A 137,740-nucleotide genomic window follows, 5' to 3' on the forward strand; every position below is an offset into this window, starting at 1 on the left:
TCCTAAATAGGAAAGGTGACACCTGATCGCAAGGATCCTGCGTTTTTCCCTGAGAATGGAAGGAGAGCTTCAAACACACGGCCAGCTCCTGCGGCTCCTGCAGCCTGCAGCGTCCCGTGTTCGCAGGACTGGGTCTGCGCGCCGTCACACATTCTCACTGGGCTAAGTTTGGGGACTGTGGGGAGTCAGGGAGACGGCCCCTCCCTGCACAGAAGGTAGAGTTTCTTAGGGCCCACAGATACCAACTAGATGATTGCACCCGTGAACAGGTCATTCCTGTGGTAACTGCCGGGATGAGAGGAACTGAGTTGTATGGCAGCTCAGAGCCCAGAGTCTGAGCGAAGGTTTCCCTTAGGACGTGTCCGTGGTGAGGCTGCCCCGAGGCCTGGCAGGTGACCTGGGCAGCAGCTCAGTCAGGGGAGAGCTTGCCTCCATCCAGGGTGGTGCAGTCGGCATTCGGCCTCCGCCAGCCATGCCACCTCACCTGCATGGAGGCACCTCACCTGCTGGGGCCACCTCACCTGCATGGGGGCACTTCACCTGCTAGAGCAACCTCACCTGCACGGGGCCATCAAATCTGCACGGAGCCACCTCACCTGCGGAGCCAACCTGCCTGAGGCCGCCATCATGCCCGAGCTGGAGAAGTCTGCTCAGTGCTGAGCGAGACTTGGGACTTGCCCTAGCCAGTTTGCTCAGTGGCTAGAGCGTCAGCCTGTGGACTCAAGAATCTTGGGTTCGATTCCCATCAAGGGCACGTACCTCTACTGCTACCAATTGATGTGTTTTCTCTCTCTGTCTCTTCCCCTCCACTCCCCTCTCTAAAAATCAATGAAAAAATATCCTCGGTGAGGGTTAAAAAATAAGTAAATAAAATGCCGAAACCGGTTTGGCTCAGTGGATAGAGCGTGGGCCTGCGGACTCAAGGGTCCCAGGTTCGATTCCGGTCAAGGGCATGTACCTTGGTTGTGGGCACATCCCCAGTAGGAGGTGTGCAGGAGGCGGCTGATCGATGTTTCTAACTCTCTATCCCTCTCTCTTCCTCTCTGTAAAAAATCAATAAAATATATTTAAAAAAAAAACAAAAACAAAAAAAAAAAATAAATAAGTAAATAAAATAAAACCCCTGCTTTAAAAAGAACAGACTCGGGACCTGTTAGTGCAGTCTTCGCCCCAGGGCTTCCCAGAGGCTGGCCGGCTCTGTCCCGCCCCATCCTGCTTCCTCCCGCCTCCACCCACGCCCATGGGACTGGAACCCCATGCTCCATCTCGCTCAGTGGTGAGGCGGACAGCACCCCAGGCCAGGGAGCGCTGAAGGCCTCGGGTCTGAGGAGCCCGGGAAGGCGGTAGGGTGCCTGCGGGGCAGAGGGAGGGGCAGCGCTGGGGGCAGGTCAGAGGTGGCCAGTGTTGGGACAGTCAGGTTGGATCCTGAAGGTAAGAATTTTGGTCTTGCCCTGACCGGTGTTGCTCAGTGAATAGAGCGTCGGACTGCAGACTCTAGGGTCCCAGGTTCGATTCCGGTCAAGGGCATGTACCTTGGTTGCGGGCACATCCCCAGTAGGAGGTGTGCAGGAGGTGGCTGATGGATATTTCCCTCTCATTGATGTTTCTAACTCTCTATCCCTCTCCATTCCTCTCTGTAAAAAATCAATTAAAAAATATTAAAAAAAAAAATAATTTGGGTCTTGCCCTGGCCGGATTACTCAGTGGTTGGAGGATTGTCGTCCATACACCAAAAGGTTGTGGGTTCGATTCCTGGTGTGGGCACACAACCCAGTTTGTGAGTTCAATCTCCATCAGGGTGCATATGGGAGGCGACCAATTGATGCTTCTCTCTCACATCAATGTTTCTCTCTCCCCCCACCTCCTCTCTGTCTAAAACCAATAAGAACATCACCTCGGGTGTCTTTCCAGACTGTTAGGGAAGGAAAGAGCCAGGAGAGCTCAGGAAGTGAAGTCTTATATTTGTTCCCATGGCCGGGCCGGGCCCGTGCCCCGCACCTGAGCCACCGGTAGGGAGGGGTGGGAGAAGGTGGATCCCAGGAAGCAAGCGACCCCCTTTTTGAATTCCATACCAAAGAGGCAGAAACACACCAGGCACCCACTCGGTGTTTCCTAGAACGTGCCCTCTGAGGGCTCCCCGGCTCCCTAAAAAGGAACACTCACCCCCATCTAAGGTCATGCAGTTGCATGACTTGCCATTCAACCCTCACTGTTTTAAAGTTCATTTTTAATTATGTGAATAATTGACAAATGTGCTCCTTTCTAAGAGATTCCCATAGGTAAGGCTAAAGTCCTCCCTGGCCACCAGCTCTCCCGGCACCTGGCTGACTTTGCCCCGTCTCCCACCGCCTCCCGGCTCGTGACCCCCTCCCTGCTGAGACAGCGCTTCAAGTCACTTGCATATTAACCAGCGTGGGCCCTGGCTGATGGGTTCAGTGGGCTGAGCGTCGTCCTGTGTACAGAGAGGTCGCTGGGTCAGTCCCTGGCCCTGACAATCAATCTACATGCTGGGGTTTTCGGCTTGATCCCCAGTAGGGGGCGTGCAGGAGGCAGCTGAATGATGCCCCTCGCCCCCTCTTTCAAAAATCAATCAATACAAAATAAAATGGCTAGCAGCTTCCTCAGGATCTCTGAATGAAGAGGAAGGAGGAGGGAGTCAGGCACAGTGAACAGAGAGGGGCCGTGAGGAGGGATCGCTCAGCCTGGCCTAGCAGGCACCCTCCTGCAGGCGAGGCAGCGCAGCAGAGCGGCTCGGAGCCATGTGACCTTCGTTCTGAGGCTGGCTTTACTACTTAAAGGCTGCATGACCTTGGACGAGGGACCCAGCCTCTTTGCGTTACGGGTCGGGACTGGCCCTGAGCGGGTCTGTGGGTTCTCGACTTCGCGCAGGAAAGCATTCACAGCACGTGTCTTGGTGACTTTGAGGGAACATCCGTGAAAGCTGGGGCAGTGAGACAGGAGGGGCTTGGCAGAGAAGAGGCAACAGGAGGGCCTGGGCGGGGCGGCCCTCGCTCACCGGGAAGTCAGAGAAAAGGGGGCCCTGGAGAACGTTCAGGGGTGAACCCAGAGTGAGCTGTCGCTGCCCGTTGCTCCCCTGGTTGCAAGGCTCACCTCTCTTTTTATTTATTTTTTATTTTTATTGATATCAGAAAGGAAGGGAAAAGGAGAGAGAGAAACATCAATGATGAGAAAGAATCATTGATTGGCTGCTTCCTGCACGTCCCCTACTGGGGATTGAGCCCGAAACCCAGGCCTGTGCCCTTGGCCAGAATTGAACCCAGGACCTTCCAGTCCGAAGGCCAATGCTCTATCCACTGAGCCACACCATCTAGGGCAAGGCTCACCTTTCTTGCTGGTGAGATTCGTAGGGGAGGTCTCAGGTGCGGGGGGGGGGGGGGGGGGGGCGGGGCAGCGGGGGAGGCTCAACAGAATTTTCCAGGTGTGCCCTTTCAGGGTCGTGGGCTCCACTGACTGGTCGGCGCCAGGGCAGGGGTCATTGGCCATGGCCGCTGGTCCTGGCCTTGCCCACCTGGCTTTGCTGCTGGTCTGGGCCTGGAGCTGAAATCCAGCTGTTACCTCCAGGGAGGTACCCTTCAGTGTGTGTTGTAAATTGCTCGGCCAGTTTGTCAGCCCTGGGCCTCAGTTTCCCCATTCCACTTGCCAAGGCATCTTCCTAGCTTTTTACTGTCCTGCCTCATGTGGGCCTCCGCTTCCTCATCTGAAAAGTGGGGGATGTAGCACCCCCCTATCAGGTTGTTATGACAACAAATGGATTAAATATGCACAAAACACAGTGCCGGTGTGGGACAGGACTAGGTGCGTCTCCCTCTCATTATTATTATTTTTTTAAATTTCTTTATTGATTAAGGTATCACATATTTGTCCTCATCCCCCCATTCCCATCCCACTCCCCTCCCCACGCATGCCCCCACCCCCCTGTTGTCCTTAACTGCCGGTTGGGCTCATATGCCTGCACACAAGTCCTTTGGTTGATCTCCCCCTTTACCCCCACCCTTCCCTACCCTCCCCCCGAGGCCCGACAGTCTGATCCATGCCTCCTTGTTTCTGGGTCTGTTCTTGTTCATCAGTCTATGTTGTTCATTATTTCCCCTATCCCTCTCATTATTGAAAAAGGTAGGTCCTGAGCAGAGTCTACAGTCAGCGCATCGAATAAAGGGCTGCTTTTAAAAAAGACTAATAATTGTATTCATTGCAGAGAGGAAGGGAAAGAGAGAGAGAGAAACATCCATGATGAGAGAGAATCATGGACCCGCTGCCTCCTGCACGCCCCACACTGGGGATGGAGCCTCCAACCCGGGCCTGTGCCCTGACGGGAAATCGAACCTCCTGGTTCATGGGTGATGCTCACTCGCTGAGCCATGTGGGCCAAGCCAAATGAAGGCCTCCTTTGCCTGTGGCTGTGAGTCAGCTCCTCAGCTCATCCCTTGTCACGTGGAGTGAGAGGCGCCCCCAGGCCTGGGCATCACGCGCCAGGGGTGTGGCTCCCTTTGAGGGTCTCTGGGGTGAGGCCATCCCTGCTGAGTGGCATGAAGGACCACCATCCATAGTGAGATCTGATTCAGACACTGTCCTAGAACTTTAGCCTCTGATTCAGGATTTCACTGCCAGCCTGTGATGCACCCTGATTTCTTGATGAACCACTTATAGGCCTCTTCACAGCCAGGCCTCCCGTGAGCCAGGGGCAGGGGCAGGGAGGTGGGGAGAGACCGGATTGAACTTACTTTATAATGAATGCATAGCGCTGTCTTCAAGAATCCCAGGTCGCAAACAGGGTGACTCGAGGAACAGGAGCGGTCTGTGTGCCAGGCCTTCTCTTCAAACCCCTGAATGTTGAATTCCTGCTGCCCTGTCTCGGCCTGGCATCCAAGGGCCCCCACCAGCCTCTCTGAGTAACAGTCGCAGCGCCTGGCAGCCAATGGCACGTGGAGCCGGCACATTTTATTCTGCACAGACAGGGTTACATAAACCTGCCCGCTTTAAAGTCATTTCCTTCGCCCTTTATTTCTTTTGTGTGCTTTGGAGTCTGCGTGGGCTCCCAATGAGGCCTCCCCCTGGCTGGCTTCATTCCCTGTTTTAACAAAAACCGGTGGAGCCCCGGCCAGGGAGCTCAGTTGGGTAGTCAGTTGGTAGGCATATATCCCAATACGCCAAGGTTGTGGGTTCCATCCCCGGTCAGGGCACAGACAAGAATCAACCAATGAATGCATAAATAAGTGGAACAATGAATCGATGTTTCTCTCTCTCCCTAAAAGAAAAACCCATTGATTGCAATGAATCCCCCAGGCATTCGCACATTTATTGAGGGCCTACTGTGTGGCAGCTGCCCTGCCAGGTGCTGGTGGAATCCCACTGCTAGTCCCTAGCCTTTTAAAGTAGTGTTTTGTCCAAAAAATTCTCCTTTTAACACCAGCCCCTTTCCTTCCTTCCTTCCTTTTCCTTCCTTCCTTCCTTCCTTCCTTCCTTCCTTCCTTCCTTCCTTCCTCTGTTTCTTTCTTTCTTCTTTTTAAAATATATTTTTATTAATTTCAGAGAGGAAGGGAGAGGGAAAAGAGAGATAGAAACATCAGTGATGAGAGGAACATCAATCATTTATCGGCTGCCTCCTGCACGCCCCACTCTGGGGATCGAGCCACTACCTAGCCATGTGCCCTGACCGGGAATTGAACCCTGACCTCCTGGTTCATAGGTCCACGCCCAACCACTGGGCCACACCAGCCAGGCTCTTTCTTTTAAAGAAAGGCATTGGCTTAACCAAACGACCCCGTTCCTGCATGGAGACCCCTGTTCTGGAGGGTTAACACCGAGGGACTCAGCATCAGGCCTCCCTTCCCCTGGCCCCGCCCCCCCACCACCCATCCCCGGAACACACAGGCTGCGCTGCATTCCCTTGCTTTCCACCGTGTTTGTGAGGGCCGCCTCCTCCTCCTCCTCCTCCTCCTCCTCCTCCTCCTCCTCCTCCTCCTCCTCCTTCTCCTCCTCTCCTTCACCTGGCTCCTGTCTTTCCAATACTTTGAACTTGGGCCAACGTCATGTCCTCAGGGCAGCTCTCCTGGATCCCTGTGACTCAGCTGTTTCTCCCCGGGCTTCCTCCTGGAGAGGCTGTTCTTGGAGGAAGCTTTGCAGTTGGCCAGTGACTGTGGCCGCCCAGCCTGTCCCCCCAGGCGGGAGCCAGGCAGGGGCCATATGTGCTTGGACTCGCCGTCCCGAGTCTAACAGGTCAAAGGGCTGAGTGGACATGTGCTTACTGAGCACCTACTATCTACCAACCAGTCGCCATCCGAGGCTTACCCCTGGGTCTGTTTGTCCTCATGCAGATCTTGTCTCTTGGAAGATGATCTTCCAGAGCAGCTGATTTTCAACCTTTTCTAAATCGTGGCACAGAAATGAATTTCTAAAATTCTGCGGCACTCCAAAAATATATTGTATTGTTGCCGATCTGGCAAGAACAATAGGTACAATTTTGATTCATTCACACCAGGCGGCTATTATTGTGCTGGCGGTTGTCATTTTTTATTTCATTTCATTTATTTATTTAAAAATATATTTTATTTTTATTATTTTTTAAAATATATTTTATTGATTTTTTTACAGAGAGGAAGGGAGAGGGATAGAGAGTTAGAAACATCTATGTGAGAGAAACATCAATCAGCTGCCTCTTGCACACCTCCTACTGGGGATGTGCCTGCAACCAAGGTACGTAACGTTCCCTTGACCGGGATCGAACCTGCAACTCCCCAGTCCGAAGGCCGACGCTCTATCCACTGAGCCAAACCAGTCAGGACTATTTATTTATTTTTTTATTGTCATTGTTTAACTTGACAATCCAAGAGGGAAAGAGGTCAGTGCCCCTGACTAAAGAGTCAGGTATTGCATGTTTTAAAACTTCTTGTGGGACACTGGGGGAAAGATACGCACCAGTTTAATAATCACACATGTTACTATGCAATCTTTTTTGTTTTTTTAATATATATTTTTATTGATTTCAGAGAGGAAGGGAGAGAAGAGAGAGAAACACCAATGATGAGAGAGAATCATGGATCGGCTGCCTCCTGCATGCCCCACACTGGGAATGGGGCCCGGAACCGGACATGTACCCTGACTGGGAATTGACCTGTGACCTCCTGGTTCCTAGGTCAAAGCTCAACCACTGAGGCACGGCTCCAGGCTTGCTGTGCAATCTTGAACTGACCCAGGCTTTGGAGAAGAGGATGTTAGGAGACGGTGGTGGGGGCCCAGCGGCTGGGTGAGTAGCGCTGTTACCTGGTAGCGTGAGTCCACGCAGACCCCGGGGTAAGGCCGAGACTGAAATCTCACCCCACAAGCAGAGCGCAGGGAAGACGCCGACACAGCCTGGCCACCCCAGCGGTAATTAATAGGGTTTATTAAGGGAAACTTGCCTCTGAGGCATGTCTTGGGCAAGAGCAAGATGAAATGGATCCCCACGCACTTGGCAGGAGCCAAAAAAGTCTATGGGGTAAAGGGTGGGGGAGTCGTCACGGGACGAGTACGTGAGAGCCACCAGGTGTAGGCAATTCCTTCAAGCGCTTGACCTGGTCAGGACAGCAACCGGTTCCAGGAGCCAGCACCCCGCTCGTGGCAGGAGGCGAGGGAGGGATGCTGATTCATGTCAGAGTGAATGTCAGCCAGGATCGGACCGACTGTGAGCAGGGCTTCCAGAAAGCAACCTCTGCCCCAGCTGGGGCCAGCTCATGGGCCAGAGGCAGCTGAGTCACGGCACAGCCTCTCCTCCGCAGGCCGCCGGGAAGTCCCGCTGGGTGTGCTTCAAGCAGGAGACAGGTGAGTGAGCGGGCGGGAAGGGAGCATTTGCTGACTTGGCTCGCCCTGGGTCCCTTCTTCAGGCGACAGTACCCTGGTGATTTTTCTCAGGGAGCCAAGCCTCCCTCGTTCTCATCCTGACCTCTGCCTCCGTCTAGCCGAATTGGATAAGCCATCTCCAGGACTCCTCCCATGGTCAGTGTTGGCATGAATTTGGACCCAAGTCAAGTCTGGGAGTCTTGAAGAAGGACTCCCAGGACTATGAAGAAAGACATAGATCTCGTTCATAACTTGGGTGTTTGTGCTCAAGAGAGAAGGGAGGAGATGGATGGAGACAGATAGATGCCTCATGATTTTCTTCCAGCACCTGGATCCAGCCATGCCTGAAACCCACATGGATGTAATTGTGTCTAAATTTACATACTACATATGGCCCTTAAAGCTATTGACTAAAAAATTTCTCCCATCTTTCTATTTGGCTTAAGCTCATTGTCAAAGGGCTTTGGTTATTTACAACTAAAAGTGCCTTTATTAAGACGATTTTAACTCCTGTCACTCACTGGCTAAATCCAAAGGCAGTGAGGACACCAGTTAAAGCTATTGTGGGCCTTCTCTTTCCAGAGAGTACACCTGTGCCATTCTCTTCCCCCACAGGCACATATCCCCAACCTCTAAGGGACCCCATGAGACTTTCGACTAGGGGAGCAGTGGGCAGCAGCAGCTTGTCCCAGGCTCACCCCCGAATCCGTCTCCAAGGCCCCCTATTCTCTGACTTCCCAGTGAGCTGAAGCAGCCCGGCCTGGGCTCTCCAGTTGCTTCTCCTATGCCTTCCTTGTGTCACTACCTAAGTATATTTTTGCTGTGGTCAATACATTCTTGCTTGCTTTTCTACCAAAAAAAAAAAAGCCATTGTGGAAGTGGGTTATTTAGCAAGGGGGAGGGACAGCCCCGACACACGGATAGTCCCTGCACCAGGAGGGTTCCTCCTAAGCCTCAGACTCTGCAGCCTCTTCCCCAGGGACCCAGGCCCTTGAGTATGCCAGGGTGCCTAGCAACAGACACCCCGAGGGCGGGCCAGTACAGGGAGGTACACACAGGAGCATTTGTGGCCCTGGTGGGGCAGGGAAGCCCTGGGTCCCAGGTTCTGTGTGGAGGAATTGGAGGGGAGGGCGTGGGGGAGGGGCTTCCCTGATCTGGGAGTGGGGACCTGGCAGGAGAGCTGGCTTTGCTGGACTGTGAAATCTGAACCGCAGGGCCAGGCAGGCTGGGACTGGGAATGGCTCCTGTGAGCCAGGGCACCGCCGCGTCACGCCTGCCATCTAGTGCCAGCAGTCACCGTTTACAAGTTGTTTACGGCTGCTTCCAGCGGGAAGGCCTTCCGAGGGCCTGTCAGAGGGGGAAGCCATAGCCTCTGCCTTCACAGCAGGAGAAACCTCAACATCAGATTTTCTATATCATTTCTACTTTATGATTATGTTTTAAAAAATATTTTTATTGATTTCAGAGAGGAAGGGAGAGGGAGAGAGAGAGAGAGAGACATCAATGATGAGAATCATGGATCAGCTGCCTCCCGCACGCCCCCTACTGGGGGTCAAGCCTGAAACCTGGGCAGGTGCCCTGACGGGGAATGAACTCAGATTGGCTGAGCTTCCTGCTGCTCTTCCCCTCTTCTCCCACCAAAAATGTACACGTGTTAAAGGGCTCTCGGTGGAGACCTGCTGTTCTGAATGTTAAAATGATGGGAGGGGAGGCGGGGCTGCTACACTCCGTGCTCGGTCCCTGAGGAAGCACACGGTCTAATTACAGGGACATCTAACAGTGGCTTTGAATAGCCACCCTGGCTCACCGAGTACATAATACCTGCTATTAGAGACGCCCTGCCTGGTCTAATTGCTTATTGTGAGCCTGGCACCGCCGCTGCGGCAGCTGCGGGAAAGATCCTGCGCGAAGTCAGAAGCTGCCAGCATCCGAGGCGGGTGGAGAGCGCGCTCCTCCGGCACCCGTCCTGCTCTTTCTTTCCTTTTGTCTCGGACCTCTCTGATCCTGCTCAACTTTCTCAGCGTCTGTCACTTTCCTTGGGGGGTCCGCCCCAGCATGCCCTGACAGAATTAGCCACTGCTTCCTGTGGGTACCTGTGGTGGCCAGCAGCCAGGATGACCCCCGGGACCCCTGCGTCCCGGGATGCGTGCCCTGATTTAGTCCCTTCCATGAGGAATGAAGCTACCTGAGTGAGCAATATGATATTGCAGAGATGAGTGTACAGAGATGAAGTCAGGCCATCAAAGACACTGCGGATTCTTTCTTGTTTTCTCTCGGATCACTGCTCTGTGGAAGGCCAGCTGCCATGTCCTAAGGCCACCCGAGCGGCCCTATGGAGAGGCCCCGTGGGGAGGAGCTGAGGCCCCCCGCCAGCAGCCAGGGTGGTGGTTTTGAAAGATGTCCACAGATTCTTCAAGACACCTCCCTTCAGGAGGTGGGCCTCAATTCCCTCCTTCTCGAGTGTGGAGTGGCCTTGTTGATTCTCTACAATCATGAAGAACATCATTATGACCCAAAATGATCACCCGTGGCAGGTCCACCAAGCTCAGTGACTCACCACCAGGCTGGACATTACTATCTGGGCAGGTGATGTGGGGAGTCATGACCCAGGCCTATAGCTTCCTTAGCAAAGGTCAGTCTTCACCTTAAGAAAACACTGCCCATTGTGGGTGTGTGTGTGAGTGTGTGTGTGTGTGTGTGTGTGTGTGTGTGTGTGTGTTTAATTTGTTGATTTGAGAGAGAGGGAAGGAGAGAGAAATGTGATTTGTTGCTCCACTTACTTATGCATTCATTGGTGGATTGTCCTAGGTGCCTGACCAGGAATTGAACCTCCAACCTTGGCCTATCTGGACAATGAATGCTCTGATCCACTGAGCTACTTGGCCAGGGCTTCATGTCCATTGTTCTCGTGCATCTAAGATAACACACGTTTGAAATGTCCAAGTAACTTTCTTTCTTTTTTGTTGTCTACAGGTATGTTTATTCATGCCAGCAAGGACACGGCACTTCCAGACACAGCATGCTAGTGATGACCATGAGCAGGCGAGGGACTCGAACCTTTCAGAGCTTTAGCTTTTTTATCCGCACTCCTGATCTTGTAGACAATGAGGCCCATCAGCCCCAGGCCCACCCAGATCTCCTGGTAAATCTGTGTGTAGAAGGGCTTCATAGGGACCCACACATTTTTAATGAGGCTCTGAAACATCTCGCCGCAGGACCAACTGCTCACCAAGTAACTTTCTTTTCCCGACTCCTCGAAGGCTCAGCCACAGGCACGAGGGCACAAGACCACCAGAGGGCGAGAGCACAGAACCCGCTGTTACCTTGCTCCCCTCAGCACCGGTCTCTAGGTGCCATGAATGGGAACTATGAATGACCCTGTACCACCATGGGAAAGGCATTGCGTTTCTCCATATTCGATCCAGTCCTGACGATTTCCCCACTTGGTTTTCTCCCGCCTCCTTAATCTACCACCCATGGATGCCATGTATCTCTTTTACGTTTTCTCTTCTGATTCAAAATGCACAACTGTCATTCTCTGGAGCATTTTCTCAGTCTCTTGAGATCTTCTGGGCATGTCCTCAAAAACGTGGCTCCAATAAACTCTCTCTCTCTCTCTCTTTTTTTTTTTTTTTGAGAGAGAGAGAGAGAGAGAGAGAGAGAGAGTGAGAGAGGAAAAGGCAGAGAAGGTGGATGTGAGAGAAACACATTGATTGGTTGCCTCCTGCACACAGCCCCGACCAGGACCTGGGCCAGGGCAGAGCCTGCAAACGTGGTACGTGCCCTTGGTCAGAATCAAACCCAGGACCCTTTGGTCCACAGGCCAACACTCAACTACTGAGCCAACTGTCGAGGGCTCCAATAAATTCTTATTAAACTTTTGTCCACAGCTTATGATGACAATGAGAACTTAGAAATAGTTTAGTCATAAATTTTCCTCTGTGAGTAATGCTTTTATTAATACAACCTAGGTTAGATAAATGACCAATGAAGGAACAATCTCATTTGCAACATTGAAAGCTTTACATATTTATACACATTGTATTTATTCAAAATGTGCTTACAGTAAGGTGACCAGATTTTAACATTGGTAAAGCGGGACACCATTGACCGGGGGGGGGGGGGCGCGGGGGGAGTTCTTTTAAAAAATATATATATTTTATTGATTTTTTACAGAGAGGAAGAGAGAGGGATAGAGAGTTAAAAACATTGATGAGAGAGAAACATCGATCAGCTGCCTCTTGCACACCCCCTACTGGGGATGTGCCCGCAACCAAGGTACATGCCCTTGAAGGAATCGAACCTGGGACCCTTGAGTCCGAAGGCCAACGCTCTATCCACTGAGTGAAACTGGTTTCGGCCCAGGGGGGGTTCTTGATTAAAAATTTGGTCTATATTGTAATTACTTTTTTTTTTTTTAATATATTTTATTGATTTTTTTTTACAGAGAGAAGGGAGAGGGATAGAGAGTTAGAAACATTGATGAGAGAGAAACATCGATCAGCTGCCTCCTGCATACCCCCTACTGGGGTTGTGCCCGCAACCAAGGTACATGCCCTTGACTGGAATCGAACCTGGGACCCTTCAGTCTGCAGGCCGATGCTCTGTCCACTGAGCCAAACCAGCCAGGGCAACTTTTGTTTTTTTAATAAAAGGAAATTCACTTCTTAGGTCATCGTTGAATTTGCATCCTCTTTTCTTACTCATTATGTTAAAAATCTAAAAAAATAATTTAAAATTATATTATAAATTATTATATACATATTGCTTAAAAACACAGTAAGTAGGTACATAATTACATGAACATATTTTATTGTTAGTTTATAAATTAAATTAATTTGATTGTTATAAAGTAACTATATTTTAAAAATTATTTTAATTTAATCCTATATTTCTTTCTAAATAATAACAATACTAACTTGTATTATTTTTCCTCTGAATTTGCTGTAACGTAAGTCGTAAGTGTCACTTTCAAGGCCGGCGCTAGACTTTTTGCCGCCACTATAAAATATAAATAATACGAGTACCGTCTGCTAAATTCAAGAAAATTTATGTACTTATAAAATAAATAAATAAATTACTTACCTAAATTATCTGAATAGCTGATTTGTGATGACATCACTTGTTTAACTAGCTTACTAGCACGCAGTACGATGTGTATCGTCTGAGAGACAGTTACAAAATGTTTTCGTCGTTGCCAATCCCAAAAAATGCCATTGTTCATTAAGTCCAAACAATGGTGGTCGAATTCTAACAACTGATCAACAATGCGAACTTTGATAAGCAGTTCTCGATAATCAGTTCTCAACAATTACTTGTTATTATTAAAGTTTAACATTATAAAATTAACAAAAATAATATAAAACTCATATCCTGGCTAAATAGCCACATGGCCGCTGAAAACCGTATATTCCCTTCCCATTCTCCCGCCGTTCCCTAGCTTGTCGTGCATTCTTTCCAAAAATCGGGACTTTTTTAAAACGCCGTGGGACGCGGGACAAATTGTTAAAAATCGGGACTGTCCCGCCAAAAGCGGGACGTCTGGTCACCTTAGCTTACAGGCACTTAATGTGCAGAATAGAAATATCACTCATACCGTGTTTTAGTTACAATAGAACAGCCAGTTACCAGTGTAACAGCCATTGTCTGTCATCAACGCTGATGGGCAAATTTTCTCTGAGCAAAGTGTAGAGTTTCTTAAATTATGTTCTCTCTTATGTTTGTTCCTGTTGTTTATTGAAATGTGATTTTATGTCGACTTCCATATTTTAAAAAATGAACTTGCACTTATATGTATGTTTTTCACGTCATTTTATGAGGAGTTGATTGTAGATCTATGACTAACGGATCAAAAAGCAGGAGTTTCATGGCGGAACTGGCCCCACAGTGGGCCGTAGGCAATTATTTACTAAGTAAAGGGATGCATTTTCAATCCCCGACCCTGGGTGCAGGGCGTTAATCAGGTGTCTCCTACAACTCCTCCATGATTAGACTTGCTAACAGTTGCTGAAGTTAACTAAACGCCAGGACCTGTGCTGGACGATTTACCTCCCACCCCTCATCTCACACTCCCGGTTTCCCTCCTGGGAGAGGCGGGACCTAGCTGCGTCCTGTGCACTCACTGGTGGAACCCGACGCCCGTCACTGCCAGGTCCCGCTCTAGCCACGCCCCACGTCGTTGCAGAACCCAGAGAAGACTTGGTCATTGTCTCGCTGGAGGGTCCGCCCTTCGCGTGAGTTGGTGGGAGCGCGGTCCCTTGAGCCAGCGCACGCTGCACCCGCCCCGCCCCGCCCCCTCACAGTCTGGCCCCGCCCCTAGCACGCAGGCCCCGCCCAACTTCGCGCATGCGCGCGCGCATCCAGCAGTGCCTCAGTTTGGGCAGCGGGACCGGGAGGGCGGAGGCCTGGCTGCTGAGGTGCGAAGGGAGGAGCCCGAGTCGCCGCCGCCGCCGGAGAGGACCATGTCTGCGAGTCGAGCCAAGAAAGTGAAGATGGCCACCAAATCGTGCCCAGAGTGCGACCTACAGGTGAGCGGCGGGTCGGCGGGCCGGCGGCGCGGAAGGGGGCGTGGGCTTGTCCCCGGTCGCCCGGCGGTTCCGGTGACAGCGGCGGGTCTGTGCCCGTCAGCCCCTGTGTCCCGACGGGAATGCGCGTGTGGCCGCCTGGAGGGTGGCTTTGTTCCCATCAGACCCAGGACCCGATTGTCCCCGCCGCGCCCTTGGGTCCTAGGATGCTCAGCGCTCCAGGGCTTTCTCCGACGGCGCCGGCGGAGGGAGACCTAACGGTGCTCGCGGTGGCGAGAGCGACTGTGGCTGGGAAGTTTCTAGTTTTTAGCTCACCAGCAAGGCCGGGCTTCCCAGGTTTTGCAGGGAATGGCATGATTATGCTGTGGTTAGGGAAGCCCAAAGCTAGGGCCTGTCACCAGCTGAGATGCGGCAGGGTCCTGGGTGCCATCCCGTCTCCTAGTAACACATGACATTCCACCTTTGTCCGACTGGCGGGGCCAGAGCGCTAGGGGAAGGGTAACCAAAGCTCCTTCGGTTCTTTGGAGAAGTCCTGTTAATCTTTCTGTTTTTAATATGTTTTTTATTTATTTTTTAAAAATATATACTTTGTTGATTTTTTACAGAGAGGAAGGGAGAGGGAGAGAGAGAGTTAGAAATATCGATGAGAGAGAAACATCAATCAGCTGCCTCCTGCACACTCCCTACTGGGGATGTGCCTGCAACCAAGATACATGTCCTTGACCAGAATCGAACCCGGGACCCCTCAGTCCACAGGCCGATGCTCTATCCACTGAGCCAAACTGGTTAGGGCTTAATAAGTTTTTAAAAATATTTTTATTGATTTCAGATTGGAAGGGAGAGGGAGAGAGAGAAAGAAACAGTATGATGTTAGTTGTGGGTTTTTCATAAGTTCATTTTTATCATGTTGAGGAAGTTCCCTTCTGTTTCTCACTGTTCAGTGTTTTATAGTGAAAGGTGAAAGGCATTGCCATCACCCAGGAAATGCCAAGGGATTTAGGAACTTTGGGTCAGGAATTGGGATCAAAGACCACATATTGGACAGAAGATGCTCCTAGTACTCTTATGAGATTGCAAGGCTTGTAGGAGCTGCCAGGAAGCAGGGGCAGATATGTATATACTAGAGGCCCAGTGCACCACATTTGTGCATTGGGGGGGGGGGGGTGGTCCTCAGCCCAGCCTGTGCCCTCTTGCAGTTGGACATCCTTAAGTGCTGCCACCACTGTGTTCCCTAGTCCCTAGCCTGGCTTCTGGCTGAGCCACGTTTTGGGGGCACACTGACCACCAGGGGGCAGCTCCTGCATTGAGCATCTGCCCTCTGGTGGTCAGTGTGCATCATAGCGACCCATCATCCCACCATTTGGTTGATTTGCATATTAGTCTTTTATTATATAGGATGTGTGTGTGTGTGTGTGTGTGTGTGTGTCTGTGTGTGTATTTCTATTATCCTACAGTGGTGTTTCTTTTTATTTTTCTTTCCACCTGTTAGTGTCTGGCCCTCTTCCCCTTCCTGTTTCAACTTTTAGACTAATTTTCAGTTCTGTTTTATCATCAGTAATCAGTTTGTATCCAAGTCTTACTCTTTTCTTCCTTTGAAATGTTTGTCAAATGTATATTTAAAAAAAATACATTCCCCCTGCCAGCATAGTAGAGCAGGCCAATAACTCTCATCCTGGGATTATGTAATAATTTCCCAAACCAGTTCCTTTCTTCTAGACTAATCCATTTTGTAACTATTCTGACACTGACACTTACTATTTTTGCCCTTCACATTCAGCATTATTAAACATTTGCTATATTCATGGGTCTGTAGAGGACTAGGAGGATAGATGTGATTTTTTGTTGTTGTTAATCCTTACCCGAGGATATTTTTCCATTGATTTTTAAAGAGAGTGGAAAGGAGAGGAGAGACACACAGAGAGAAACATCCATGTGAGAGAGACACATCAAGTGGTTGCTTCCTGCACGGGCCCCTACCAGGACTGGAGCCTGCAACTGAAGTATGTGCCCTTGACCAGAATTGAACCTGGGGCCCTTCAGTCCACAGGCCAGTGCGCTATCCACTGAGCCAAACTGGCTAGGGCTAGATGTGATTCTTACCTCAATGCATATGAGGAGGTAGAATTTAAATGTAAATGTGATTGCTTCCTTCAAGTTACTTATTGTTTAGTTGAAGAGACCGCAGAAGCACTTGAGAAGTCTAATAAATAGTAAAATGTAATATATGTTCTCTCTTTTTTCCCCCTCCAGGTTCCTGTTGCCTGTAAATCTTGTCCCTGTGGTTATATATTTATTAATAGGAAACTCCTGAAAGTAAAACAGTCAGATAAGTCATCACCTTTTACAGGTAATTGCAAGTTTACCATCTTTTCAGCTTTTATGGTTTTTGTTCTATAGATTAAAAATTAATTTTTGTTAATTAAAATTTTTTTTCTGCTGCTGAAGTTATAATATTAAAAGTCTAGCCGAAACTGGTTTGGCTCAGTGGATAAAGCGTTGGTCTGTGGACTGAAAGGTCCCAGTTCGATTCCGGTCAAGGGCATGTACATTGGTTGTGGGCACATCCCCGGTAGGGGGTGTGCAAGAGGCAGCTGGTCGATGTTTCTCTCTCATCAATGTTTCTAGCTCTCTGTCCCTCTCCTTTCCTCTCTGTAAAAAATCAATAAAATATATTAAAAAAAAAAAAAAGTCTATTGAGCCGAAACCGGTTTGGCTTGGTGGATAGAGCGTCGGCCTGCGGATTGAAAGGTCCCAGGTTTGATTCTGGTCAAGGGCATGTACATTGGTTGCGGGCACATCCCCGGTGGGGGGTGTGCAGGAGGCAGCTGATCGATGTTTCTCTCTCATCGATATTTCTAACTCTCTCTCCCTCTCCCTTCCTCTCTGTAAAAAATCAATAATATATATATAAAGTCTATTGAGTGCTCGCTTCGGCAGCACATATACTAAAATTGGAACGATACAGAGAAGATTAGCATGGCCCCTGTGCAAGGATGACATGCAAATTCGTGAAGCGTTCCATATTTAAAAAAAAAAAAAAGTCTATTGAGCCCTGGCTCGTGTAGCTCAGTTGAGCACTGTCCCATGTACTTTGTGGTCGCCGGTTATATTCCCAGTCAGGGCAGCCAATCAATGTTTCTCTCGCCCTTTCCCCTCCCCTTTTTTTATTTTTATTTTTTTAATATGTTTTATTGATTTTTTTACAGAGAGGAAGGGAGAGGGATAGAGAGTTAGAAACATCGATGAGAGAGAAACATCGATCAGCTGCCTCCTGCACACCCCCCACTGGGGATGTGCCCACAACCAAGGTACATGCCCTTGACCAGAATCAAACCCTTTAGTCCGTAGGCCAACGCTCTATCCACCGAGCCAAACGGGCTAGGGCAGAATGTCTTATTTTAACTTGCCTGAAAATGTCTCTGTTTTGGATTGTTCTATTATTTGTATGCAGTTCTGAGGTATGAATTCTATTCCTGTGTCCCCTCACCACAGTGGCTTTGAGGTTCCCTCCCTCCCTTATGCATTTGGGGAAATCTTTTGCTTTTGGATTTAGCTCTGTAGTAAAACAAGTTTTGTCTTTGATTGTATCTTAACCAGCATGTTTGCTTGAATTAAAAAAGCTGGCTTCTTGCATTAATTAAATCTATATCGACAGGAAACCTTTCTCCTCAATTTCTATGCCATTTAGGAACAATAGGGTAAATTGCTTTCAGTATATTAGGAACTAAAATAAAGCTACTCGCTTTCCTAATATCTTATAGTTGTAAGATTTTTGTTTTTGTTTTTTGGTAACAATATATTATGGTTGAGGTCACATTTTTTTCTGCTCTTGTAATAGAAGATTAATTATTGACTTATTTGAAATAGTGTAACTTAGAATTTAAGCAAGGGTACTTCACTGTCTTGGAAGCAGAGGGGAAGAAAAAGGCAGAAAAGTTGCTGTGAAGTAATATGTATTTATACGGGGCTGGAATTAAAGCTGTTGAAAGAGAAATCTTCCTCCTTACTGCCCCACGATTTCCCCCAAAAATTGTCCAGAATTGAATTCTGCTGAATTTCTCTTCCTTTAAAAAAACACACACAAAAAACCTTCGGTGAGTTTAGGAAAGGTGTGTTATGGTTGTGTTTTATTGGGCAGTGGACTATAGAGCCATTTAAAATACGTAAAAGATGCGACTGCTGGGGTGGGGTGCAAACTTAGGCAAAGGGTTCTTTCACGTCCCTAAAGTATATTATTTTTACTCGTCTACACCAAAATTAAGTCTGAAGCCAAGAGCAGTGAAATAGAGAGGCTGAAAGAAGATAGAGAGGCCGAGAAGTAGCAGTCATTCAGATCACCTGAGACAGGGAAGAGGAAGACCTAAAAACACTGTCAGAAAGCATAAGGAACAGGTATTTATCAACCCATCATGGGAGGATGTTTTTCCAAGCATCAAATCGATCTGAGATCTTAATTTGATAGCATTCAAAAAAAAAAAAAAAAAGGAAGGTATTGAGTTCCTGGATCTCAAAGCACAACTCATATATATATATTTAAATATATATTTTGTTGATTTCAGAGAGGAAGGGAGAGGGAGAGAGAGATAGAAACATCAATGATGTGAGAGAATCATTGATTGGCCGCCTTCTGCACACCTCCCTACTGGGGATCGAGCCCGCAACCCAGGCATGTGCCCTTGGCCGGAATCGAACCTGGGACCTTTCAGTCTGCAGGCTGACGCTCTATTCACTGAGCCAAAGTAGCTAGGGCAGCACAAGTCATATTTTAGTTCAAAATAACATTTTCTTTTTTTAAAAAAATATATTTTATTGATTTCTTACAGAGAGGAAGGGAGGTGGGATAGAGAATTAGAAACATCTATCAGCTGCCTCCTGCACACTCCCTAATGGGGATGTGCCTGCAACCAAGGTACATGCCCTTGACCAGAATCGAACCTGGGACCCCTCAGTCCACAGGCCGACGCTCTATCCACTGAGCCAAACCAGTTAGGGCTCAAAATAACTTTTTCTGTGGTAGATGCTTATGAAATTACTGGCAATTGGATTCCTATGGGAAAACCAAAAGACTTCAACATAACATCCACTAGATAGAAACTGTGATCCAAACACTTACCCTCTGAATGGGATTGCTGCTGCTTGGCCGGCAGCAACATAACCGATGGCGAAGTAGGTGTCAGGTCTGCTCACTCGTGTTGTTTAGGGTTCATGATGATCACGTGCTCTTCAGTTGTCTTCAATGATTGAGCTTCTCTTGTTTATTTTCTCCACAGAAGTGAGCAATACCATGTCTTTGAAAGATTTGCGAATACTTTTCTTATATGAGTTTAAACTCGGACACAGTGCAGCCACGGCCAGCAGGAACATCATTTCTGTCTTTGGAGAAGGCTCTGTTAATGAAAGGACTATCCGGTGGTGGTTTGAAAAATTCCGTTCTGGAGATCTGAGTCTGAAAAATGAGCCTCGCGGGAGACCCAGGTCTGTCCTAAATGAAGACGAGCTGCGAGCCCTGGTGGAAGCGAACCCCAAGACCGCAATCCGAGGCCTCGCCGCCGACCTCGGCGTTTCTGCTACCACCATTTCTCGACACCTGGCTGCAATAGGGAAGGTGAAAAAGCTGGACAAGTGGGTGACAGCCGTTGATGGATGATCATAAACAGGTGGTGGGAGAGACGCTTATCCCTTAAGATTTGAAAGAGCAGAGACTTATGAGCGTGTCATAAGTGTGACAGAAATGAAATCGAAAGTGGTCTGGACAATGGTTGGATGTTGATGAAGTTCCCAAACATGTTAAAACCACCGTTCAACCAAAAAAGGATCTGGTAACGGTTGGTGGTGTGCAAAAGGGTGTTTCTGCTTGTTAACCCAAACTGCTTTTACCGTTTTAAAACGAGCTCGCATTGTCACTCAGCGGAACTCACGGACCCGAATCGCCCTAGAGCAGGCGTCCTCAAACTACCGCCCGCGGGCCACATGCGGGTGTTTTTGCCATTTTGTTTTTTTACTTCAAAATATGTGCAGTGTGCATAGGAATTTGTTCATAGTTTTTTTTAAACTATAGTCCAGCCCTCCAACGGTCTGAGGGTCAGTGAACCGGCCCCCTGTTTAAAAAGTTTGAGGACCCCTGCCCTAGAGCATTCTGCGTGGTCTACAGACGTGGACCTAACCTTCCCATGACCACAGTTGACCGTGGACGTCACAGAGCGCCATGGGGAGGTACCTGAATCGGGCAAAGGAATTGAGCACGCCCATCAGACTCACCTGACCTTTTAAAACAGATCACCGCTCTTTTTGTCATTTGTAACTAAGAAACAGAACATTCTCCGATTGAGAAGCAGGAATGAATATCTTTTAACAAGACTGGATTTTATAAATGTAGTATATATCCTTTAATATTGCGGGAAGTTTATCACTTGGAGAAAGCAGCTAATACAATTAGTGCATATTTTGGTTGAATGAAGCTGCTGTTTTTCTTAAAAAATACAGCATTTTCCTTTTGACCTATAGAAAGGCAATTTCATATGGTTCACCCTGGCCACTTCCTAGATCCTGGCAGAGCCCGGAGACGAGAGGCACTCAGGGACCCAGCTGCCAGCTGCTCCGAGGACAGGCTTCTTCGGGAGGGTGCGGGGCAACCCAGGGAGTGCGCGTGCGCGCGTGCGAAAGACCTTAGGCGTAGGCGTGCAGAGACGGAGGTGAAGAGTGTTCTGGGAGGTGAGCGGCCTCGACAAAGGCCCTTGGGTTCTCAGAACATGGTTTTGAATAAAGAAATGAGAGCATGTTTGTAACACCGGAAGCCATGCGCAGTAGATGTGTTTCAGCGGTGCTTTTGGACGATAATACTGCTTTCCTGTGTTTCCCACTCCGATTCTTTATTTTTTACTGTAGGTGGCACATAGAGACCTCTTAATGTAGCGAGATTGCATTTCCTCTGTGGCACCCAGGGGTAGGGTTTCGGTAAAGGTCCCGAGCTGGTCCTTTTCCTGCCTTTCTCCCTCCTGACAACCCGCTGTGTCTGTCCCATTAGGAAGAGATCCGCGGTGTCTGTCCCATTAGGAAGAGATCCGCGGTGTCTGTCCCATTAGGAAGAGATCCGCGGTGTCTGTCCCATTAGGAAGAGATCCGCGGTGTCTGTCCCATTAGGAAGAGATCCGCGGTGTCTGTCCCATTAGGAAGAGATCCGCGGTGTCTGTCCCATTAGGAAGAGATCCGCGGAGTCTGTCCCATTAGGAAGAGATCCGCGGAGTCTGTCCCATTAGGAAGAGATCCGCGGAGTCTGTCCCATTAGGAAGAGATCCGCGGTGTCTGTCCCATTAGGAAGAGATCCGCTCTGTCTGTCCCATTAGGAAGAGATCCGCGGTGTCTGTCCCATTAGGAAGAGATCCGCGGTGTCTGTCCCATTAGGAAGAGATCCGCGGTGTCTGTCCCATTAGGAAGAGATCCGCGGTGTCTGTCCCATTAGGAAGAGATCCGCGGTGTCTGTCCCATTAGGAAGAGATCCGCGGTGTCTGTCCCATTAGGAAGAGATCCGCGGTGTCTGTCCCATTAGGAAGAGATCCGCGGTGTCTGTCCCATTAGGAAGAGATCCGCGGTGTCTGTCCCATTAGGAAGAGATCCGCGGTGTCTGTCCCATTAGGAAGAGATCCGCGGTGTCTGTCCCATTAGGAAGAGATCCGCGGTGTCTGTCCCATTAGGAAGAGATCCGCGGTGTCTGTCCCATTAGGAAGAGATCCGCGGTGTCTGTTGCAGACTGCTCAGTGTGAAGGAGGATGGCCTCTGGAGGCCCTGAGCCTGTGGCTTTCCTGCAGTCGGCTCTCCCTGACCCAGGCGCTCTTGGTCACGAAGGAGGAACAGAATGAGGCTTCTTATCCTCTTTGTCTTTACTTTGGCGATCGATGGTGCCTTTTGTCTTTTTTTGCCATAGATGGTAACTTGAAAACACGCAGTATGAATGAGCAGAAGCAACACAGAATGACTACATTTCCTCCTTGTGGGCCTCATCTCCATGGCCTTGGAAAAGTAGGAGCTGCAGCTTTAAGGTTAGAACTTTAATCGAGGAGCTATATTGGCTTTTCAAGAGAAATGAGAACTTTACAAATGCCGGGACCTGCCTGCCGGGCAGCCCAGTGCTCTCATCCCGCTTTCCCGGGGAAGAAAGAAAAGCTGTGAAAGGCTTCGTGGTGGGAACTCTGGTTTGAGTGTCAAAATAAAGAAAGGAGTAGAGATGGAGGCTGCTACACTCCCCCGCCCCCTCCCATAACACTCCCACCCTCATCTCCCTGAGGTAGCTTGGGTCCTGACTCTAAAAGGGACTAAAACATGGCTTTGAGTAGGCATTTTGTTCACGTCCATGATACCTGCTATTAAAGAAGCGCCTGCCCGGCCGCTCTAATTGCTCCTGGTGAGATGAGCACCGCGGCCTCTGAGCAGCAGCAAAGGTCCCGAGCAGAGTCAGAGCATCAGGGAAGCCGGGGGCGGGTGTCCGTGCCAACCCACAAAGGGGACATCAGGAATGCTTTCAACAATAAAGAAAGAAAGCCATTGAGCAAAAAAAAAGGAAAAAATGAAAGAAAAAAAAGAATAATAATTAAAAAAAAGAAATAGCATTAGAAGCCGGTGGAAAATGGACTCGCCAAGCACCCATCCTCAGCGTGCTGGATTCTTTCTTCTTTCTGTTGGTGCCTCGGCCTCCTTCACGTCCTTTGACCTCGGCTACTTTGCTCATGGTGTGCTTTCTGTCTGAAGGTTTGCTGTTCCTCTTCACCTTATTAACTCTACCCACCATGCACTTTTCCTCCAGGAAGTCTTCCCTGGTTGCCCCGCCCCCACCCCAGGTCAGGTCCCCTTGATGATGGCCTAAGAATCCCAGTATTGTTCCTGCATAATGTGATCACAGTCGTAATATATTTATTTGTGTGATAATATGTGTCTGTCTTTTCTGCTAGATTATAAGATTCACAACAGCAGGGACTGAGTTTTTGCTCATAAGATCATACCCCCGTCAAGGGCACAAGGTCTAGTACAAGCCTGTCAAACTCGCGGCCCGCGGGCTACATGCGGCCCACAATGAACATTTTTGCAGCCCAGCCAATATAACGGTATGTAAGAAACGCTTGAATATAAATTTTGTAAGTTAATTTTTACAATATCCTGTTATACATAATTATTAATAACAAACTACAACCTTTGCTAATGACTGATTACTATAATCGGGTTGCATTCATTTCCCTGTGCCTTATGCACAGGTGCACCATTTCTCCCCACTAATACTAGCAGCGAATATTTTAACAGCTGATTGCCACGTGATTAGTCTTGTACTGACTTGTTTGGTGTGCACAACAGGAAATATTTCGCTTTTGGAGAACAAGAAAAATAGGTTTATTTGTGTTACGCTTATTAGTTTGTGCAGTTATTCAGTGTCTGATAAGTAAATGTTCAAGAAAAATATTAATTTTTATTAAAATATTCTATTATTTTATGTTAACGATGACTCATTTATTTCAGCCCTTTGTATTCAGCATGTCTATTGAAATAAACCTTTATTTCTATGAAAATTGAAGCTTTTTTTTTTTGCGGCCCACATACACTTAAACCTTGTTTACTTGGCCCGTGTTAGCCTTTGAGTTTGACATGCTTGGTCTAGTACATAGTAGACACCTATTCATGTTTGTTCAATGAATGAATAAATGCAAGGGCCAGGTTCATCCACTTTGTAGAAAATCCTTGTTTTGTTATTGTAAGGGATATATTTCACAGCAAGTAATTAAAAACCAAATGAACAGTAGTTTAAATAAGTAGGTTTTGTTTTCTCTAACTTATGAAAATGTTCAAGTATACTTTATATACTTGAATTTTACAGTGATCCTCTGTAGCCTTTTATGAATAAAGCTGTTATGAATATTCTTGCAGAGTCTTTTTGTAGACATATGTTTACATTTCTCTTGGGTAAATACCTAAAATTGGAGAACCTGAGACATAGGCTATGTGTATATTTCATTTTCCTAGACATTTTCCCAACATGATTACACCATTTTATATTCCCTCTCACTAATATTTGATGTTTTTAGTCTTTAAAATTTTTTTTAAATCCTCACCTCAGGATATTTATTTCCATTCTTTTTTTTTTTTTTTTTAGAGAGGGAGGGGAAGAGAGAGAGAGAAACATCATGTAAGGGACACATCCTGGTGTGTGGGCTGCATCTTATTTTGAGCTATTTTCCTCTAGGGATGCAGGCCATAGTTGGGGTAGCTATGCAATAGTGCTGTTGGGGGCCCAGGCACTTCCTAGCTTTCTGCTCATCCTTCTTAGTGAATTGGTGATAATTCCATGCATGTCTCCTCAGGAGGCAGCCTCTGTGACGGCTCCGAGTGATCACTACATCTTGCAGTTCTTGTCCTTACGCAATGCCCTGTCATCCAATGTGGGCTGGGCTTAGTGACTTGCTTCTACTAGAATTCAGCAGAAGTGATGGGCTGCCATTTTGGAGATTAATTTATAAAAAGCATGTGGCTTCTGTCACTCATGTTCTTTCTGGCTCTATCTTAGCTCACTCATTCAGGGAAGGAGCCAGCTGCCATGTTGTGAGGCAGCTCAGCGGAGAGCCCTTTGATGAGGGAGGAGGGGGGGCGGGCGGCCAACAATCCAGTGAGTGAGCTTGGTAGTGGACATCCTCCTACTTGAGCATTCAGATGAGATTGCACGACCACCTGGGTTTCTGACCCACAGACATGGAGATAATATTTTTAAAAAATATGTTGTTACTGATTTCAGAGAGGAAGGGAGAGGGGGAGAGAGAGAGAAACTTCAATGATGAGAGAGAATCCCGAGTCCTTTTTAAGCCCAACTCCTTCCCAGGGTGAGAGACCCTGCATAGCTGAATATGGCCCACCTCTCCTTACCTCTGCCCTGCGCGTGGTGTACCCACAACACAAAACTCCCCTTGCTTACACTGCCCCACCCTCCCCAACTCCACCTCACATCCTTAGAGGTTCAGCTTTAGAGACAACTCTTTAGAAAGCCTTCGAGGACCCTCAACTCCCTCAATAGTGGGTCAGGGGCCTCCTCAGTAGCTGTGTACAAATCCTTATCCCTTTTTTTTGGGGGGGGGGGGAAGAAAGCCTACTTTTTTAGCTTGATCTAGTAGAAAATTAAAATAATACAATAGGACATGGAACGAAAAACAAGTCTTCCTCCTACCCCTGCCTTGTTCTGTACCTTATTTTTCCAATGCACTATTTTGGAGGTCATTCTATCGCTCCATATAGATCTATCTCATTCTTTCACACCTGGGCTGCTTCTGTTTTGCTCTGACAAGCAGTGCTGTCCAGTGCAACATCTTTGCACAAGTGGATTTGGGTGGGGAATATCTTTTCTTCAAATTCTTAGGGATAGGATTGCTAGATCAAAGGCTAAGTGGATTTCAACCGCTTTACTCTTCCCATCAACCACCCAACTCCTCTGGAGTGGAATGTTGGGTCGTCTGCACTAGTCGGGGTGATTCTGAGGTCCAGCATTTCCTAGTATTCACATTCGTGTGGCAGATTGGCCTTCAATAAATATTTGACCACGAATATTGTATCTCGCCGCGCCGACCCCAGTGCCTGGCATAGAGTAGACTCATCAGATGTCTACAGCTCCTCAATGATTAGACTTACTAACAGTTACTGAAGTTAACTAAATGCCACAACCCGTGGCGACGGACCTCCCACCCCCTCCTCACCCTCCTTCTCCTTTCTTCCGGGGCGAGGCGTGGCCAGCACCTATTGGTGTTCTGTGCACTCATTGGTCGAGCCAGATGCCCGTCATCGTCAGATCCCGTCCGAGCCACGCCTCCTCGCTGTTCGCCTAACCGAGAGAAGGAGTGGCCATAGTCTCGCGGGCGGGTCCACCCGTCTACCTCTGGTGAGAATCCCGACGCGTTTGAGTGGGTGGGTGGGTGGGAGCGCAGTCCCAAGTCCCACGGAGCTAGCGCACGCCACGTCGCGCCATGCCCCCTTGCAGCCGCGCCCCCTCGTACGCAGGCCCCGCCCCCTCGCACGCCGCGCCCCCTCGCACGCAGGCTCCGCCCAACCTCGCGCACGCGCGCGCGCACCGGGCAGCGCCTCAGTTAGGGCAGCGGGACCGGGCGGGCGGAGGCTGGGCCTCTGAGGTGCGAGGGGAGGAGCCCAAGCCGTCGCCACCGCCGCCGCCGCTGCCGGAGGGGAGCATGTCTGCGAGTCGAGCCAAGAAAGTGAAGATGGCCACCAAATCGTGCCCCGAGTGCGACCAACAGGTGGGCGGCGGGCCGGCGGGCGGGCGGCCGTTGCTGGCGGCGGTTGGCTGTGGAGAGGCCCCGTCGCCGGGTCCCGGCGGCCGAGCGGTGGGCCGGCCTTTGGGCTCGGCGGCCACGGGGCACCCGGACCGCAGCTGAGCCCGGGGTGGCCGGGCCGGCGCACACCTGGCGGCGGTGAGACGGCCCTGCGGCGGGCGGCGCGGAAGGGGGCGTGGGCTTGTCCCGGCCATCCCGGCGGCTCCGGTGACAGCGGCGGGTCTGCGCCCTTCAGCCCCTCGTGCCCCGACGGGAACGCGCGGCTGCCCCCTGGAGCCGGCTCCTGGCGCCGGACGCCCCGTCCTGCCCTCAGGGTGGCTTTGTTCCCCTCACAGGGGAGCGGGCACCCCACTGTCCCCGCCGCGCCCCGGGCGGACGCCCACATGTGACAAAAGGGACCGCAGTGTCATGGTTTTCTATGTCGGCGAGTTTGGAGATCTTTTTTCTTCTTCTAAATATACTTCCTAGATTTGTGACGTGAGTCACGGTGCATTCTTTCTTTACGTTGTTTTACATGACGGACTAACGCCCCCGGGAAGCCCTACCCTCCTGGCGCCCGCGACCCCCGCCCGCCACGGCATCCTCTACTGGAAATTGGGCGTTTCTGCTTCCAGATCTTAAAATAAAAATTAAAAAGTATATATATATATATATATATGGTTCCGGGCATTTTAAATGACTGCTTTCTACACAGAATCCATGGTGTCGGAACTGTAATTTTAAAATGCCCATTTATTGTGTGTTAGTTTAAGCATGCCTCCTTCTTTACCAGGATAATAGCCGTCCCTCCAAAGCCCCAGTCTAATGAGCTAAAACTCTCAATTAAAACCAGTCGCGAGGCTCTCGTTTCATGCCAGCATGCAGATCTGGGTGTGTTTTTTTCTTTTCCACTGAGAGAATTTTTTCAAAATGACTACCTTTCTCCTCCCTCTCCCCGCCCCTCCCCCTTTTTATTTTTGTTTTTTTGATCAGGAGTGATTTGAAATGGCTGGAGACTTTTAATAAGCTGACTTTTAGTGCATTCTTTAAGGAGCAGTCTTATACATTGATCAGCCCTTGTAACAGAAAATGTTTGCATGTTTTATTCAGTATCTTTTATGGGCCGTGGTGGAGATTCTGATCCTACCGTTTATTGATCGTAGGAGTTTGAGTATGCATTATAAAAATGATGTAGTCATGGCTTCCAAAGTGAAGAGTTAAACTTCCATTCTTACCCAGAAACTGAGTTTGTTAAATTCTGACAAAATTAGGACTTGGCGATTGAAGTTGCTTTGTAGGGGTTTATTTCAATGTTTAAACCATTTCCGTCCATCCCAGTGAAGAGTACAGAAGTGTAAGGTTTTCATGGTATGTATGATGCATTCCAGTTTTCTGTTGGGTGCAAGTTATTGCAAATCCTGACCTTGTTTTACTTGGCAAGAAGTAACCTTTCGGGAAAAATAACCTGCTTTTGATATCCTGGTTAAAGTAAGAGGAAAGAGGAATAAACTTATAGGAGTCCTGTAACTGTTCAACAAAAGGTGATCAGCATTTTATTTGGGAAGAGCACATCACTTTTGTTTTACACACACAATCGCCCCCCTAGGGGCCATAAAATACCACAGATGGTGGTTCAACCAACAGTTTATTTCCTCACCGTCTGGAGGCTGGCTGTCCGTGGTCTTGGCAGAGAGCTCTCTGATGTCTCTTATTATAGTGACACTAATCTCCTGAGACGACCTCATCATCTCATCTCCAAACCCCACCCAATTGGGGGGTTGGGCTTCAGTGTATGAATTTGGGATGGGAGGTGGGACGCAGTTCAGTCCATAGCAAGCTACTACATAGTTTAAAAATATTAAATGCAAATTTAGTTTATAAATACAAATGTAAAACCTTTAGCACTGGCCTCTGTGGTCCAGTTGTTCTGCGTGTCATCCCGGTGGGTTCGATTCCGGGTCAGGGAATATATCCGGATTGGGTGTTCGATCTCCTAGGGGTGTGTATGGGAGGCAACTGATGACTGTTTCTCACATAGATGTTTTTCTCTCTCCCCGCTTCCTCTCTAAAAATCAATTGAAAAAAAAATCTTCAAAATTTGAGATGGCCCCCATTAGATACATACGTGTGTGTATAAGTTTAAAAACAGGTAGAGAGAGAGCAGCAAAGAAGACAGCCCTAGAATTTTTGTTGTTTTTGAACATCCCTTTTAAATGCCTCCATTTGAAAATATAGTTCTGAAACATCTAAACCACAATACTTTTCATTTTCACATCCACTAAACCCAAATTACTGTGCATAATACTATTGGTGATTCTAGTTACTTTTCTGGTATTTTTGTGTATGTTTCTGTTTTTGCCTTAATTTTTAAAAATAGAGCAGCTGTTTGTTTTTTCATTTATAAGAAATTTTTTATGTGACATATAGCAAACATGCCCACTATAGGTAACTTTCTTTTAGCAGCAAAGAATATAAATTAGTTCTCTATAATGCGGTTATTTTAGAGCTTTTTTAAATCACTGAAACAATAAAGGAACAGGATTTTTTTTTTGTAGTTTTTTTTTAACCTGTTTTACTTGTAAAACGAACAACCTAAATACACTTTTCAAGAAATAAATTGATAGACAATAAGCCATCAGTAAACAAAATTTTGGATTTTTTTTCTATTTATTTATTTTAAATATATTTTTATTGATTTCAGAGAGGGAGGGAGAGGGGAGAGAGAGAGAGAGAGAAATGTCAATGATGAGAGATAATCATTGATTGGCTGCCTCCTGCACACCACCTACTGGGGATGGAGCCCACAACCCCAGCATGTGCCCTGACCAGGAATCGAATCATGAACTCCTGGTTCATAGGCCCATGCTCAACCAACTGAGTCACATCAGCCAGGTTGGATTTCTTTTTCTATTTTAAATCCCTGAAAGGGTGGCATTAGAACTTTCAATATCTTTGACATTGCAACTGAAATTTGAAGGAATTTTAGGCTGTTTAAAATCCAAATTATACTATAAAGAGGTTAATGAAGTTGTCTACCCTATTTAATAATAATTTTTATAGGATTTGGGTTTTGGTGGTGTTTGGTTATTTGTGTGGGTGGGTGGGTGGGTGGGTAGATTGGGGCCGGGGAAAGGAACTTTCCTTTTTAAAAAGGACTTTAGGGTGACTTAGCTCAGGTGCATTGAATGTTTCTTGAAACAGCTGGTAGGCTCCATTTTATAATCTGGAGCCCACTTGCATTAAGGGATGAAAATCAACCTATAAAGTAGTATTTGCGTATTCTTCATCCCAAAGTCAAATGTACATTTCTCATCTAACTGTAGCAGTCTGCTAATTCCGGATATGGGCTGATACATTTTTTAGAGTATAGGATAGAGACTTAACTAGAAATGTATTGACTTTCAGCAGGTAGAAGAAATGCTTGCTGAGGAGCAGGGATCTCTTAAATAAGAACATCAGGTTTTCTGTGGTTTTGAATGGCATTAATTTAAAACAATTTAGATTCCGGTGACTGCCCTTAATGATGTGATTAAGCGTAAGGGAAATGAGTCAGTGCCTTTTAGCTTGGTTTCTATCAAGATGTGTAATTTTAAAAATGACAACGTATCTATTTTGGGCAGATTTTACACTATTAAAAGTGTAATGTTACATTTTCTGTCATGGTTTGAAAGAATCTCACCACATTTTAAATAGAGCAAGCTGTTAGACATATCTGGATTTTGATTATTTTTATAGGATTTATTGTTATTTTTCTTAAATTCAAACTAGGTATCCTTTGTTCAGTATTTTTATGCAAAGAAAAAGAATTCTGCCAAATTTTTTATTTAGCTTAAAGTATTTATATTCTAGAGTATGAGGCATTTCACACATACACGGATAAAAAGCTTTATGATTGTAACTAAACTTTTAACAAGCAGAACAATGGGAAAATTTATCTTACAAAGGGAATTGCAATTTTCTGATGAATTATTCTGAGTATTTTTTGTTGAGATTAATTTCTGTTTTTTTTTATTAACATGTCTGGTTTTTTATTAACATGACTCCAAGGATCATTAAGGTTAATTTAGTGAAATGGTTATTGGGTGAAATGTAAAATTTTTTTCAATAATTTTCAAGAACATTTGAAATGGAGAAAGGAGCCATTTGTATTTTACGTTTTTAGAAGTAGAAGCATGAAGAGTTTAAGTGTTGTCAACTGATTGTTGTTGGCACCAATTGAACACCAATAGGAATCCCCAATTTGGAGAGTGGCGAAGAAAGAGACTTGATCAGTGCAAACAGCTCAGTTGTGATACAACACAGTGTTACAGCTCAATTATGAAGCAGCACAGCTGTGAGGTGGCTGGGGCGAGGCACCTCTCTGGCTAGACGCCTCTCTCTGGCTAGACAGCTCTGTTCTGCCCTGCTCTGCCTGTTCTTCCCCACTCTGGGGTGGGGAGGCATCTTTGGTGTTTCATCTTCAGTGTTTCAGCTCCAGCTGGGGAAACAGTCTTGTCTTCAATGAAAAGAGTGTGGGAGCTGACTTACAGAAGAAATCCCTGCCCCTGGTCCCTGATTGATTGGTTCATCCTCATGCAAATAAGGACTCCAATTTCTCACAGTTTGGTCCCAAAAGCACTGTCCTGCTTGGTCAGAATGGAGCTACTCTGATTGGTTGGTGAAGATGTTGATCCCTGAAGCACAGTTTGTCTGAGTGGCCCCATGTAGAAACAGCTGGTAGGCTCCATTTTATAATCTGGAGCCTTCTTAGTAGGTATCTTCTTTCTCAGAGCCCATCCACATTGTTTTATCCAGTGTCCTCTCCGGAGCTGAGACTATATGACCCTAGATCTCAATTACTACTTTCTCCTGCATTCTCTTTTGCTTGTAATATAATTTTGTCCCTCAAATTAGTTATTGTAAACTCTGTGTGTGTGTGTGTGTGTGTGTGTGTGTGTGTGTGTGTGTTATTGGTAATTGGCATCTTATGAAATAAGAACCTGAGTCATTTTCAGTTCTTTCTTCCTTTTGGAATGTCTGGCAGAGATCTACTTTTTCTCCATATTCATTCTTACTATTGTTTCCGGTTGGACCCTCATACTCTTATGCTGGGATTATTTGAATGACTTCCCAGCCACGTTTCCCTTTCCAGTTTGTTCTATGTAAACTGCTAGTCAGGCTAATCTTTTTTTTTCTTCTTTTTTTTCCCGGAAAGTAAAACGTAGTCAACTTTTTCCCCTTAAATCACAAAATATAGTCTTTGGTTGTACAAACATCACTAGTTGCAGTCTTGCCAAGAGATACCAGCTAGCAAAGTAATCTTTTTTTTCCCTTTTAAATATATTTTTATTGATTTCAGAGAGGAAGGGGAAGGGAGAGGGAGAGAGAGATAGAAACATCAATGATGAGAGAGAATCATGGATTGGCTGCCTCCTACAGGTCTCCTGTTGGGGATTGAGCCCGAAACCCAGACATGTGCCCTGACTGGAATCGCACCGTGACCTCCTGATTCATAGGTCGACACTCAACCTCTGAGTCACAGTGGCCTTGCCAAACTAATCTTTTAAGAAATGTTACCTTTCTTTCCACATATTTTTCCTGGCTTTGATTCTATTATGCTTTTTCTGTTGGTCACTTTCATCAGTACATGTTTTTTATTCATTTACCTATTCATGGTATTGTAAAGCCTTAGGGGAATATGAAGATGTATAGGACACAATACCCATCTCAAATAATTTGTTGTAAGGAGCTGGGGTTTAAATAAATCTATGATTCCTACTTTAAGTAATTTATCATTCAGTTTAGGAGACTTTGTAAACATTGGGAAGGTTAACAATAGAAAAATAGTAATAATACATATTTTTCTTTTTTTCCTACAGGTTCCTGTTGCATGTAAGTCATGTCCCTGTGGTTACATATTTATTAGCAGAAAACTTTTAAATGCAAAGCACCCAGAGAAATCACCACCTTCAACAGGTAATTGAGAGTTTACCACATTTTTAGATTTGATGTAGAAATTTAATTTTTTTTGTGAATTTGCTATTTACATTTTTGTTGAAGTTAAACATTAAAATCTATTGAAGTGTGTCTGGTTTTTATTAGCTGTTGGAAGTCAGCTTATGACATTAGTTTGCTGTTCCTTCATTTAAATGATAATCCCTTATCGTGCTGATAAACTTGTAACAAACTTTCTGTTTTTGGAGTACGGAGAGCCATTGAAGGATTTTAATGCAAGGGTGTGTACCCAATTTGATTTAAAAAAAAACACTAAGGTATAATTGACATTCAACAAGTCACACATATTTAAAGTGTACAGTTTGATAAGTTTTGTCATATGTTTACACCAATCAGTCACCACAATCAAGATGATGAACATGTCCTTCATTCCCAAAAGTTTCCTCATTCCCCTTTGTAGTCTTGCTACCCCCAGCCCCAGGTAACTGCTGCTCTGTTTTCTGTCACTATTCTAGAACTTAATATAAATAGAATCATATAATATGTATTCTTTTTTGTCTGGCTTCTTTCACTGAACTAGTTTAAGACTCAGCCACGTTGTTGTTTATATCAAGAAAAAGTAATCCTTTTTATTGCCTAGTAGTATTCTCTGCATGGATATGCCACAATTTGTTTATTTAGTTACTGGTTGATGGACATTTGGGTTTTTTCCTCTCATCATGCTGATAAAATTTATAACAACTTTCGAGTTTTTTAAACTAGTGACTGGAAAAATATAACTTGATTTTGGTGTGAACGTAATTTTTAGACATATTGATTATTGTTTATAATTTCCTGATTTAGAAGATCTAAAAAATAATTTTATTTTACATTCTCATTTACTAGACAGATTGGATTTATTCAATGGATATACTTATTAGAAGATGAAATTTTGTTACTTATTCTTTGGTAAAATCAGACTTCATATAGTGATGATCCTCAAATAAAAGTAGGTTGATTACAAATACGTTCTGAGCACCTGCTGTATGCTAGATACTATTCAGAGCCTTGGCCATAAATGAATGAATGACTGTCCTATCAAGGCGGCTCGCTGCTGTCATGGAGCTAATGCTCCTGTGAGCAGGAGATAGATAGTGAACAAATCAATGGAGAATATCAGCTTGTGATAAGTGCCTTGTAGGAAATTCAGATGAGTACTGTGCCAGCGTGTGACTAGAAGGCTCCTTTTGATTGAATGGTTGGAGGAGGCCTCTCTGAGAAGTGCCATTTAAGGTGAGGCTGAATGGAACAAGTCAATGGACTAGTCTTGATCAGATCAGGGAGAACATTCTTGACAGATGAAATAGCAGATGCAAAAATTCTAAGGCTAGAAAAAGATTGGTATATTTTAAGGACATGAAGACTAATGTGGTTGCAGTGTAGACAGCAGGAGAGTGTGGAGATGCGGCTGGAGGGTTAGGCAGGGGCCAGATTAAGTAGTACTTTGTAAACAGAGTAAGAAGTTTGGGTTTAAAATAAAAAAGAGAGCCGTCTTTAAACCTAAAATTGTACTAACTTTAAAAAGTGAAATCAAACCAATAAAAGATAATTTTTTAATTTTAAAAATATATATTATTTGATTTCACAGAGGAAGGGAGAGGGAGAGAGAGAAACATCAGTGGATAAAAATCATTAATTAGCTGCCTCCTGCATGCCCCCTACTGGACCTAGAGCACGCAACCGGGGCATAAGCCCTGACTGGGAATCAAATCATGACCTCCTGGTTCATAGGTCGATGCTCAACCACTGAGCCACATCGGCTGGGCTTTAAGACCTTTTTTAATAGAATCCTCTGACTTCTAATAAAGAACAGTTTTAGGCCTTTGCAAAAGACATACTAATTGTGTGTTGTGGGCTCTATCCACAGTGTGGGGATTGCAGGAGGCAGCCGACTCTTATTATTGATGTTTCTACCTCTCTTATTCCATCTCACTTCCTCTCTGAAATCAATAAAAATAAACTTAAAAAAAAAAAGAATGGTTTTAGGTCAGCTGCACACTGTCAAACTAAGGTTTCTTTCCATTGTACTCCAGAGATAATCCCACTTTTTCTTATGTACTTTTTTTTTTTTTTTAACCCATGTGTTTTTATCTCTGGAACAAATTTTGCAGAAATTGTTTCAGACCTGGAAAAATTTTCATGAAAAACATGTGGTGATGCATTTCCTATCTTGCATGTGGTGAATGCCTTTACTTTGCACTTAAGTGTTCCCATTCTTCTGTGGCATCCAGGCCTTTCCACTGGAACGCTCCAGGGTGCAGTTTAGGGCAGTTTTTACCTCTATATCTTTTCCACCATTATTCTCCCTTTTCCTTTTGGCAATACTTACTGGATGATATATAAGGATCACCATCCACAGCAAACCTGACTGGCCCTGGGTTGGACAGAGTTTGCCGTCACAGTTTAGTGAAGAAAGATGACATTGGCACCACAGGACTAGGATTCAGGGATATCATCAAGGACCTAGGTTCTTCTCTTCCTTCCATCCTGAGAAGCTGTGGCTTTCACCCTATGACAAGGTAGCTGTTCTACCCCGGGCATCTCATAAGCATCCTAAGCAGGAAGAAGAGGGAAGGACAGAGGGGCTTGCCAGCCATGCTTATCCCCTTAAAAATGTTTCTGGAAACCTTACTCATCCACTTACATGTCATTGGCCAGACATGTAATGTCATGGCCGCTTCACATGAGGAGTCTCAGATGTGTATATTTTAGCTCGCGCATTGTCCTTGTGAACAGAACAGGATTCTGTTCTTATTCAAGAGAGGAGACTGAATATTGGGTAGATAATTACAATATTGTCATAAATGAGCAGTGTTAGATTTCTTGGACTTTTCTCATTTCTCTTCACTTACTGTCACATATTCTGTCTTTTTGTCCTTCTGCTTTGTTCCAGGAACTTTAATTGAATTTCCTTTCTAGATCTGTAATTTGGTCTGCAGATGCTATTTTATAGTGTGTCTTTTGCACTTTAATTTTTAGCAGTTCATCTTGTTTTCTACTTTCTTCTTTTTTATATATATATATTTTATTGATTTTTTACAGAGAGGAAGGGAGAGGGATAGAGAGTTAGAACATCAATGAGAGAGAAACATTGATCAGCTGCCTCCTGTACAACCCCCACTGGGGATGTGCCTGCAACCAAGGTACATGCCCTTTACCGGAATCGAACCCGGGACCCTTCAGTCCGCAGGCCAACGCTCTATCCACTGAGCCACACTGGTTAGGGCTACTTTCTTCTTTTTTATCAAATCTTATTTTTTCATCTTTTATTGTGGCCTCTCAGAGAGGCCTTCCTCAAAATTTAGTATTTTGATCATTTTAAGTGCATAGTTCAGTGGCATTAAGTACATTTTAAAAAAATATATTTTATTGATTTTTTTACAGAGAGGAAGAGAGAGGGGTAGAGAGCTAGAAACATCGATGAGAGAAACATCGATCAGCCGCCTCTTGCACACCCCCCACTGGGGATGTGCCCGCAACCAAGGCACATGCCCTTGACCGGAATCGAACCCGGGACCCTTGAGTCCGCAGGCCAACGCTCTATCCACTGAGCCAAACCGGTTTCAGTGCATTAAGTACATTCTTATTGTGTACTTAACCATCATCACCATCCATCGCTAGAACTCTTTTCATCTTCCCAAACTGACACCCTGTACCCGTTAAACAGTACCCCTCATTCCTCTCCTCCCCCGCCCCCCACCCCGCCCTGCCCCGCCCCAGGTAACCACTATTCTCCTTTTTGTGCCTGTAAATTTGACTACTGTCGTTTCCTGAAAGTGGAATCCTACAGTATCTGTCCTTTTGTGTCTGGCTTATCTCAGTTAGCCTAATGTTTTCAAAGTTCATCCATTTTGTAGCATGTGATTTGCCTCCCCCACAGTAATTTTTAAGCATTTGGGGAATTTTCTTTCCAGGTATGGGTGGATTAAAGCAAGTTTTGGTTTTTGCTGTTTAAAAATTTTTGTTGTCTTATCAAATCAAACCATTTTGATTTGTTTGGAGAGGGTGGTTTCTTGTATTAATTAAATTACCATATTGAGTCAAGTTCCTCTGTTGCTGTTCCATTTAGGGATCAGCATGTTCTTAGAATGTCAGAAATGACCTCCTCTGTGGCTAAGGTGATAAAAACTACTTACTTTCCTAGTGTTGTTATATTTTCTGTGGATGCTTTCTGTTTGTTTTTTATTGGTAACTGTAATATATTATGGCAAGGTCAGTTTCACTTCTGCATACTTGACATATTTCAATACATAATTTGCATAGTGGCAAAAAAGAATGAAACTTTTTCCCCCTTTTCTAATATGTCACCCTTTTTAGCTTGGAAGCAGAGAGAAAGAGCAGAAAGGTCACTGTGGAATTGTGCAGACTTGTAGGGGCTGAAGTTAAAGGTGCCAAGTAAAGAAAAGTCTTCTGTTATAAGACTCCTCCCTCATGTGCTCATGGGTCACCTGAATGCTGTTGAATTTCTTTTTTCCTGTGTGGATATGAGGGGCATAAATGTCATGGTGGTAGTTTAATGAAATTTGCCAGGCAGCAAACTGTAGTGCTTTTAGAAAGAAAAAAGAAGACAGGGAGAACTTGGGCAAACAGTTCTTGCTAAGCCCTAAAATATATCACTTTTATTCATCCATACAGAAAACAAGCATGAGGCCAAGAGGAGGCGCACAGAGAGAGCTAGGAGAGAGAAGATGCACCCGACAGGAAATAAGGACTTAGAAAACAGAAAGAGGTCCCGGAGTAACAGCCATTCAGATCATAGCAGGCGAGGAAGAGGAAGACCTAAAAGTGCATCTGCCAAAAAACACGAGGAAGAAAGAGGTATGATAACCCAAGCAGCTTGTTTCCACTTACTTTGTTTTCCTAAGATCCTAATTAGCTAGCCTCGAAGGAAGTGTTCGCCAGGCATGGAGCTCCTGGACTTAAAAATCCCCAGTTACATTTTAGTTTGAAAGCATTTCCTCGCCTGGCCAGTATGGCTCAATAGCTGAGCATCAACCCATGCACTAAGAGGTCTCTGGTTCGATTCCTGGTCAGGGCACATGCCCAGATTGCAGGCTTGATCCCCAGTAGGGGAGTGTGCAGGAGGCAGCCAGTCGATGTTGATGTTTTTCATCGATGTAATTTTTATTAGAAAACTAAAGGCTTAAATTAGGTAATATTCACCTTGCTATGAATTGATGATAGTAGAGTTCAGAGATAATAACGTGTATGTGACATCCTGTTCAAGTGGTTGTACTTTTATTTTTTTAAAGATAAATCTGGGTTCTGTTAAGACTTATTTCAAACTGCTATACTATGAGTTTTTAAAATTAACTATTGAAAATGTTCTTCAGTATAGTTGCTCTTTACAATTCTCTAAAAACCTCTTAAAGTAACTTCATCTTCAGTGAAATGCATTTCTTAGTTATATGTGAGTTGTGCTCTGCTTTTTCAGGTATTTAGTTTTAGGTATTCAAATATTGAGCATAAATGTAAATTTCTCTTTTTTTAGACATAGAGAAAATTTTACCTGTTTATCATTTTTCTCTGCTTTTACTTGAATAAAGTAACTGCTGTTAGGGAAAATGACTTCACTGATACAGCTGTCCTTAACTTTTGTCAAAGTAAAGATTTTCTGTTGTATGGCTAAAGGAATACCGTTTATATTGTGTTTGGCTGTCTTCTATGAAGACTCTCCTTACTCATTAATTCCTTGGGTAATTTTACTGCTTTTTCTCTTTCCTTCTGTTACACTGCTCTCCCAGAGAGTTTGAGTTATTTCCTCAATTTGAATGTGCTGCTTTAACAGTGGGATGATCAGAAAAATCAGTGCTACACTAGGTAAATAAAGTCAACAGAAAAAAGAAAGAGAGGAAAATACTGCTTGGCCCAGAAAACAGAACATTCTTTTCCACTGAAGTAAAGGGAATATAACCAAAGAATGAAGAAGGAATGCTTCTGGTGGAGGGTGAGCGGAGGGGAGAAAACAGACAGGGAATGAAGTCTGGGTTGTGCTAGGACCTTGTATGCAGGTTTGAACTTTTATTTCATGGTAACTTGGAAGAAAGAAGCATTGATTTGGCTATACATTTTTTCAAGTATTTTTAGTTTATTATAAAAAAAGTTTTAAGAAATTATTTCTAGAATAAAATATGGCTTAATTTATTTGCTCCTAATACAAACAGGAAAGTGCTCAAAGCAACTTTTGTAGAATAAACACATCTTTTAATGTAGACCCAGGGTGGGGGTGGATGGTCAGCAAACCTTTTCGGTAAAGAGCCAGATAAGTATTTTAGGCTTTGTGGGCCATACAGTCTCTATCACAGCTACTCTGCTCTGTCATTGTAGCCGGAAAACAGCCGTAGACACGATGTAAATGAACGGGCAGGGCGTGTGCCAGTTAGGCTTGACAGAAACAGGTGGTGGGCCCGCGGGGCACCTAGGCTGCACTTCGCTAACCTTTGAGGCAGACCAAGTTTTCTAAATATAGAGAGGAAATAAGACTTTTGGAGTGTCTGTATATTTTAGAATAGCTTCTTAGTGTTAAGTAGCTATTTAATTTAGTTTTTATTGTCTGCTCATGGGGCACTTGAAAAGTTTGAAGCAAGGTTTGCCGTTATTTTAATAAGAACAACCTGACACTGTTTCTAAAAACACATTTTGAATTGACTTTCTTGTTTTCAATATTTTGAAAAAGAACAGGAAGAAAAAAGAATAGAAAACGAAAGCTTGTTAGGCATCCAGATAACAACATTTCTTTATAAAATTATAAAAACAAATCATTAAACATAACAAATTTTGGGTTGTTTAAGATAAGTCTTCATTTTATATGTGGGGAGTATGATTACTTGGGATATTAGTAATGTAGTGACATTTTTGACTAAAATATATTGGGCAGTTCTGAATGTCTTGTTAATGAACATACAGAATTCCTGTAGACTTCAAGTTAAAGATGGTGGCTTAAATAAACACATTTAACTCTGCATCCTCCCCAAATCCTAGTAAAAGGTATTTTCAAAAATGGCAAAATCCCACAAGGACAAGGAATGGGAGAAACAGCAAAATTCTGGAAAATGGTAACTGCTTCAGCACACCTATGAAACCTAAATTGTAAGCTCCTTTGTCAAAAGCTAAGAAAAAAACTGATTTTTTTTTTTTAACACAACTGCCTTAAGATGAGGAATTTGCACATCAGTTATGTTGGGAAGTATAGAGGTGAAAGTGAGGCTAAAAACAATATTGTTTGAAAGACTTTTAAAAATATCCCGTTAAGGCTATTTTACCTCGTCTTTGCCTCTCTCCAAGTTTATCCTTTGAAAAAGATGAGACAAAGCGAGTCTCTGGCCTAGGGAACCCCAGGCTTCACTGAGGGCAGGGGTACTAGGTGAAGATCAAGGTGAGGTGAGAATTGGAGATGGTAGATATGGAGTTCTGCAGGTAAGGCTTATGTCTTCCAGGTAAGAGATGAGCAGTATCTTCTCTAGGGACTCTGAAGAGCCCAAGAGCAAAGGCCTGAACTAAAGACATTCTCATTGTGATTGCACAAAGAAACGGCCCAGGCAGATCATCCTGAAGGGACGGCCACAGTGTGCAGGAGATAATCATAGCTTTTTTGGTCCCACTTCCACGTATGAGCATATTGCCAAGAATTACCCGGATGTATGGAAGAAAGCATCTATTGTGAAAGGCTAAGTCCAAATCATCAGGGAAGAAAAAACATTTGAATAAAACAAGTTTTTGCAGGGAGAAGAAAAAATTAAGGCTATTATAAATATTCATCATAAGAGAACATATTATAGTCATAAAACAAGAATAAGATGATATTTAAACAAAAAATTGCCAGTGTCCAAAAAAAGTACCTGGAAAAGGAACTTTTAAATATGAACACACACACACACACACACACACACACACACACACACACATGTATATGATTTTAGAAAAGAAAAACCATCACCAAAGGCTTATATACAAAATTGAAGAAATATACCAGAGTGTAGAACAATAGAATATGAGGTGAAAAAAAAAATAGAATGGGAAAGGTAAGAAATTTAGAGGACCAGTTTGAGATCAACATCTATAAATAATTGACATTGCAGAAGAAGAACATAGAAGATGGAGGAGAAGGCAGTTATCAGTGAAATAATCTAAGAAGTTTTCCCAAACCTGAAGAACTTTGAGTTTCATATTGAAGCGGCCCACAGATTCTCAGTGGATGGTTAAAAGTAGAGTTCTGCCAAAGCATATTATCATAAGTCATCTCTCTCTGGTTAAAGGGCATCCTCTAGTATTCAGGGAAAAGACAAAAGAATCAAAATGGTATTAGAACTAATACAGTGGAACCATCTACTGATATATGAACAGCACCGATGCATTTCAAGAACATGTTAAACAACAGAAGCTAGACACAAAACAGTACGATGTCATCTATATGAAGTTTAAGAGTAGGCAAAATTATTCTATGGCGATGGAATCAGAAGTTGCTGATGGGGTGAGGAGGGATTGTCGGGAAAGGAGTGTGAGGAATTTCTGTATCGTGATTGTAGTGTGGGTTACATTGGCGTATGCTCATTAAAATCCCTCCAATTACACACTTAAGACCTAGTTTATGTATTTCACTGCAGATTTAGCAATAATTTTTTAAAAACTGCAAGAGGGGTATTGGGGTGTTTATTTTTTTTTAGCAGTAGCACCAGTTAATGGAAGACAGTTTTTTGCCTTCATAATACTGAGTGGAAATCTATGAGTCTTTAGTCAACCACACTATGAATTAGTGTGAGGGTAGACTAAAGATGTATTTTGGACCTTCAGGGTCTCAAAAATTTGCTACCTATACTCCCTTCCTCAGGACCTACTGCAAGATACATGCCATCAAAATGAAGAGGTGAACCAAGAAAGTATGCTGGGACGTGGGACACAGGGTCCAACTTGAGAGAGGGATGAGAGAATCTCCAGCATGATGTTGGAGAGAGATCTCAAGATGATAATGGGCCATCAGTAAGCTCCGAAAGCGACCATTTCAGATTGGAGCAGAGCAGAAGACCTGCAGAGATTTATTCAAGAAGGAAAATTGATCTAATACCTGATTATGTATAAACATTCTGAAAATTTTATACAACTCAGAGAGTTTGGTTCAATTAGTAATGAAAATTAAGCAGATGTAAAAAGAGAATCTTTTCAGGGAAGACAGTGTACGTGTAAAGTGAAATCATTTACACAGTCAGAATAATGTGAATATTGAATAGTAATCGCACCAAAATTGTGACATAACTATAATGGGAAGATGGGAGGGAAGCACGTGGTGGGGGCAAGAGATGGAAAACAATATAATCCTAATTTTCCACTGTGAAAGTCAGTTAATGCCTAAAACAAACACAAAAAATCCAAGCAGTAGCGTCATGTAAAAATGTTCTTTACAGATAGACAAAAACAAGAAGGAACAACTGAAAAAGAATGTGGGTGCATGTGGAGAGTGGGAAATGTGCATGGGAGGAGGACTTGTGATTTTGGTAACCAGTTCTGTAAAAATGATTTGACTTTAAGATAGATGAATGTTTAACTTGGATTAAAGAGCAAAACAATAACAGCATAAAAACCAGACAAAGTAGAATCATGATAGAGCTTGGGAAAATTTTGGAAGAATGTACACAAAAATGCTAATTGTGAGTTTAGCTGACTTAAGAGCTAGATGCTTTCTTTTTGTCCTTCTGTATTTAAAACTTTTTCTACCGCGAACTTGGATTGCATTTTTAATCAGGAAAGGAAAAATAGAAATAAATGTTTGTTTTTATATTTGGTAGCAAGGCTAAGGTGAAGAAGTTAATATAGTCACAAAGACACCATTGATTTTCAGGAAGGACTATCTCTAGGGTGAGAAAATTCATTTTGGTAGCGTCATTTGGCCCATACTAGCGAGGAGAAAGAACTATTTGAGATTCTTGCAGAAATGATGTAGATATTAGAAGATATATAGAAATATATATAGTCTGTACAGTTAGTCTTCAGAATGTAGTTCATGACATTTCAATAACTCCTTTGAAATTAAATTTTTTTTTCAGTTCAGTAGCATAATACTTTGAAATACTTAATGTACATTGTAGTATCATGTATAATATTGTCATTTAAAGAAATACTTGAAAGCTTTAAGTTTTTAAACAAAAACACTGCATCTACTGCCTTTATAGTAAGCTTTCCCTTTTTCTTTTAACAGAAAAACAGGAAAAGGAAATTGACATCTATGCTAACCTCTCTGATGAAAAGGCTTTTGTGTTTTCAGTCGCCTTGGCAGAAATAAATAGAAAAATTATCAATCAAAGACTTATTCTCTGATATTTGTCTGCAGAATGTGTTGACACTTTCTTCGGGATTGCATCAGCAAAGTCTCAAACAGCTGTGGACTCTCGGGAGCATTCTGAGGCCTCAGGAAGGACTGGTGATGGCCTCCCTGTCACTGCGCCTGGGCCACGCTTTGGGAGCAAAGCTGTAGGCTGGGGCTGTTCTGGGCTTTCCTTGGTTCCCAAGGAGTATTGTCAGTGTTTTGTGTTTGGGATATAAGTGTATTTACAAAAAAAAAAAGAAAAGGAAAAAAAAAAAGCTGAATGACTGTTAAAGGGGTAGGGACGGGAGCAGAAGTATGAAAACGAGGGAAATAAAATGGTTGATAATTTTCAGGTTTGCCACCAGAGATGCAATATTTTAAATACTTTGAGAAAGAATGACTTTTAAAAATATATATATTTCAGATTTTCAGCACTAATGGATTGCATATATATAGTTCATTTACTTTTTAACAATTGGCAGTTGGTATTTTATTGAATGGGGAATTAATATAAATTGTAAATTTTGTCTTAAATTGATTTTTTCCTTGGCCTTTATTTTTATGACTTAAGTATGAGTTATATTTTGGGAGATACTTTTTAGACAGTTTGGAAGTTTGGGTGCTATATTAAGAAAAACATTTAAAGTTATCTGATACTTCAGATATAAACACATTGTTTTCCTGAATGTAATTTATTTATTGGTTATGAAAAAATACTTTTCTGCTCTCGAGATGGTGCTTGTTAACCTAAACATTAAATATATTTATTACATGCAAAATATTTCGTATCCACTTTTAAGCAGTAATGTTTTATCTGAATGGATGTTCATTTAATACATCCTGATAATTATTTAAATTGTTACTTAATCTCAATCTGAAAAAAAAAATAAACCTTAATATTTAAACGAATAGATTATATAATATTACAAGCTTATTGTTCTAGTGGAGTTTGTGAAATATATTTAAATTCTTAATTTTCCAGTGTTAAATGCTAACCATTTATAATTGTTTCATTTTATATTAAATGCTTTTGTAGTTTTGCATATCGATTTAATGATTAACATATTCAGACTTGACAAGAACTCTCCCTATTTTAAACCTATCCCCCTGGGCCAACTCTGTTTGGAAGTCCCACAGCCTAATTAGGGAAGGCAGGCAGGAGCAGGCTTAGCCTCAACAGCATCTCAGTTCCACCCTGCATCTCATCTTCCTGCAACTCCCCAAAGAAAAGAGGCTTAAGGCTTGGTTTTGTTTTTTACTCTATTTAAATGGTAGCCAGCAGAGGGAGCTTAAGAGAGACTCTAGCTAGGATGTAAAATTTTCCTAAGAATTCCTTTCCCTTCAACCCCCATATTTATCTGCAGGTACTAGTGCAGTTTTCTTGTGTGCATTTTAAAGCCATAATAATAAAGCCTTAGAATAATTCTTATTCCTGAGAATACTAATGTGATTTTTATCTTTGAAACATAAGAAAACGATCTCATTTTGAGAAAAAAAAATAAAATTGGTTAATACCGAAAAATGCCGTGAACCAAATATATGTCCCAGAGAAAGCAAGAACAGCTTACTGCGTAGGCATCTCCTTAAAGAATTCTCGATGTCACAGTCTGTCCCTTTAAGCAGAAAGCCTTAGAGGAGTCACGCTGAACTAGTCATTGGATAAGGGAGGGGCCTGCTGACTGGGCTGCAGCTTGCCGCGTAGAAAGTAATGTATTTCAGACGCTCATGGTGCTAAAGCATTGGCTCATTTGGAAAGTTCTTTGGTAGAGGGACACATTAGCTTCCCCTGTGTGTGACGTAATCTAACCATTTCCCTCTCGGAGACTAAGGCTCTAGAAAGGCTTTTCCTTGGGGGTTGGCCTTTGTCCTGGAGAAAGATGCCAGTGTATTTCAGGGTGATGGGTTATTTCTTCTCTCGGTTAGAGCTGTGAGGGGATTCTTTTTCTTGGTTCTGAACTGCGAGAACCTGGCAGGATCCTAGGAGTACCCAGGACAGTGTGCCCTCTGCCCACCAAGACTGCAGCCCAGGCGTGTCTCACACGCACTAGTCCTGCCGCGCCCAGCATGCGTCAGAAACACCATGGAGGTGCTGTCTGCCCCTGGCTTCAGAGGTTTCTGCTCCAGAGGTCTTTCCTGCACCCTCTGTGCTGGCACATCTCTAGGCCCCAGGGTGGCCGTTTGCCCCCAGCCTCAGCTCCTTGGTAGGTCCCAGAGGAGGCACTGAGTTCTCAATTCTTGAGCTCTTTTCTGATAAGGATGACTTCCAATCCCTTCCATGTCAGCTGAAACTGGAAGTCTCCTTACCGATGGTCACACCTACCAAATATCCAGTAACAAAACCTAGTTAATATTTAAACTAGAAACTGGCCCCGCCGGCGTGGCGCAGTGGTTGAGCGTCGACCTTTGAACCAGGAGGTCACGGTTAGATTCCCAGTCAGGGCACATGCCCGGGTTGTGGGCTCAATCCCCAGTAGAGGGTGTGCAGGAGGCACCCGATCCATGATATTCTCTCTCATTGTTTCTCTCTCCCTCTCCCTCTCTCTCTGAAATCAATAAAAATATACTTTAAAAAGTAATAAATATAAATAAAAATTTAAAAAGAAATGTAGTTTTGTGCCACTTGGTCATGACCAGAATCTCCCAGTACAAACGTGGCTGCTGGGAGTGTATTGATGTGGACTGTTAGGGACATTCTGGAAAAGGCCGAATGTTTACTAGCCAAGCACTCACCCAAGCCGTCGAGAAAAGTCCTGATGTCCTTGTAAACCAGATAGAGGGAGCTGAGTGCAGCCATAAGCAGGGGAACCACTGATCCAAAGAGGGTGGACTGGCCTTAGCCAGGAGGCAGGGCATTGGTGATGAGCTGCAGGGCTCAGTCCCCTGCTCTGATTGTAGCATCTCTCGCAGTGACACAGGTTATACCTGGGGTGCGCGTGCCCAGAGGACAGAGGGTGTATGGCCCTGGCTCCCTTGGTGTGGTCAGGCCACATCAACAAAGTGGTATCACTTGCCATTTCCTGACCACCAGCTCCCCTTCCTGAGTACACCATCCTCCAGTGTTGGGGTGCTAAGTCCAGGAGCTCTCATCCGAGCTCCCCTGAGAAGGAGTGATGCAAAGATGGGGGAGTGGCTGGCTTCATCCACTCCTCCCTGCCCTCCCAGTCTTTTCTCTCTTCTCCCAGACCTCCATTTAGTGAGCACTGGGTTTCTGGATTTTATCTGTTCGTTCCCATTTTCTCTCTTTTTATCCTGTGCTCCAGTAGACTCTATCTTAGGATTCTTCGGAACATTTTGTTTTAGCGATCCTATTTTAAATCTCGAATTGTTTTTCAGATTGTGCTCTGATTATTTCTTTTTTAAATCAGCCTCTTCTGGTTCTGTCAAATCATTCTAAAATGTCTTTGAGCCGACTTTTCTCCTATTTCCTGCCCATCGTTGTTCCCACCAGGATTTTTTACATCTGTATACCTTTGCCTTTCTCAAGCTGCTGCGTCTGCTCACATCTAGAGCTTTGCGTGCAAGGTCCATGGACCAGGTGGCAGCTCCCCAGCAACACTTCTATCTGGGTGCTCTGGACCCGAGGTGGGCGAGGGGGACAGGAACTCATTTGTAGGCCGAGGCCACCTGATTGACTGTGGGACCTCGAGCCTTGATGAAAAAGCCTTGGATTCTCCATTGTGGAAGTTCAATGTCTTTCGAGAAGAGCTGCCAGGATGTGTCTTTATTTTTGCTGGAGGGTCAGTGCCAGCTGCCTGTACTCACTGGGTGTGTGTGAGGGATGGGATGGTTAAGTGGTTGGTGGAGCAGCGCAGGTGGGGACAGTTGAGCCACCCCTGCCTGGGCCCCCTCAGCCTGAGGGACAGTCCCCCTCTGCAGCCCTCAGACCTTGTCCTGCCTCCCTCGGTGTCCTGTCTCTGCTAACTCTCTCCCATCAGCCTCTGGGCTTTCAGGTCCACGTCAGCCTCACCCTGCTTGGCATTCACTTCCCTGTTCTCCTCCAGGCTGGCTTCGCTCCTTTGGGTACTTATGTGCCTTTCATACAGAGGATAAAGCAGAGAGCACGTTAGTTCATTAATAAAAGGGTCAGGAACAACACACGTTTACTGATTGTTACCCCACCAGGAGCATTTCTAGCAAAAGAACTAGACATATTTCCAGTGATATAAATTTTATTGCTTAAAAAGCATACAAGTAATAATGAAAACATGCTCCTTATGAAGATGCAAACGCAGAAGCGTGGCCTACGCAGGGAATTTGCCTTGTCTAATCGGACCAGCTGTCCCCCCCCCCCCACACACACACCCCCAACGAGATCTCTAAGTGGTACCCGCTGAGATGCTTTACAGAGGGGACCAAGGTTTCTCAGTTTGGGTGGGACGTGTGCTAAGGGCCAATGAAACAGAAAAGTAGTAGATTTTGCCTTTTTAGAAAAACAAACAAACTGCAAACTAAAATGTAAACCAGGGGGGGATAGAAAGTTACCCAAGGTGATTGGCCAAGTTAAAGCTCACAAAGCAGCATGTCAAAAAGGTGGTCCGCCCGGCCGGCGTGGCTCAGTGGTCGAGCGTCGACCTACGAACCAGGAGGTCATGCCCTGATTCCCGGTCAGGGCACATGCCTGGGTTGCGGGCTCGATCCCCAGTGTGGGGCCTGCAGGAGGCAGCCGGTCCATGATTCTCTGTCATCATTGATGTTTCTTTCTTCCCCTTTCCCTTCCTCTCTCTGAAATCAATAAAAACATATTAAGAAACAGTTGATCCTATCTAAATTAACCAAGTAGACAGCCCGAAAGCCAGTAATGTGGGCACAGACGTGTAAACGTATTAGCAGTCAGCAAGGCTGTCCACCCAATTGCTAGCTGCGTCACTTCCGGGAGAAGAGCAGGTGGCTAAGGGCTGCGCTCCCCGCAGCTGAGCTGGGGGCCAAGGAGTTGGCCTTTGACTTGCATTCGTCCACCCAGCTCCCAGAGACGTCATCGCTAAGCTTGTGGGTAGCTCTGGGCTAGTAATGGCGGTGTTAGCTGCGTGGCCTGGAGTGGCTCTTGGCCTAGCTAGCTGACACATGCCACTTAGGGTTTCCAAGCAGCCAGGCTGTCCCGCTCACGCAGGGCTGATGCACTTGTGGCTAAATGCGGTGTAGCCAGGCCCCGGGCCAGCTGCAGGGCAGGAAATAGAGCGCCACCTCCATCACCAGGGAGACAATGGTCTGGTGCAGGGTTTAAAACAGCACCAGCCAGAAGCGCAAAGGCAGGTCCGCGCAGAAGGGGAGGCAGGAAGAGCAGAGGGCGGCCGCACGGGCTTTGTCTTGGGCTGTATCTGCTGACGAGCCACCAAACGCCCCCGTGTGAGCGGATCTGTATAAGATGGGGGTGACATTTGCACATCTCCCTGGGGACCTGTGAAAGGATTTCTGGGATCCATGGATAGAAGGTGGTATGTAAGTGCACATGCTAAATGTTCCGTGCGCGTGCGTGTGTGTGTGTGTGTGTGTGTGTGTGTGTGTGTATGTGGCGGGGGGCGGGGGGTCAGCAGGTGCACGAGGGGCATGCAGACCGGCCGGAAAACCATTTTAGAGTCTGGCCAAAACCAAACCACAGTGACAGCGGACCCTTTTCCGGGCATGGATCTGCCTTCGGTCCTGTGCGGGTTTGGGGGAGTCGCGTGTGTAAGCCAGGGTTGGGAACTGTTTTCAAACCGACTGCTCTGGTGAGCAACGGGCTGCTGTGAGCAGTGAGGTGCTTTAGGTCATCAGAGAGCGCTGAGGTGGAGGGGCGTCCCCAGATGTTTGCTGACTTTGCTCTAAAATATTCCCCAGTGAACCCCACCGGGAAGTTTCCGAGCTGCATGTGGAGTCGGGCAGATTTGCTTTGCAGCTGGACGGGGGTGAAGTCTACTTTAGAACCAAGTGCAAAGAGGAGCCCTTTGGTTTCAAACCCCTGGGGTTTGCTGTTCTGAGGCGTCCGAGTTCTGTGTTCTGTTCCTTTAAGGCTAAGCAAGCAGTTGAGCTCGGCCGTCCTGAGAAGGTGGTCAGATGTCTGTGAGCCGGGGTCCCGAAGGAGCCTGTTCCTGCTCTTGGTGCATACAACCTCTTGGGTGCATGCTGCCTGGAAAATTCCTGTGGGTCCAGGGGAATGGTGACCGTTACAGAGAAACAAACTTGTTTGATAATGGAAGGAATACACATTTTTAAAAATTAAAATAAGTGTATAAGTGAAAAACATAGAAGACCGGCCAGTGTAGCTCAGCGGTTGAGCATCGACCCAGGAACCAAAAAGCCACCGGTTCCATTCCCGGTCAGGGCACATGCCCGGGTTGCGGGCTTGATCCTGTGTTTGTGTGTGGGGGGGTGCAGGTTGCAGCCAATCGATGATGTTTCTCATCCATGTTTATCTCTTTCACTTCCTCTCTCTCTAAAAAATCAATAAAAAGCATTTAAAAATAAATAAATGAAACATAGAAAATAAAGATCACCTGCAATTCTCTCGTGCAGACTTAGCCGTACCGGCATCTGTATATTTTAAACAAAAATGGGATTCTATTGTGTGCATTTGTTTCTCCACCTGCTTTGGGGGTGAGGTCTTCCCCTGTGGGCCTAGGAAGAATGTCACAGATCCTTAGGGTCTCTGGCCAGCTGTTGTGTGGGGGGACCCCCTTCTGCTGCGGGCAGGGGAGGTGGTGGAATGAGGGCCGGCGCTTGTAAAAGAACTTTCCGAGAGTCCTTCTCTCAGATGCCTCCGCCTCCTTAGCGCCCCTGTGTTTTGGCAACAGTGCCCCCCAGGACTGGTAAACACTTGTTGGTTTCTGCTTCTGTGTGGAGGAGAAATGGGCTTGCCCCTCCATTTGTACCTGCCGTCAGATTCACCCCTCCTGTTATTATTTTTTAAAATATATTTTATTGATTTTTTACAGAGAGGAAGGGAGAGGGATAGAGAGTTAGAAACATCGGTCAGCTGCCTCCTGCACACCCCCTACTGGGGATGTGCCCGCAACCAAGGTACATGCCCTTTACCGGAATCGAACCTGGGACCCTTCAGTCCGCAGGCCGACGCTCTATCCACTGAGCCAAACCGGTTATGGCAATTTTTAAAAATACGTTTTTATTGATTTCAGAGAGGAAGGGAGAGGGAGAGGGAGATAGAAACATCAATGATGAGAGAGAAGCATGGACCAGCTGCCTCCTGCACGTCCCACACTGGGAATTGAGCCCATAACCTGGGCATGTGTCATTGACTGGAATTGAACCTGGGAACTTTCATTCCACAGGCCGGTGCTCTATCCACTGAGCCACACCGGCTAGGGCTACCCCCTCCTGTTCTTCATGCCAACAACCTGGTTGAGGCATAACTGATGGGCAGTCCAGGGCACTGACCGAGCAGCTGCTGAGTCCAACACCGCAGAGGTGTGTGCACCACCCGGAGCAGGACACGCCTCCAGCCTCCCGAAGGGACTCGGTGACCCTGCAGGTCAGTGCCCTGCACCGCAGGCACCACTTCATCCATCTCAAATGTGAGCTTCGTCCTCTCACTCCCACTCAGGACGTTCTGCAGGGCTGCCGTCCCCTTCTGCTGCTTTGGCTCCGCAGGTCTCTGCCTGGATTTCCCCATCCTCTCTCTCTCTCTCTCTCTCTCTCTCTCTCTCTCTCTGGGTCCCGCCTGCTGGACCACTGGGCCTGCAGCGACCCGGGGCCCGTCTCTGCCGGGCTCCATGAGGGGCTTGGCTCCCTGTGTCCTTATACAACCGCCCTTGCCGTGGCTTCCCACAGCACACCCCTCCTTGCAGGCTCAGCTCAAGTCTCACTTCCTCCAGGAAGTCCTCCCTCTTTGCCAAAAGGTTCTCCAATTTCTTCACCGCCCTCCACACCCTGAAGGAGTTGTCACTGTGTGACTGGGTGTCTGCAAAGTGCGGGAGCCCTGGACGCCCCACCGGGATGCCGCTTCTCCTCCCCACTCCCAGTGGCCAGTCTGTCCCGCCACAGGGCTGCCAACCCTTCCTTCTCGCCTCGCTCTTGTACCTCTCCCGATCCAGACCCTGCTCTCTTGTCTACCTCCTCTTTCCCCGCCCCTGGCTCTTCACCACCCAGCTCAGCCCCATCCTCTCCCAGACCACAGGTCCCACCAACCCGTTCTTCAGATGTGACATCAAGACCTCTTGTCTGGCCGGTGCGGCTCAGTGGCAGAGCGTCAACCTTGAACCAGGAGGTCAGGGTTCGATTCCCGGTCAGGTCACAGGCCCGGGTTGTGGGCTCGATCCCTGGTAGGGGGCGTGCAGGAGGCAGTCGGTCCATGATTCTCTCTCATCATTGATATTTCTATTTCTCTCCTTCTTCCTTCCTCTCTGAAATCAATACAAAAAATATTTAAAAAAATTCCTGAGACTAGGCTCCCAGGTTGGGTGCAAGCAGCCCCCATGAGGAAGAGCTTCCTCCCCCTGCCCCCCACTGTGTTGCTGGTCAGGCCTCCGTCTGCCCCAGGTCCACCTGCAGCAGCGATTCCCAGATCCCAGCGCATCCCCTGGGCCCCGCACCAGGCCTCTGGGGTCTGAACTCCGGTCAGCTCGGCCCTCAGGCTCCCACTCCTCCCCTCCTCCCCTCCTTCCTTCTTCCCCTCCTGGGACCACACGGGGTTTGTTTCCCAGCTGGACACTCCAAAGTGATGCAGGAAGTAGGCCCTCGGAGAGAGACAGCCAGCAGAGCTGATAACAAGTGACGCTCGGGCGCCTCGGGGCCGGGGGCAGAGTCAGATAAGCGGAAATGCCAGGCTTATCGAAGCTGCCTGAGTTCTAGAGAGATGTCCCTGCCGTCCAGCCCACCTCACTCTCTGCGCGGGCGGGCGGCCGGGCATCTCCAGGGGAGTAAACACGGAGTTGGCAGAGTCCCGCAGCGGCAGGATGAGGACGCTGTGCCCGCCTCCGGCACTGCGCGGCCCGGGCGCCAGGGGCCAGCCGCGGGCGTCAGGTTACACCCAGATATTTGCGGTAAGGCAGCCTCTGGCCCGTCTGCTTTGAAGTGGGAGCCGAGGAGCAGTTGTTATGGCCAGGGAACTAAGGGAGCCGTGACAGCTGGTCCCCAGACCTGCGGCCTCGGGACCACAGACTCAGCAGGGTCCAGGCGGGTTGGTGAGCGTGGGCCCTTCCCGACTCCTGAAGGAGGTCCTGTGCAGACCAGGCCAGTGGAGCTGCCCTGTGTTGTTTGGTCTGGACCCTGCGAGGCTGGCTGGGGCTCTGGTCACCTATGGGGTCCTTTCCTCCGTTCCACGTGCACCTCAGCTAACGGTGCCTGCAGGGAAGGTGGCCTGGGCAGGGGCCTGCAGGGAAGGCGGCCTGGGTGGGCAGGGGCCTGCAGGGAAGGCGGCCTGGGTGGGCAGGGGCCTGCAGGGAAGGCGGCCTGGGCCAGGTGCCTGGGAAGCAGAGTAAGCCTGGGGGGAGGGGGATGGCCCTCTCTCTCCTGCCCCAACCTACACCGAGGTGACTGACACATCCTGTTGGCTGGCTCTCTGGTGTGGGGTGGGTAGGGTGGGTGGGGGAGGCCAGTTTTGATCTCTACAGTTGCTTTCTTTTTCTTTTTGATTATTTTTATTGATTTCAGAGGGAGGGAGAGGGGGAGAGGAAGAGAGGTAGAAACATCAATGATGAGTCCATCGCTGCCTCCTTCATGCCCCACACTGGGGATTGAGCCTGCACCCCGGGCATGTGCCCTGACCGGGAATCAAACCCGGGACCCTTCAGTCTGTAGGCCGGCGCTCTATCCACTGAGCAACACAGGCCAGGGACAACAGTTACCTTCGTATGGCATAATATCACTGTGTGAACGTTACCACTGGGAAAGATATGCACTCCATTTTCACTCTTTCTCGGAAGCACTGGGATTTCTCGGAGTCTCTGATTCCTTTTGCTCCGCTTTGCCCATTGGCCTGCATCCCCCCGGTGGCTGAATCTGAGCACTCGCTCTGTGCCAAGTACGTTCCAGGTCCTCGTTACCCTCCTCACGTAACCGTCCAGTCGCCACGCCGCGGAGGCATTGTTAGTCTCGGGTTTCAGCCAGGAAGCCGGACTCTGAGGCCAGACAGCCCACGGGTCCGCCCCCAGCACTGGCAGGGGCAGGAGTGGAGCCCAGACCGTGTGACGCCAGGCGCCCTCCACGTTTTACCGCGTGTCTTTAATCCGTTCCATCGGGGACCGTTTTCTCCCCAAGGCCTCCCTTTTGCGGGCTCTCCATCCTCCTGTGCAGCTCGGACCGAGGCGGACGCCGCTGCTCCCTGGGCTCAGGGTCTCGTTGGGTCAGGTCCTCGCTTTGCAGGAGCACGGCCTCCCCGCAGCTCCTCACGGGCCGCACAGCCTCCCCCACCTGGGCACCCGTCAGCTCTTCTTCGCTCTGTGCTCCCCCGCGGGACAGTGTCCTCAGGGCCCGAAGGGGACATGCTTTCTATTTTATTGGATCGATTTCTTACTTTTTTATGTATGTTTTTAAATTCTCACCAAGGATATTTTCCATTTGATTTTTATTTTTATTTATTTATTTATTTAAAAATATATTTTATTGAATTTTTACAGAGAGGAAGGGAGAGGGAGAGTTAGAAACATGGATGAGAGAGAAACATCGATCAGCTGCCTCCTGCACACTCCCTACTGGGGATGTGCCCGCAACCAAGGTACATGCCCTTGACTGGAATTGAACCTGGGGCCCTTCAGTCTGTAGACCGACGCTCTGGGACCCTTCAGTCCGCAGGCCAACGCTCTATCCACTGAGCCAAACCAGTTAGGGCTTCCCATTGACTTTTAGAGAGAGTAGAAGGCAGGGGGAGAGACAGAGAGAAACATCGATGTGAAGCACATCGATTGGTTGCTTCCTGCACCCACCCCGACCAGGGCCGGGGAACCTGCAACCGAGGCACGTGCCCTTGACGAGACGAAAACCCAGGACCCTTCAGTCCAAGGGCCGACGCTCTATCCACTGAGCCACACTGGCCAGGGCTTAAACTTTGCATCGAACCTGCCCACCAGCATCCAGCTGCTGTCAGATGGGAGTCTGCTGTCATGCCTAAGTCAGTGCTCTGACACGGGATTTCCCCTCTCATTTCGGGGAGACAGCCGTTACCCCGTGTGCTAGAGCTGCATAAAGGCGGCGGAGGTGAGGCTGAGCTCGGTTGGGGATGATCAGACGGACCCGAAGAGCCAGCACGTCCCTCCTGAAACAGTCCTCTCACCCCCAGGGAGGGTGGGGTCCTCCTTGCCACACCCAGGTGGGGGAGCAGGGGCCGCCGCTCTGGAATGAACCCCTCAACCTTGTATTTCTGTTTCCCTCTTACCCCACCTGAGGTCTCAGGGAAAGCTGGCTGTCACCAGACAGGCCAGCGAAGAGTCTCGGGGTTCAGTGGGGGCTGACCCAGCCCACGGCAAACCGAGGTCAGCCTGTGGTTTTCAGGAATGGATCGGCTGCCCCGTGCTCACCAGCTGAGCTCTCCTGGGGCGGCTGAGAGCCTGGGGCACCATCCCTCTGGTCTCCCTCTCTCCCTCTGAGGGCCTGGAAGGAAACGGAGAAGGCGAGCGGCCCCCCAGCGGCCTGGGGACTCGGGGGCACCCCCAGCGTCCCCACCTGATGTCGACCTGAGCATTTGCTTGCGTCGGCTTTATGCAATGCCGCTCCGTCCAAGTTCCATTGGGAACAAGGGCTGTGAGGCCCAGACAGACGCTTGGAGACCACAGGAAACCAGGCCTCTGGGTCACTAGGGCCTGACCCTATCGGTTTCAGGGGAGTTGCTGTCGGGGGAGCAGGCCTCGCTGGCAAATGTGCCCCCAGAGGGTCCTGGGAGGAACACGACCTGCAGAGAGCACTTGGCGAGGATAGCCGAGGCCATTGAAGCCGCACTTCTATTTTTAGATACAAGTGCCGAGTGACGGAGGGCCTGCTGTGGGACTCACCCCCGGCAGCCTGACACTGCTGGGGACATCTGCAAAGCAGGAGACCAAGGTTTCTGTAATTAGTCAATGTTTTTATTTGAGAGAGAGAGAGAGGAAGGGAGAGAGAAACATCAATTTGTTATTCCACTTATCGATGCATTCATTGGTTGATTCTTTTTCCATTTTATTATTTTTTAATTGATTTCAGAGAAGAAGGGAGAGGGAGAGAGAGAAACATCCATGATGAGAGAGAATCATGGATTGGCTGCCTCCTACACGCTCCACACTGGGGATGGAGCCTGCAACCCGGGCATGTGCTCTGACCGGGAATCGAACTGTGACCTGGTTCCTAGGTCAATGTTCAGCCACTGAGCCACACCAACCGGGCCATTGGTTGATTCTTGTGTGTGCCCTCACCCAGGATCGAACCCGCAGCCTTGGCGTATCGGGACAACGCTCTCACTTACTGAACTACCAGCCAGGGCCCAGGTTTTGTGTTTAATTTGCGGAAGCTTCGCCTGTTCCATCCTGGCACACGCCAGGGCGGCCTCGCATTTGTTCTCGGTCTTGCTTTTCATTGTGCATCTGTGTGTGTGTGGTGGGCGGGACCCCACGGCCCTGGGACTCCTGAGGCCCCTCTCGGAGTCCAGCAAGAGGTCCCCTCCTGCTAACCTTCGGTTTCAGCCACACGAGCTCCCGCCTGCCATGGGCAGATTCTTCAGATGTCTGCCCGTCAGCACCCTCTCAGGGAGGAATGTTCAGTGCTGCCGTGATGTCAGAGGGGCCCCCGGAGAGGGGCCGGGGCCAGACCCGCCTGCCCCTCGCGGCTCCCTCCCGGCAGAGTGGGAGATAAGCGAGGCCTCAAAGAGAGCCCGCAGGTCCCGGGTGCGTGACGACCTGGGATCGCTGTGCGGGGCGCTGGGCACGGCGGCAGCTATTAGCGACCGGAACCATGACCTTCCAAACACCACGGCCCCAGTGAAGGCCGGGCCCTGCGTGCGCCCCCTGCTCGCCCCATCAAGCCCGCGCCAGGATGTCGGGGGCCTCCAAGGAGGGAGTGGGGGCCCGGGGGCTGCCGGTGGCGGCAGGCAAGGCCTGCCTGTCCAGCCTGGACCGGAAGCTGAGCGCGCTCAACGAGAAGGTGGACAAGCTCCTGCATTCCCAGGAAGACGTTGCGGAGAAGCTGCAGGGCGTGTGCCGGGGCCTGGACCACCTGGAGCAGGGCCTGCACCGGCTGGAGGCCTCCGGGGGCCCGGGCCCCACGGGGGCTGGCCCTGCCCCGCCGGGGGACCCTGCCCCTCCGCGGGACGCGCAGGCCGGGTGGCCCGAGGTCCTGGACCTGGTGCGGGCCGTGCGGCAGGATGCGGCCCAGCACGGCGCCCGACTCGAGTCCTTGTTCCGGGTGGTGGCGGCCGTGGACCGGGCCATCGCCCTGGTGGGCGCCGTGTTCCAGAACTCCACGGTGGTGGACTTCATCCTGCAAGGCAGCGTGCCCTGGAGGCGAGGGCGCCTGGCCCCCGGCCCCTCGGAGGTTGGTGACCGCGTCCCTGTCCCAGGACCTGGCTGGAGGGGCCGCCCAGGGCTGGTGGGGAGGCCGGCCAGATGGTTACACTTAGGAGAGCCGAGCCTTTTGTCCCTTCTTCTTTTTTAAAATCTATTTTTATTGATTTCAGAGAGCAAGGGAGAGGGAGAGAGATAGAAACATCGATGATGAGAGAGAACCATGAACTGGTTGTCTCCTGCATGCCCCACACTGGGGATGGAGCCCGCAACCCGGGCCTGTGCCCTGACTGGGAATCCACCATGACCTCCTGGTTCCTAGGTCGAAGCTCACCCACTGAGCCACTCCAGCTGGGCCTCTTGTCCCCTCTTGTGCCTCCTGTGTGACAAGTTGATGAGGAAAAGGAGAGCCGGAGCGTAAAGGTCATGGGCGGGTTCAGACGGGGAGGGGGAGAGGCAGAGCTGGGTGAGCTCTAGGCCGTGGGCAGCTCCAGGGGACACCCAGGCCCTGAGGGAGCGGGGACCCTGACGCTCCCTGGACATGCTGTGACCTCTTTGCTCCTCTGTGTCCCCCGGGGGCGGCCGTGGGGAGTGGCCCGTCTACCCGACAGGGCCCCATTCAGAAAACAGCCCCCTCCCTTCCTGTCCGCAACCTTGTGCCCTGTCCCCGAGTGGGCGAGAGTGCAGCTGCCTCCGGGAGGTGTTGACAGGGACCCAGGGCACACCGCCTGGCGGGCGGCAGCCGGAGCCTGGGGGTGGAAGGCGGCATCTCTGGGAGCCCCGCTTCCCAAGGTTGCGTAATCGAGCCTGGGCTAATGGAAGTTTGGCTGGGGTGTGTGCGTGTGTGTGTGTGTGTGTGTGTGTGTGTATGTGTGTGTGTGTGTGTGTGTGTGCGCGCGTGCGTGTGTGCATGCGCCCACGCGCGGTGTGTACAGGCAACGCTCTGTTTGGGAACAGCAAAGGGGCAGCTGCTTAGCAACACTCCGGGGCCTGGAGCCCCGCCTCGGATCCCTGCTGGTACCCACCAGCCTCTGGCTACAGATGAGCTGGGGTCTCAGGAGCTCGGGCCTCCCTTCCTCATCCCCAGCCTGGCCGGAGCTATCCCAGCTGACCCTTCCCCCCAGTGTGGCCTTCACCCCGGCCCCCTCCTGTCAGCACCGGCCGAGAGTGCGGCCTGCAGGGGAGCTTGGCTTGCTCTCGCCACTGATATCCACCCTCAGCTTTATTTTATTTTATTTTATTTTAAAATATGTAGTATTGATTTCAGAGAAGAAGAGAGAGGGAGAGAGAAAGAACTATCAATGATAAGAATCATGGACCGGCTGCCTCCTGCACGCCCCACACTGGGGATGGAGCCCACAACCCGGGCATGTGCCGTGACCAGGAATCGAACTGTGACCTCCTGGTTCCTAGGTCAATGCTCAGCCCCTGAGCCAGGCCGGCCGGGGACCAACCTCAGCTTTAAATGAGAATTCATCTAATACGTGCACAGGGTGCAAACCATCCCTAGGCTGTGGAGAGCAGCCCCCCTCCTGCCCCGTCCCCCAGGCCCAGGACAAGCCCTGCCTCCAAGCAGAGGTGCCGGTCTCCTACATCCTTCCAGAAAGAGCCGGCTCTCTAGAAGCACCCTGGGGGGCACACCACCCCGTGGTCTGGTTTTAACTCAGCTGTTACCCACCTGTGCTGGCCTCCATTGCTTTTTGCTTCATAGATGTGGGGCGTGGTTTCATAGTAACACGCAGAGAGCTCCCTCGCTTTGTCCGTAAGTTGCAGCGGCTGCACTGGTCGGGGAGTCTCCGTCCATCAGCGTTGTTCGCTCGGCCACACCGTCGCGGCTCACCCCGCCCCTCCTCTCTAGCTGTTGGGAAAACGATGCCGTGACTGTCCCTCCAGGCGTGCGTCTGTCTGTCGGACGCACCGCCTGGAAGTGGCGATGCTAAGCCAGAGGGTGACTTTGTAGAACCCGCAAAGCCACGCCGACTTCAGAGGAGGGTTCTAATGTACGGCTGCCATGACACAGGGGGGTGCCTGCTGCTGACGGAGCTCATGGCCCGTCTGGTGAACGAAAATGGAATCACACTGTGCGTGTGCGTGTGCGTGTGTGTGCGCGCGTGTGTGTTTTAACATGTTGGTACTAAACGTTTCAAGCATTTATAAAATAGAGATGAGAATGACCTCAGTGAGCCCCATGACTGGAGGCCAATGGTCCCCACCTGTCTGCCTCTTTCCAGAGTATTTTGAAGCAACTTGGATGTATTGGATTGTTTTTTCTATAAATATTTCAATATTTTTTTATCCAAAAGAAAAGGATTCTTTTACTTGTTATTAGACCTAAGAAGTAACTTAATATCACCAGTGTTCACATCATCAGTGTTCACATTTTCTTGACCGTCTTACACTCTTTTTAAAACTATTTTTTAAATTGACCGGGAATCGAACTGTGACCTCTTGGTTCATAGGTCATTGCTCCACCACTGAGCCACACCGGCTGGGCTGGTTTGTTTTGTTTTTTAATTTTGTTTTTCAAGTACAGCTCACATTCAGAATTATTTCACGTTAGATTCGGGTGCAAAGCGTAGTGGGTAGACATTTATATGACTTACGAACGGGCCCCCTCACACGTCTAGTATCCGCGTGGCATCCTAGTTATCACACAGTCACTGCAGCATTGCTGAGTCTGTTCCCTGTGCGTACGGTACTTTGCACCCGTGACTTCTGTGTCTGCGCATCTGTACCTCCCAACCCCCTCACCTTTCCACGCAGCCCCAGCCCATCTCAGGCTCTTTTTTCCTTACAGTTCAAGTCAAGCTCCAAATAAGGCAATTGGTCATATGCTTCATAAAGCAAGCATTTATTTTTATTTTTTTAAATATATTTTATTGATTTTTTACAGAGAGGAAGAGAGAGGGATAGAGAGTTAGAAATATCGATGAGAGAGAAACATCAATCAGCTGCCTCTTGCACACCCCCTACTGGGGATGTGCCCGCAACCAAGGTATATGCCCTTGACCGGAATCGAACCCGGGACCCTTGAGTCCGAAGGCCGACGCTCTATCCACTGAGCCAAACCGGTTTCGGCGAGCATTTTTTCTTTAATTCATAAAGAAATGGAAGCTCTTCATTCGGGAACATGTCAAACAACCAAAAACAGGCAGAACGCTGTATCTCACTGTAGTTCTAACTCGCATTTCTTTTTTTTCTTTTTTTTAAAATATTTTATTGATTTTTTACAGAGAGGAAGGAAGAGGGATAGAGAGTTAGGAACATCGATGAGAGAGAAACATCCATCAGCTGCCTCCTGTACACCCCTTACTGGGGATGTGCCCGCAACAAAGGTACATGCCCTTGACCAGAATCAAACCTGGGACCCTCAGTCCGCAGGCCGATGCTCTATCCACCGAGCCAAACCAGTTAGGGCTAACTCGCATTTCTTTTCTAGGCGCATCTTCTGGATTTGGGGCCTTTTGCACTGTCCTGTGAGCGGCCCGCCCCATCCTTCCCCTTTCCCGTCTCACCTTTGCCTTCCTCTGATTATTCTGTAGGAGCACAGAATATTCGTTGCGGATCCGTGAAGTGAGCCGTCCTGTGCGTTGCGGGTGCACAGGCATTTCTGGGCGGGGGAGGGCAGGGAGCTTTCTCTTCCCCGAGTCCTCACGCGTCTCGTCTGCTCGGCTCTGACCGGCTGTCTTCTGTCCTTGTGTGTCACATGCATCCGGGGGCTACCTGCAGGACTGGGGCTGCCCTCCCAGCCGGCGGTCAGCTCCCCGCAGCCCCGCCAGGAGGCCTCCATGCCCCTCTGTGCCCTGGGCCAGGGCTGGTCGCGCAGGAGGTGCCGGGGACAGGAGACAGGCGTGCGGCGCTGAGACCCGGCCCCAGCCTGCGAACGCTTTGTTGGCGCTGAAACTGCCGCGGAACGGAGGCGTTCTAGGGTCCCCCATCTGTGCGTCCGAGGAGAGCAGGGTGTAGCATGCATCTGTGTTATTTGTTTGTTTATTTTTAAAATATGTTTTTAATGATTTCAGAGAGGAAGGGAGAGGGAGAGAGAGAAACATCAATGATGAGAGAGAATCATGCCTCCTGCACGCCCCACACTGGGGATGGAGCCTGCAACCCGGGCATGTGCCCTGACCAGAATCGAACCGTGACCTCCTGGTTCATAGGTCGATGCTCAACCACTGAGCCACGCTGGTTTGCCCGGGCTAGCTGTTAAATTTTTTATTGGGGCCATGACTTCGCCCGGGTCCTCCTTGGGCCATGTGGGATGTGGGGGGGGGGGGGGGCGGGGTGGGGGAGGGGGGGGGTGGGGGGAGGCTCAGACATGTCCAGCTCAGCGGGGCTGGGCCAAGTCCTGGCGGAGCTGTTCAGAGACGGCAGGCCTCTGGCGGGTGCTGGGCCTCTTCTCCTTTCTCTGCACACACCACACAAGGCAGGGACCAGAAAGCTGAGCCCTGAAGACAAAACCTAAGTGTGTGTGTGTGTGTGTGTGTGTGTGTGTGTGTGTGTGTGCGCGCGCGCGCCTGCCTGCACCAACAACAGAGGGAAGAGGGAGGGAGAGGACAATCTGGGCAGCGAGGTCTGCCAAAGGACAGTCTGTCCTAGTCCCTGTCACCCCCGGGGCGGGGGGAGGGGGCGGGCGCCAGGCAGGTGGGGGCTGCCAGGAGGCGCCTGCGATAAGGCCTCCAGCTCCCCCAGCGACGGGCTGGCAGGACAGTTCCCGGGTCACAGTGATGATGCTGGTGGTGACCCTGAGGACAGCAGCCAGAGTTTTTAAAATCGATTTCAGAGAGGAAGGGAGCGGGAGGGAGAGAGAAACATCAATAGTGAGAGAGAATCATGGATCGGCTGCCTCCTGCACGCCCCACACTGGGGACCGAGCCTGCAACCCGGGCCTGTGCCCTGATTGGGAATCGGACCGTGACCTCCTGGGTCCTAGGCCGACCACTGAGCCACGCCGGGCAGGCACATCTGTGAATGAACTGCTGACCGCACTCCGCGGGGCTCCTGCGGACGGCTCAGCGTTAAGGCCGCTCGCTGGCGCTGGGCTCCGGGTGTCCTCACAGGCCGCGCTCCTGGGGCCCGGACTGCACTGTGTCTCAGGCAGGGCACCACCACCGGGGCTCTGAGCGCCTACCCTGTGCTGGGCACCCTCTCAGTGCCCCACAGATGGTCTCACCCCGCCTCCCCTGGACTGAGCTCTGTGCGTAGCTAATGTTCTCCCCATTCTCCAGACGAGGAAAGCGAGGTGCAGAGAAGTTAGGGATCTTGGCAGAGTGGCGAAGGGGGGTGTTTAAGAGTCCACGAGCCCGTGCCCCTGGCCGCACTGCTGTACCGGAGAGGGGGACCATGGGGTTCGCCTGCCCGGCTCCCAGGCAGGCGTAGTCACTGGTCAAGGCACGCCCCCTGCAAGCATGGGTTCAGCTGACTTAGGATCCAACCCAAACAACACCACTAGCCATGAGCGGCTGGTCCGAGTTGACATGTTGAATTTAAACTTATTTTCCATCCCTGCTCTGAGCGTTTTGAGGTCCACTCTGTGTCATCCTCTATCAGGGCCTGGGCCTGCCCTGACAGGGACTCATGAAGAAGGGTACCTAGGACCCGGCCGGGTGGCTCAGTGGGTGAGCGTTGACCTATGAACCAGGAGGTCACGGTTCCATTCCTGATCAGGGCACATGCCCGGACTGTGGGCTCGATCCCCAGTGTGGGGCGTGCAGAAGGCAGCTGATCGATGAGTCTCTCTCATCATGGATGTTTCTGTCTCTCTCTCTCCCTCTCCCTTCCTCTCTGAAATCAATAAAAACAAACTTTTTAAGAAAAGGGGACTGAGGATGCCTGAAGGTCCTCTCGCCTGAAGTGGCGAAGCAGCCTCCACCCTCTGGTGTGGCTGAGCCGGCGCGCGTGCTCGTGGCTCCAGCACGTGGCTGGTGCGCAGCGCCTGTCTGTGGCCTGAGCGATGCTGACGATGACAGTGTTCGTGGTGGTTCTTTCAGAACAAAGAGCGAGAGGAGGAGGCGGGAGCCAAGCCGCAGCGTGCGCTGAGCAGCCGGGGCGTGCAGGCCGAGCTCCGGGGGCCTCGGGAAGGTGAGTGCCCGGGCAGGTGGGCCGTCGCTGCCTCCTGGTCCCCCACCTGCATCTTCAGACTCACACCTTCACCAGCACCGGGATGCCCGTGACTCCCGAGCACCTGCCAGCGGACTCGCCCCGTTGTTTATTTTTAAATAAAAATATAAAGAGAAACATCAATGAGAGAGAATCATGGACCGGCTGCCTCCTGCACGCCCCCCACTGGGATCGAGCCTGCAACCCAGGCCTGTGCCCGGACCAAAATCAAACCCTGACCTCCTGGTTCATAGGTCAACGCTCAGCCACGGAGCCATGCCGGCCGGGCTCCCCAGTTCTTTCCGTCCTTCACGTGTCCCCGTGAGACGGACAGCCAGTCGCTGTTGTGGTCACTAGGAAAGTGCCTCTCTCGCACCAACTTGATGCTCCGGTTCATTTTTCATGTTGCTTTAGCATTTATGGATTGCTTTAATTAACTTACTTTCTTTTATAATTTTGCATAATATTTACATGGTTCCAAAGTCCAGTTGACAAAACAAGGTACAAAGAGAAGTCAAGCTTGTCTGGCTTCCTCCCCCACATGTCACCGTGTCTATGAAGTTTTTACTTTATTTTTATTTTCCCTGGAGGTCTGGTCTCCTAAGACCACATTGTAAGTGGTTACAACCACGCACACACACGCACATGTATACGCACATGCACGCACACACACACACATCTTAGATGAAACAGTCACACTGTACACCTGGCTTTGCTCACTCTCAGGCCCCCCGGAGGCCCCCGCAGCCGCGCAGGCAGGTCCCTGCCTTGTCTTGGGGACAGACTCCCCAATGGGGTTGCTTTCTCACCCCATTTCCCTGTAGAGAGCCGGAAGGCTGACCTGCCGGAGGGGACGGCAGCAAGGCTGCCCCCGGTCGGTGCTTCGGGGATGGGATCTGACGTCCTGGCCCAGCCAGAGGCCCAGCCGGAGCAGGGAGGCGGGGTCCCCGGCCCTGACCAGGCGCCCCCTGGACACCTGCCGCCCACAGAAGCAGACGCCACAGCTCCCGGGGCGCCTGGCGAGACCCCCAAGACCAGCCAGGAGGCGGCACCAGGCGCAGGACAAGGGCCATTGTCCAGCGGACCTGATGCTCTGCCCACAGAGGAGAATGTGACGCTGACCTCAGGCCAGCCTGCCCGGGACAGGGCAGCTCACCGTGGCGAGGACACGCATCCAAGGTGAGTGGAGCTGCTGGTGCAGGCGCGGAGGGGTGAGTGAGCTCGGAGGGGGTGCGGAGGGGTGAGCGAGTCCTCGGGGTGGGGCTGGCTGGCAGTGGCTGCCCTGTGGAGGCTCCCGGCCAGTCTGGACGGAGTGGGACCGGCCCTGGCGTCGAGGTCCAGTGTCTGACCGGCAGCGCCTCTGAGTCCCCCTGTCCCCCGGGTGGGGTGACCACGGGACGGCAGTGCCGGTGGCCTCCTCAGGGCTGTCTCTCCCCGCCAGGCTCTCCGTCCACGTGCAGGAGACGGACACGCCCGGGGAGCTGCGGGCGGTGCGAGGGGGCAGCCTCAGTGCCGCGCCCCCCGCGGAGGCCCCTGCAGCTGCCCAGCCCGGGGAGCGGGACCCGCCTGCGCACGGGGGCTGTCCCCAGGCCCCGGGGACCGAGTCGGGAGAACAGGGCCCCGAAGGAGCCGGCGCCTGCCCCCCGCTGCCCGCGCGGAGCAGCAACGGGGGAGCAGAGGCCGAGGACAAGCCGGGATCTGCAGCCGGAGCCGCCCTGGGACCGAGCGGGGCCAGCGGGGGCTCGGGAGAGGACGCTGGGGCCCCGGGCCTGCAGCAGGACACCGGCCCAGGAGCAGGCGGCCCGGAGCCCGGGAGGGACTGCACCCCCGGGGGCCTGGGTGCAGCCGAGGCTGGAAGTCCGCCCCAGGGAGCCGAGGCTGGCGGCCTGGTTCTGGGTAAGCCGGGCAGGTGCCCCACGTGAGTGGGTTTGGAGCGCCTCCTCCTGGGGCCTCCCTGCAGCGTCCGGGGGGGATCCTGCGGGGTCCCGGGGCTGGTGAGCAGCCATGAGGAGGGGGCCCTGAGGGCTCACAGGCTATTGTCTCCTGAGCAGATGACAGCCCGGCCCCGCCCGCCCCATTCGAGCACCGGGTGGTGAGCCTGAAGGAGGCCACGGCCGCGGCGGGCTATGCCGTGTGCCAGCACGAGGTCCTGGGCGGGTAGGTGGGCTCTGCGCTGAGGACGCGTTGATGGCGGGAACAGGGGGACGGGTGGGTCTAGGCTGGGAGAGGCACAGTCCCCAGGGAGGGGTGAGGAGCCCCTGGAGTGCGGGACGGAGAGGGGGACCGTGACTGGAGGCGGCGGGAGGGCCCCATGGGGGGGAAGAAGGAAGTCCTCCAGTGAAGCCGGCGGTGGTGTGGGGAGGGGGTGCTCCCTGGGGTGCAGGGCGGCCTGGGGTGCGGGGTGAAGCAGTTCTGGTCTAGGTTTTAGGGAGCCCATGTGGAGTGGGCATGATGACACGGGTACCCCTGGGTGTGTGTGGAGGAGGGTGGGACCAGAAAACGGGGGCGGGGGCACAGGATGGCCCGCGGGCGCTCAGCCCCTGTGTGGTCTGCAGGGGCCGGTTCGGCCAGGTCCACAGGTGCACGGAGCGGTCCACGGGCCTGGCGCTGGCAGCCAAGGTCATCAAAGTGAAGAGCAACAAGGATCGGGTGAGCGCCCCCCCGGCCAGGCGGCCTCTGGCCCAGGCTCAGGGCTCAGCACGTCCTTCTCCTCCCTGGGCCCCCGCTGCCCAGCCCCCTCCTGCTGAGCAGGAAACCCTCGCCTTTCCTGGCTCCTTTGTCCCTTCCTCCACGCCCCGCCGCCCCCATATACATTTATTGATGTCAGAGAGGAAGGGAGAGGGAGAGAGAGAGAGAAACATCCATGATGAGAGAGAATCATGGATCGGCTGCCTCCTGCACGCCCCACACTGGGGATCCAGCCCACAACCCGGGCCTGTGCCCTGACCAGGAATGGAACCGTGACCTCCTGGTCATAGGTCGACGCTCAGCCCCTGCGCCCCTGTGGCTGGGCCTGCCTCTTTTCCACGACTCCCACACCCCAGTTTGCGGCTCACCTGGCACCTGAGGCGACAGGGTCCTCCTGGACTTCCAGCTTTCCTCCTGGGCCTCAGGCTCCCTGCCTGTGAAATGGGCGGGTCTGATAAAGGTCCCCCCTATTGTAAGCACCCGGTTGGGTGGTGAGTGGAGGAGGCCTGTTGTGAGAGCAGGAAGCAGGGTGTGGGGTGGGCACACGTGTGCCCATGTATGTGCCCTGGGAGGTGCCGCTGGCCCCTCTCCCTGACCTGTTTTTGGGAACTCCCCTCCCCTCCGCTCCGTAAGGAGGACGTGAAGAACGAGGTCGCCATCATGAACCAGCTGAGCCACGTGAACCTGATCCAGCTCTACGACGCCTTCGAGAGCAAGCACAGCTGCACGCTGGTCATGGAGTGGTGAGTCTGCGGCGGCGCTGGCAGCCCGGCTCGGCGCTGGGCCTGGAGCAGGGCGTCTGGGCAACGCTGCCCCCATACCTCCCCCACCCCCCGGCCTGGGACACCCAGACACGTCGTCACCTCCTCTGCTTGACCTCCAGTCCGGGGCGTGGAGGACAAGGCCATTTGTCACACAGCAGCGGCCCGTGAGCCTGACTCAACCTGTGATGTATGGCAGTTTGGCCGGCACAGGTTTTAGTAATTTTGATTTGGTTGGAAATTGGGAAATTTCACACTAAAACCTAGGTATACAGCTTTTCTTTTAAAAATTGATTTTGGAGAGAGAGGGAGGAAAAGAGAGAGAGAAACATCGACATGAGAGACATCGATCAGCTGCCTCCTGCACACTCTTATTGGGGATGAAGCCCACAACCCGAGCACGTGCCCTGACCGGGAATTGAACCGGCGACCTTTGGGTGCAAGGGACAGTGCCCAACCACCTGAGCCACACTGTCCAGGGCTCTGGCTGTTCTTGCAGATCCAGTGCCGCTGGGCCTGACCTCCAGCTGGAAAGGGGGCTGGTTTGCCCATTTGGGGTTCTCGCCTGGAGCCACTCATGGGCCCCTGTAGGCAGATGAGTTCACAGCCGTGGCCTGTGGCCTTCGGTAATGGTCCCCCTATTGTAAGCCCGATTGTGAGCCCGATTGTCCACACGGAGGAAACCCCGCTCCCCCGTGGCCACCACTTCCTTTTACACCTGCACCCTGGGCTGGGGCGGGGCCAGAGCAGAGGTCCCCACGAGACCCAGATGACAGGGCACCCTCGGGCTCACCCCTTGGGTTGGTGCTGAGGGCAGGCGAGGTCTCTGAGAGCCTCGCTCAGCCCGGTGCCCGCCTCTCCCTTTGCCCTGGCAGCGTGGACGGGGGAGAACTCTTTGACCGGATCACGGATGAGAAGTACCACCTGACCGAACTGGATGTGATCTTGTTCACCAAGCAGATCTGTGAGGGCGTGCACTACCTCCATCAGCACTACATCCTGCACCTGGACCTCAAGGTCAGGCTCCACCTGGGCGTGGTGGGTGGGCCCCGGGTTCCCACACCTCTGCTGCTCCCTCAGCTCTGAGAGCTTTCACCTGGCTTTCATTCCTGGCTCCTTGCCATTCCTAGTTGTATCATCCATCATCCATCCATCCATCATCCATCATCCATCATCCATCATCCATCATCCATCCATCATCCATTATCTATCTATCCATCATCCATCATCCATCCATCTATCCATCCATCCATCATCCATCATCCATCCATCCATCATCCATCATCCATCCATCCATCATCCATCCATCCATCCATCCATCCATCCATCATCCATCATCCATCCATCCATCCATCCATCCATCCATCCATCCATCACCCATCATCCATTATCTGTCTATCCATCATCCATCATCTATCCATTCATCCATCCATCATCCATCCATCCATTCATCCATCTACCCATCTATTTATCCATCATCCGTCCTTCCATCCATCATCCATCATCCATTCATCCATCTATCCACCCATCACCCATCCATTCATCCATCCATCATCTATCTATCCATCATCCATCCATCCATCCCATCATCCATCCACCCATCCATCCATCTATCCACCCATTACCCATCCATTCATCCATCTACCATCTATTTATCCATCATCCATCCATCCATCCATCCACCCATCCATCCACCCATCTACCCATCCATCATGTATCCACCCATTACCCTTCTTTTCTCCCTCCCTCCCTTTCCTTCCTTCCTTCCTTCCTTCCTTCCTTCCTTCCTTCCTTCCTTCCCTCCCTGTAGGGCTGCCCTGAGCCATTCATTTCCCTGGGAGCCTGGGAAGCTGAGGCCTCTTGACAAATAAGTGAGGGAGCTGCCGACCTTCTTAGCTGGTGATTGGCCCTAAGCAGACTTCCCTTTCTCTCCCAGCCGGAGAACATCCTGTGTGTCAACCAGACAGGACACCAAATAAAGATCATTGACTTCGGGCTGGCCAGAAGGTAAGGGTGTATGTGGGCACTTAGAACCCGCTGGGACTCTTTCTGATCTCTTGGGCATGGGTACCCACAACTCAGCCAATTTTTGATTTTTACATTTTTTTTAAATTGACACTTTACTTTTTAGAGCAGTTTTAACATCACAGAAAGATTGAGGGGCAGAAACAGGTTTCCCATAGACCCCCTGCCATCCCCCCCCCCATAAACCCACACGACAAAGGCACCTGGTCCAGCCATAGCGCACCCAGCATAGAGCCAGCCCCCACCCAGCCCCCACTCAGCCCCCACCCAGCCTGGCTGCCTGCTGAATTCATCTTCTCTCCTCTTGCCTGGCGAAGGCCTAGAGCCGGGGGTGGGGTGGGGGGGCCTGTGGTTTCCGGTTCTCTCTGGGGACCCAGGAAAGCCTGAGGCTGGGCCTGGGGAGTGAGGCTTCCCTAGGAAAACCCGCGAGTGGGGCATGTGGGGTCCGGCAATGCCTGGCCCACAGCCTCCGCATCTACCTGAGCGGACCCCACCTCCTCTCCCCCCATCCCAGGTACAAGCCGCGGGAGAAGCTGAAGGTGAACTTTGGCACGCCCGAGTTCCTGGCCCCCGAAGTTGTCAACTACGAGTTCGTCTCATTCCCCACGGACATGTGGAGTGTGGGCGTCATCACCTACATGCTGTGAGTGCGGGGGGACGGGGCGGGGGGGGGGCGGAGGGCCTGTCCTAGCACGGTGTCCTCAGAGGCAGCAGAAGCTCGGGTGAGTCGGCACCGGGAGGCGTGTGCAGGAGACGCCGGGGGAGTGGGAGGCAGGAGGGAGGCAGCCGTGAGCGGGTTATGTTCCCCGTGGCCACGCTCCTCCCTGAGGAGGCACCTGTCATGCACACCAAGCATGTCAAACTCAAAGGCTAACACGGGCCAAATAAACGAGGCATGTGGCCCGCGGGCTGAGAGTTTGACATGCTTGATGTACACACTTCCTCAGAGTTATTCCATCCAGGGGTGGGGGTAATTATTCACCAACTCTTTTTATTTTTTTAGTTGTTTTTGTTGTTGTTTTAAATATATTTCTTTACTGATTTCAGAGAGGAAGGGAGAGGGAGAGAGAGAGATAGAAACATCAATGATAGGAGAGAATCATTGATTGGCTGCCTCCTGCACACCCCTACTGGGGATCGAGCCCACAACCCAGGCACGTGCCCTTGGCTGGAATCGAATCTGGGACCCTTCAGTCCGCAGGCCGATGCTCTATCTCCTTGCCAAACCAGCCAGGGCTATTGTTGTTGTTGTTGTTAATCCTCACCCAAGGATATTTTTTTCCATTGATTTTTAGAGAGAAAGAGAGGGAAGGAGGGAGGGAGGGAGGGAGAGAGGGGGAGAGAGACATCAATGTGAGAGAGACAACATTGATTGGTCCAGACCAGGGCCAAGGCCAGAATCGAACCTGTAACCCAGATATGTGCCCTTGGCCAGGAATGGAACCTGCAACCCTTTGGTGTGTGGGCGGGTGCTCTAACCACTGAGATCACTGGCCAGGGCTATTCACCAACTTGTATCAGTTATGGCTTGTGGGCTGATCCCAGGGGCCTGAATTCCTGAAACTTCTGGATACACTGGGTTGAAAGCTCTCTCCCAAGAAAATGCAGGAAGACTGTGTAGTTGGGCAGGAGTGCAGTGAGGGAGGCGGGGCGGGACCCTCGGCTGTACCTCTGACCCACCCCTCCCAGTGCTCCCAGGCAGGGTCGGGCTGGGCTGGGAGATCGGTCTCAGACTAAACAGCCTCCTCTGTGGGACTCCCCTCGGCCGGTTCCTGGCCCAGGGAGTCATGCTTTGCTCCGGTGTCATCATTATGGCAGGACTAGGACTGTGTCCGCACACTGTGTGCTGTGCCGGGCAGGGACGTTTGAGGCCCCAGGCCGGCCCATGGGAGTGCCCTGTCTCTCTGCCTTTGCTCCCGAGGCCTGGGGAGCATCTGAACCCCTCTGGCTGTCTCAGAGACATGCTAAGCTGTTTATTTATTTTTACTTAAAAAAATATATATATATTTTTTTATTGACTTCAGAGGGGAAGGGGGAGGAAGAGAGAGAAACATCAATGATGAGAATCATTCATCAGCTGCCTCCTGCATGCCCCCTACTGGGGATTGAGCCGCAACCTGGACATGTGCCCTTGACTGGAATAGAACCCGAGACCCTTCAGTCCCCAGGCTGATGCTCTATCCACTGAGCCAAACCGGCTAGCGCTATTTATTCTTTTCAAATATGTTTTTATTCATTTTTAGAGAGAGGGGAAGGGAGAAGGATAGAGAGAGAGAAACATCATCGATTAGCTGCCTCCTGCAGGCCCCCCACTGGGGATCGAGCCCCGAAACCCGGGCATGTGCCCCAACCAGGAATCCAACTGGGGACCTCTTGGTTCCTGGGTCCATGTTCAGCCCCTGAGCCTCCCGGCCGGTCAAGGGAGATGCTGAGCTGCTTCAGTTAAACCAACACGCACGTGGTGAGAGGACGCATTGGGCGGGCCCGGCCTGCTCCCCACTTCAGGGTGAGGGACCCGAGCTGAGCTGAGTGCATGTGTTCGCACATGCTTGTGGCCTCCATGTCCCAGGCCTCCCTCGGCGCCCCCTGACCTCCCCTCTGCGCCGGAGCGACGGGCTGTTTCTCTGTGGCGCCTCTCAGATCCAGCTGGTTCCGGCTGGTTCTGCGTGAACCTCACAGGACCGTCTCTGTTCCGTTGCCGTGTGGGCAGACGTGGCCTCCGCGTACCCACGGTCCCCTCTCTCCTCGCAGACTCAGCGGCCTGTCGCCGTTCCTCGGGGAAACGGACGCCGAGACCATGAATTTCATCGTGAACTGCTGCTGGGACTTCGAGGCGGACACCTTCGAGGGGCTGTCGGAGGACGCCAAGGACTTCGTGTCCCAGCTGCTGGTCAAGGAGAAGAGGTACCTTAGTGGCCCGTGCACGCGTGAGGCCTCCTGACGTGACAGCACCCGCTGACCGCTGACCGCTGATGCTGTTTGCTTCCGCAGCTGCAGGATGAGCGCCACCCAGTGCCTGAAACACGCGTGGCTGAGCGACCTGCCCGCCAAGGCGTCCCGGGCCCAAGTGCGCCTCAGGTCCCAGCTCCTGCTGCAGAAGTACCTGGCTCAGCGCAAGTGGAAGGTGCCTTTCCTCTGCCTCTTTTTTTAAAAAAATATTTTTATTGATTTCAGAGAGGAAGGGAGAGAGGCTAGAAACATCAATGACGAGAGAGAACCATTGCTCGCTGCCTCCTGCACGCCCCACGCTAGGGATGGAGCCCACAGCCCGAGCCTGTGCCCTGACTGGGAGTTGAACCGTGACCTCCTGGTTCATAGGTTGGGGCTCAACCACTGCGCCACACCGGCCGGGCTCCAGGTCCATATGGACTCAAAATAGAAAGATTGTTTAACGAAAAACAACAACAACCCTCTTACGTCCAAACGGTTTGTTTCGGGAAAGAAATGCCAGAGACCCCAATGACTGGGCATAGGAGTGGCGTTGAGTCCGCAGTACGTGGGCACCGGAGGTGACAGAAGGAGGCCGGAGCACAGTGCTCAGAGCACACGGCAGCGGAGGCCCCGGATTCCGCCACGTGTCACGGGGGGCGGGAAAGCTCCAACCAAAGTTTGGTGACTTTGTTGACAACAGAGCTCTTTGGTACCAGGACGTGAAATCTCTTAGAAACCTCTGTTGTGCAGGACAGGGGCTTTCCAACAGTTTGATACCAACTCAGATCCTTGTTAAAAAAAACAAAAACACAAAAACACAAAAACAGCCTGGCTGGCGTGACTCCGTGGTTGAGCATCGACCTATGAACCAGGGGGTCAGGGTTCGCTTCCCAGTCAGGGCACAGGCCCAGGTTGCGGGCTTGAGCCCCAGTGGGGGGCGTGCAGGAGGCAGCCGATCAATGATCCTCATCATTGATGTTTCTATCTCTCTTTCCCTCTCCCTTCCTCCCTGAAATCAATAAAAATATCTTTAAAAACAAAACAAAAAACAAACAAATAAACAAAAACAGAAAGAAAGCACGGTAACCCCGGGAAGGAGCGAGCAGTCCCGTCCTCACACCCGAAACGAAGGTCACATTTGCTTCCCAGACGGACGTGCTCCGGCGTTTCCTCTGACGTTTGGTTTCACTCCAAAAGTTCTGGTCCGCAACCCACTTGATTTCATGGCCCCTGGTGGGCTCCGTTTTGGGGATAGCCCGTGATCTCATTTCCTCCTTGCTCCAGTTGGCCCCTGAAAGTCATGTGACCGTTCTCCTTTACGTCGCTGGAATCTTGTTTTCGGTGATCAGTTTTAAAGAGCCCACGTGCCTCACTTGCGTAAGTCCTTTCATTGTTTTCCTTAAATCAACGAGTCTAAATACGCTTCTTTCCTCTTTTCTCTCTCCTTGTCTCAAGAAACACTTCCACGTGGTGACGGCTGCCAACAGGCTCAGGAAATTTCCCACTTGCCCCTAATCCTGGACCGGACGCCACTGCTCCCTGGGCCCAGCCGTGACGGAGGCCCGTGGTGACGCCTGGAGGTGTAGGTACCCCGGCCTTTGGCTCAGACGGATGCCACGAACTGTGTCAGAGAGGTTCCGGCCGGCGCCTTCCCGTGGGCAGGACTGTGGCTGCCGGAGGAGCCCGCTGGTGTGAAGTGCTGTGTCCACTCGTCAGGTGCACCCGCTTTCAGGGGCGCATGTGGCGTGCTGTCCGTGGGTAGGAGAGCTACGTGCACGTGGCGGATGGGACTGCGGAGCACGGCCTGATTCGGGGACTCGGACTCGTGCAGGGGCCGGCAGTCTGCGGATCTCCCTCGGCACGGGAAGTCCTGCCGCTCCGATTCCCCGGGGCTGGGCCACATTGTCCTTACTGTCCGACCCGCTCTGTGTGCAGCCACGTGATTTAGGGCGGGATCCTCTAACGTGTTTTACCTTGTGCGCCCTTTGGAGAATGGAAACCTGCACCTTTGATAGTCTTTGAGATTTGGAAATATACTGACCGTCGTGGCCGAAAGAGCACAGGGTCAATTGGAATGCGCTTATATATTTTTATTGATTTTAGAGAGAGAGGGAGTGGAATAGAGTAACATCAATTGGCTGTCCCTCGTCGGTTTGGCTCAGTGGATAGAGCATCAGCCCTCGGACTGAAGGGTCCCGGGTTCGATCCCGGTCAAGGGCATGTACCTTGGTTGCAAGTTCAGTCCCCATCCCTGGTCGGGCCGCACGCAGGAGACAACCAATAGATGTGTTTTTCTCACCTCGATGTTTCTCTGTCTCGCTCTCTCCCTTCCACTCTCTCTAAAAATCAGTGGAAAAATATCCTCAGGTGAGAACTAACAATAAAATAAAATATAATAACAATAATAAAAAGAAACGTCAGTTGGCTGCCTCCTGCATGCCCCCTACAGGGGATTGAGCCCACAGCCCGGGCATGTGTTTTGACTGGGTATCGAACCGGTGACCTCTTAGTTCATGGGTTGATGGTCAATCACGGAGCCACAGGGGCGGGTTTGAATGTGCCTTTAAAGTCTCTACCCCCCTCCCCCCTCTCCCATTCTGCCTGTGCTGACCTCTGCCATCTCCCTCCTGACGCCCACACCTCGGGTTTGAAGCGGGGGCCTGGAGACTGGTGCGTGTGTGGGAGAGGAGAATGCAGCCACGTTCCGCTGTGGAGAGAAGTGAAGGCACACGTTTAACCGGCTTAGGGAGCGATAAACAGGAGTACACTGTTACCCAAAGCAAACAGTCCTTTTGCCTTCCTCCCTTCTAACCTGACGGTGCTGTTCCCACGCCCTCTCAGGGCAGCGGTTTCCGCTGGAGGCGTTGCTGTGAGTTGCTAATTAGCCAAGCAAGTTTCACAGCCTTTGAGGGTTTTTGTCCAGGTAGACTTGTTTTCGGCAGAAGACGTGGGCGTGGGGAGGGGTCACACTCAAGGGGCCTGGTCTGGGAACTAAGGTTTCTAAGGCCAGCATGTCCAGGCCTGCTGCACACTGGCCCGCTGGCCCCAGGGTGACCATCGGAAGAGACCTGCCTCGAATGACACAGGAGCAGAGACTTACCTGATCAAGTGCTGGATTTTGAAGCAGCAGGTACCTGAGAACTGTTGTTCCGAGGGCAGCCTGCAGAGGGCGCGCTAGAGCACACCTTTTAGTGCTAGTGGGTCCGGGTCCTCCAGCCCCTGGGCCGTCAGATTCTTGTCTCCAGAAAACCGCACTGAGTTCCCTGGATCTACAGCAGCAAAGTCTCCCAGAAATTTAACACGAGCCACATCCTTAACGGAGACATTTCTAACAGCTCCTTTCAGAGGGAAAACCCGGGGTAAGGAGTTTTAGTGATTTATCGAACACAACACATCAAAAGTGTGACTTCGGTATGTAGTCAACAGAAACATGATTACTGAGACCCTTCAGATTACTTTTTTCCTGCGAAGTCTCCACAGTCCTGTGCATGGGTCACACTTAAACACATTTCTGTTCCAGGCTGGGTTTTCATCAGACCTCCTGGATTTGTGTTTAAATTTCATACTCACTGTGGAAACAGACTCAAGTTGTGTGACATATCTTAAACACTGCCTCATCATTGAATTAAGTATCCAGTTTGACATTTAATTAAAATAAAGTTAGAAATTTTCTGTAGTTGTATTAGCTAATTTTAAGTGCTTAATAGCCACATGTGGTTAGTGGCTTCTGTATCGGACAGGGCAGATAGAGAATCTTTTATCTACCAAATTTTATTTTTTCTCCCATGTGCTGTTATTTTTAAAAAAAAATATATTGTTTATTGATTTGAGAGAGGGAGAGGGATACAGATAAAAACATCAATCGGCTGCCTCCTGCACGCCCCCTAGTGGGGATCAAGCCTGCAGCCCAGGGATGTGCTCTGACCAGGAATCAAACCGGTGACCTCTTGGTTCAGGGGTGGTAGCCCAACCTCTGAGCCCAGGGGCTGGGCTGCTGTTATTTTTAACCAAGAGAAACAGTTCCTCTCCAGAGTCCCCTTGAAGCTCACGCCAGTGAGAGGGGGTGGATTGTCGGCTCACTTACCTGATGTTCTAAAGCCTTTACGAAGCTTTAATTTTCCTGGGTTATTTTTAGTTCTCTACTTGGTTGGTGAGTGCTTAACTGACAATTTTTTTAGATCACACCTGTGCCAGTACCAACCGTTTCCCACAGGACTTTTCCATTTGAACGGAGTCACTGGGAACTGCTGGTCGGAGAAACTCGAAGGCATGGAGGAGCCACTTTTTTCACCCAGCCGCCCCAGGAGGGTGCGGGAAACCAATTTTCCCACGTTTGATGGATATGTGCCCAAATCAAAGTCCTGCCCACATGTTCACCCAGTGATTCCACTTCCAGAAATGTCTCCCTCAGCAAAACCTGAACCCGTGGACAGAGATTTATGCAAATTGCTTATTCTAACATTTGCTAGTGGCCCGAGGAAAACCACTCACATGTACCTATCGGTATGGGTTTATTAACTAAAATTTCCCACGTCCACACAGGGAACGCCCTGTGGCTGTTAGATCTGTACAGACGGCCTTCCACGGAGCATACCTGTGGCACCATCCCACGGTGGACAGACATGCGTGCCCGTGCATTAACGCTTTCTAGGGTATGCAAGAAACCCAACAGCGGGTGATGGGGGGAGGGGAATCCCACTTTTTATCATTTTTTAAAAATAATGAGCATGTATTGCTTTTATTATTAAACATTAGCTACCCCATTGTCAAGTGTGGGCCTTGTTTTGACCCCGATTGGAGCAAATAAAAAGGTATTGTAGAGACATCCGGGGAAATGTGATTCTAAATTGCGAATCTGAAGATTGAATTTAATTGGGTGAGGCGTGGTGGCCACGAGGCTGGTTAGGCGACTTCGGGAAAAGGGTGTCTAGGTAAGAGGCAAGTTCTGAGTTGCGTCGGGGTGATCAGTTCGTGGGTGCTTTACACTGTCCTCTTCACTGTTGCAGATCTTTGAAAACTTTCATGACCAAGTTTTAGAAAATCAATTAAATCAGGAGGAGCTGTTAAAGAGCTGAGCTTCCCAAGTCTTTACACAGGAGTGGACAGACGGAGTGCGTGTACGCTTCCCTCACCGGGGGCGTGCCTGGGAGAGGTCGCTGCAGGAAGAATTCCTGCCCTAGAAGGGCACCTGGACAAGGTTGCTCTGAGGCAAATTTAAGACGTAACCAAGTACCTCCTGCGATCCTCATAATCAAAGTAATTACCACCATGTACTAAAAACTTACTGATTTCAGAGAAGAAGGGAGAGAGAGAAACATCAATGAAGAGAATCATTTATCTGTCCTGGCCCATTTGGCTCAGTGGGTAGTGTCCACGTGTGGACTGAAGGGTCCTGGTTTGATTCCCGGTCAGGGCACATGCCTGGGTTGTGGGCTCCATCTCCAGAAGGGGGCGTGCAGGAGGCAGCCGATCCATGATTCTCTCTCATCATAGATGTTTCTGTCTGTCTCTCTCCCTTCCTCTCTGAAATGAATAATATATTTGAAAAAGAAAACAAAACATTTATCAGCTGCTTCCTGTACTGGGCATCAAACCCACAACCCGAGGATGGGCCCTGACCAGGAATTGAACCGTGATCTCCTGGTTCATAGGTCGCCAATCACTGAGCGACACCAGCCAGACCTCCGGGTCTTAATTTTAGTTAAAATCATGTCTGGTGTGATAACTGAGAGCCCATAGCAACTAACCTATCTTCATAAAGGCCCTTTCCCTTGTGGTTTAAAGAACGGGGTATTTAATAAGGTTATGTTTTTCAGTTTGTGGTAACAAAGGAAATAAACCTTGGTCCAGTGGCTTTTTCAATGTGGTGGGAATGTGTAATGCGTTAGGGGAGAGCGCTGTTTCTCGATTGTAATATTTACTAACTCCTCCCTCACAGCAGGCCCTGCGCTAGATGCTTCACGCTCCTCCGAGTGAGCAGACGCCGAGTTTGGTCGCATCCCAGGCAGCCTGATGCCGAGTCGGCTCAGCGTCCCGCCTCCCCGGCTGCTTTCCTGCTACAGTGGACAGCAAGGGCCCCACTGATGATAAAGGCAACACATAAAAGTAGTGAATACACATAAAAGTAGTATTTATTAACTGGGCTGTACATAGATTGATTTAGTCAATCCAAGAAACGAGACAAAAACTTAAGTAAAACCTGTAACCATCCGGCCTGAGTTTTACCGGCCAGGAGAGGAGACTTGAGAGAAGCGGCTCCGGTTCCCTGTGCAGGGGGAGCCGGGGGGGAGCCACGGCCGTGCCAACCGGGGCTGTGGCTGATCTGCTGCATGTACTGCCCACCCCAGGGGCCGGCCTGCTGCCCAGTGCTGGGGCCGCGCTGCTGAGGCACGGTCGTAGGGTCCTTGTCATAAAGTGAAACAGCTCCCCGGAGCACTTGCCTCTTTGTTGGCGCAGGTGCGCGGCACACGCGGTCAGCACGCGGCACTCACTCCGCCCCAGCCTCCTGTGCTCTGGCAGCATTTTCCAGAATCTTCCTTTTCCACTCTTCGTAATCCAGCACCGGGTCTTCACTGCTTGGCGGTTTAGGTGGGCCCTCTTCCACCTTCTCTATTTCTGCGAGAAAATTACCAACGTGTTTCAGTCTCATGTTTACAAATGACCTAAGAAGAAAGAAGCTTCTTTCACGTGTCCACTAACTGTAGGGACACAGGGAACGTGACCCTAACTGGAACGTGACGCTAACTGGAACGTGACGCTAACTGGAACGTGACCCTAACTGGAACGTGACGCTAACTGGAACGTGACCCTAACTGGAACGTGACCCTAACTGGAACGTGACGCTAACTGGAACGGGACGCTAACTGGAACGTGACGCTAACTGGAACGTGACCCTAACTGGAACGTGACCCTAACTGGAACGTGACCCTAACTGGAACGTGACGCTAACTGGAACGTGACGCTAACTGGAACGTGACGCTAACTGGAACGTGACGCTAACTGGAACGTGACGCTAACTGGAACGTGACCCTAACTGGAACGTGACCCTAACTGGAACGTGACGCTAACTGGAACGTGACCCTAACTGGAACGTGACCCTAACTGGAACGTGACGCTAACTGGAACGTGACCCTAACTGGAGTGTGACCCTAACTGGAATGTGACCCTAACTGGAACGTGACGCTAACTGGAACGTGACGCTAACTGGAACGTGACCCTAACTGGAACGTGACGCTAACTGGAACGTGACGCTAACTGGAACGTGACCCTAACTGGAACGTGACCCTAACTGGAACGTGACGCTAACTGGAACGTGACCCTAACTGGAACGTGACCCTAACTGGAACGTGACGCTAACTGGAACGGGACCCTAACTGGAACGTGACCCTAACTGGAACGGGACCCTAACTGGAACGTGACGCTAACTGGAACGTGACCCTAACTGGAACGTGACCCTAACTGGAACGTGACCCTAACTGAAATGCAAGTGGAGGCAGCGGCTCACACACCTAATTTTTGCTCTTACACTCCAAGTGTCCCAGACACCCTGACAGCAGGTCAAACTCGCCACACACTCCCCTTGTGCCTGTCAGGCACCGAAGCCGCACCACCTCCTTCAACCCGCACGGCAATGCTAGGAAGTGGGGGCCGATACGAACGACCTCCATGGCTTTGAAATGGAGGCTCTCAGAAATTAAGGGACATCCCTAAACCGCAGCCAGGCGGCGGCAAGGCCGGACTGGAGGCCACGCAGTCCGGCAGCAGCTGTGCCCTTGGACCCGATGCCCGTTAAGGAGGTAACAGAGCAGCGGGGCGCTCGCTGCAGTAAACCCCGTCCGTGGGAGTTAGTGCGCCTTACCCGTTCCCGGAGCTTCATCCGCTGTCTTCTGTTTCTTCCACGGCGGGGAACCGGAATCTCGAGGCTCTCCTTTAAGAAACGAGAAGTGTCATCAGGTTAATTTTTCTCCTATTCTCAACGTTAGTATTTGGGCATATTAAAAACATTTTCTTAATGTTTTTACTGATTTCAGAGAGGAAGGAAGTGGGAGAGATAGAAGCATCAATGGTGAGAGAGAATCATGGATCGGCTGCCCCCTACTGGGGACGCAGCCCGCAAACCAGGCCTGTGCCCCGAACGGGAATTGAGCAACACTGGCCAGGTTTGGGCACTTTTTGGATGACAAATAACCAGATTCCTTGACTGGTCAGCAACCAGGAGCAGGGAGGAGGCAGCGAGCTTGCCTTGGTCTCTTCTCGGCTTCTCGTCAGACCTGCGAGGCCCTGCTCTTCCAGCTCGGGTATGCGAGGCCGGCCGCCAACATGAAGCACGTGCATAGAGTCCACTTACAGGTGGACTCAGGGAATCACGGGCTTTTAAAAACTTAAGCTACTTTAATTGAACAACAGAATAAAACAGCTTCCTCGCTGAAATGTATCTGGTGCACAGTAAACACAGAATTCAGAAGCAGCCGCTTTGCAAGTTTGAAAATCCTGGCCTTTGACCGGCAGGTTTACATTTTCACACGACACGTTCTTGAGCCACGGATTTGGTACTCACGGTCTATCTGCTGCCCGATCTTCTCTAACTGTTTACACAGCCGATCAAAGATGGCTTTCTTCACGCCCGACGTGGCTACCATTTTGTTTTTATCCACCTTTAGCTTTAAAATCCTACGAAGGAATTCGATAAATTATTGTTCTGCAGAACCACACATTTGTTTGGTTTAAGACAGTGGTTCTCAACCTTTCTAATGCCACGACCCTTTAATACAGTTCCTCATGTTGTGGTGACCCCCAACCATAAAATTATTTTCGTTGCTACTTCATAACTGTAATTTTGCTACTGTTAATGAATCGTAATGTAAATATGTGTTTTCCGATGGTCTTAGGCGACCACACAGATATTTACATTACGATTCATTAACAGTAGCAAAATTACAGTTATGAAGTAGCAACGAAAATAATTTTATGGTTGGGGGTCACCACAACATGAGGAACTGTATTAAAGGGTCGTGGCATTAGAAAGGATGAGAACCACTGGTTTAAGATATTTTTAAACTATAAATATATATTTTTTATTGACTTCAGAGAGGATTTTCAGCCCGCAACCTGGGCATGTGCTCTGACTGGGAATTGAACCGTGACCTCCTGGTTCGTAGATTAACGTTCAACCCTGAGCCCCACCGGCCGGGCTTTTCTGGATGTGCAGACACACTTACTTGCACGCCGTGAGCAGCGCGGCAGCGGTGAACAGCGGCCTGGACAAGTCGAGATCTGCTTGCTGTGTCTGTGGAAGGCTGGACTCGTAGCTGAGGGAGAGCAGCGTGTGCAGAATCCTCGTTAGAAAATAGTATTGCGTGCCCTGACCAGTTTGGCTCAATGGATAGTGCGTCGGCCTGCGGACTCGGGGGTCCCGGGTTCGATTCTGGTCGGGGGCATGTGCCTTGGTTGCGGGCACATCCCCAGTAGGGGTGTGCGGGAGGCAGCTGATTGATGTTTCTCTCTCATCAATGTTTCTGGCTCTCTATCCCTCTCCCTTCCCCTCTGTGAAAAATCAATAAAGTATATTTAAAAAAAAAAAAATAAAAAAAAAGAAAATAGTATTGCGAGGGGACTGGAGATGCCAATCAGACGTAAAGGCTATTTAAATGTGTGCGATACGCATTCTGTCCCTTCAGCATCCTTGTGACTTTTTGCACTGAGAGGTTCGTGAACAGAACACTGCGTCATTCTGCTTTATGACCAGCGTTAATCTTCAGTCCAGGTCCTTACACCTCGTACCTTTGCAGCGTCTGCGCAGCCAGGTTCACGGCCTCCGTGCAGCTGAACTGGACGGCCAGGTCTTGTATCCCGATACTTGAGTTCAGGCCCAGCAAACACTCGAATGACTTGAGACAGCTCTGGTACGTCTTCTTGTTCACACCGGCAAGTTTAGCTACATAAGCCTTCGAAAGGGAAGCACGCACAAACCCTAAGTCCTACACACGAGTGGGCCCCTGTCGGGAGAGCTAAGCGGGGCTCCACCTCAGAGAGGCAGCCAGGGACACGCAGACACGACAGCCGAGCGGCAGGAGCACAGCAGGTGCAAGTACCGTCGCCCATTTTCAACAAAGCTGCTCATGTGCAAGTCACCGGGACAAGGAGGGGAGTCTGGGGAGGGAAGGGAAGGGGAGTGTGGAGGGATAGGAAGAGAAGAGGGGAACCGGGAGAGGAACCAGCTCTGCCTGGGGGAGTCCTCACAAAGGGGGTCACAGCAAGGCGGCCTTGGAGGTCCAACAGGAGCCCGCCAGAGGGCGTTCCCATGGAAAGAAGCTGCTGCATGTACACAGCCTTAAGCCATTCAAGTGCCTGGTCTGTTGGGGGAACTGTGTAGCTTGGAGTCTGCTCCAGAGAAGCTGTGAGTCTGATGGTGACGGGGAGCTGACGCCCGGGGAGCCAGGGTGTGTTTACTAGTACTGCCTCCGTTTAACAAGCGCGTCCTTATGTGACGGCACTGCGTTCAGTGTGTTTCACACAGGATATGGTGTAATCCTCGCAACATCCAGTGAGATGGGTATTCTTACCCCCACTTCACGGGTGAGGAAACTGGAGGCTCCCAGGGCTAGAAACAGGTGGGGCCGAGATCTGGTCTCAACCCTGACACCCCGATTCCCCGGCCTGTGCCCCCAACCACTGTGATACCGAAGGAAAGACACACCTGGGCTTCAAGGAACGTGCTTGAGGAGGACGCTGGCCGAAGCAGGGGAGGTGGCCTTGATGAAGGAAGGCGGGGCCAGGGAAATTAGATAATAAAGAGAATGTTGCAAAAAAAATTTTTTTTCCCCCTCCAGCTTGATAAAATGGTTTTAAAGTTCATCTCGAATAGTCAGGAAAACTCAAGAGTTTTGATGGGGTCTGGGCCCACCCGAAGGTGAGATGTGCGATAGCTCAGACCTTAGTGGGCCCTGCTTACCCTGTCCAAGGGGCAGCTCCTACAGGAGGCCGCCAGGTCCAGGCACATGACGGCGCTGCTGGTCTCGGTGGTGTGCGCAGACAGGCCCCCGCACTTCACCCGGGACAGCCGCAGGTACTCCTCCGCTTTCCTGGGTACAAGGGCAACACCATCCCTGAAACTCTGCTCCGGTCGTTTGTCCAACACCTGGGCAAACAATGCGTGCAGCCTGGCGGGCTTGAGCCTGAGCCTATTCCCTATGCAAGTTTACGTGGGGCCGGGCAGCTCATCCCTTGGGGAGGACGCGGGGCTCCGACTCCAGACATCACTGTGCTCAAGTACCGCTTGCAGGCAAAAGCAAGCTCTCCAATCCCTCCAAAAACGGCCCTTCTGTCTTCCTTATGTTGCCGGAACAAGCTTGCACCACCCGGCAGGCCAGACCGCGTCTCCTTCCCGACCCCTTCCTCCAGATCTGCGACTCTCAAACCTGAACACCCACGGCAGAGGCTGGGTCTCCTCCCCAGCGACTCTGATGGGTGGGCGTGGGGTGGCACCAACAACTTGCTTTTCTAACCAGTGTCAAGATGACACCGATGCCGCTGGTGCTGGAACCGCCCCTGGAGAGCCACTGTTGTGGATGACAACCGAATTCGAGAGGTCTCGCTCCAAACCCGCCCCCCCCCCCCGACCGGTCCGGGTCCGCTGTCCACGCTGTAGCCATTGGCCTCCCGTCAAACCCTGGATCCTGCAGGGCCCTTCCCATCTCAGCGCTTTGGCACAGGCTGTGAGCTCGGCTCGGGCCCCTTCTGTCATTCGGTCTCAGCGCACAGGACACCCACCCCCGGCCCCGGCCCCGGGGTCCGGCCGGCACCCTGCTTTGTTTCGCACGTAGTTCCTGCCAACACCGAGACCTCCGTGGGGCCTGTGCCCCGTCGGTCCGCTTCGCCGTTGCAAACAGACCCCCAAGAAGCACGTGAGGAACGACCGAAGTTCTCCGACTCTCGCCCTCCCCGCCCCCCGCCTCCGCGCACCCCAGGGAGCCATTAGCTCCCGGGGGAGTCCATAGTGGCCCCTCGACACCTCCTCCAGGACGGCTGCCGGCCTAAATCCTGCGGGAAAGGGGCGCGGCTCGCCTGGGGAGGAACCCGGGCCGCTGCGGCGTGCGCGGCCGGACTCACCTCAGGACATCGGGCTCGGAGATGCCGAGGCGCCGCGCTAAACGGGGGATCAGCCCGGACTCCATCGCACCAACGAGAGGACCCGCGAGCACAGCTCCGAGGAGACGAAACCCGCGCGCAGACGCCGCGCCCGCCAGTGGCGGCCAGGCCCCACCCTCCTGCTGCACCCGGATTGGTTGGGACGGAACGTGAGACCGCCCCGTCCACCAATCTTGGCCTTCCTTCTGCGCACGCGCATGCCGATTGCACGCGCCAAAGCAAACCGACGTGGACGAGCGGTTCCCACTCCTTCTATTCCTCCATTCTTCACAAACTCCAGAAAGGCTCCCTTCCCCTCTGGCTTTCTCCTTCCTGGCTCCGAGCGAGTCCCCGCCTCTCCGCCCCGCCCCGCCCTCTCCCACACCGTGAACAGACTGGCTGGCGCCTCGGTCCTTCAACCCAGTACTCTGGGGCAAGGGCCAATAAATACGCGAGACTTAGGCTCCTAGAAGCGGACCAATCGAGGGGCCTCCTGCAGGCCCGAGGGCGGGGCTAGAGAGGGCGGGGCCTGGAGGCCCTGGCGTCACCTGACCGCGGCTGGCTCAGCGCGCGGAGGCTGCTGAGTGCTGCAGGTCCCGGGGAGTCGCCATGGTGAGTGCCGAGGGGCGGCGGGCCCGGGCGGCCCCCCTGACAGCTCGGGCGCTTGCCCATCGCCCTGGAGCGCTGCGGCGGAGTTGGGGCCCCGCCGCCGGGTCGCGGCTCCGACCAGCCCGGCGTGGCCTGCGGAGTGCGGGACAGGCCGGGGAAGGCCGCAGGCGCGGTGGGCGGTGGCTCCCGGTCGCAGCCGAGGCTCCGAGGCGGGCGCTCCCCGGGGGTGTCTCGGCCTGCAGGCACTGGGGTCCGCTGAGGTCCGCGGCCGCCCCTGAATGCAGTCGGCCACCGCCCGAGTGCTGGGGCTGAGTGTCCGGCTGGGCCGGGGGCGTGCGGAGGGCCCGAGGCATCGGGACCCGCCCAGAGGTGGCTCCCCGGCCGGCGTCCCACCTTCGTGCCTGGCAGTGTCCGCCGGCCCCATGCCCTCTCTGGTGCAGGAAATACCCACTGGGGGGACCGTAACGGTGCCCTGGCCTTTCCCGGCGTCGTCGCCTCCTGAGCGCGGTGCCTTTCAGCGATTTCTAGGGACTCGCTTACGCGAATTTCCTGGAAGGACGCGTGCTCCCTGATAGCTAGGAAAGTGTGGTCCTCGGGCACCTGGCCGTCTCCCCGGTCTCCCCAGTCTCCCCAGTGACGAAATCCAGGCGCTCCCCTCGCTGGGAGCAGGATTCTTGGCGGTGCGGCGTGGCTGCTGGCCGGTAAACTGGAACTTCCTCAAAATGTGCGCCCTGGTTCCCACAAAGGCGAGCTGTCACTTGCATTTTATTGGCGTTTCACAGAGTCTGCACGGCTGAGGGATGTGTCTGTGTGGGGGCGCCGTAGGTCAGTTTTGAGGGCCTCACATGCGCTCTGTGCAGATGGGCCCCTGGACACGGGCTTCCCTTCCCGCGAGTGAGGGCCGCAAAGCAGCATTCAGTGCGGACGCGCACCGCGTTCCTGGGGCCTATTGCTCTGCGAGGTGATGTTGCTTATTCCCCAGACTTGGTTCAGTTGGGAATGGCCGTAAGGACAGTGCAGAAATGTAACGAGGATTGAAAGCCCTTAATTGAGGCTCTCCTGCCATACACCCCTTTCCTGTGTCAGGTGAACGGGTTCAGAGCGGGGAGCCAGACCCACAGTCCTGTGCACTTGGATTTCATTGGGAGAGAAAACTTGAGTGCTGGTCTGGTCGCTGTCACTGTCTCTGACTCGGGCAGGTCCGTCAGTCTGCTTTGAGCCTTACTTTTGCATTTGAAAACCTGTGCTGCCTGGCCAGTGTGGCTCAGTGGTTGAGCTTTGACCTATGAACCAGGAGGTCACGGTTCCATTCTCGGTTGGATTCTTAGTCAAGGGCACATGCTCAGTTGCAGGCTGGATACCCAGTGGGGGGCGTGCAGGAGGCAGCCGATCCATGATTCTGTCTCATCACTGATGTTTCTGTCTCTCCCTTTCCCTTCCTCTCTCTCTCAAATCAATAAAAACATTAAAGAGAAAGAAAGAAAGGAAACAAGCGTTGGCCTCTTTGGCTCCTCCCATTCTGGAATCTAGGATCCAGTTCAGTTTGTCCAGCACCTTGTGTGCCTTGTACATCAGGACTGTGCTCAGCGCTGGAATCGGTCCCTCTCTCACGGAGCTTAGGGGCCTGGAGGGGAGGAAGGTGGGTGGAGCTGGAGGCAGACAGCCGGAGGATGGAGGGCCGAGGATGCTGTGCCGGCACCATGGCTCTGCGGTGGGTCTCGGGGAGAGGCCTGCCTGGGGAGCTGGGAAGGATGCCCGGAAGTGCAGTGCGTAGGCAGGTGATGGTCTCCCTCCTGAGTTCCGTGCCCTCCTCGTCCCTGCCCCTGTCCGCCCTCCTTCAGTTGTTCTTTTGTGCCTTACACTTTCAGCAGCTCTTGCATGAACGTGGCGGTGTTCCGTCACTTTGTGAGTGGGTTCTTTTCACTTTGCAGGTGGCTTGGGTTGTGTTGTTAGGGTCCATCTGCAGCCTGTGAGTGGAGAGATTGTCCAGCAGACAGGTGGTGAGGACAAGTGGAGATGATTGGCTGTGTCCACGGGGGGATAATAATGACGGTGACACTTCTGACGTGCTTATTGCGAAGTGCGTTTCCTTCATTCTTCATCACAGTGACGTGAGTGCTCCTGTTAGCCCCGTTTGATAGGAGGGGAAGTGGAATGGAGAGGGGTTTTGTGATCACAATGACCCCGCTTTTCTCTGCGCCCTACTCCTGTGTAGACTTGGGAGTGCTGTTGTTTTGGATCTCGAGCTAAAAGGGGCCTGATCACCAATGTTAATTTGATCTTGATTCTGTAGTATTTCCATCTTTTCTTTAATAACATAAAACAAACCTTTTAAAAGCGAGCAGTTCAGTGCATTTTAGCACAATGTCATACCACCCCCACCTCTGTCTAGTTGCCAAACATCGTCACCCAGCGGAGACCCTGTGGTGCTCCTTCAGCAGTGACTCCCCACTCTCCCTCCTGGTAGCCACCTGCGACCTGTTTCTGGGGTGATTGGCCTGTTCTGGATGTTTCATACACCCGGAATCACGCAAGTTATGGGCTTTTGTGTCTGGCTTCTTTCACTTAGCACAAGTTTTCTAGGTTCACTCCCAGAGTGTGTGTCAATACTGCTTTCCTTTTTACGACTGGATAATACTCTGTTATTGATGTGTACCGTAACTTGTTTATCCATTCATCCGTTGATTCTCTAGTAACGTTTTATTAACTTAAGTATTCTAACATTCTAACACCAGCTCATCCATTCACTCGTTGGACATTTACGAACATCTATTATGTGTCAGGCAGTGTTGGGTCCCAAGGATGTAAAAATGACCATCACTTAAAATTAAAACGTGACCCAGTTGTGATTGAGGTGTAAACAGTGTTTGTGCAACATGGAGAGGATGGGGGTTAATTCTGCTGGACATGTTGTGAGCAGGTTTCTGCTGATGGCAAAGATTACCTAGACATACAGGCAGGTTTACAGCTGTGAGTACGCAAAGCACAGGTGTTATTCTAATGTTATTATTAATTACTATATTATTTTTTTATATCAACAACTGGAAGCTACTTCGGCTCCACCCTGTATTTTGTCCATATCACTGTGGGTCTGGGTTTGAAGTGATGAGCTAGGGACTTGAGGAGAGTATCTTGGCTACTACACGCCAGTCCAGCCAGTTTCTTCCTAGCCGTTTAGTCCCTTGTTGCGTATTGCTTAAGGGGGGTCAGTGTTCCATAAATGACTCCCTCGTCTGAGAATAGGCCACAGTGCCGATGAAAAGTGGTCTAGAGAAAGACACTTTCAGAGGTTCGGGCAGAGCATGGACCTTCACAAGCGCGGGGTTGGTTGCCCGGCTGGTGTGGCTCAGGGGTTGGCGTCAGTCCATGCTCCAAGAGGGCACTGCTCGATCCCCAGCACGGGCTGCAGAAGGCAGCTATAGATGTTGATGTTTCTCTCTCTCCCTTCCTCTCTCTCTAAAACATCGATAAAGAAAAAGAGTGGCGTTGTTTGATAGCTGCGTTTTGGGTGGGTTCAGAGTGTATCAGCAGCACCTAGGCAGCGTACACTGGCCCTCACGTTTCTTCGAGGCTCGCCTGTTAGGGCAGTGGTCGGCAAACTGTGGCTCGCAAGCCACATGCGGCTCTTTGGCCCCTTGAGTGTGGCTCTTCCACAAAATACCACATGCAGGCGCGCACGTACAGTGAGATTGAAACTTTGTGGCCCATGCGCAGAAGTCAGTTTTCGGCTCTCAAAAGAAATTTCAGTCGTTGTACTGTTGATATTTGGCTCTGTTGACTAATGAGTTTGCCGACCACTGGGCTAGGGGAATGCTCAGTCAGTCCTGGAAAGGGAGTACGTTCTCTGCACAGTGCCGCCTCCTCCTCAGTGTCCTGCTGACCTCAGGGCCCGGCACAGCGCTCTGCGCGGTAGCGTCAGACACCGGGGGTGGGTTTGCGAGGTTCCGTGGGGCCGAGCCTTCCGGGAAACCTGGGGAAGGGCCCGGTGAAGCTGTAGGAATAGCTGAGCTGTGAGAAGAGCGTGCGGGTGAAACTCACCGAAGCGTTTCTTGCTTTGCAGCCTACAACACAGCAGTCCCCCCAGGACGAGCAGGAGAAGCTGCTGGATGAGGCTGTGCAGGCTGTCAAGGTGCAGTCCTTCCAGATGAAGAGATGCCTGGTAAGCGGGCGGGCGGGGGCACGGTGTGGGGCGGGGTGCGGGATGGTCTGCAGGCACCCACAGGTGGTGTGGCCGGTGGTGGACTCGCGTGCTCTCCATTGAATTATTCCACTGTGTTCTATCTTGAAGGCTTTTCTTCTGTTCTGAATGTATTTTTTTGTAGACAGTAGCTTAAGAATTATACTTACGCCTTAACAGGTTTGGCTCAGTGGCTAGAGCGTCGGCCTGTGGACTGAAGGGTCCCAGGTTCGATTCCGGTCAAGGGCATGTACCTTGGTTGTGGGCACATCCCCAGTGGGGAGTGTGCAGGAGGCAGCTGATTGATGTTTCTCTCTCATCGATGTTTCTAACTCTCTATTCCCTCTCCCTTCCTCTCTGTAAAAAATCAATAAAATATATTTTAAAAAAGAATTATATTTACACATATTTACTTCTTTTCAAATTCCAAAAAGAGTTTTAGATAGGGCAGGGAATAATCTGTAGAAACTATGGATTCCTGATTAAATGTAAGAAACGGAACCATGTGGGCTGGTTACAAATTGCTGTGATGATGATGCTGAAAGCCCTCTCTTACCACGTCTCACTGTTTCTAAAGCTTAGTAGCAGGCTCTTTAATCAATGTTGCCTGTTGTATGGCTTTTCTTGCAAACCATTTGGCACAAAAGAGAGAAGTCTTGGAGTGGGGAGCACGTGTGGGAGTGGGGAGCAGGGGTGGGAGTGGGGAGCACGTGTGGGAGTGGGGAGCAGGGGTGGGAGTGGGGAGCACAGGTGGGCGCGGAGTTGCTATGTTCCATCTCTCTCTGTATGCACGGTGTTTCCGGGTCTAAAAGGATTGTCCTCTGGCTTCTCTGAAGGGTCTGGAAGCTGTGGCCGCGCCATTGCCAGGACAGTGTCCTGCCCCCCAAGCGCGGTGTGTCGGCTTCCTGGTCGCCGGGAGCCGAATCTGCACAGCGGGGCCGCAGCGGCGGGGTTAGGGCTGGAGGTTTGCCGGGCCATGTCGGCTTGCTGAGCCCTGCACCTGCTGGCCACTCTGCATCGCTCCTTTTCAGTAGAGAGAGGGCTCGGTTCTGTGTGACGGAAGCTGTTTAAGTGTTGTAACAAATACTGGGTGAAGGACTTCCCTAACCAAGCCCGGGTTTGTTTCAGGCACGCTTCTCATCACTTCTCTCCTGTCTCTAGGACAAAAACAAGCTCATGGACGCTCTGAAACACGCGTCCAACATGCTCGGGGAGCTCCGGACCTCCATGCTGTCGCCCAAGAGCTACTACGAACTCTGTATCCTTTGCGTGGGAGAGGGCACACTGGGACTCCCCTCCTTCCTGGTCAGGCGCCTTTGCTCCTGCGTTTCCTGGAGTCTGTCATCTTCGCTGTCTCCGCGGACAGCGCTCCCTCTCCAGGCAGAGGTGCTAAGTGACAAGAAGAAATCCCGTGTCAGAGGCCCTTCTGAGTCTTCACTACTTCAATGCTGTGTGTTGTGCCTCAGTTTCCAGAGCCTTCCTGAGGGCACTGGGCAGCTGGTTCTTTACTTACAGCTCCGATCCTGTCTGCAGGACCCGCACAGGGAAGGGGTTCTGAGATGTGCCGTTTCAAACCCGCCAGCAGACTGACAGGCAGCTCTTGTTCCGTCTGCTTTGCCCCACCAGACAGACAGACAGCTTTTCAACCCTATTTTCAGATAGCTGCCCGCTGGCTGAATGGCTGCAGCGAGTCCAGGGAGTCGCTCAGCGTGGCCTAGCTCTTTTTGAGCCCTTAACCTACGGAAAGATATGGCTATTTCTGATGAGCTGCACTACTTGGAGGTCTACCTGACGGACGAGTTTGCCAAAGGACGGAAAGTGGCGGATCTCTACGAGCTGGTGCAGTACGCGGGCAACATCATCCCGCGGCTGTAAGTCAGGGCACTCGGGGGGGTGTTGCAGAGGGTACCGGTAATCGTTTTACTTCTCAGCTAGATTAACGAGAAATTTTGGAAATTGAAAGAAACGGACGTATTTTGTTCAATGTCTTGACTACTAGAAAAGTGAATGTGACGATTATTCCTAATACGTGGAAAGGTGATGGTTATAGGGGTGTGTGTGTGTGTGTGTGTGTGTAACTTTGGGGTGTGCGTGGCTATATTTTCTATCAATCTACTTTTGTCATCGTGCAGGAGAAAGCCAGGCCCTGCCTTGTGTGCCGGGTGCGTCCTCAGATTCCTGACCCGGCCGTGTCCTTTCTCCTCGCCGTCCTAGGTACCTGCTGATCACGGTGGGCGTGGTGTATGTCAAGTCTTTCCCTCAGTCCCGGAAGGACATCCTGAAGGACTTGGTGGAGATGTGCCGCGGGGTGCAGCACCCCCTGCGGGGTCTGTTCCTTCGCAACTACCTGCTTCAGTGCACCAGGAACATCCTGCCGGACGAGGGGGAGCCCGCCGAGTGAGTGCCTTGCTGTCCTCGGGGCGCGTGCTGTGCTCGCCGTAGACACAGACCGTGTGCACGGGGCGCAGAGGCGTGTCTGCTTAGGTCGCTCTGACGCAGCGCCTTCGTGTGTCCTGAGATGGGCATGTGCGGATCTCTGTGCGTTACTAGGACCTGCTTTTCTCGTTGACGGGTTGGAGAGCATTTTCATTCCATTCGATAGACTTTGAAAAGATGACTTGTTAAATGCGTTCTGTTTTGGGAATTGTACTTATAGTGAAATAATGACGCGTGCTTAATGTTTTCCACGAACCATCCAGTTTTCCTGCTGTTCCCTGCATGTCTGTCCGTCTGTACAGTTTATGGGCTGGCCTGCCAGTTACCCTAGAACAGAAGGAGTTTTCATGATCTATGCACACACATTAGATATTAACGCCCAACCAGAACAAAAGAAGCACATGAGGTTATTTGCTTTATTATGATTCTACTCCTAGTTTTGAAGATTAATTAAGCAATCAGTAAAAAAGGTTTGAAAACTAAGTTCCCTGTCTTAGGAGGTGTAAAAACAGGCAGGAAATACATGATCTCTTCCCTCCTCGCCAAGCTTACCTTCCAATTGAAACATAAACTGTTTAACAATTCAGTGATGTAGTTACCAGTACGTTATGTCAGTGTTTTAGGCTTTTGAACTAATGGAGCTGTCGGAACAGCAGGTCTGGTTGGTGTGGGGAAGGCGCGGGGGAAGTGTTCTGTCCCGTTAACAACTGATGTGCTGGGTCCTCTCCCTGGCATTTCCCCTGGAGTTTGTTCCCCTGGAAATTGAACGCTGAGCTGTGAGGTTGGAAGCCTTTGATGAAGCCCGGAGCATTAGAGGGAGGCGGAGGAGATGCACGAAGGGGAGGTGGCGGTGAGTTTGTCCTGTGATGTGGACCCTGTGTGTGAAGGTCTCCCACTGTCTCCTTGCAGTGAAGAAACGACGGGCGACATCAGTGATTCCATGGATTTTGTACTCCTCAACTTTGCAGAAATGAACAAGCTGTGGGTGCGAATGCAGCATCAGGGCCACAGCCGAGACAGGGAGAAGCGAGAGCGGGAGAGGCAGGAGCTGCGGATCCTGGTGGGGACCAACCTGGTGCGCCTCAGTCAGCTGGAAGGCGTCAACGTGGAGCGTTACAAGCAGGTGTCCTTTTTCACTTGTCACCCCTTCTCGTGTCCGGCGGTGTCCCCGGAGTCTGATTTTAAACAGAGATATTTTTGTTAAATGACATCAAAGAAGACTTAAACCGAAAGATACGTGCTGAGTTTGTGTTTGTGGAGTGGAAGGTTGAATATTACCAGTTTCTCTTTTTGAATTGCGATGAACTGTATTTTGCTGGAGATTTACTCTAAAGCTACGTAAGATAATGTGGCTTGGTGAAAGGGATAAACCCCTAAGTGTGGAGGAGAGTAAAGCAGGGAGCCACAGACATTTTCTGTGAAGCATCGGAGAGTAAATACTGTCCACTCTGCCGTCTGGAACTGCGGTGCCCCTGGGTGTCATGCTGAAGCCGGCACAGACAGGCGGCGGCAACTTACAGGTCAGCGAGGCTGTGACCCCTGGAGTCAGAAATCCGGAATAGACCACAGACATATAATCGATTATTTATAAAGGCACAGAAACAGCCTTTACAACAGATGGTTCTGGAATATGGACATCTGTATGCAGACAAAACCCCTGACCTGTGACCCAGCCTCATACCACATAAAAAAACCTAAAAAATGGGCCAGAGACCTAAACCTAAAATCTATTAAAATTTTTAGAAGAAAACATAAAGGAAATCTCTATAACCTTGGATTAGACAGAGATTTCTTAAAAAAACACACACATATTTTATTGATTTTTTTACAGAGAGGAAGGGAGAGGGAAAGAGAGCTAGAAACATCGATGTGAGAGAAACATCAATCAGCTGCCTCCTGCATGCCCCCTACTGGGGATGTGCCTGCAACCAAGGTACATGCTCTTGACCGGAATCGAACCTGGGACCCTTGAGTCCGCAGGCTGACGCTCTATCTATCCACTGAGCCAAATGGTTAGGGCAGACAGAGATTTCTTAGGACTTAAAAAGCACAAACCATAAAAGATAAAAGACTAATGAAATGGACTTCATCCCAAATGAATTTTACTAAATAGAAACACGGTTTTTAATAATTCTTTGTAAAATTTTTAAAAAATATATTTTTATTGATTGCAGAGAGGAAGGGAGAGGAGAGAGAGATAGAAACATCATTGATGAGAGAAAATTATTATTATTATTTTTTTTAAATATATTTTATTGATTTTTTACAGAGAGGAAGAGAGAGGGATAGAGAGCTAGAAACATCGATGAGAGAGAAACATCGATTCAGCTGCCTCCTGCATACCCCCCACTGGGGATGTGCCCGCAACCAAGGTACATGCCCTTGACCGGGAATCGAACCTGGGACCCCCGAGTCCGCAGGCCGACACTCTATCCATCGAGCCAAACCGGTCTCGGCTGATGAGAGAAAATTATTGATTGGCTGCCTCTTGCACGCCCCTGACTAGGGATTGAGCCCACAACCCGGGCATGTGCCATGACCAGGAATCTAACTGTGACCTCCTGGTTCAGAGGTTGATGCTCAACCACTGAGCCACGCCAGCTGGGCTATAAAATTTTAATCTAGAAATGAAGCAAGGATGAGAAAAGTCTAAAATATGGTTTTTAAATTAATACTCCAAGTGTGTTTCTAGAGAGGTGACTTAAGATTTTGAAAATCATCTTTTAACTTACTTTTCTCTCTCTCAGATCGTCTTGACTGGCATATTGGAGCAAGTCGTGAATTGTCGGGATGCTTTGGCTCAAGAATACCTCATGGAGTGTATTATCCAGGTAAGTCATAGCACTTCATTTATGCTTTTTAAAGATTTTTAAAAATATATATTTTTATTGATTTCAGAGAGGAAAGAAGAGGGAGCGAGAGAGAGAAACATCCATGATGAGAGAGAATCATGGATGGGCTGCCTCCTGCAAGTCCCCCATTGGGGATCGAGCCCACAACCCAGGCATGTGCCCTTGACCAGAATTGAACCTGGGACCTTTCAGTTAGCAGGCCGATGCTCTATCCACTGAGCCAAATGGGCCAGGGCAATTTATGTTTTTTAAACAACTCACTTTATAGTTCATTAATTTTCATTTTTTTAAAAAAAACTCTTGACAGAGGAGAAATGAGCTTTGCTGAATAAAGAATTCCTTTCTCCTACTGCTAACTCGTGGTCTTTGTTTTCTCCCCCAAGTGTCAGGAAGCGTAACCTCCCCGTTCTCCAGGTCTCATTAGTTGTAGCATAATTGTGGGTGAACTGTGGTTAGTGGACTAGTCTGTCTGGGCTTATGTGTGGAGAGGCTTAATGTATTTTAATTTAGTTCTCGAGATTGAAGCGATCTCTCCCACAAGTTCGAACTTTGAATACCGCGAGCAAGTCCAGAAGCTAATGTGAACTGTGTTTACTTGTACCAGTCAGCTCTGGTTTGGTTTTCAGGTTTTCCCTGATGAGTTCCACCTTCAGACCTTGAACCCTTTTCTCCGGGCCTGCGCGGAGTTACACCAGAACGTGAACGTGAAGAACATCATCATCGCTCTGATCGACAGGTAAGAGCTTCCGCTGCCGGAGGGCGAACGTGCTGAGCTCGAATAACAATACGAGACGCCATCCTGCGTTATTCCCGCTCCCTCGTTATTACAGCAGTGCCTTACACGTAAGTACATGTTTAGTTGTGTAAGCGTCAGTACCTACTAGTGCTCGCCTCACTTAGGCAGGAAAGAGGTTTCGCATTTAATTGTGCAGGAAGCATGAGATAACATACATATACAGAAATATCTTTTTAGCCCTAACCGGTTTGGCTCAGTGGATGGGGCGTTGGTCTGTGGACTGAAGGGTCCCGGGTTCGATTCCGGTCAAGGGCATGTACCTTGGTTGCAGGCACATCCCCAGTAGGGAGTGTGCAGGAGGCAGTTGATCAATGTTTCTCTCTCATCGATGTTTCTAACTCTATCCCTCTCCCTTCCTCTCTGTAAAAAATCGATGAAATATATTAAAAAAATATATATCTTTTTATTGATTTCAGAGAGGAAGGGAGAGGGAGAGAGAGATAGAAACATCAATAATGACAGAGAGTCATTGGTCGACTGCCTTCTGCACGCCCTCCGCTGGGGATGGAGCCCTCAACCCGGGCCTGTGCCCTGACCAGGAATCTAACCGTGACCTCCTGGTTCACAGGTCGATGCTCAACCACCGAGCCACGTGGGCTGGGCTAAAGATTGTTCTTTATAATCATTCTGTTGAATACATGTCACCTTAATGCATTTCCATCCATATTTGCTTAAGTAGGCATCAAAGAATTTGGCTGAATTGGCCTGTTGAGAACCCATTTTTGTGTGGTACTAAGTTTGGGATGAAGTGGGAATGCAGGGAAATAGGGCTTCACTGGCAAACTGTTTAGTTAAAAGCGAATTGAAGTGATCGGCTGCATCCCACGTCCTTTTAAAGCCCTTTTTGCTCTAGGAGAAAGACACCAGTAGGAAATAGGGAAGGCGTGAGGAGTGACGTGTCATCTGAGACCCGCCCCCCCCCCCCGCCCCCTCGCCCCACTCCCTGCCCTAAACAAGGCTGTTCTGCCCGCAGGTTAGCGTTGTTTGCGCACCGCGAGGACGGGCCTGGCATCCCTGCAGACATCAAGCTCTTCGACATCTTCTCCCAGCAGGTGGCCACCGTGATCCAGGTGGGTCTGGGTCTGGCGTTGCCCCGTTCCCCACTGAGCCTCTCAGCCGGGAGGGCCTTTGTAACTAACTGTTTGGATGAATCCCGTGCTTTCTCCATCGCAGTCTAGACAGGACATGCCTTCGGAGGATGTCGTGTCTTTACAAGTCTCGCTCATCAACCTCGCTATGAAGTGCTACCCGGACCGCGTGGACTATGTCGACAAAGTTCTAGAGACAACAGTGGAGATATTTAATAAGCTCAACCTGGAACAGTAAGTCAGTTACACTCTTTTGTAAAAGCCTCAGGAGGCACGTTTTGTCCCAGGTTTGTTTTTCTTTCTCCGTCCTTTCCGAAGGGTTAGCATCTGTCTTGTGCCAAGCATTTGGTCCAGTGACATGTTTGGTGCTGATCAGGGCAGGGAGCGGGACTGAGGATGTGGCTGCGTGCGCTGGTCAGGTGGTGGCTCATGGAGCGTAAGCAGCTTCCAGGACTGTGTCTCCAGTTCAGGCCCCTCTGTATAACGAACGAGTTCGTTCTTAACCCCGGGAGACTCTTTGTGCCAAGCAGCAGCTCCCTGAGAAGGAAGGGGTTCTGAGCAGATGAGTAGTTTGGGAAAAGTAGGGGTGTGCGTGATGTCAGGTGTGGAAGTTAAGGTGGTTTGCGATCCCCTGTTTTGAGCTTCGATGCCATCAAGGAGAGAATACTCAGAGCGGCCTTAGCGGAGCTCTCCCAGGCCTGCGGCACCCTCTAGTGGCCACTGTGGGCACTTCCGAGTCCTTTGTCTTTCTCAGCGTTCCCTTCCTGTCCCGCCCTCCTCTGCTGCTGAGGTGGGTCCAGTTGGCCCTTATCCTATATCACTGTTCCACCTCATGCCATCGCCCTCCTTCCGCCTCCAGGGGTCTCCCTTTGCCTCCAGGGGTCTCCCTTCGCCTCCAGGGGCTCGCTGCACCAGGAGGGTTGCTCTTTCCGGCCCCTCTTCCCTTGGGTCTGTACCATTTTTGTGTGACCCGAAAAGCATTTCAGATCTTGAGTGATGTCTCTGTATCTTCCCTTACTAAGTGAATTTTAAAGTAAAGTTAGATAAACTAAAGAATTAGAAATCGAGATCTCTAAAATTCTCTAAATGGCCGCTGCCCCTCAGTCTCCACAGAAGCTCCATGGGCTGCTGCCTGAAACCCAGCCACTTGTCCTGAGTCCCCGCCGTCTGATGCAGAAGCGGGAGTTGGTGTTCCTCCTGTTTGGTGGACTTACTAGTTTGGCCTGGTTTTTCTCCCTACTTACCTTTGTCGTGCTTGTCGTCCTTATTGGCCACCCCGGGAACCGAGCCACCGCTTAAACCCTTCCCTTAGCAATAGCGAATTCCAGACAGTCATTTTGCCTCCAGCTCCACAGTCTGGCATTATTGAATCACATTGTTGTCACTAGGCCATTAGTAGGTGAAGACACGTGTCAGGACGGGCATCCCGGAAGGAGGGCACTGGTGTAGGGGCGGGTGGCCCCCGGGGCCGGTTCCTTTCTGTGTAAATGAGAGGTGCAGATGGTCGTGTGCCCAGCGCCGCCTGTGTGCGGGAGCTGGTTCTGTGCAGTAAAGGCCGCCCTGCCTTTTGCAGCATCGCCACCAGCAGCGCCGTCTCCAAGGAGCTCACCAGGCTCCTGAAGATCCCCGTGGACGCCTACAGCAACGTCCTGACCGTCCTGAAGCTGAGGCACTTCCACCCGCTCTTCGAGTACTTCGACTACGAGTCCAGGAAGAGCATGAGCTGCTACGTGCTCAGCAATGTCCTGGATTACAACACGGAGATTGTCTCTCAGGACCAGGTAAGCGAGCACCAGAGACATGCTGTGGTTGTAAGTGGCTGCTCGTGTGTTAGTTACGGAAGTGGAGATGCATGAGGAAGAGACGAGCAGCTGTGACCTCCCCAGAAAGGGAGCCCGTGCTGGCTGACATCTGCCGTATGTCTCTGCAGACGAGGCGGGGGTGCTGCCTGCGCATCCTTGCTTCTAGGACGAATTGTATTGTGGGTACTGCTGGGGGACTGCCCACTGGAAACCCTTGACAGCGGCTTTTTCTGCCGATGGCTTCACCCGGGGGTCTCTGTCTCACGTACAGGTGGACTCTATAATGAACCTCGTCTCCACGTTGATCCAGGATCAGCCCGATCAGCCCGCGGAAGACCCTGACCCCGAGGACTTTGCCGACGAGCAGAGCCTCGTGGGCAGGTTCATCCACCTCCTGCGGTCTGAGGACCCCGACCAGCAGTACCTGGTAGGAGTTAGCTCTTCCTGCGCCCTGCGCGCCCCGGGGAAGCAGGCACAGACGTGGCCCATGGGCTCATGCAGCCGGGCCGTAGGAGGGTTTGAATGAATGGCGGCTGATAAAGAGATGAAGTGGAGTCCATAGACTTTCCTCTCCTGATAAACATAATTGTTTGTAGTGTTCTGGAGCTCTGTTCCTTTTGAAGACTTCTTAAGAACCGCAGAAAAGCCATCTTCCCTAGTTGGGTGTCTAGGAATCATTCCACGTTCATATCCTTTTAACTGTTGCTTTAAAGTATAAGCAGCAATCCTGTATTCAAGGTTTGCAAGTGTAAGTTGTGCTTGCCACGTTGGAAATGGAATGGAGTCTGTCCTTAGCGCGCTCTGCCAGCAGTGCGCTTCGTGCACGCGCTCAGGGAAACATGTTCAAGCCCCTCTCTGCCCTGACGGGGTGGGCCTGCAGCCTCTCTGAGCCCCGTTGGCGAGATGGGTTTTGTGTGTGTCGGGTGACATGCCTGGGAGGTCAGAGGTGTGCCGTGCCCGCGACGGGGCTGGCAGCAGTGCGAGGTCCAGCGCCGCCTCTGATTGGATGATGGTAAGTCACGGTGCAGAGAAGACTGATGGCTTTGCGGGTTTTTTGTCAGATTTTAAACACGGCACGGAAACACTTTGGAGCTGGCGGGAACCAGCGGATCCGCTTCACGCTGCCGCCCCTGGTGTTCGCGGCCTACCAGCTGGCCTTCCGCTACAAGCAGAACTCTAAAGTGGTGGGTGTGCTTCTCAGTATGCCGCGCTCTTTCCCTTCCCTCCCTCCGTGTGCACTGAGTGTGTTTCTACAGAAACATCCTCTGCACAAGCAGACGGTGGTGCATAAGCCCCAGTGTCGGTGGCTCTCGTTCCCCCGCGTCCCGCAGTGATGCTGGCACATCAGACACTGGCCGAGGGCTCGGAAATGAGGGCTCAGCCCGGTTAAATGTGTGCTCGGAGCTGCCCCGTGTCGGAAGCTCCCTGGTGAGACATAAACCCCAGTGTCGGTGGCCCTCGTTCCTCCGCGTCCCGCAGTGATGGTGGCAGATCAGACACGCTGAGTCCTACACAGCTGCCTCAGTCTGCAGTGTGACAGAGCGGCTGCACTGCCCAGGCTCCGCAGTGTAGCTGCCACACGGGCAGGGCTGCAGGGCACGTGGGTGGGGCAGCTCTGCCATGGGAGGCCGGTGCCTGTCCCCTCTCTACGAGCCCTCATTGAGGCATCTTGGGGTTGGACCCATTGTGGGTTTTTTGTTTGTTTGCTTTTTAATTTTTTCAATTTTTATTTTTAAAATACATTTTTCCTAATTTCAGAGAGGGAGGGAGAGAGAGATAGGAACATCAATGATGAGAGAGAATCACTGATCGGCTACCTCCAGCACATCCCCTACTGGGGATTGAGCCCACGTCCCGGGCATGAGCCCTTGACGGGAATTGAACCCAGGACCCTTCAGTCCACAGGCTGACGTTTTATCTACTGAGCCCCACCAGGTAGGGCTGGACCCATCATTATGAGCTGCTGTAAAGTAGAAAGCAGGGCTGCATACAAGGTCCCCATCACGTTATCTTTGCAAAGAAGAAAAGGAAGACCTTTACACAGTGTTATCAGGGATTATTGCTGGTGATAGATTTAGGGATGGTTTTAATTTTTACAAATCTTTTTTTGTTTCATTTTTTCTAATTTTGTCCAAATTTGGAATGTGTTGCTTTTCTGTTGAGAGAGAACAGATGCCTAGTATTTAAAGAGTGCACAGTGAGCCAAAAGGGCGGCGTGAGAAGACTCCTGCCGAGTCCCTGTGCTTGGTGAGAGAGAGAACAGGAGAACTGCCGCGGCTTCTGTGTGTCCTGTGGAGGTTCACGTACAATGAGTGTCCTTGAGCACGCTCCCCGGACCTGCCGGTGACCAACCACGCTCACCGGACCTGATGGTAAGCAGCCACGGCTTCTTGTTGCAGGATGACAAGTGGGAAAAGAAGTGCCAGAAGATCTTCTCATTCGCTCACCAGACCATCAGCGCGCTGATCAAGGCCGAGCTGGCGGAGCTGCCCCTCCGGCTGTTCCTGCAGGGCGCCCTCGCGGCCGGCGAGATTGGCTTTGAGAACCACGAGACAGTAGCCTATGAGTTCATGTCCCAGGTGAAGACCTGTCCCCTTCTGGGCTCAGTCGACTGGGGGTGGTGTGGGGCTGCACCCTCCTTCCCACCGGCTTGGGACTCTTAGTGCTGTGGCCACAGGGACTGTTTGGAGATGGGAAACCCATCAGTTACGGGTGCTGGTGAGACTCAGGGTTCCCAAGGGGTCCTGGCAAAACTTCTTTGGAGAAAGTCCTTTGTTCCTTCGGTTGGGGAGGCCTGGGTTAAGCAAAAGCTAAGACCGGCTTCCTGCTGCAGCTGGTCAGCATCCTCACTGCCTCCTGCCTCTCCCGGGCCACACGCGCTCATCCGAAGCCTGTGGAAGGCCTCCCGGTGGGGTGTGGTGGGAACTGCTTGGGAAATGCCCGCGGGCATGGCTGCTACCTACAGGCCCCTGCTCTGCCCGCCAGGCGTTCTCTCTGTACGAGGATGAGATCAGTGACTCCAAAGCCCAGCTGGCGGCCATCACGCTGATCATCGGCACGTTCGAGAGGATGAAGTGCTTCGGCGAGGAGAACCACGAGCCCCTGAGGACGCAGTGCGCGCTCGCCGCCTCCAAGCTCCTGAAGAAGCCGGACCAGGGCCGAGCCGTGAGCACCTGCGCCCATCTCTTCTGGTCTGGCAGGAACACCGACAAAAACGGGGAGGAGGTGAGGCGCGCCTGGGCCCGCTGCGGGAGGGAGCGCGGGTGGCGGGCTGTGCCTGGAGGCGAGGCGCTGGAGTGCCAGGAAACCGCACCCGAAATACTGCTTCTGTAAAGAAACGGAAAGGAAAGTAATGTACAGAGTTACATCCTGCGGGACGCCTTTGCCTAGAGACTGTTGTAACAGCGAGTTGATGCTGCTGCCTTTAGCAGACAGACACCCGTACCCAGGCCCGCCTGCTCAGTGCGGGGGCTGGCTGCCTCCGCAGACTGCGTCTTGCACACAGTGGCGCCATTTCCCGCGCACGTGGCCACTCGTGTTTGTCATAGTCGGCTGGTGCTCACCGTGTGTCAGGCTTGTTCCTGATCGTTACACTTGGTGGTGTGACCTGTGCTCTTGGTGTCGCTGCTGTCCTGTCTGGGTGTCCTACCCTGCACCGTGTAGATGGGGACCGTGATTGCTGTCTGCTCTGACTGCTCCACCCACCAGCTATCCCCGTCTCCCTCCCGCGCCTCGGCTTCCTCTCACACAGTTAGTGGGCTGCTGTGGAGGCTGAGCGCAGCTCATTCACGCACAGGAAACCACAGAACGTGTGTGGCTTGTTTTACCGCAACGCTCGCTTTATTGTCGTGGTCTGGAACCTAGCCCACAATGTCTCCGAGTATGCTGTATGTAAATATAAAACAAATATGCAAAACAAGGAACCTGTTTGCTTTAAAATGTAGCTGCGTGCTTTAGAAAAGGAAGATTAGATTCCTTTTGTCCTTTAAAACATGAGCGAGGCGCTGTAGAGTTGTGTGTATGTCCCGGTGTGGCTGGACATTCGTGAAACATTCATCTCGTTAACCGCCCCCCCTTCATTCAGCTGCATGGAGGCAAGAGGGTCATGGAGTGCCTGAAGAAAGCCCTGAAGATAGCGAACCAGTGCATGGACCCCTCGCTGCAGGTGCAGCTCTTCATAGAGATTCTCAACAGATACATCTACTTCTATGAGAAGGAGAACGATGCGGTGAGTGACCTCCGGCCCCTCCTCTGGGGTTGGTGCATGCGCAGTTTACTGTCCTGACACGGTCGTCTTTGTTTACAAGGCTCAGGGTTGGGAGAGTCCACCTCCTGGTCTCTGAGTCTCCAAAACCCTGCTCTGTCCACGTGGGCGCATCTCGTTTGCTTAGGAATGTTTTGTAAAAACAGCCACTGTCTAAAACACGAAACAACTTACCTAGGAGGCTGACTTGTCATCACGTACAAGTTTAGAATGATTCCTGAAGAAGGAATGAGGATTTGTAGTTAAATACTATTTTGCTGTTGTTCTCTTACTAGTTCATGAGGCTCTGTGTTTTTTAATACCCCCCTTTTTTTATGACTAGCCAATAGTTGTAGTTTAAACCGGAACCTTGCTCTCATCTCTTTTTCTTTTCATGATTATTCTGATAATTGGTGAGAGTAACACGAGCTCCTCAAAATGTTTTCATTAAATTACCTTTGACCGTTTGTGGTGTGTGCTGGGTCGTGAGCTTGTGCACATTGTTTTGTAGGTCACAATTCAGGTTTTGAACCAGCTTATCCAGAAGATCCGAGAAGACCTCCCCAATCTCGAGTCCAGTGAAGAAACGGAGCAGATTAACAAGCATTTCCACAACACGCTGGAGCACCTGCGCCTGAGGCGCGAGTCCCCGGAGTCAGAGGGGCCCATTTACGAAGGCCTCGTCCTGTGAAGGGAGCGGGCCCTGCTCCTCCCAGCACAGCCAGAGGGTGTAGTCCGTAGGCCGCCCTCCCATAGATTGTGCCTTCAGAAAAGCTGAGGTAGGCCTCCCTCTCTTACCTGTGATGTGTTTGACCCAGCACCTCCGACACTCACCTTCAAGACCTTAATAAAGTTATTCACTTCATAAGTGTTCAGGTCGACTGATCACCCAAGTGGCATGGTTGATTTGCTATTTAAAATTATTGTGATTTGTAAAAAAAAAAAAACAAAAGTATTTAGAAAGCACTCTCTTGGCTACTGATGAAGCTCTCCTTCCTCCCTCCCCGTCCTGTTCCATGTTGGCTGTGTCATTTCCTCATTACTGGGAGCACTAACCCGGCCGGAAGTCTGTCCTTTGTTCGCTAGTCCAATGTGAGGTTAATCTAGACAAAAGGAATACTGTATGTGAAATTCAGCTGGCTCCTCCCTGCGTGCAAGGTGAGGCCCTGCATAATATTTTCCCTAAAACTAGAATATATTAATGCATGTTTGAGGATCTACAGCACCATGGTCAAAACCAGAAGCTATATTTTACATATTTGGGCTCGGCCAGCCATTAAGAACCTATGTTGTTCTCTTGACATATTTATCAAAATAATTTTGTTCTAAATAGTATAAAATAGAAAATTTGTGATCTATGTAATTTATGTATAACCTTCAATGTAAATTTAGGGGGAAATGCATCAGACCATTATCAGGATTTTTTTTCTTTGCACCAGTGAGAATAAAGTTGCTATTAACAGTCTGGACTCTTCTTTTCATACTGACTCATAAAGGAACTAGCAGGTGCCTGTGGAGTGGAGGTGCTTTTCGTATGCAAAGGCTGCTCAGCTGCTGTCACCAGCAGGCTCCTGCCTCATCACACCTGGCGTCCCGGTGGCCTCTGCTGTCGCTGGCCTCTGTCATGGCCGGCACAGGCCCTCAGGGCGGCTGCTGGAGTTCGGCTGGTTTCTGATGCTTGCTGTGCTGGGTTAAATTGGGTGCTACTTACCTTTTTGTATTTTTATTTTTTTTAACCTTTCTTCTTGGTGACTGTTTCCTCATCTGTATTCCTGGCCTCAGAGGACGGTTTTTGAATCTTGAATGAGGATGCAGGTAGAGCATGCAGGGAGTGTTCTGTGCACAGTGCTCAAACGCTAGCGTCGTTGGAGATTATACTTGGCTTTGATGGTAAATGTGGGCAAAACACACGTTTCGTAAGTTTAATTGGACATTATTTCCAAATGTGTGCGTCTGTGTAGGTGGTGAAGGAGCGGGTGGAGGGTGCTTGTGGAAGGTTGGGCCAGTACACGTCCAGTGGAAGGTGGCCAGGTGAAGCCCCCAGGCACGGCACAAAGGAGGCCAACTACAGTGTGTTTTTATTGTCAACCCGATGCCTTTCTGCTTTACCCCATGTCTGGGCACGGCTCGTTAGCATTTTGGAAATCATCCCAAATGATGGACCCATTTCAACTTTGTCCAAGTTCGGCCCAGTAAACAAAAGGCCGAGAGCTCGGCCGAGAACGGCGGTCCGCCTGGCCAGTAGGAGGCGCCCAGGCGCTGCCCGGGGCCTGGAGGCGCCTGGAGAGGGTGGGCTCCTGCGGGCTGGGGGCGGGCGGGCACGCAAGCTTCCCTCTGATTGGTCCGAGCGCCGCGGCCTGCTGTCCAATCAGGAGTGCTGCGTCCTCACGCAGCCGGGCTGGGCGGCGCCCGCGGACATTTGAAATGGCTGACGAGTTGCTGGCGGATTTGGGGCTGGGCCCGGAGGCGCTGGACCCGGCGCCGAAGAGCACGGGCGGGGCGGCCGAGGAGGCGCCGGCACCCCTGGAGGAAGGTGAGTGCCCCGCCGCCCGGGGAGCCGCCCCCGCGGCAGGCCGTGCCCGCGGACCCCGAGGCGCCTTCCGGACGGCGGGCGGGACGAGGGCCCGGGGAGCGCCCCGGCGAGTCTGAGAGGGTTCCCGGGCCCCGCGCGCGTGCCTGCGTGTCAGCCTCCCCTGTGCGTGTCCCGGCAGCCCGTGGCCGCTGCCCTTCCCGAGCGCGGAGCTGACCCCGGCCACGGCTCAGCCCTGCGGGCAGGGGGCACCCAGCACCCAGGCCCCGCTCGGCCCTCCCTCCCCCTCGGCCACGGCTCACAGCCCTGCGGGCAGGTGTCACCCAGGCCCCGCTCGGCCCTCCCTCCCCCTTGGCCCTCCCCCTCGCCACGGCTCACAGCCCTGCGGGCAGGTGGCACCCAGCACCCAGGCCCCGCTCGGCCCTCCCTCCCCCTCGGCCACGGCTCAGCACCCAGGTCTCTGGTCGCCCCCCCCTCCCTTGGTCATGGCTCACAGCACTCAGGCCCCGCTCGTCCCTCCCTCCCCCTCAGGGAGGTCCCACTATGTACGCCTCACGCTGGAAGCTGGCTCGGCTCTTGGCTGACCTTTCCGTGGGACTGTGATGGGGAAACCCGCAGAGGGAGAAAAGGAAGGTGGGCCTCACACCACCACTGCCCGCCTGCCCACCTGCGCCAGTCCCCCGCCTTCCTTTTCGGCTTCCCCATCTGGACAGCTGCCGGGCCCTCCGAGGGGTGGAGGTGGAGGGAGTCTGTGGGAAAGGGAGCTTTCAGAGTGGCGGTGAGGAGCCGCCCTGCAGGAGTGTGGAAGCACTAGCTCCACCTTCACCTCCACCTCGGCCACGGCTCACAGCCCTGCGGGCAGGTGTCACCCAGGCCCCGCCGCCACCCCATCCACCGCCACCCCATCCACCCGAGAGCTCCTGTGGGTGAAGAAGGGGTTCTGTGGAAAGTAACCCCACGGGGTTACGGGATCATAAACTCACTGGGCAGGTCACGGTGTGCAGCCATGCCCCAGGCATATGACTACTTTAGTGAAAGGTCTGTCTGCCTTAAGCCAGCCTCTCTGAAATTATATATATATATATATATATATATATATATATATGAATGAGACCTCAGGTGATCTCCACTTAATTCAGTGGCAGGTGCCTCCTGGGGAGTCTCAGAAACAGGCCTGGCCCAGGAGGGGCTCAGGGTCTTGCTGTCTGAAGGAGAACTTGGGGTTTGAGGTGTGTTTCCCTTTAGTGAACCGGGTTCTGCAGCGACGGGGAGAAAAGCGAGTCTGGGCTGTGGGAGCTGAGCCAGGGCCAGAAGGGGAAGCGGCCTGTGAGCCCCGAGGGCCGGGGTTGCTGGCCCGCTGATGTGGGTGGTTCTTTCAGGTTCGTCCCAAGACGGAGATTCGAGCAGCGACTGCAGGCGGGAGGACAGCCCAGGGTCCCGCTTACCCCACTTCGTGCTGCAGGGGAAGACCCATTTCCCGGAAATGTTCCAGACCGGCCACCTCCTGTTCTACGAGCGGTTCAGAGCCTACCAGGACTACATCCTCGGTGAGCCGCGCCCCGCGCTCTCCGCCTCTCCGTGTCCCAGGCGCTGTCTGTGTGGGGCCCTCCCACAGCCAGTGGCCCAATGGGCCCTTGACCCCCCTCCGTGCGTGGCCTTGCCCACCCCCTGCCGGGCTCAGCCTCAGTGCCCGCTGTGTTTTCTCTCTGCAGCCGACTGCAAGGCCTCCGAGGTGAGAGAGTTCACGGCCGAGTTCCTGGAGAAGGTGCTGGAACCGTCTGGGTGGCAGGCTGTCTGGCACACCAACGTGTTCGAGGTGCTGGTGGAGGTAAATTTCATGCCCTCGTTGAGCTCCCGTTTGCCTCTCGCTAAAAGCACTTCCTTTCAAGCTGTTATGGCCAAAGCCTGGTTCTTAATTAAAGTTTATGAGCCGATTGAAACTAGCGTCTTTCCCATCTAATCGCCCGAGTGTGTGGAGTTTGCACATCTAAAGACACCTGACGGGGAGCTGCCAGGAAATCGGGGTGGCCGATCCCCCAGGATCCTTGGGCAGGGGTACCTGGATGATATACCCAGCAAGTGGAGGAGGGATTTGAGACCGCTTCGGAAAGAAAGTGGCCTCATTATGAAGCCAACGGGGTTTCAGTTTTTTGTTGTTGTTGTTGTGTGTTTTTTTATCTCAGTGGCAGCCCATTAAATAGCTGGAGCCAAATAGGCATTTTAGAAACTAGCCTGGTGTTTTGCCTGGCAAGTCTGTGGATAGGCGGTTAATCTTGTGATAATGTGGCCCGTTGCAGAGAGGAAAAGCAATCTCATTTTTCAACCGACTGGGCCTTTTCCATGGAATTGGCGCTCTAATTACAGCTGTGGAGTTATCTCCATGTTTGTTAACTGGGCCACAAAAACCCTGTTAAACTCAAACATGAAACCGGGGAGTGTCAATGCAAGACATCGTGCAGCTCCCGTGGACAGGGACGGCCCAGGCTGCGGGGCGCGGGGCAGTGTTTCATTCTGGGTTCTGCTAACATCCTTGGTTGCAGCTCAGGCCTGTCAATTAGGTTAAGATCACCCCCCCCCCCCCCCGTCCCCTCGTGCCCCACTCGCCCAGTCAGTCATTGCTTTATAAGAGGGACGTGCCATTCTTCAGCTTAAAGCCTCGGACGCATTTACCAAAGGCCTGGTCTGGCTTTCCGGCTCCTCCCTGCTGGAGAGCACGTCAGATGCAGGCCCCTTCCCATGCGCTTCACTCCTGGTCTCCTTGCCCCCCCCCCGCCTCACCTCGTCTCCTGCTGCTCCCCCCACCTGCTGCCATTTCCTTCCTCTGGTTCCAGCAGGAAACTCTGCCTTTCTGCACTAGCAGCTGCCAAGCTGGTCTCTGCCACAGGCCCTTTGCACCTCCCCGCTCTTCAGATGGCTGCTGCCGTCTCACCCTTTCCATTGCGGCTCCCAAGTGACTTCCACCCCTGCTAGTTAGTCTCTGCCACGTACTTGTCACCATCTTGTCGGTTTGTTTCCTCCTTTACAGCGTAAGCTCCATGTGGGTCAGAGCCAGGCCAGTCTTGTTTATCCTCTGAATGAGGGAAGCAGGCTCTCCACTCGCATTCTATGTTAAAAAAACACCAGCCCTTGGGTAGTGTTGAGTGTGCCTCTTCATTGTGATCTCTGTGTGTTAAGCCCCTCGTTTTAACTTTGAGGTCACGGATGTGGACTTCACAGCCCTGAAGGCCGTGGTGCGGCTGACAGACCCCTGCCTGTGCGAGTCGCATGTGGGCACCTTCACCGCAGAGTGCGTGCGGGAGCTCCTGGAGCTGAAGGGACAGCGGCTGCCCCTGCAGGAGCTGTGGGTGGTGTTCGACGGCTCCGGGGCGTTGGACCAGACAGCGCTGGCCATCGAGCACGTCAGGTGGGCGGCGCCTGGAGAAGCTGCTTGGGCCCAGGGCGGTGGTCTGTCCTCGCCGCCCCAGACCCAGCCCTCAAGCTGCAAGCGGTCGCTGCAGTAATTAAAACAGTCAAAGGCAGGGGAATCATTTTTACGTTTGAAAAATGTAAAGAAATGCTTAAAATGCTGTTTTGGAGGTAATTTCAGACTTACAGAAAATATGAAAATAGTACAGAGAATTTCTGCGCCCCACTATCCCCTCCCACAGGTAGTCAGTGATGGTTCAGGTACAAGGACGTATAGTAGACCCTGCCGGGAGACACTGTGTGGCCCGTTCAGAAAAGGGCTGTGGCCTCGACCACACGTGGCAGGCAGCCCAGCGTTTTCTCCCGTGGGGGATGGGCTGTGGGTTTTCCTTCGCTCCTCCCTCCAACCCCCCCGCCTGGAGCCAGGGGTTGAACTTGAATGGTACTGGTTTCCGCTTCAGGTTTTTCTACCAAAACATTTGGAGGAGCTGGGATGAAGAGGAGGAGGACGAGTACGACTACTTTGTCCGCTGCGTGGAGCCTCGACTGAGACTGTGAGTGTCCACTCGCGACCTTTAACTTGACCTGTGGTCCACCTCGACCTGTGGGTTAACTTGACCTGTGGTTTAATTTGACCTGTGGGTTAACTTCACCTGTGTGTATGTGTGCTCCAGGGGCCCAGACAGAAATAGGCTGCCAGATGTACAGAACTGTCACCCGTTGGCAATTCTGCGATGAAGCTTGAGGTGTGGAGAAACCTACTTGCAGTGTTTATAGACTGAGTGTAAAGCAGAGAGTTCAAGAACATCTACGTTAACAGCTCAGTGTTTGCAAATCGGAGTAAAACTTGAGCTAATGTGTTAAAAACAACCTTTTTTGTTAAATTCAAGGACAATTATTTGAGAAACAGTGAAATTAGCTGAATTGTAGAAGACTTTCTTCTAAAGACGTGGCTTTGCTGTCCGTTCCCACAGTAAGACACGCCTACTAGACTTACCTCGGGAAGCTTTGCCGGGTTCCTGTCCTCAAATATTTGACATATGGACGAAAATGTTAATAGTACTGAATCAGATTCTTCTTCTAATATATTTTGGGAGGAAAAACCCTTTCACACAAAAATACCCCAAATTCACCACCATTCCGCCCAAAAGCTGTTCTGCACTTGCCGAATGTGGCATTTAGCGGTCCACTAGATGGCGCTCTAACACCGTTCATTTCCCTCTGGTGGGCCTTGAACAGGAAATAAAATTAGGGCGGGCACTCCCAGGGAAGAAGAGTTTGTGGGGATGACTTCCCCTGGTGAGAGGACTTGGTTACGCAGGACCTGGCAGCAAGCCCTGACGTGTGGGCCTGCTTGTACGTGTGGAGAGACAGCCCGTAGGACAGCCACATCCACAGGATGAAGATGGAAAGTGATGCAAAGCCCCAGCCCTTCCTCACACGAAGCACATGGAACGAAATCACGTGCGACTCGCACAGGCAGGGGTCTGTCAGCCGCACCACGGCCTTCAGGGCTGTGAAGTTCACATCCGTGACCTCTGGGTCTACTTCGTTGGTAGTAAGAAAAGAGTGTTCGGAGTCTGGATCTCGCTCCCTGGGGGAAGGCTGTGTGCCCTGGGGGAGGCCTGTGCCCTGGGGGAGGGCTGTGTGCCCTGGGGGAGAGCTGTGTGCCCTGGGGGAGAGCTTTGTGTCCTGGGAGAGGGCTGTGTGCCTGGGAGAGGGCTGTGTGCCCTGGGGGAGGGCTGTGTGCCCTGGGGGAGAGCTGTGTGCCCTGGGGGAGGGCTGTGTGCCCTGGGGGAGGGCTGTGTGCCTGGGGGAGGGCTGTGTGCCCGGGGGGGGGGTGGGCTGTGCGGGGGGGGGGGGGGTGGAGGGTGGGGGCTGCATGCTCTGGGGGAGGGCTGCGCCCGGGGGGAGGGCTGTAGGGGTTGGTCTTAGCACCTCAGGCGGGCCATGGTGGGTCAGTGCCATGCCAGCCCTTGGAGAAGCTCGTGTGTTTCCTGGTTCCCATGGGCCTTCGCGGGGCAGTGCCTGGTTGGATTCGGGGTGCACTGTGATGAGGGTGAACGCATGTGTGCGCACAGGAAGAGATTCACACACACCTGCACCACGGGCGGGCACGGGGAGAGGCCGGAGGTGTTTCTAGTTACCGAGGAGGAACTGGCACGTGGGGAGGCGCTGGAATGTCCACGGCAGGCAGACTCTGTGCAAAGGTCCCGGGCGAGGGTCGGCAGCGCTCAGCAGGCCCGACTCGGGGGTCACCACGGGCAAGGCTCCTCCTCTCTCATCGGAGCCGGCGCCAGGCTGTGGCCCGAGACGCAGCGGGCGCAGCGGGCTGCACGTCCAGGCCGCGAGTGTCCCTGAAGGGGAGAGCTGACGGGTACCAGGAAGGCTGAGGGACTGGTGTCCGAGTTTGAGTCTAAGCTGCATAAGTTAACACACCTCTTCCTGCAGTCAGTGGTTCGGGCTGTTTCTTGTTTGCCAAGCAGACACAGTCCTGGGTCTCAAGCTTCACCTGTTCGTTAACTTGAACAGCAGAGGTTATTTTGGCGCCTGTTCAAACACTGAAGGCTCGGGGTAATTTGATGTAAGTTTGCTGAGGGTGTGGTTCTGCTTCCCCTCATCTTAGTAGAGCGTGGCTGAGGGTGAGAGGACCCTCCTGTCCCCAAAGCCCCGCCTCCTGTCCCCACTGCCCCGCCCCCTGTCCCCACGGTTCCGCCCCCTGTCCCCACAGCCCCGCCTCCTGTCCCCACTGCCCCGCCCCCTGTCCCCACGGTTCCGCCTCCTGTCCCCACTGCCCCGCCCCCTGTCCCCACGGTTCCGCCCCCTGTCCCCACAGCCCCGCCTCCTGCCCCACAGCCCCCAGGAGCTTTACAAGCACCTGTCAGTCCTGGACCCCGGTTTTACTGTCTGGGTGGCCGAGCTCCCCAGCGGTTCTCAGGTGCAGCCAAGGCGGAGAAGCCTGGACCTGACGCATATTCAAGAAAACACACTTTTAGCTGAGGAGCAGAGCAGTGACAGCAGTCTTGTCCCTCATTTCCAGATCCATGCCTTTCACGTTCCTCAACTGGATTATGCGTCCGTCAGTTAGCTGTCCTCTCGCATCTAGAAGGACTTTCCTGTACTCGAGGAGGCATAGAAATTAGTAATCAACTAAGTGCCGATACGGCTGTCCGACCCGAGGTTATTTGGTGTGAATCCCTAGTTCAGGGAGCACGGCTGTGTTCTCAGACCTGGGAGGCTTCTGTTTTGAGCTCCTCTGATGGCCTCCCCGAGGGCTGTCTGCGTGATTTCCTTCCATGTGCTTCGTGTGAGGAAGGGCTGGTGCTTGGCATCACTTTTCATCTTTCATCCTGTGAATGTGGTTGTCCTACAGGTTGTTATGAGACTATTTGGGATACTTCCCTCCCCACCCCATCTCACCCCCAGACTGCCCTCTGCGACCCATTTATTAAGATTTTGAATCTAATAGACGAGAAAATAATTTATTCAGCGGCTCCACTTCCGAGGGATGGGCTCAGCCTTGCCCGCCCCCAGCCCCACGCGGGAAGTGCGTCCCTGGGCCTCTGAGTGCGTGGCCAGCTCAGTGGTCGGACGTGTCCGTGGGGAGGGGCTCAGCCTGCTTTCGAACTTGCAGGCACTATGACATCCTGGAGGACCGCGTCCCCTCCGGCCTGGTCGCCGACTACCGCAGCCTGCTGGCGCAGTGCGAGGGCGTGTACAGGAGCTTCCTGAACCTGCGGAGCAGTCTGTCGGCCTGCGGCGCGGACTCGGAGCAGGAGAACGTCTCCATGGTGCAGGGGCTGGAGCTGTACTCGGAGCTGGAGCAGCTCAAGCAGAAGCTGAAGCTCATCGAGAACCCCTTGCTGAGGTGCGGGCCTCACCCCCTCACTGCGCCCGCTGCCTGGGTTTTCTTTTTAAAAAATACGTTTCAGGGGAGAGGGAGAGAGAAACATCAGTGATGAGAGAGAATCATGGACCGGCTGCCTCCTGCCCGCCCCACATCAGGGATCGAACCCGCAACCTGGGCATGCGCCCTGACCGGGAATTGAACCATGACTTCCTGGTTCATAGGTCGATGCTCAACCCCTGAGCCACGCAGGCCGGGCCTCCTGGCTTCTTTCCTACAGGCCGTGCTGCTCACAGCTCCCTGCTTCCTTCCAGGTACGTGTTCGGTTATCAGAAGAATTCTAGCATCCAAGCAAAGGGCGCCCGTCCGCGCGGCCAGAAGGTCACCCACGTGGTGTCCTCCACCATGGTGACGGGGCTGCTGCAGGCCCTGCTCAGGGACCGGCTGTGTCAGGAGCCGGGTGCGGAGGACATGGAGGTCCAGGTGAGGAGGGTTTCTTGCTTGGGGGGCTTCCCCCTTGCTCATCAGGTTCCCCTGAGTCTGCAGAGCGACGGGACCAGAGCTGGTGTCTGTGCCGCGGGCGGTGATGGCCCTGCCTTGGTCGGCACTCGGCAGGTGCGCCCTGGCACACAGTGAAAGCACGGGATGCTCCGTGTGTGGGGACCCTTTAGAGGGAAGTGTGGGACCCAGAAACCCTCGGGTCGCACTATGTCCTTGCTGCCTTCTAGTTCCACAGTGACCCGCTGTTGGCCATCAACGCCTGCTATGAAGGCGACAGGGTGATCGTCTGTCCTGGTCGCTACGTGGTGCAGGGCACGGTCTCCATCGCTGACTCCATCGAGCTGGAAGGTGAGTGGGACTTCAGAAACGGGGACCGCGCCTTGTGGAACGGAGCTTCCAGAGGAAATGCGGTGTCAGCCCCTCGATTTCACACATGAAGGACCGACCTGGTGTCTGAGCAGCGGGGGGTGTTCTCTGTGGCATCGTGTGTGGGAGGACACGCCGGGGAGGAAAAGGCCACAGGCACTGGCTAGGGTGGGTCAGTGGTTAGAGCTCAGCCCATGAACCAAAGGGTCACAGGCTCGATTCCCAGTCAGGGGCACACACCCAGTTGCAGGGTCGATCCAAGGCACCTGTGTGAGGCAACCAGTCATTGTTTCACATCCACGTCTCCCTCCCACTCTCTCTTTCTCCTCTTCCCTGCCCTCCACTCTAAAAAGATCCCTGGGAAAATATCCTGGCTGTGGATTAACAACAAGGAAAGACTACTTTCCAGATTGTAGGAGGTGCATGGGCAGGAAATCTGGTTTCTAGAATAAAAAATATCCCATCAATATGTTTTTAAAAATACATTTAAAAATATTACTTTACATGTTGCTTATTCTTATTCCATAAATGTTTGGATATATTGGTGCATTATTTAAAAAAGTTTAGCTTATTTAAAAAGAATTGACCTCAGAGAGGAAGGAAGAGGAGAGAGAGAGAGAGAGAGAGAGAGAAACATCCATGATGAGAAAGAATCATGGATCAGCTGCCTCCTGCATGCCCCCCACTGGGGAACGCAACCCGGGCCTGTGCCCCGACCGGGAATCCAACTGTGATCTCCTGGTTCCAAGGTGGAAGCTCAGCCCCTGAGCCCCGCCGGCCAGGCAGTGCTCTGGCACGCTCAGGGAGAGGCCTGGCTTCAGGCTGCCGTGCGGCCGTTCACCTCGGTCCTGTGTTTCCCTAATGTGTCAGATTGACTTGCACCTGTTCAGCCGTTCACCCAAGAGCGTCCAGTCGGCAGTAAAGCCTGGGACGCAGTCATCCATCACCGTGGGCCTCGCAGCTGTTCGAGGGCGTCGATGCGTCCTCTGTCTTCATCTTGTCAGAGTTCCTGATGGCAGTGAGGCCGCTCATTCCTGGTTCACCTGCTCAGCACCCACCCTCTGTTTAATCCGCCGTGTCCTCCCTCCCGAGCGCGCACGCAGGGGAGGTGTGTGAATAGCACACCTGTGGGCAGGTCCTGCAGCAGGAGGCTTCAGCGGGAAGAGCAGGGGCAGAGATCGGGCTGGATCCCAGCTCTGCCTAGGCTGTAGGAAGTTACCGTGTGGCGGCCAAAGCGCCGCAGGTGGCGTAGGAATTCGGACAGTTCTGCGTAATCGGCTCATCTACTCCCGGGCATTTCCGAGTTGGGGCAATCGGTGGTCCATCGCTGGTGTGAGTGTGGAGTATGATTGAGGCTTATCTGACGCTGACCTGTCGGCAGCCATGTCTGTAACGAGGCGGGCGAGGGCCCGCCATGTGCAGGTGTTCACCATGCGTGTGGCAGGGCTGTCCTTGCTGAGAACTCATTCACTTGGGTGATGGTTTTATACTTAAACTGTTAAGAGTACATGTTTATGTCAGAATCTCAGCTTGTCTCACTGTGGCGTTTTTTTAATGTTTAAGTTTTTCTGATGATAAAGGTGATTGTGGGAAATGTGCAAACACGTTCAGATTTGCAGAGATCGATGGTTTTCAGTGGCTAACAAGGTCAGCCTGGTTTTCCCAGTAGCTAAACGTCCCCTACGTCAGTTTGTCAGGTTTTTTATTGTTGTTAATCCTCACCCAAGGATATTTTTTCCATCACTTTTTAGAGAGAGTGGAAGGGAAGGGAGGGAGGGAGAGGAGAGAGCAAGAGAGAGAGAAACATTGACATGAGAGAGACATTGATTGGTTGCCACCCAAACTCACCACATCCAGATGGAGAGAAGCCTGCAATTGAGGTACGTGCCCTGGAATCGAACCTGAGGCCCTTCAGTGCCCGGGCCGACACTCCAACCACGGGGCCACACCAGCCAGGACTGTCGGATTTTGAGTCAGTCTGTTTAAGAGAATATTAACATCAGATAATCCTGAAAACTGCTCAGGCTTTCTGAAACATTGTATTAGAAGAATAGAATCGTAGAGTTGGCAAAAAATGATGTGTCACGTGCTTTAGAGCCCTTGGGCCCAGGTGAGCGCGCGGATTTGTTATTTTTTATAGCAGATTTGTAAGTGCTGAGCTGTCTGAGGTGGTTATCGGGTGGTGTTTCTGATATGGAGGCACGTTGAGGAGATTATTAGAATTGTGTCTACTCTGGCTTACATGGAACCAGGTATGTGGGAGAGAGTTCCGTTCTATTTCAGGGCAGCTGGGTGCCTGGCCACGTATCGTTAGGAGGCATCTGATGGAGCCGTTGGTGTTCGGACGTTTCCCGCCCCCACGCTAGCAGCTCGCTCTCTTCCTCAGGGTACGGGCTGCCTGATGACATCGTGATAGAAAAGAGGGGCAAGGGGGACACCTTCGTGGACTGCTCGGGCGCGGACGTGAAGATCTCCTGCATGAAGTTTGTCCAGCACGACGCCGTGGAGGGGATCTTAGGTGAGTCTCAGTGCTCGTGTCCACTGGGTCCGGCCTTGAGGCCACCACGTCCCCCGCAGGCAGCCCAGGAACCCCCGGGAGCCCCAGGAGGTCAGTCCAGGAACCACCAGGATCCTCAGGTCAGTCCAGGAACCCCCGGGAGCCTCAGGTCAGTCCAGGAACCCTCGAGAGTCCCAGGAGGTCAGTCCAGGAACCCCCGAGAGCCCCAGGAGGTCAGTCCAGGAACCCCCGGGAGCCTCAGGTCAGTCCAGGAACCCCCGGGAGCCTCAGGTCAGTTCAGGAACCCCCGGGAGCCCCAGGAGGTCAGTCCAGGAACCCCTGGGAGCCCCAGGTCAGTCCAGGAAGCCCCGGGAGCCCCAGGAGGTCAGTCCAGGAACCCCCAGGAGCCCCAGGAGGTCAGTCCAGGAACCCCTGGGAGTCCCAGAAGGTCAGTCCAGGAACCGCCAGGAGCCCCAGGAGGTCAGTCCAGGAGCCCCAAGAGCCCCAGGAGGTCAGTCCAGGAACCCCCGGGAGCCTCAGGTCAGTCCAGTAACCCCTGGGAGCCCCAGGAGGTCAGTCCAGGAGCCCCAAGAGCCCCAGGAGGTCAGTCCAGGAACCCCCGGGAGCCTCAGGTCAGTCCAGGAACCCCCGGGAGCCTCAGGTCAGTCCAGGAACCCCCGGGAGCCTCAGGTCAGTCCAGGAACCCCCGGGAGCCCCAGGTCAGTCCAGGAACCCCCGGGAGCCTCAGGTCAGTCCAGGAACCCCCGGGAGCCTCAGGTCAGTCCAGGAACCCCCGTGAGCCTCAGGTCAGTCCAGGAACCCCTGGGAGTCCTAGGAGGTCAGTCCAGGAACCCCCAAGAGCCCCAGGAGGTCAGTCCCGGAACCCCCGGGAGTCCCAGGAGGCTGGTTAGTTATGTATGCCGCATGCTGGCCTACGGAGCCCATTCCAGCGTGTGCAGTCCCAGCCTGTCCTTGCCCGCTGGCAGTTAAGTGTGGGTTTCTGTGTGACCCTTTTTTCTTCTAAAACATCCTGAGACCGCCATCTGTGTCCCTCATGTCCAGTGCAGCCCTAGATGCACGCTAGCCGTCTTCACAAGTCGCTAGTGTTTGTTTCCTGGGCTCCGCGGCCCCTTTCCTCCTTGAATTGGCCCCAACGGGCTCAGGAAAGTGACTGTCCGATACCTTTTTTATTTTTATTTTTTTAATCAAAAGTGCTTTTAGCTCGATGTTGCATTTCTGAGGCCCAGTCGCTCTTGTTTAAGCAGCTGCTTTTAGGGTTAGATGGCGGCTAAAGCAGCCATTGCTTACGCGTTTTGAATTTGTAAATCCCGTAACGAAGTGTGAGCGCAGCTATCGAGCAATACTCAACCCTCCGGGGCCACCCGGGGCCACTTCTCGCGTTGGCGAGTTCTCCCTGAGCTGTCGCGTGTCCCCTCCCAGTCATCCACCGGGGCAGGACCACCGTGGAGAACTGCGTGCTGCAGTGCGAGACCACCGGCGTGACCGTGCGCACCTCCGCGGAGCTCGTCATGAAGGCCTCCGACCTGTGCGGGGCCAAGGTGTGTGCCCTCCCTTGTCCTGGGGGCCGTGGCTGTAGCGGCGGCCAGAGGAGGAAGAGTAGCCGCACACCCGCTCCGGGACACGGACGGGCACCCACAGCGCTGAGTAAGGGGGAGGGGGCCATGCTGGGGCCGCGTTCATTCAGTGCCGCCACGAGCTAGGTGAGCTGGTTTCTGGTGGCCGCTCTTCACCACATTGAGGGATTCTCTGTTCCTGTTTTCTGAGGATTTTTGTAATGAATGTGTGTTGCCTTTTGTCAGATGTGTCTTCTGCATTATTTGATACTAGCTTTCCCGTTGCAGGAAAATTCCTGCAATGGGATTTCCTGCTGCACTCTACCCCGCCTCGGTTCCTCCCTTGCCGCCCGCCTCGCCTTCTCCTCCGGCCCTCCCGCATTTCCCTTCGCCCCCGGCCCCGCCTCCGCTCCGCTTTTATCACCCGCCTCACCTTCTCCTCCAGCCCGCCCGCATTTCCCTTTGCTCCGCCATTGTCGCCCGCCTCCGCCCCGCCCCGCCCTTGCCGCCCGCCTCACCTTCTCCTCCGGCCCGCCTGCTTTTCCCTTCGCCCCCGGCCCCGCCTCCGCCCCCGGCCCCACCTCCGCCCCGCCCTTGCCGCCCACCTCGCCTTCTCCAGCCCGCCCGTGTTTCCCTTCGCCCCCGGCCCCGCCTCCGCCCCGCCCTTGTCACCGGCCCCGCCTTCTCCTCCAGCCCGCCCGCATTTCCCTTCGCCCCCGGCCCCGCCTCCGCCCCGCCCTTGTCACCGGCCCCGCCTTCTCCTCCAGCCCGCCCGCGTTTCCCTTCGCCCCCGGCCCCGCCTCCGCCCCGCCCTTGTCACCGGCCCCGCCTTCTCCTCCAGCCCGCCCGCGTTTCCCTTTGCCCACGGCCCTGACTTCGCTCCTCCCTTCTCCTCCCCCTGCCCCCCTGGCTTGCTTGCTTCTTCGAAGCTTTACTCCCCTTTGCAGCTCTTGGCTTCTTTCGACACTGTCTTGATATGCAAATCAGCCGCCATCTTTGTTGGGGCAATTTGCATACTCGTCCTGATTGGTGGGTGGGCGTGGCTTGGCTGGTGGGCGTGGCTTAGGTGTAGCGAAGGTGCGGTCAATTTGCATATTTGTCTATTATTAGATTAGATGGTCCCATGGTGCTGACTGATCAATCGATTGATAGAATCAGAAAATGGATTTGTCCAGAGTGAGAGTGGAACCCTAGTGAAGGGCAGACACTTTAGCCAGTGTTGTGTGCACACACGTGTGTGCATGCGTGTGTGTGCGTGTGTGGTCTCAGAGAGTGATGAATGATGGACCGCTTCCTGGCAATGGAGCAGAGGCAGCGTCACTAGAAATACAGTGTTCTCTAGGAAAGCTTTCTCCTTGCCCTTTGCACTCACTCTGTCAGGCTAAGAAATGGTGGCAGTGACTCGTGGTCCTGCCTTTCACAAAGGGCTGTCGTGCCTTGCCTTGCGGTCTAGGGGGCTGGTGTGGAGATCTACCCTGGCAGCACGTGCTCCCTGAGCGACAGCGGGATCCACCACTGCCGGGAGGGCATCCTCATCAAGGTGAGCCCCTCCCCCGCCCGGCGTCCCCGCAGGCAGGGGTTACTGCTTCCCTGTGGCTCTGGTGTTCCCATTGGGAGAAGCGGGAACAGTACGGGGTTTCGGGGCTGCAGACACCTGGGTGCAGGGCTCTCTGAGGAGTCTTGTGTGCGGCCTGAGGGGCAGGGGCTGCGTCCCTCGCTGGCTGCCCCTTAGGTTTGGGATAGCCCAGGAGCTGCGGTGGTTAGGCAGGCGGCGCTGACCGGGACCGTGGTTCACACGTCCGTCTTCGTTGTCACAGGACTTCTTAGATGAGCATTACGACCTCCCCAAAATCTCCCTGGTGAACAACATCATCCACAACAACGAGGGGTACGGCGTCGTCCTGGTGAAGCCGAGAATCTTCTCTGACCTGCAGGAAAACGCCCAGGGCGGAGCCGAAGGTAGGCGCTAGTGCCTCCCGAGAGCCTCCTGCCCACTGTCTTTCTTGGCAGCAGAGCTGGCTGACTCAGTGGGACGTGCATGGAGTCCAGGCCCTGAGCCGATCCTGCGGTTCTCAGTTGTGAGAAGGGTGGAGCTTGGCCTGGTGGGGAGGCCTCGTCCTCTGGGGCCGCTGCAGCTTGCTGTGTCCTCAGAGTTCTGTAGGTCAGAGTGCAGTGGGCGTGGCCCAGGGATCTTTAGGTCAGAGTGCAGGGGGTGTGGCCCAGAGTTCTGTAGGTCAGAGTGCAGTGGGCAAGGCCCAGGGATCTTTAGGTCAGAGTGCAGAGGGTGTGGCCCAGGGATCTGTAGGTCAGAGTGCAGAGGGTGTGGCCCAGAGTTCTGTAGGTCAGAGTGCAGGGGTGTGGCTGAGGGTTCTGTAGGTCAGAGTGGGGGTGTGGCTGAGGGTTCTGTAGGACAGAGTGCGGGGGCGTGGCCGAGGGTTCTGTAGGACAGAGTGCGGGGGCGTGGCCGAGGGTTCTGTAGGTCAGAGTGCAGGGGCGTGGCTGAGGGTTCTGTAGGTCAGAGTGCAGTGGGCATGGCCCAGGGTTCTGTAGGTCAGAGTGCAGGGGTGTGGCTGAGGGTTCTGTAGGTCAGAGTGCAGGGGGTGTGGCCCAGGGATCTTTAGGTCAGAGTGCAGTGGGCATGGCCCAGGGTTCTGTAGGTCAGAGTGCGGGGGTGTGGCTGAGGGTTCTATAGGTCAGTGCAGGGGCGTGGCTGAGGGTTCTGTAGGTCAGAGTGCAGGGGTGTGGCCCAGGGTTCTGTAGGTCAGTGCAGGGGCGTGGCCCTGGGATCTGTAGGTCAGTGCAGGGGCGTGGCTGAGGGTTCTGTACGTCAGTGCAGGGGTGTGGCTGAGGGTTCTGTAGGTCAGTGCAGGGGTGTGGCCGAGGGTTCTGTAGGTCAGAGCAGGGGCGTGGCTGAGGGTTCTGTAGGTCAGAGCAGGGGCGTGGCTGAGGGTTCTGTAGGTCAGAGTGCAGGGGTGTGGCCCAGGGTTCTGTAGGTCAGTGCAGGGGCGTGGCCCTGGGATCTGTAGGTCAGTGCAGGGGCGTGGCCGAGGGTTCTGTAGGTCAGTGCAGGGGTGTGGCTGAGGGTTCTGTAGGTCAGTGCAGGGGCGTGGCTGAGGGTTCTGTAGGTCAGTGCAGGGGCGTGGCTGAGGGTTCTGTAGGTCAGTGTAGGGGCGTGGCTGAGGGTTCTGTAGGTCAGTGCAGGGGTGTGGCTGAGGGTTCTGTAGGTCAGTGCAGGGGCGTGGCTGAGGGTTCTGTAGGTCAGAGTGGGGGTGTGGCTGAGGGTTCTGTAGGTCAGTGCAGGGGCGTGGCCCTGGGATCTGTAGGTCAGTGCAGGGGCGTGGCCGAGGGTTCTGTAGGTCAGTGCAGGGGCGTGGCTGAGGGTTCTGTAGGTCAGAGTGGGGGTGTGGCTGAGGGTTCTGTAGGTCAGAGTGTTGGGGCGTAGCAAAGGTCTCACGATGCCGCTGTGAGGTGTCAGCCGAGGGCTGTGACCTGAAAGTTCCGGGAGAGGATCATCTGAGCTGGTTCCTGCTGTTGGCAGAATCCGTTTCCTGAGGGTGTAGGCCTGAAGTCTCCGTTTATGTTGGCTGTTGGCTGGGGATCATGCTCAGCCAGTCGCAGGTCCGGCCACACGACCCCTATCTTGGCAGCAGGGACCTCCCTCTGGCGAATCTCTTTTCGTGCTTCCTTCTCCCATGGGGCCCGTGGGGTTAGGTCCACACACCCACGTATCTCCTAAGATCCACTGATTAGTAACCTCAATGGCCCGACCCTTGTGCCCTTTAACAGTTAAACGTCACAGCCGGGGCCAACATCTGGGAGCCAGCAAGCTCCTGACAGTGCTGAGCGGAGGGCGACGGGACAGAAGGGGCCGTGAGTGAGGAGGTTCAGGAGGATAGAGTCCCCTTGGCCACCTTGTCTGGGGCTCAGGGACCGTGTCTGAGGACCAGGCCCCGGCGCGCTGGGACTCGGGGCGGTCAGTCTGCCGCCTCCAGTGGCGGGAGCCTCGGCCGTGGAGTGCCTGTCTCAGTCGGGCTCCTTTGTTTCTCCAGAAAACAAAGCACTTAGAGCACCGCCGCCAGGGGAGGCCGCCGCAGCCACGGGCGTGGACCCAGAGGAGCTGATGGAGGGCCCGGCCCGGAAGGGGGGGCTGCGCGCGAGGCCTGGGCCCCCTGGGCAGCCGGAAGGCAACTGCGAGATCGTCAGCGAGCTGGTGGCCGCCTCCGCGCAGAAAGGGCAGCTGAGGAAGAAGCGGCTGAGCGAGCTGGGCATCACGCAGGCGGACGACACCCTCATGTCCCAGGGCATGTTCGTGGCCATCGCCGAGAACCAGTTCAAGTGGAACGGGAAGGGCAGCTTCGGCACGTTTCTCTTCTGACCTCGGCGGGGGCTTCGCACACGCACCCAGGCCCTGCTGCACCACCGCTCGCTCCCTGTCTGCTTCACGCTCGCTGGGACCCGGCGGGGTGGGGACCCTACCTGCAGGTGCACGGACGCTCCCTCTCTATGAAGGCGGTGGCATCATGTGATCCCCGTCCAGACGGGCTCCACGGCTCTCTGACCCTGAGCCTGTCACAGCCCCGGGCGTAAGCGCACTTCCCCTGGCTCTCCCGAGGAGCCAGGCTGGGGCGCAGGGCGGGCACGAGGGCCCGTCGCCCTGGAACGTGCAGCCCCCTGCGGTGCCCTCTGACCCGGGGCAGCGTGTCCGGCCCCTGCCGAGTTTGCACAGCACCCTCTCAGCGGAGCAGCTCTTCCACAGGCGGCCCGGCCTCGTCAGACAGCGGCTGGGTGCGGGGGCTGCGTGCGTACGTGGCGCTGAGTCATCCTGAGAGCAGACGTGGAGCGTGTGCCTCGAGCAGAGTGCGTGGAGCGCCGACGAGCGTGGATGCGTGAGAAGGCGCTCCTCGTGGAGCAGTGTTCTGATCCGATTCTCACCCAGGGGTCACCTACAGACAGGTCAGCTCTGCAGTCTGTCATGTAAAAGCCAGCTTTAAAGATATTTATATTAAAAAGGTTAAATGTTACATTAATATACGAACGATTAAAGTGATACTGATGACGGAATCGGATCTTGTGTTTTCCCAAGTGCGGGGACCGGGGCGCACCTGGGCGGCCCTGTTTGTGCCGTGCAGGGAGGGCTTAGAGTTTCTGGACCAGCATCCCTCTCCTCAGGGCGGGGCGGCTCTAACCGGACACAGTGTAACTCCTTCAGGCGCTGTTAGATGTGGGGGTGCGGTTCACCTCTGAGGGACCGGAGAGGCACTTTCCTTCAGTCTTGAGACCCTGTGACAGACGTGCTGCTGAGGGATTCTGCGCCCCCTGGAGCCACGTACGGACTCAAAGCCATTGACTCAACTTGGAAGAATCAGATTGGCTTCTGGGCATTTCCGCTCTGTCCTGCAGTTTAGGTTCTGCCCAGCGTCTGACAGCCGAGTGTCAGGAGAAGGACTGGTAGGTGAGCGAGTCCACACGCCCTCGAGCTGTTCAGAGCTGGATGTTCTCCCAACTTCATCTCCACCTAGTTCAGTCTCAGCTTCTGTCCACCTTTCTTTAAGTATTTTTATTGATTTCAGAGAAGAAGGGGAGGGAGAAAGAGAAGCATCCATGGATCAGCTGCCTCCTGCACGTCCCCCACGGGATTGGGCCCGCCACCCGGGCCTGTGCCCTGACCAGGAATCGGACCGTGAGCTCCTGGTTCATAGGTCGGCGCTCAACCACGGAGCCGCGCCGGCCGGGCTGTCCTGCTTGTTTCCACGGGTGTGAACCTCAGGACCAGACTGGTTGACTTTCAGCCGCTGACGAGAGGGTCTGCTGGCTCGGGACGCTGGTGCCCGCTCTGCGGCTCCGGAGGGGAGGCTGATGGGAACCGGCAACGCTGGACAGGCCTCGCACACGACATTAACTGCGTGGTCGCATGCGGAAACCGGAGAGCGCGAGAGCAAAGCAGGAGCCCTGACGCGGTGCTCCCGGGGACAGCTGCCTGGGCCGTTTCCTGGAGCAGGTGTTTGAGACGGTCCCTCCAGATTGTGGGCGGCACCCAGGCCCCGGGAAATGGCCGGAGGGGAGCTCTGGAGGCACCTCCACGCTCAGGCTCCGCCAGCCCAGGGGCACAGGGCCATGCACACGCCTTCCCCAGCCCCCTGTACCCAGGACGGGGCGGCCCTGGCCAAACCTAACCATCCTTAGCAGCGAGGAGCCCTGCCTCTTGGCTGGTGAGCAGAGACCTCCAGGACAGTGGGCTGTTTGCCAGCCCAGGGTTGGCCTGCCTGGGGCTCGGGCCCAGCCCCTCCCACGGCCGAGACCCCTTCCCAGGGGTGGGTGGGCCGGCGGGCGGCCTGGCGGAGCCGGGAGAGACTTGGAAGTGAGCCGAACTTGGCCCCAGCCGGGCTCTTCCTGTGGAGAGAATTGATCTGCATTCATATCCAGCAGAAGGGCCTGAATGCTGCCTCAGGTGGCACTGGCACCCGGAGGGGAGGAGGGCCGGAGGCGGGGCTCAGGGTGCCTCTGAGCTGGCCGCTGCCTCCTCTCCCAGCAGAGACCCAAGCTCCAGGGTAGGGCAGGACGGGGGGTGGGGGGGGGGGGGTGGGGGGGGGGGGGGGGGGGGGCGGGGGGCAGGAGGAGAGACTTGGGAGATGAAAGGCGGCTGCAGGGGAGCCGCTGCTCCATGGAAGCTTTGAAACAGGAAGCCCCCCGGCTGGGTCCCAGGGATGCGAGGGGGGGACGAGGGGGGGACGCAAGGGGCGCCGTGGCTGTGGGGGCAGGGTGTGCGTGCGGGCGGCCGCCTGACTCCAAGGAGCTTTTGAATCCTCACTCTCAGGGCAATCTCCACTCTGCAGGGGCGTTTCTGAGCCTTGGGCGGGCGGGCTGCTCCCACGCCCCGGCAGTCACGGGGAGTTGCTTGGACTTCGTGTTGAACCTCAGCACAGCCCCAGCCTCGCCTCAGTCAGGGCTGGGGAACATCTGGCCCGGCCCGTGGCCCGCGGTGGGTAGGGGTGCATGGGGGGAGGGGTCGTATCAGGCTTGTGAAATCACTGGGTCCGGCCCTGCCAAGGCAAGGGCAGCCCTAAACTCAGCCCAAGGGCCTGAAGCACAGGCGGGTCTGGGAACGCACTGCGTCTCGGAGCTTTTCCCATAGCAACACGCTCACATGAAGCGATGAACATGAAGCGAATGATGCTGTGAATATCCAGATGGCCCTCGGCAGAGGCAAGGTTCCCCACCCCCGCCCTAAGTGTTCTCCCCACAATGAATCTCCTGCCACCGGCTTGGGTTCGAGAAGGCGGAAAGGAGACCATCTGGGCTCTGCGTCACCTGCTGAGCCTCCTGTGGGAGCTGGGTTTGCAGCGAGCCCTCAGCTCCTGCCCCAGCCTGTACCCCACCTGGGTCTGGGGAAGCAGTGGGCACACCGGTCCCCGTGGCCACCCCGCCCCGCACAGCATGACATGAGCAGTAATGAAGGCAGTGGCCTCTCTCTTTTTTTAAAAAAATATATATATTTTTATTGATTTCAGAGAGGAAGGGAGAGGGAGAGAGATGGACACATCTATAACAATAAAAGTGTAATATGCTAATTAGACCAGACAGCCGCAGGACCTTCCAGACAAAGCCAGGGCTACAAGGACTGAGCCCCTTGCATGAATTTTGTGCATCGGGCCTCTAGTCAATGATGAGAGAGAAACATTGAACAGCTGCCTCCTGCACGCCCCACACTGGGGATCAGCCCTGAAACATGGGCATGTGCCCTTGACCAGACTCGAACCTGGGACCCTTCAGTCTGCAGGCCAATGCTCTATCCACTGAGCCACACTGGCTAGTGCTGGGCTCTCTTTTCCCACATTTTCCCACATGGATAAGGAACCCCTCCTCCTGTCTCCCAGCTGTGCAGAGCGGCACTGACTTTCCCCTGAGGAATATCCTTTTAATGACCAACCCATCTCAGCACCTGCGTGCGGGCGTGGGAGCGCTAAAGCCCCGCCCCCACCTTCTGCGTGAACCGCGGAGGCATCCGTGATGCGTGGAGGACACTAGCGGGAGAAGTTAGCGATGTTTTGATTTATTTTGTTCACTTTGAAAGGAGTTTTCTCACTTGTCGAATGGATTAATGAGGCACAGACTGTGGGGCCGGGGCGGGGGGAGAGGGGAAGAGGCCGAGGCTCAGCGTCCCCACCCGGAACGGGGGTGTGTGACTGCAGGGCCACCACCTGTGCCGGCCCGGGCCCTGCCCTGGAGTGACAGCGGCGGTTACGGGGTCCCTGAGTCACTCCAGCGTTTCCTGCCAGAGGGGGCGGCTGGGGACAAGGAGCGTGCGTGTGCCCTCACGTAGTGATTTCACTCCAGGGTCTCACCGGGGCTCGTGGCACGTTTTGTTTCTTAGATCGATGAGCTTCCCTTCAGAACATTCCTGTATCAGGCACGGTGACAGTGCCTGGGTGACATCACTAACAGAAGGCTTGGGCTCCTTCTTTCCTTTTTTTAAAAAAAACATATTTTTATTGATGTCAGAGAGGAAGGGAGAGACAGAGAGAAACATCAATGATGAGAGGGAATCATGGACCGGCTGCCTCCTGCTCGCCCCACACTGGGGATGGAGCCCACAACCGGGGCCTGTGCCCTGACCGGGAATGGAACCGTGACCTCCTGGTTCACAGGTCATCGCTCAACCACTGAGCCACGCGGCCGGGCTGAACGTGTGCAATGTGTTGGGCCCGTGTGCATGTGAACAGTTCTGTCTCCAACGGGAAAGCTTTTAAAAGCACTGCGACTTTAATGGAGGCCAAGCTCGGGCAGGACGGAGGGGGACGCTCCCGTTGGGATATGGCGAGTTTGGGGTGCGTGGAAGGTGACCCCAGTTTGGAGATGGTTGCTCTGAGGAGAGGGTTTCCACTCAGCAGTGGGAAGGGCGTCACTGAGGGGTCGGCTCATGGATGGGACGGAGAGCAGGACAGAGCCCCCACCCGCTGCCCCGGCCGTGCCGGGCGCTGTCCGAGGTACCACGGGAGGGGCCCTGCGTGCGGCTGCAGCAGGAGGTCGCTTCCTGTGACTGTGACGAAAGGGCGGGTCTGACATGCAGACACGTTCCTGCGCGTGGCCTGCCTTTCAGAAAAGCCCCTCATTCAGCGCCGTCAGGCCCCCGGTCCCCCGAGCCGTGGCCGTGGGGCTGTCGCCGCCTAATTCAGCGTCACAGCCATCCACAAGGATGGCGTTCCCAGTGCGCGCCTTGCCCTGCGAAGGGTCCGGACGGCGGAGCCCAGAGAGCAGGCATGGGAGGAGTGGTGCAGGCGGCACTCGCGTCTGGGGAGGTCGAGGCAGGGCCGGGCCGATGGCAGCGGCTGACGGGGACGAGGGGACCCGGGCGTCTGTTTCCCGGCTGCGGGAATGGGGACACGGACCTGCGGGCGGCACAGAGCGGAACTTCCAAACTGGCTTCTGATGTCCACGGTGAGAGGATGGTGGGCAAGGGGAGTTCTGAGAGAATGGGGGGAGGGGGTTAGAGAAAGGCCCCACCCCCACACGAGTGGGCGCTCTCGTCCTGCACAGATGCATGCTGACGACCATGCCCAGGCGCTGTGGTTCCGGGCCCAAGCTGGCAGAGCTGGGCACACGTCTGAGTCAGCAGGAAAAACCGGCTCCCAGGAAGGATGGGGGTGGCTGGATGGCAGGAGAGATCCGGAAGCAGCTGCCCCAGCCCCAGGCCTGCACCCGGGGAGGGCCGGGGGTTGCAGAGCCATCAGGGCGGTGGGAGGGGACAGGGAGGGGCCACCCGCTGCCTGCCGGCCGCTGCAGGGCCCAGGGCATCAGGATGGTGAGCGAGGAGGGGGGTCTGGGCCGCTCCTCCTGGGGCCAGGGGGCGTGTGGGTGCTGAGGGCCAGCCTCGAGCCCAGGTCAGGCAGTGGAGCGACCATGGTTGGGGAGCAGGCCTGGGGTGCAGGCCGCAAATCCACGGGCCTCATTCTCAGGGACCTCGGAGCGGGAGGGGCACACATGTGATCGGAGTGAAACACGGGAGCGGGGCCGGGGAAATGGTGCCGGAGGAGGCTGGATGGGGTGGGGCGCACACAATATGCTGTACGGATGATGGTTTATGGAACGACACCCGAAACCTGCCGTTTTATTAACCAATGTCACCCTGATAAATTCCATAAAAATTAAAAAAGTTAAGTTTCTGAGAACAAATAGGGAAGGAAAAAAAAGTGATGTTTGCTGATAGTGATCGGCTTCCTGGAGACAAGCGTTCAGCCCCGGGCCCGGCCGGCGTGGCTCAGGGGTTGAGCATCAACCTAGGAACCAGGAGGTCAGGGTTCGATTCCTGCTCAGGGCACAGGCCCGGGTTGCGGGCTCCATCCTCAGTGAGGGGCGTGCAGGAGGCAGCCGGTCCATGATTCTTCCTCATCATAGATCTCTCTCTCTCCCTTTCCCTCTGAAATCAATAAAAAAAAAAAAAAAAAAAAAAGGATTTCAGCCCTGGGCAGAGCGCAGCCACCTGTGTGCTCAGAGACGCTGTCCGGAGGCCGCGCCCAGCGAGGGGGCGCGTGACGAGCTGGTACCCCGGGAATGGGCAGCAGTCTCCCCCTCGGTCTGGGGAGTGCAGAGACCTGAGCCCCAGCAGCAGGGAGGTCCCAGGGGGCCCGTTCCTCTCGGCCTCCCTCCCACTCCCGGAGCCCAGGCCCCGAGCGGGGCGCACCGGGAACCGGAGACCCGGCTCCATCTGTGACAGCCGCGCGCTATAAACACCCATCTCATCGGGACCCGCTCATATTTCATGTGAAAGGAAATCTCCTTCTCTTCATCTGGAGCAATTACACGTAAATACTTCATGTCATCTGCTCTTGAAATGCTAGCGGGAGTTCAGACCGCCGGTTTCCGTGGCAACAGGCAGAGTCGGTGCCGTTGAGCATTAGCGCATTAGTCCCTGGAGGGAAAGTTAATGTGTGTGTGTGTCGGGAGGGGGGGGGGGTGGGTTTATTTACAGATCACTCAGCTTGGGTGCAGCCGGGCATGGGACCCCCCTCGCTCAGGGGAGGCCGGGACAGGCCGCCTGGGGCCCCCTTTCTGGGGGGGGGGGGCGGGCAGTTGGGCTTGACCAATGCGCCTGGTGGCCCTGGGGCTCTTGCTTTGGTGACGGAGACAAAGGGATAAAGGACACCGGGAGTGAAGCTCGGGTTTTTCTCTTCCTTCTTTTCCGTCTGAGGACCCCGCCTCCTGGGGCCTCACTCCCCGTCCCCCATGCGGCTGGCACGCTGCGAGCAAGGTATTTGGGGCTCTGGGGCTCAACCGACTTCGGCTCAGGTGGCATTTCTGCTCCCACCTACTAACCAGCTACTAGTCTGCGTGTCCGTGTTACAAACTCCTTCTATCCAGGTGCCCCCCCTCCCGTACACCTCCCCCTCTCCTCCCTCCCCCTCTCCTCCCCCTCTCCCTCCCCTCCCCACTCCTTCCCTCCCCCTCTCCCTCCCCTCCCCACTCCCCTCCCCACTCCTTCTCCTCCCCCTCTCCCTCCCCTCTCCACTCCCCTCCCCACCCCCTCTCCCTCCCCTCCCTATTCTCCTCCCCACCCCCTCTTCCTCCTCCTTCCCTTCTCCTCCCTCCCCCTCTCCTCCCCCTCTCCCTCTTCTCTCTCCTCGGCCGTATGTTTTCTCCTTACGGACCGCGTGCTCTGGGCGGTGGACGAGGCAGCCCCTGGCGGCTCCGGTCGGCGCCCTTCCACCAGAGAGCCCTTTCCAGGCACCGCGTGCTCGTCCCGGGGAAGGGCTCTGATTGGTGCTGGCAGTCGCTGCCCTGGGATGAGCCACTGTGACGGGTGAGGCCTGGCTCACGGCCCACAGGAAGGGGAGGGGCTGACCCGCCCCTAGACCTGCCCGCCCTGTCCACCCAACGCATGGCGTGCTTTTCCTCCTTAAACCTCGCTGTCCAGCTCAGCGGATGCTTCGGTTCATTCAAATAGAAAAGCCCTGGCCGGTGTGGCTCAGTGGATGGAGTGTTGGCCTGCGGACTGAAGGGTCCTGGGTTCGATTCTGGTCAAGAGCACATGCCTGGGTTGCGGGCTCCATCCCCAGTAGGGGGTGTGCAGGAACTGATCTATGATTCTCTCTCATCATTGATGTTTCTCTCTCTCCCTCTCCCTTCCTCTCTGAAATCAACCCTCCTATATAATAAAAGGGTAATATGCAAATTGACCAAACGGCGGCGGAACGACCGGGTCCGCACTGACGAACAGGGGGCAGACGCTCAATGCAGGAGCTGCCCCCAGCCTGCAGGCCCTCATCGCCTGATTGATTGGGTCTGCCAGCCAACCTCTCTGTTTCCTTCCCCAGCGGGCAGGCCCTGATCGCCCAGTGGGGAACGGGGAGCCAGGGGTGGGTGGCGCTGACGCGGGCAGGGCCAGGCTAAGGCCCCTGCCCAAGGCTCGGTTGCCCCACACACAAGGGCGACCAGCATCAGGGGATGGGGCCGTCGAGTGGGCAGAAATAGCCAACCTCTCAGTTCCTCCCCCGAGCTGGCAGGCTCCAATCAATCGATTGATCGCCAGATGGCAAGAGGGGAACTGGGGGTGGATGGTGGCGGGGGCGGGGCCAGCTGCCAACAACCGGGGAAGATGGCCCTGATCGCAGGCCAGGCCTAGGGGCCGTACCCGTGCAGGAATTCCGAGCACTGGGCCTCTAGTAAAAATATATTTAAAAAAATAGAAAAGAACTTAATGGAAGGAGGTTGGGCCTCTCAGTTAGCCATCACAGAACCTTCATGAGGCCGGCCCCTCAGGAAGCCACCGTTGTAGCATCTGGAACAAGAGTGTGTTTTAGTTTTTGAGGAAACTCCATACTGTCCTCCACAGTGGCTGCACCAGTCTGCACTCCCACCAGCAGTGCACGAGGGTTCCTTTTTCTCCGCATCCTCGCCAGCACTTGGCGTTTGTTGATTTGTTGATGGTAGCCATTCTGACAGGTGTGAGGTGGTACCGCACTGTCGTTTTGATTTGTATCTCGCAGATGATTGGTGACTTTGAGCACTTTTTCATATGTCTCTCGGCCTTCTGTAGGTCCTCTTTCGAGAAGTGTCTATTTAGGTCCGTTGCCCGTTTTTGATTGGGTTGTTTGTCTTCCTTTTGTGGAGTTGTGTGAGCTCCCTAAGCGTGCCTACAAGCAGAACCTACGCACACAGACATAGGGGGTGAGGGCACGTGCTGGAGGGTGGGAGCGGCCGGAGAGGTCAGTGGGGGGAAAAGGAGACCTATGTAATACTTTCAACAATAAAGAATTTAAATAATAAAAACAAGGGTGTGTTTTATTCTGGGACAGCAAAGCGGGACTTGCAGGCCCCATGAAGACCCCAGCAGCCGCAGGAGAGGAGCCGGAGACCACCCGCGGTGCGCCCGCCGGGCAGGATGGTAACAGATAACGCCCGCTCAGGGTATTTCCATACAAATGGGATTCTAGTCCTTATCGGTGACAGGAACAGAAAGGCATGGCGTGCAGCGTTTAGGGCGGCCTAGTTAATTCTCCTTCTTCCCGCACAAGGACATTATCAAGATTCTGCTCCGCGGCCTCACCGCCTTCTCTGGAAGCCGATGAAGTGATTGGGAACTTCTGTGCTGCGCTGAGCACTTTGTCAGTGAGATTACGCGCTATCTCATGCCATCTGTCATAGTTCCTCTCGCAGCGGAGAGCGCTCCAGCCTCAGAGCTCTGCGCTGAATTTCAATCTGCGGGTGGTGAGGGTGCGAGCCCACACGCCGGGCTCTGCTGGCCGGGCCGGGCCGCCCCACAGTGGGCGGAGGTCTGGCTTCCGATGGAGACGATGGAGACGCGCAGGGCCCTGTGTGGTCTCAGCTGGAGGCATCAGGACCTGAGGCAGTTTTGCAAACATCCTGTCCTCCGAGGCCTGGAGGCTTTGGGACAGCTGGGCTGGGGCAGGGGTGAGGTGGGCCAGGTGGCCAGGTGGGTGACGTGGGTAAGTCATTCACTTGGGGCGCAAAATATAAAGGGGTATCAAGGAACTCAGCAAGCACAAGATAATATATATGTTAATATCTAAACATATAAATATACTAGAGGCTCAGTGCACAAAATTCGTGTGTGTGTGGGGGTGTCCCTCAGCCCAGCCTGCACCCTCTCCAATATGGGACCCCTCGGACATCCCTCTCACAATCCTGGACCGCTGGCTCCTAATTGCTCACATGCCTGCCTGTCTGGTCACCCCTAACTGACCCCCTGCCAGCCTGGTCACCCCCAATTGCCCCCCTGCCCCGACTGGCCTGGTTGCCCCCAACTACCCCCCTCTGCTGGCCTGGTCACCCCTCACAGCCTGCTTGTTCAGTTGTTTGGTCGTCCCTCACTAACTCCCCTGCTGGCCTAGTCATAGGCAGCCATCTTGTGAGGGTGTGATGGCCAATTTGCATATTACCGCTTTATTATATAGGATATTAATCCTCACCCAAGGATAATTTTTTCATTGACTTCTTTAGAAAGAGGGGGAGGGAGGGAGAGGGGGGAAGAGAGAGAGAAAGAAACATTGATGTGAGAGAGACACATGGATTGGTTGCCTCCCACACGTGCCCCCTCAGAGGCCAGGGACGAACCTGCAAGGTATGTGTCCTTGCTTGGGAAGCAAACCTGAGACCCTCTAGTCCACAGGCTGATGCTCTAACTGCTAAGCCAAACCAGCTAGGGCAATATTTTAATATGATGTCAAAAACATTAAAGTTAATGCCAAAAATCCATGATGAACACAATGTCGGCCATTGCCATACAGTCAGCTCCGTAAATGTGAGGCAGGAGCAGGGTCAGGAGCAGGGTCAGGGCAAGGTCAGGGGCAAGGTCAGGAGCAGGGTCAGGAACAAGGTCAGGGCAAGGTCAGGGGCAGTGTCAGGGGCAGGGGCATGGTCAGGGGCAAGGTCAGGGGCAGGAGCAGGGGCAGGGGCAAGGTCAGGGTCAGGGTCAGGGGCATGGTCAGGGGCAAGGTCAGGAGGGCCCTGGCCTCCCTGGGGAACTGTACTTTGGGTCTCAATGCTGCTTGCAGCCACCAGGGGCGCCCGCTGCCCTTGGAGAGCCCAGCTTGACTTGGGGAGCAGCAGGCTGACTGTAGGGGTTGGAGGAGCAGCCGGAGAAAAGGTTCCTTCCTCCCTTTCTCCCAGGGCCCTGCTCCCGCTCCGGCAGCCCTGCTGTCTGCTGTCCAGGTTGGGAGGTCCGGCCCCGGGGGGCCCTGGGTGTTGGCCCAGCTCCCATCGGCCGGTGCCCCTCGGTGAGGGGCGGATGCCCTGAGCACCCGGGTTGCTGGGTGGTGGGCACGTCCCTCCTCAAGCCTTTCCCGTGGGGAGGGTTTGTTAAAAGAATGTCAATGAAGTTGTTAATGTAGCGATCAGGATCTCCGGGCGAAGCCAAAGCTTGGAGAATCAATAAAACATTAAAAAGGTTAATCACGTTATTGGATCAGTCAGAACATATTCTTCAGTTAATGACACAGCTTTGGGGGAAATGGAATATGAAAAGGCAGGTATATCCACCCCCAATGGGAGACACACACAGGGGATTATGTTATCGTTCGGGGTGTAGACTCATTAGCCGCAGTTGGAGCGGGGAGGGGAGGCCCGGGGAGAGGAGCGGGCGGGGCTGGGAGACGCAGGGCCTGCTGCGTCCAGGCTGCGTGGCCCCGGCAGACGCTTTAATTTATCGGAGCCTCAGTTTTCCACCTTAAAGACGTGACTGACGCCGCCTGGCTTCCTCCTGGGCATCAGGAAGACTGGGTGAGCCCGGTCCGCGTCCTGTGCACTTTCGGGCTGTAACACCGCTGAGCCTCGCCTTTGAAGAACCTCTGAGGGGGGTGGTACCTGAGTCCTGGACGTGGGGCTCCAGCACCTCCGGACCCTTCCCCCACCTCGGGGCCCTTCCCCCACCTCGGGGCCCTTCCCCCACCTCTGGGCCCCCCCCCCACCTCCGCCCCGTGTCCCGGGATCCCCGCTCTGAATTCCTGCTTCACCAGTGCCCCTGGGGGCCGTGGTTCAGTTTCCCCTTTCCTTTCCCAGGAGGTGAACGTGCTGTCTTCTCTCTCCCCAGCAGGGAGGCCACCCCCCTGCCCTGCCCTGCCCCATCCCGCTCTCCCCATTCCTCAGAAAGTCCATCTTTTTAAAAAATTTCAGACTAGAGGCCCAGTGCATGAAATCTGGCATGGGTAGGGCGCCTAACAGCTGCCAGCTGCCAGCCAGGGCCTCCCTTCCCCCAGCCTCTGCTGTTGCTGCCTGCAGAGCTGGCTGTGGGGAGGGGCTGTGGGGAGGGGCTGCGGGTGGTTGGCTGGCTGGCTCTGCCCCTGGTCCAACTCCTGGTTGAACTCCCAGTGGAGGGGACAATTTGCATATTAGGCTTTTATTATATAGGATATTTTTATTGGTTTCAGAGAGGAAGGGAGCGGGAGAGAGAGAGAGAAACATCAGTGATGAGAGAGAATCATGGATCTGCTGCCTCCTGCACACCCCACACTGGTGATGGAGCCCACAACCCAGGCCTGTGCCCTGATCCGGAATCGAACTGTGACCTCCTGGTAAATAGGTCGACCCTCAACCACTGAGCCACGCTGGCCGGGCTCCCACCTTCTTGCCACTTGATCTGGGTCCTTTCGACGGGTTCGAGTCCTTGCAAGGAGCGGCCCTTTATGGCCAGAGAACACGCCGGCTCCCGCACCGTCAGCTGTAACAGCGAGTCCACAATGCCCTGCAGCGGCGCAGCGATTCCGCAGGAGCAAGTCCGCGTGATGTTCGTCAGGAGGAGGGGGTCCTGAGAGCAGGTGCGACGCGACGGAATTATTTCTTACTCTCGGCCGTCTGGCTGCTGCCTGAGGCGATTTCTCCTGCTTGTTGACAGTTCACTGCATCCTGGAGACGTGGACGAGACCCACGTAGCTCAGGCTCGGCCCGGGCGGGCACCTAACTGTTCTTTTCCCCATTTGACTGGATTGGCAGACTCCTTAGCGAAGGCCTGTGTGAGGGGCAGGTGGCCCTGGCCTTCGGGCGGGAGATGAAGTTCGGGTCCCGCTCGGGGAGGGAGCGGTGGAGGGGGCACCAGGCTCCCGGCCCGTCTAACGGTCTGTGGGCCGCAGCCTCGGTCCCTCCCTCCCGGCAATTCCCGGGGTGCGTGCCAAGGCGGTTAAAGGGCTCTGGATTCGGAGGGTGACAGGTTGGAACGGGTCCAGACCCTGCCCGTGTGTGAGCACCACAACCTGACACGGGTTCCCTGCTCACACGCCTCGAGGGCCCCGGGGGACAGCCCGCCCCCTCCTTTGGAACACGGGGTGTCACCTCGGGTTCCAGGCGGCTGGAGGTTGTGCTGTGGGCCTGAGGGTCATCCCGCCCCTCCCCTGGCGGAGGAGGAGGCCGGAGGAGCTGTGTGTGTGTGTGTGTGTGTGTGTGTGTGTGTGAGTGTGGGGGGGGGGGGGGGAACATGCCTTCTCTGAGAATCCTCTTGTTTGAGGGCTGCCATGGTCTGTGATAACCTTCACATACGGGAAACAGGCACAGAGCAATTCCATCCGTCGCTCAAGGTGTTGCTTGGCTGAAGGGGGCGCAGGCAGAACGTGAACCCGTGGTGCCCAGGCCCCCGATCGCTGTGCGCTGTCCCATCGCACCCGCACACCCTCCTCTGGAGCCCTGCCGGGTAGGCAGGCCCCGAGCTAGCGGGTGCCGCCGTTTGTGAAAATGAAAGTGAGAGTCGGACGGACGATGGAAAGGGAGACGTTCTGGTGACAGAGGCTGGTGCACACCCACCCCAGCTGCAGGCGGGCGGGCCGGGCCGTGGGCGTCTCAGCCCTGCACGGGGAACCTCCCCCTTCCACAGCCCTCTCCCTCCCCGGGGTCCACGCACGGGCTCCCAGGGCCCCGAGCAGGCCTGTCGGAGGGGCGTGGACGTGGAGGGGGCCCGACAGGGGGGTGGCCCGGCGAGGGGGGCAGGTTAGATGTTTACCTGAGCAGGTCAACTAGTCTTCAACATGTTAGTTGTTGAAGCTTTGAGATTGGTTACGGCTCAGACACCAGTGACCCACGTCTTCCAGGAAAGCATGTTGGGGCTCACCGGCTTTGATGAGGGCTCTCCAGCCATGACCTTCAGTGTAACCTGGTGTGTGTGTGTGTGTGCGTGTCTGTGTGTGTTGAATGTGCCAAGGTCGTTCTCTGGGAAGGGGCAGATCCCCGTGGCCCTGCGGGAGCCGGGGCTTCCGGCCACGTCCCACGCGGTGCCCGTCAGCGCCTGCTCGTCGCGGCGATTGTTCTGAGAGATCGCCGGGCGCTCCGTGCAGCCTGCAGGTCCCCTGCCACCTTCCTCGCTGGTGGTGGCCTCCCGTTCGGGTCCGTGCCTGCCCCCCAGGCCGTGCCCCTCTGGATCCTGGCTGCCCCCTGCCATCGCCCCAGGGGACTGACACAGTCCGTGCCTGGCCCCACGCCAGGGGCTCCGTTCTCCTGGCTCTGGGGTGGGGCCTGGGTCTGGGACTGGGTTTTCAGGGGTCCCAGGCGATTCGCTGTGTTGAGGGCAGCCCTGGACTGAGGAGAGGGAGGGAAGGGAACCGGTTGGCAGGTTTCTGTCTCAGGAAATAAACTTTCTCCCTGGGGAGGGACTAGGGAGAACACACTGCGGTCCAATGGCCGGACCCAATTCCAGCGATTTAAGCCAAAGGGGGATGACTAGCCCTGGCCGGTGCGCTCACTGGTTAGAGCACCCGCCTGCACCCTGAAGGCCCCGGTTCGGTTCCGGTCAAGGGCATGTGCTTGGCGGCAGGCTCCATCCCTGGCCCTGGTTGGGGCGTGTGGGGAGACAACCCATCGATGTGTCACTTTCACTTCGAGGTCTCTCTCCGTCTCCCCCTCCCTTCCACGCTCTCTAAAATCGATGGAAAATATCCCCGGGGAGGATGAACAAAGGACAGGGATGGAGCCTGCTGCCAAGTGGCCTTGGAGGCCGGAAAGAGCCAGCGGTGCTCGGGCGTCGGGCACTGACCACGGAGCCGCGGCAGGGACCCCCCAGCGATGTCCTGGGTCTGGGCTCCCTCTGCCCAGGCCGACGGGCTCGCTGCGGTGACCTGTGCAGGCGGAGGGTGGTGTCGCCCATGGGGCTCACTGGCACCTCCGTGCAGGCTCCACGTGCCGGGAGTTAGGGAAGCCGCTTGGCGCAGCAGGCACTTCCGCCACCTGGGCCCGAGCAGCTACTTCCGGTGCCTGGGCCCGAGCAGCTACTTCCGGTGCCTGGGCCCCGAGCAGCTACTTCCGGTGCCTGGGCCCAAGCAGCTACTGCTGCCACCTGGGCACAGGCAGGCGCTTCCTGTAGGGGGGTGGGAGGGAGGTGGCGGGGGGGGGGGCGGGCCTTAGCCTGCGCGTAGAGCACCGGTGGGCCAGGTGGGCGTGGCTTGCCCTCCTCCCGCTCCCTCCGTTCCGAGGCCGCGTGCAGCTCTGAGCCTGCGGGGACCGGGCAGGTAGGCCGAGCCCCTCATACGGCCGCGCCCTGCGGAGGTGGAGGGTCGGGACCTTGGGGTGCGCCCTGCTCCTCTGGTGGGGACTCCCCAACGCTCCCGAGGGCTCCCGGTTCCCAGGCTTCTCTGTCCGTCTCCTTGTTTGTTGTCAGAGGCTGTTCCTTGAGCGCTCGGTGGTCCCGCGGGAGGAATGGCTACCTGTCCACGCGCGTTTTTGCGTTTGCTCGTGGGAGGGGCGGTCAGCGCCCCCCTAGCCCCCGCCGTCTGCCTTTGGTCGGATTCCACACGAGGCCTCTGAGCCTCAGCTCTAACCAAGCTCCCGGATCCCCTCCCCCGCCTTCAGCCTCGAGGGTCATAGACTCTTAGAACCAGGAAGCCTCGGGGAGCGTGCACACGCCCTGGAGTGAAACAAAGCGGTGTGGGTTCAGGGGTCCCTGCTCCCCACAAATGGCAACACTGGGCCTGCTCCTTGGATGCTCCAGCCCATGAATCGACCTCGGTGGGTTCTGTCCAGGCTCCTGCCAGAGCCTAATTGCCTGCTGAGCAGTGACACACACACACACACACACACACACACACACACACACACAGGGCCGTGTGCTGAAGCAGCGGCTTGCCAGCCAGAACCTGACTTACATGCTTTCCTATGGGGGTCAAGCACCGCCCCAGGGCCAGGCACCTGTGCACGAATTTGTGCACCGGGCCTCTAGTAGAGATACAAAACTACGAGAGGCATTTATGTTTCTCCGTATTTCCCCTGCTTCTTCTCAAGCGAAACATCAAGAAGGTAGGAAGGAAGAGGGAGTGCTACCCTGTGTTTAAACACCCTCGGACGCTTTCCCACCGTTACTGGAATACAATCTAAGCTCCTCCCAAGACCTCCTTCCAAGATCTGCCCTGGCCTCTGACCTCATCTCCCCAAACCCCTCCTGTGCCTCCTCTTCCGGCCGATGTCTTCCCTGAAGCAGCCGTGCTGGGCTGGAATTGGCTTGTATGGCTCGTGTGTGTGCTCCCACCTGTGAGTCCAGTGAGCTGGTGACGACAGCTCTGGATGTCGGCGGTATTTACACCACAGGAATGGGCACACACTCCGAAGCAGGCTGGGCCTGAACCGCGGCTCTGCAAATTGCTGGCTGCGTGACTGGGGTTGAGAGGCCTAATCTTCTTGCCCCTCAGTTTCCCCAGCCTTACGGTGGGGGTGACAAGGGCAGACGGAACCCAGGGGGCTGTTCTCGGGAACTGAGTCAGAGGACATAGGAAGGTGCTGTGGCCGCCATAGCGGCTGACAGCTGAGGAATAGGCACTTGCCCGTTTTCCCATCCTGCCATCCCCAAGCTTCATTTGCTTCAGAATATGTGTAGCAGTGTAGTGAGTTCCTCTCGCTTTTCTACCGATAGTGTCCCCCCTTAAGTTCCCTGAAATGTAGGCACCCGCCTCAGGCTGTGCTCCGTCCCCAGCTCCCGCACCTCCGCCTGCTTGCGTCTCATTTGCCGAAATTGAGTTCGGATGGGAGGCATGTTGTCAGAAATAAATCGCTGGCTCTGCCTCCCGGGAGGTGTTTTGATTTGATTTTGATCAGAGACAAGAGCCCTGTGTTTCTCAGCTTCCAAATCCCACACTTGGAGGAAAGGAACCCACGGCCGCTGCAGTCACCGGCCGGGTTTCGGGTGCAAACCCCAATACTCAGCGCCCCCGAGGCGCCCGGAGAAACCAGGAGCCTCCCGGGGTCTCCCTCTCGGGGTGCTATTCGGGTCCTAGAGCCCGAAGTTCAGCATCTACAGAGGCAACGCCTGTGACATGTCCATTGACCCCAATTCCCAGGCACCTGAGCCCAGGGTCCCTTCCCAACGCGGAACCGAGAGGGGCTTTTGTGTGGATGTTGTGTATTGTGGGAAGCCATCCCAGGACACAGGACCCTTCCTTACATCCCTCCCTCCCTCCCTCCCTCCCTCCCTCCCCCTCCCTCCTTTCTTCCCTCCCTCATTTCTTCCCTTCCTCATCCTGCCCCCCCCCCCCCGCTCCCGAGTTTACTGAGCACCTGCTATGTGCCGGCCACGGGGGCCGGCCACGCTGCCTAAGCGTGTGAGAACCTGCGGAATGAATGACGGTTTGCTGTCTGGCGTAACTCCCGCCTCCATGTGGAGATCAATGGGTTTGCTTTTCCGAAGTTAAGGCCCTTATGCTCCTTGCTAAGCCTCTGTTCCGAGAGCGTCCATGTGGCAGATTTTAGAATAAAAAAAAGAAGAAGGAGCAGCAGGCCCTTTCAGCGACGTTACACCTCTTCACTGACAAACCCTCGAGGGGCGAGGGGCGCTCCCACAGTGCCTCTCAGATCCTTAGCTCCAAACTGCGAAGTTCTCGCTGAAATTGCTTTCTGCCCGGAGGCGCTAACGTCAGTCAAACCGCTCGCTGCTGCTGGTCAGCCCTGGTTTCTCTGCGCCTCAGGGGCGCCTGAGGATTCGTGGGGACAGGGCGCCGGCCCCCCGCGGGCAGGCAGGAAGGCCACTCCCATTGCTTGCTGGGGAGACAGCAGTGGGCCAGGGGGTCAGGGAAATAGGATTTATTCCCAGCAGGACGTAGAGGAAGCGTCCGAGGGGACCCGGAGGGCTCACGGTGGTAATGGCCGTGGGCCGCTTCCTCGCCAGG

General features: G+C 52.9%; 7 protein-coding genes, 1 long non-coding RNA gene and 1 other non-coding gene across 10 annotated transcripts; 6 read left to right on the forward strand and 3 right to left on the reverse strand.

Moving 5' to 3' along the window:
- Positions 1-10,081: 10,081 nt before the first annotated feature.
- LOC129147631 (uncharacterized) lies at positions 10,082-10,664 on the reverse strand. Its single transcript, XR_008554925.1, has 2 exons — positions 10,617-10,664; positions 10,082-10,320 (listed from the first exon to the last, which is right to left on the reverse strand). It is a non-coding gene; the product is annotated as an uncharacterized LOC129147631 (long non-coding RNA).
- Positions 10,665-10,858: 194 nt separating this feature from the next.
- On the reverse strand, positions 10,859-11,057 carry LOC103295870 (ATP synthase subunit ATP5MPL, mitochondrial-like). The gene has a single exon (XM_054710495.1). It carries the CDS (start codon positions 11,039-11,041, stop codon positions 10,859-10,861), a length of 183 nt encoding a protein of 60 aa, XP_054566470.1. The 5' UTR covers positions 11,042-11,057.
- Positions 11,058-13,702: 2,645 nt separating this feature from the next.
- Positions 13,703-22,293, forward strand: LOC114226711 (uncharacterized). The gene is made up of 5 exons (XM_028126906.2): positions 13,703-13,722; positions 14,156-14,363; positions 16,611-16,707; positions 19,631-19,965; positions 22,282-22,293. The coding sequence occupies exons 1-5, from the start codon at positions 13,703-13,705 to the stop codon at positions 22,291-22,293; spliced, it is 672 nt and encodes a 223-aa protein (XP_027982707.2).
- On the forward strand, positions 17,282-17,388 carry LOC129147843 (U6 spliceosomal RNA). The gene has a single exon (XR_008555059.1). It is a non-coding gene; the product is annotated as a U6 spliceosomal RNA (small nuclear RNA).
- A 4,135-nt stretch (positions 22,294-26,428) lies between the features above and the next one.
- LOC103295872 (UPF0547 protein C16orf87) lies at positions 26,429-45,440 on the forward strand. 2 transcript variants are annotated; one of them, XM_008152353.3, is made up of 4 exons: positions 26,433-26,629; positions 32,503-32,599; positions 37,253-37,435; positions 42,807-45,440. In XM_008152353.3, the coding sequence occupies exons 1-4, from the start codon at positions 26,564-26,566 to the stop codon at positions 42,923-42,925; spliced, it is 465 nt and encodes a 154-aa protein (XP_008150575.1). In that variant the 5' UTR covers positions 26,433-26,563; the 3' UTR covers positions 42,926-45,440. The 2 variants fall into 2 exon arrangements, with proteins under 2 accessions (XP_027982815.1, XP_008150575.1); XM_028127014.2 differs by lacking the exon at positions 37,253-37,435 and having other exon boundaries at positions 26,429-26,629.
- A 10,401-nt stretch (positions 45,441-55,841) lies between these two features.
- MYLK3 (myosin light chain kinase 3) lies at positions 55,842-73,181 on the forward strand. Its single transcript, XM_028127015.2, has 13 exons — positions 55,842-56,339; positions 62,299-62,389; positions 63,232-63,586; positions 63,849-64,303; positions 64,459-64,564; positions 64,963-65,056; positions 65,729-65,838; positions 66,732-66,873; positions 67,793-67,863; positions 68,396-68,524; positions 70,633-70,785; positions 70,873-71,005; positions 72,268-73,181. The coding sequence occupies exons 1-13, from the start codon at positions 55,842-55,844 to the stop codon at positions 72,325-72,327; spliced, it is 2,397 nt and encodes a 798-aa protein (XP_027982816.2). The 3' UTR covers positions 72,328-73,181.
- Positions 73,182-76,926: 3,745 nt separating this feature from the next.
- ORC6 (origin recognition complex subunit 6) lies at positions 76,927-83,262 on the reverse strand. The gene is made up of 7 exons (XM_008152354.3): positions 82,921-83,262; positions 81,764-81,893; positions 80,593-80,756; positions 80,031-80,120; positions 79,370-79,482; positions 78,671-78,739; positions 76,927-77,427 (listed from the first exon to the last, which is right to left on the reverse strand). Exons 1-7 carry the CDS (start codon positions 82,983-82,985, stop codon positions 77,300-77,302), a joined length of 759 nt encoding a protein of 252 aa, XP_008150576.1. The 5' UTR covers positions 82,986-83,262; the 3' UTR covers positions 76,927-77,299.
- A 229-nt stretch (positions 83,263-83,491) lies between these two features.
- Positions 83,492-102,403, forward strand: VPS35 (VPS35 retromer complex component). The gene is made up of 17 exons (XM_028127016.2): positions 83,492-83,550; positions 87,608-87,706; positions 88,886-88,982; positions 89,472-89,595; positions 89,939-90,121; positions 91,070-91,283; positions 92,908-92,991; positions 93,639-93,748; positions 94,782-94,878; positions 94,982-95,130; positions 96,470-96,677; positions 96,970-97,125; positions 97,760-97,882; positions 99,098-99,277; positions 99,684-99,923; positions 100,783-100,926; positions 101,453-102,403. The coding sequence occupies exons 1-17, from the start codon at positions 83,548-83,550 to the stop codon at positions 101,630-101,632; spliced, it is 2,391 nt and encodes a 796-aa protein (XP_027982817.1). The 5' UTR covers positions 83,492-83,547; the 3' UTR covers positions 101,633-102,403.
- Positions 102,404-103,365: 962 nt separating this feature from the next.
- On the forward strand, positions 103,366-120,691 carry SHCBP1 (SHC binding and spindle associated 1). The gene is made up of 13 exons (XM_008152391.3): positions 103,366-103,474; positions 104,851-105,018; positions 105,184-105,299; positions 106,666-106,874; positions 107,338-107,430; positions 110,511-110,744; positions 111,038-111,206; positions 111,452-111,572; positions 113,977-114,108; positions 115,528-115,646; positions 117,115-117,201; positions 117,479-117,620; positions 119,711-120,691. Exons 1-13 carry the CDS (start codon positions 103,366-103,368, stop codon positions 120,034-120,036), a joined length of 2,025 nt encoding a protein of 674 aa, XP_008150613.2. The 3' UTR covers positions 120,037-120,691.
- The last annotated feature ends 17,049 nt before the right edge of the window (positions 120,692-137,740 follow it).

Source organism: Eptesicus fuscus, chromosome 21, assembly GCF_027574615.1.
Source record: "Eptesicus fuscus isolate TK198812 chromosome 21, DD_ASM_mEF_20220401, whole genome shotgun sequence".
Lineage (NCBI taxonomy): Eukaryota > Metazoa > Chordata > Mammalia > Chiroptera > Vespertilionidae > Eptesicus > Eptesicus fuscus.

Coding starts and splice junctions, on each gene's coding strand:
- LOC103295870 (XM_054710495.1), bottom strand. CDS start 11,041: ATGTTTCAGAGCCTCATTAAAAATGTGTGGGTCCCTATGAAGCCCTTC.
- LOC114226711 (XM_028126906.2), top strand. CDS start 13,703: ATGGCGGAACTGGCCCCACA. Junction 13,723..14,155: donor ATGGCGGAACTGGCCCCACA/GTGGGCCGTAGG, acceptor CCCCGCCCCTAG/CACGCAGGCCCCGCCCAACT. Junction 16,708..19,630: donor TAAGTCATCACCTTTTACAG/GTAATTGCAAGT, acceptor TTTTCTCCACAG/AAGTGAGCAATACCATGTCT.
- LOC103295872 (XM_008152353.3), top strand. CDS start 26,564: ATGTCTGCGAGTCGAGCCAAGAAAGTGAAGATGGCCACCAAATCGTGC. Junction 32,600..37,252: donor GAAATCACCACCTTCAACAG/GTAATTGAGAGT, acceptor TCATCCATACAG/AAAACAAGCATGAGGCCAAG. Junction 37,436..42,806: donor AAAACACGAGGAAGAAAGAG/GTATGATAACCC, acceptor TTCTTTTAACAG/AAAAACAGGAAAAGGAAATT.
- MYLK3 (XM_028127015.2), top strand. CDS start 55,842: ATGTCGGGGGCCTCCAAGGAGGGAGTGGGGGCCCGGGGGCTGCCGGTG. Junction 56,340..62,298: donor TGGCCCCCGGCCCCTCGGAG/GTTGGTGACCGC, acceptor TGGTTCTTTCAG/AACAAAGAGCGAGAGGAGGA. Junction 65,057..65,728: donor TGAAGAGCAACAAGGATCGG/GTGAGCGCCCCC, acceptor CCGCTCCGTAAG/GAGGACGTGAAGAACGAGGT.
- ORC6 (XM_008152354.3), bottom strand. CDS start 82,985: ATGGAGTCCGGGCTGATCCCCCGTTTAGCGCGGCGCCTCGGCATCTCC. Junction 80,757..81,763: donor GGAGCTGCCCCTTGGACAGG/GTAAGCAGGGCC, acceptor TCCCTTTCGAAG/GCTTATGTAGCTAAACTTGC. Junction 80,121..80,592: donor GCTGCGCAGACGCTGCAAAG/GTACGAGGTGTA, acceptor GCTCTCCCTCAG/CTACGAGTCCAGCCTTCCAC.
- VPS35 (XM_028127016.2), top strand. Junction 92,992..93,638: donor TCATGGAGTGTATTATCCAG/GTAAGTCATAGC, acceptor TTTGGTTTTCAG/GTTTTCCCTGATGAGTTCCA. Junction 94,879..94,981: donor AGGTGGCCACCGTGATCCAG/GTGGGTCTGGGT, acceptor TCTCCATCGCAG/TCTAGACAGGACATGCCTTC.
- SHCBP1 (XM_008152391.3), top strand. CDS start 103,366: ATGGCTGACGAGTTGCTGGCGGATTTGGGGCTGGGCCCGGAGGCGCTG. Junction 110,745..111,037: donor ATCGAGAACCCCTTGCTGAG/GTGCGGGCCTCA, acceptor GCTTCCTTCCAG/GTACGTGTTCGGTTATCAGA. Junction 117,202..117,478: donor GGGAGGGCATCCTCATCAAG/GTGAGCCCCTCC, acceptor TCGTTGTCACAG/GACTTCTTAGATGAGCATTA.